Source organism: Hylobates moloch, unplaced genomic scaffold (genome assembly GCF_009828535.3).
Source record: "Hylobates moloch isolate HMO894 unplaced genomic scaffold, HMol_V3 SCAFFOLD_9, whole genome shotgun sequence".
NCBI lineage: Eukaryota > Metazoa > Chordata > Mammalia > Primates > Hylobatidae > Hylobates > Hylobates moloch.
In genome coordinates, this window is record NW_026652284.1 from 11,918,344 (window position 1) to 12,028,074 (window position 109,731).

Below are 109,731 nucleotides of genomic sequence, written 5' to 3' on the forward strand. Positions count from 1 at the left end.
ATCAAGTGGGCTTCATCCCTGGGATGCAAGGCTGGTTCAACATAACGCAAATCAATAAATGTAATCCAGCATATAAACAGAACCAAAGACAAAAACCACATGATTATCTCAATAGATGCAGAAAAGGCCTTTGACAAAATTCAACAACCCTTCATGCTAAAAACTCTCAATTAATTAGGTATTGATGGGACGTATCTCAAAATAATAAGAGCTATCTATGACAAACCCACAGCCAATATCATACTGAATGGGCAAAAACTGGAAGCATTCCCTTTGAAAACTGGCACAAGACAGGGATGCCCTCTCTCACCACTGCTATTCAACATAGTGCTGGAAGTTCTGGCCAGAGCAATCAGGCAGGAGAAGGAAATAAAGGGTATTCAATTAGGAAATTGTACTTTTTAAATGTAGTTTTAGAAAGTAACATTTATGAGATTTTTTTTAAATACAGAAAAGTATAAAAAATAAAAGTAGCCTATGCATCCACCAGCCAGATAAGTCGTTCCTCTTTTCAATTTTTTGTAGAGATGAGGTCTCGCCATGTTGCCCAGGCTGGTCCGAACTCCTGGCCTCAAGTCATCCTCCCACCTCAGCCTCCCAAAGAGCTATGAGGCCGAAGTGGGAGGATCGCTTGAGGCCGGGAGTTCAAGACCAGCCTGAGCAACATGGCAAAACCCCATCCATACAAAAGTTAGCCAGGCATGGTGGCATACACCTTTAGCCCCAGCTACTTGGGAAGCTGAGGTGGGAGAATGGCTTGAGCCTGGGAGGTCAAGGCTGCAGTGAGCTGAGATCACGCCACTGCACTCCAGCCTGGGTGACAGAGTGAGACCCTGTCTCAAAAAGATATTCATACACATGGTTAGCAAATCCAAGAGTATAGAAGAAAATAAAATCAAGAGTAAATGTCTCTTTTCTTATCTACTTTGTAAACATGTTGTTTACGATTTTTGTATCTTGTCTCCTTGAGAAATTTCAGAGAGAGAGAGAAATCAGGAAAATTTTTGAGCACACCATATAATATTGATTCTAATAGCATATCATTATAAATACAAACCTTATAGTAACATATACAGTCTCAAAATAAAAACAGTTCCTCCTTCTGAGGAATGGAATAGAATTTATTAGCTTCCATTTCCTAAACCAGGAAATAATGTACTAGTAACTGTTGACACTTACAGAATTGGCCATTTGTTGATATGCCCCTGGATTAAAACTTGCATTTGGCAGATGCCTCAGCTACTCTGATAAAGTTAAAGGTTTGCTAAATCTTTAAAAGCTAAATCAGGAGTTCTAAGAGAAGTTTTCAACTTTCCTACTGGTAACATGTGTCCAGCATCCAAAGTTGCCTGTGCACTGGCAAATTTCTTGCCTTACCGTAATGCCAGTGTCATTTTCTGAGACAGACTAACGCATACATTTATTGAATCCTACTATGTGCCAGGGTGAGTAAGAAATTTCCTCTGTCCTCAGTGCATTCACAGTGTAGCAGGGGAAGCAGACACTGCATTACCAACAACCTGTAACATATATTGCTGTTAAAATAGAAGTATGAGCAACGTATTATGGAACCACAGATGGGAAGTGATTAATTTATACTGGAAAGCCAGGGAAGGCTTCACAGAGAAGGCGCTGGACAAGTCACCTGACCTTGCGGGAGGCGGAGGAATGTGCCAAGGAGAGAAGGCACATTGGGCAGAGCACAGTGCTGGTCAGAGACATGGGCAGAAGAGCTCACGGCAGGTCTAGAGAATTTGGGGTCAGCCTTTTGTAGCAGCAGCACATGCGGAGAGAAGGAGCAGAGGCTGGAAGGGTGGGTTCCCAGGCCAGTTGCTGAAGGCTGACCTTAGTGGTCATGCCGAGGAGCTTGCCTCTCCTGTAGGTGGGAGTGAGATTGTGAGGAAGAGGATCCCACTCAAAATTCCTCATGAAAAATAAACCTTGACAGCAGCAGGTAGAGAGACTGAAGGCAGGAAACCAGTTAGGCCATGGGGTAGTCCAAGTAGAAGGTGGAGAGGCCTGAACACAGTGGCCGTAACGATGACTGGAAGAGGACAGATTGGAGAGGCATTTAGGAGGCAGCGTCAGTGGATCCCTCAACTGCTAAATTGGAATCTGAGTGAGGAGGAGGGTTGTGAGTGGCTCCGGGCTCCTTGCCTGTCTGGTTGATGGGGATGCCATCAGCTGAGGCTGGGAGTGCTGAAGAGCAAAGGTTGGAGAAGGAGCATCTCCCCAGTGGACGTGTTGAGGTGCCCTGAAGAGGGCCTGGCACTCAGAGCGACACTGGGCCCAGACCAGGGAGTCAGGGCCATAGGTGGACCTGGGGTGGGTAACGCCTAGGGGTAGAGGAGCCTGTTCCAGGAGCACTGAGTCAGGCGTATCAGAATGCTTCTGATTTTGAAATGACTCCAGAGGGAGTAGAATCAGGTATATAAATGAGTTAATATTGAAAGAAAAAAAAAAAAAAGAGCAGGAGGAAAATTAAGTAGAGTGGCTGAAACAGTTACTTGGCAGATTTCTCCCTGAGAGAAGTTGGTCATGAGTCTGTTTTCCATGTGGCCTTCTAGAGAGATATCTCTCTCCAATCTGCTGATGAGAGGATGTGTGGGGGAAGGAGGGGTCATCCCCACAGGTTTGGGATAACTGGGCACCTGTTCTCAACAGAAGAGCCACCATTAACTGTGGATCTCTTCTGTGTGGGGCACATAGATTAGCTCACACCATCACGGTGGCCCCACAGAGTAGACCCATGGGGTTCTACACATCAAGATGGGGAAGCTCTAGGCAAAGAGAGAGGCGGAAACGACTGGCATCAGAGCAGCTGGCTCCCCTGCGAGGCTGCAGCATGGCTTGGGAGGACGTTGTGACCTGCCCCAGAGGAGGCCTGAGGCTGCTGTTGATGGTACTACGGCTGCTATTGAGAATGCCCCGTGGTTCGTGGTTTATGGATGTCATTAGTGACGGTGGGTTCTACTAAGGCGGCACTGGCTCCTGGCAGATTCACCCACTCTTAGCACCTGTCATCTTGGAAAGGGGTGTAAGCTGGTGCTGCAGCCTTCCCTTCTCTCAGAAGAAACTTTCTGACACTGAGCCCCAAGGCCAGAGTATCCTCTTCTCTCCTTAAAGGGGACTTAGAACTTTTTTCTTTCTTCTTTTCTTTTTTTTTTTTCTTTTTAATAGAGATGGGGGCCTCACTATGTGGCCCAGGATGGTCTCAAACTCCTGGGCTCCAGCCATCCTCCCGCCTCAGCTTCCCAAAGTGCTGGGATTATAGGTGGGAGCCACCATGCTCTGCCCCAAGAGTTGAAACTTTTAACCGAGGTTTAAGAATAGTATAAAAATCATATTTTTTAAATAGAATCAATTATAGTATCTACAGCAACCTAAAATGTGTCAACTGAATACTGAGGTGACTTCTCAAGGTCTCAGATTGGAAGGATAAAGCTTATCCGATGCTGTGTGTTTCTGGCTGCATTTTTTTGCTCCCCTTTCCTCTCAGTTAATAACAGATCAGAGAACAGAAGGAGTGTGCTCAGGGCCACCTGAGACCATGGTGGCCTTCTTCCCTCGAGGTTTTTCCAACAGTCACTCGTTTGTGGACCAAAAGCAGGCCTTGCGGGATGCTTGATTCTAAGGGCAGTGAAGAGAGCCAGGGTTTCAGACTACGAAGCAGTGTGAGCACCTCAAGGAACCTTAAGTGAGGCAAAGGAAAGCCTGGGAGAACTAGGCCAGGGAGGGGGAATTGCCTGTGGCTTTAGGGAAAGGGAACGGAAGAAGGTGCAGCTGGGCAGAGGGGAGGGTGTGGAGCGTGCCGCGTTTGCCAGGCTTCTTTTACCACCCTGAGTTTTGCTGCTTCTCTCACAGAGTGACAAGTTTGGTATCAGGCTCCATTAGATAAGGGGTCTGGTCTGGAGCTATTTAATTATTCTTTGATGTGTTTGGCAGATTTTGTAAAAAAAGAAAAAGAAAAAATTAAATTAAAATTAATAATAATAACGATGATGATGGAACCCAAAGCCCTGGCCATTGTGGGATGCAGGAAAGCCGCAGGAGGATGATGGGGCCAGAGCTGTGGCCGCCTGGTCCCTGGGGTCACTGCCCAGTTCCAGCTGTGGCCTCACTCTCTCCCTTCTCCTTCCTTCAGCCAGACCCTTGGCTCTGATCTGCTTTTGATTTGAAAGGACTTTAGAACATTTCACGCACAATTTCCAAAAATATGTTATTATCAGTAGCAGCTTCGGGGCATGCACAGGGTCCTGGACTTACAGGACAGAGATCCGTGTGGAGTGACAGCACTGCCTTCCTCCACTTACCTTTCTGTATGGACATGAATTCCTTGACCTCCATGCTCACTTTGTGAAGAAAACTGGCAGGGATTACCCTCTCCATCAGAGAGATGAAGGAGTCTGGGCTACCAAGAAAGCAGCGGACTTGGCCAGAGTCAGCCAGCGGGCTGGGCTTTCCTGCCGGCTCGGCCTGTGTTTCCTTCGCTGTGCTCTCTACTTTTCCGGAGGGCGTCCCAGCTCAGAGTCACCCCTCCTCCAGAAGTGGTTCTGTCCTGATGGAGGACTTGAACCATCCGGGGCATCTTGGAAAAGAGTCTGTTTTAAAGCCTATAGAAGTGTTCTGGGATGGAAAGCACACTAGTCATGTCGGCCACTCTGGCCTGGGTGTGAGAGCATCTGCCTGGATGGGAAGCCCTTGGCTGACATGTAAATGTCAGCTATGTCGAGTGCCTAATGTGGTGGCGCTGGGGGCTGGGGGCTGGGCATTGAGGTGGAAGTGCCTGTGCTGTGCTCACCTAGAGGAAAGAACCTCAAATCTCAGTTGGATTTTTCATGCACATTCCTGCTGTCATCCCAATCATGGTGACCAACTTTGGAGTCTCCTTGGAGAGCCTGTGACGGCCTCAGTGGCTGCGCACCAGGCCCACCGATGCTCAGGGGTGTAGGCTGCTCCAGGGTCTCAGCTCGGGTCCCCACCGGTTCTGGCTGGCACTGTGTCACCTCTTCTCTGTGTCAGGATCATTTTTATCCCTCTCTGTCTGTCTTTCTGTCTTTCCCCGTGCCCTCCTTTCTTCCCTGGACCAGCTATTTCAGATTCCATTCAACTCTTTTCAGTGATGCTGCTGCTCTCAATGCTGTTAGAGCGCAAGATGTGAGAATGTCTGTGCTGAGTGGCCTGTACACTGAAGGCTGTGGGTCTGTCTAATTTTGGCATTGAGACTTTACAAGTCTACATTCTTGGCATTGCCAACCAGTTAGAATAGAACAATAAACCCCAGTTTTTGTCATGGGCGTCTGTAATTAAAATGGCAACTGGAATAAGGCAGTCACTGAGTGCTGACGGGGTGGCCAACTCTGTGGGGTGCTCAGGGAGACACGGGGCTGTGAGATACGGACCTCACTTACAGAGCTCACTTCGTAGTCAGAGAGCAAAGAGACTTATCCAGGACACGTGGAAAGAACGAGTTTGTGCTTGGCCGTGCTTTGGGGGCCATCACAATTAAATGCTCAAAAGTGGAGGAGAGGCTGGAGTATATGGGGGATGCTTCACAGAGAAGTTAGAACCTGTGATCCTTGCGGGGAGGGGGATGGGATTTAGAGAAGTTGAGAGAGCAGGTGTGCATCCTGCACGGACCCCAAGTGAGCGAGGGCCCGGCAGCCTGTTCCCCTCGACAGGCAGGTCACCTCCTACCCCCAGGCTTCTGCCTCCTTCAGAGGACCTGGGAACAACGCCGTTCTGGACCCAGGTTTCAGAACACTTCCAGGTGGAGCCTGGCTCTGAGCAATTCAGTTTGCCAGAGGGAGCTTGACCGCCACTCTGTCGTCAGCCTTTAGTATTCCTGCCACCGTCCATCCTTGTCTGCTGTCCCTGGACTCTGCAGCCCCATTGTGAAGGGCTGTCACAAGATGCAGGGGAGGCAGCCAGGCCGGGGGGAACTGTCACGCTGTTCCCAAGGTTCACTGCTCTTCATTCAGTGGCCAGAGAGGTTTGATGTGCATAAATTTCCACTTTAAATGTGTGAGCTCCATGATAGAGGAATTCAATTTTTTCGGAGTGGCCCTAAAGCTCCTGAAGTAACAACTAGAAGTTTCCAAAAGGAAGATGACAGCTTTACCTAAGAAAGCGTTTTCTGACTCTTCGAGTTTTCTGAACATGAAGTGGATAGGGGAGTGCCCTGTCCCTGGAGGTGCTGAGCTTAGAGAGGGAGGAAGCGGATGTGGGAGTACAGGTGTTTTAACGCCAGGCTGTCTCTTCATGGCGTGCCGTTTGATGAACCTGTTTAATTCTGCTTTTTCCTCCTCAGCTTTCAGCGCCCCCAGCCATGTCTTCTCGCCCCTTCATGTTTCCCTCCCCTCTGCCAGGCAGTTCACTTTCTCAGCTGCTCCTTCAGTTTCACATTGAAAGGCACTGTGTTTTCTGTTTTGTCCAATAGAATATTGTTACAGTTTTCTGTAAGCTTTAAGCTATCCAAAAATGCCCACAGAAAAATAACAACAAACACCCCACAAGATACAATTTCAGGATATAAAAGTATTTCTATTGTTGAAATTGTTGGTGGTCATCATTAGCTGACGTTTATCCAGCACCCCATCGAGGGGTGTGGGGTGCCGTGGCCGTGGGCGTCACAACAGCCCCCTGAGGCCAGGCCCACTTTTGTTCCTAATTTACAAAAGTGGAAGCTGAAGCTCAGCGTGATTAAGCCACCTGCCCAAGGTGTAGTGAGCAAGGGGGTCGGGATTCGCACTCAGGCCCTGGGGCCACAGAGCCCGCAGTGGGCCTCCCCCTGATGCTGGGCGAAGCCCCAGGTGTCACTCCTGTGTTCCCGTCTCGCTTTGCAGCTTCATCGCTGTGGAGAACATTGACAGCTACTGCGTGCTCATCTCCTCCAAAGCTGTTTACTTCCTGAAAAGTGGAGACTACGTGGATCGAGAAGCCATTTTCCTAGAAGTCAAATACGATGACCTCTACCACTGCCTTGTCTCCAAAGACCATGGGAAGGTGTATGTGCAGGTGACCAAGAAAGCCGTGAGCACGAGCAGTGGAGTGTCCATCCCCGGCCCCTCCCACCAGAAGCCCATGGTGAGTGCCCGGCTGTTCTCAGGCTCCTGAGGGGCGGGGCCAGGGCCTCGATGCCTCCGCCCTGCTTCCCCCTCCTCAGCAGGAGCTCATTTAGGAGGTTCAGGCTGGGCCCTTCCCAGGAGTGCTGCCTCTCAGTCCTGAACATGAGAGGGGCCCAGGGTATGTTCCTGGGGTGATGCTGCCCTCCCAGCTGGCCCATGGGTGACCCTGGGAACGTTAACTGCCTCACAACGTTTGTGCCTCAGTTACCCATAGATGTAGTGAGGGTAACAATACTTAACTCTCGTTGGTGATAAGGAACAGCTAACACAACACACAGGGTTTTTCTGCTCCCAAAATGGGATTCTTCAGTGCACCGAATCGAAGAAAGCGCTGGAGCTCACTCACGCTGGCTTCTCCATTGTTTCTCCTTAATGGTGGAAACCATAACTTTTGTTCTAGTAGCATCTAGCATGCTCAATAAGTACTTGTAAATAAAAGTTATATTTTGCCTGCAAAGGGGACAAGGTCTTGTTATGACAAGGCTTTTAAATAATAAAGCTCCTGCGAATAGCTAACGTTCCTGGAGGGCTGGCTGTCTTGTGGGTTGTCTGATCACTGTGTTGCTGTCATCCCCTCCTCACTATTGGTCATGGCAGGTGATTCGTTCAAGGCTACAAGCTGACCTTGAGGAGCCGGGGTTCAAATCCAAGTGGCTTGGCACCAGAGCTGGCTGCAGAGCCCCTCTCGGATCTGTCTCTGGCCAGTCGACCCTGGTGGTTTGCCATGACACCCAGGTGTTAGTCCTGCTCATTCTCACCCAGTATACCCGGATTTTGAAGCTTGCATTCAAGAATGATACGTTAATCAAAAGGGCCTGCCCACCTCTGCTCTCTCTACGGATCGGAAATAGCACCAGCCTTATTGGGCCTCTCTCCTCCAGAGTCCTTTGGCCTCCCCCTGCTAAGGAATGCACTTGGGCCTGTTTGGGCTTGTGTAAGGCTTCCCTGGGGTCATTGGCTTAAGTTAGAGCTGGCTAATGAAGAGGGCGAGCACCTCAAAGTGTGAGTATTTCTCCAGATCCCTTCACTGTAGCAGGTGGGCAGCCTCGCCCACTATACTTCTGCCCCTTTCAAAGCAGGTGGGCAGAGAGGTGTTTGTGGTAAGAAAGACCTAGAGGCTTTTGTTCGCTGATTCTTCTTCCTTCATCAGCCGTTACCAGACCTTAGATGTGAATCCCACATTCTTGCTCTTGGTCTTACCTCTGCAGATCAGTTATGGCCGGTGGGGGGAGGTCCCAAATGTCAGGTGAGTATGGGTTGGCTGTACAGTCCTGGGGAATGTTTAAAAAGACAGACTGGCCAGGCACGGTGGCTCATGCCTGTAATCCCAGCACTTTGGGAGGCCGAGGCGGGTGGATCACGAGGTCAGGAGTTCGAGACCATCCTGGCTAACACGGTGAAACCCCATCTCTACCAAAAAAAAAAAAAAAAAAAAATTGTTAGCCAGGCACATGCCTGTAGTCCCAGCTACTTGGGAGGCTGAGGCAGGAGAATCGCTTGAACCCGGGAGGCGGAGGTTGCAGTGAGCCAAGATTGCGCCTGGGCAACAGAGACTCTGTCTCAAAAAAAAAAAAAAAATTGCAGGGACCCACCCCAGACTTGTGAGTGCAAGTGAAGTAGGAGCAGCCCCGGCCATCACTGTTTCTTTGACGTGTACATCCCATCCTGAGACGCAGCTGGGCTGGAAGCCGCCGCCTGGGTGGATCTGATTCCTGGGTTTCCCCATCCTGGGGACAGGTGACCCATCCTGTTCTCCTCCTTAGGTCCACGTGAAATCTGAGGTCCTCGCTGTCAAGTTGTCACAAGAAATAAACTACGCAAAGAGCCTCTACTATGAACAGCAGCTTATGTTAAGACTCAGCGAAAACCGAGAGCAGCTGGAGTTGGACTCCTGAAGCCCCGCTGCCGAGACGGGCGCTCCCGACACAGCGCAGACCCACCAGGAGGAAAGAGGCCCAGCTCTCGGCTGACGTTAGAGGCAGAACCGGAGTCGGGTTTGGGGAAGTTGTCAAGGAATGAGGGAAAGTAAATCCTCATGAGGAAAAGTATAAATGGAAATTGTATTAATTTGTGAGGCAGGGAGTTATTTTAGATTATGTGAAATAATTTTTAAAGGTATTGGTTAAATAACGTTTAAAAACATGTACTGAGATGAATCTAATTTTTAGATTGCCCTGTATTTTGTTAACATGTATATATGTACAACAGTGTGTTTGTAAATATATAGGAACGTTTCTGAACAGGGCCTGTGCTATGTGTAAAGGTTTGTTAACTGTAAAGTAATATAAAACTATATTGGATCTTCTATTGCACTAATTCTAGATGTCTAATTCAGGATACTATCTATAGAAGGGCATTCTTAAAAGTTAAAGAATGTTATGTCTTAGTTTTGGAGACTAAAGTATTCCCAGTAAAGTGGGTTGAGGTGAGGGCTGTGGTCCTGAAAGGGACGCCTTTGACATCGTGGCTGTCCAGTTGGGCCGTGAGCTGTGGCACCCAGGACTGGCGCTGGCCCTTCGGAAGGATCTAGGAGAGGGACTTGGGAGCCCACTTTTAATTTCTCACCCCCATTTTACAAAGAGTGCTTAGATTCTCGCAAATTATGTTGTAAGTTATCCATTTGGCTTTTTCCTAACTAGTCTTACCAAACTTAGGGGGAAACCTGTGCTCCATTACCACACGTGTGCAAGTCAGCATTGTAAGTTTTCTCAGGTTATTATTAGAGAGGCTGGAAACATTGGTAAACTCTGTTGATTGAGAAGGAGAAAAAAAATCCCATTGAACTATTGCAACAAATCAGAAATCCACATAAGAGTGCTCTCCTGCCTGGGCAGCAACAACCAAGAACAAAGCCCCGGGACTGTTTTCTTTTTAATAAAGCCACAGGCAGGCATCGCAGCTCCACAGCCCGAGGAGACACAGGATGGAAACCCCAGGATGAGAAGGGAGCAGGGAGAGTTCCAGAAAGGGGGATGAAATAGGAGTATTAAAAAGCTGCGTTGGTAAGCTTTTCGTGGAACCAAGATTTGACGAAGACATCTCTTATCCTTGGTTTTAAATTCCTACTGGGAGCAAGGCCTGGTATGAGCGCCCTGGGTCTTGTTTTTGGTGTTTTCGCTTTTCTGTAAGGATTAAGCAGATAGGGAGAAGGGAAAAAGGGCCTCACTTTAGAATGAATGAGTCACCTTGTGATTTTTAAATTTTTATTTTAATAAAGCTAATCAATTTCCACAACCTTGTCACATGTAGCTGAGTCTGGGATGACTCAGTGGATCAGTGGATGCGTGGAAGGTTTTGGTGTTTATAACTCATGACCCAAATCCTTCCAAGACACAAATGAAGCTAATCTTCTTCCCCTCCCTTTCCTCTCCTACTTCCCCTCTGTGTCTCTGTGTCTGTGTGTGTGTGTGTGTGTGTGTGTGTGTGTGTGTGTGTGTGTGTGTACGCATGCAGAGAGGAAGGAAGGGAGCTTTAGCACAAGTAGCTACATAGTGTTCAAGGATCAGCTTTCTTGAACTCCGAGGCTTGGTTGCCTTTGCTGAACTCCAAGTTAGTGGATTGCAGAATTGAAACTTGGCTTTTGCGGCACTGGGTGAGTTTTAGTTTGTGTGCGTCTTGCTGGGGGGTGGTCATGATTGTATCAGTACTCATGCACTGCACAAGATGGCAGCAGGATACAGCCAAGTGGCAGCTCCTCCGCAGCTTCCTCCTCAGCCTCCCTCTTTGCACCCCCACAAGTTTGGCTTGTGGTTTTTGTCATCAGTAACCCACTGCCTGAGATCATGATCTCTTAAAAGATGAGACTCTTGGAAGGGTTGATTGTATGCGTCAGTGAGCCTTCTATCACCTTCTGGAACAAAGTCACTTGAAATCTCTTGATGAGATTAAGGAGTTTAGTGTTACTAAGAAAATCTGCTTTGGGCCGCAGCAGTGCTGGGTGTTCTCAGACCTGACTGAGGAAGTTAGCTATGGGCTGCCCTGTGGCCTGGTGCTTCAGGAGGAATCCAGAGAAGTGTTCAGATGCCCCCCTTGGGCTCCTTTCTAATTTTAATCAGCTCTTTAAATAGCTGCCCATCTCCTGTGATTGCACAACCAAGCACTTTGACATTTGCACCTTAGGAGAGGCAGATGTTAAAATGGAATCCAAAGACCATCTAGGGCGGGGCTGGGTGGGAGATGGGAGGGCCAACTGCGAGCTGCTCCACTTCTCAGCTCTCCCCTGCCCTGCAGCCCTGGGCCAGACAAGGCCAGAAGGTTTCAGGGGCATTTGACATCCCGTCCTGGTTCTCACCAGGAAAACATCTAAAGCTTTGGAGGAAACAGGCCCTGCCCCTGGCTCCTTAAATGCCCCGTCTCTTTGTAAACTGATATGCAGCCAGCAATGCCTAAGACTTTGTTAAGATCATTTATGCTGCTTTTCTTTCTGCCTCAAACACACAGTTCATCTCTGAGGAAAGTAAAATAAGTGGAATAAGAGTAAATTGGGTAAGGAGATATCCAAAGCTACCCAGTCCCTTGACCCAGCACAGTTGGCCGACCCGTGTCACTCCCTGGCTGTCGCTGCTTCTCTGTGCTCACTGAAGGGTGAGCCAGGCCAGTGCTTCCCCAGCCCCTGGGCCTGGTCACTACACAGTGGAAAACAGGCAAGCGGCCCCTTCCCCAAATCCCCGAGTGTCTTGCTGCTTGGTGGGTACTCATCGCAACGTTCTGAAGGCTCCAGGGCCACTTTGTTTGTAAGTATGATCTGTGCCTCAAAATACCATAGTAGCTGCTTGATAAAATTCTAAAAATAAAATATCTGGTTCTCTGTTATGTAAACACTATTACAGTCACCAGTGTGTGAAGACTCTTGAGTCTGGTTCTCATATCAGAATCATCATTTTTCTTCCTGTGGAATAAAATGCTCTGTGGACTTCCCAGACTTGTTCTTTTGTTTTCTTCTGGTCTCTTGGTGATCCACAGCTTCTAGAGCTATCACCAGTGACAAATACCAAACATAGTATGATGTTCACAATAAAATGTGGCCTCTCCCCCCAAGCCTGGGGAAGCACCCCCACACCTTAACCAGTCTCAGCCTCCCAAGAGGAAGTGGCAGTCTCCGTGCTACACTGGCTGCTGCTCAGTCCACTCTGAGGTTCCTAGTCCAAGCCCCAGCAGGACAGACGTCACATTTAGGGTTTAGGCAGCTGAAGAAGAAACAGCAAAGGAGGCCGGGCATGGTGGCTCACGCCTGTAATCCCAGCACTTTGGGAGGCTGAGGCAGGCGGATCACAAGGTCAGGAGATTGACACCATCCTGGCTAACATGATGAAACCTCATCTCTAACACCCACTATATCGCCCCTCTCTATTCCATCCACTCCACCTCAAAATAACCTCGTGTGTCGCCCAAATTTTCACCACGTTATATAATTATGTATATAACTAAAAATACAAAAAATTAGCTGGGCATGGTGGTGGGCACCTGTAGTCCCAGTTACTTGGGAGGCTGAGGCAGGAGAATTGCTTGAACCCGGGAGGCAGAGGTTGCAGTGAGCCGGGATCACGCTACTGCACCCCAGCCTGGCACAATAGCCTGGCAACTCTGTCTCAACAACAACAACAACAAAAAAAAAACAGCAAAGGAGACTCAGAAGGATCATCCAGAGATGGAGTGACACCAGGAGGGGATGGATCCTAGAAGCTGAGGCCAGAAAGGTTTCAAAGACTATTGAGTGCTGCTGCTAAGTCAGGTGGGATGCGGACCAACAATTATCAATGGACCTAGCAATGCTGAAGTCACTGGAGATCTTTCTGAGAGCGGTTTCAATAGAGCATTGGAGGTGAAAGCTGGGTTGGAGTCGATTCAAGAGGAAAATGGAAGGAGAGAAATATCAACAGCTCTCTAGAGGAATCTGGCCATAAATGGAGAGAACTGACTGGAAATTCAAGAGGGCAGGGAAAGAATAAGGGAGAAGAGGGCCTGGCGGGCCTGGAAGATGGGTGGAGGTGGGAGAGCTTGAGATTCGGTTGATTGCTCCTGTTTTCTCACATCAGGCAAGAATGAATACAGGGCAGGAAGTGATGCAGATTTGGAGAGAGAGAAGGTACACATAGTCATGTAGGATAACGGGAAAGGGAATAGGCCACAGAAGCATGGTATGTTTGCCGGGCGACATTAAGGACCCATTTGACATCGATGACCATGAATTTACAGCGGAATCGGGCAGCCTGGTTGTATTTTTGTCCGGCCACATTTAGCTGCACAGCTTCAGTGTTGTAGGATAGGCAAAGAATTGGCTTTAATCAAGAAATGTTCCCCTCACCTATTCAAGTACTTCATCCACCGTTGCCCAGTTGAACTGGCCAAGAGCCAGTCAGAACAAAATGTCAACAGAAATCCAAAAGCCTAGAGAAGGGAAGGGCTGTGCTTTCCAAACCAAAGCACAGCTTCTGAAGACTATGCCCCTTCCAAGTGGGAGGTGTGGTTAACAACCCCCACATGCACACACAATTAGACTCTTCAGGGGTTCACAGATGCAGTGGGACAGTCAGTGTTTGACGGTGAACCAGCCAGCCGCTCCAGGGCATGGGGATGTCATTGACATAGAAAGGGTATGTGTATGACGATCTTCCATTTCCTCAGCCGAGTTCAGCAAGCCGTCTTGCAGGTATTGGTCGGCTGCAAACACAGCTTTCACCTCAGCTCTTTAGACCAAGAATGTGATTTCCAGCACCGTAAGAGATACTTGATGTTTGCTGTTCACTGCACACTGCATCCCAAGACCCTAAGAACAGAAAGTGCTTCCTGAACACACACCCAAGCATGTTCATTATTATTTAGAAGTTTGGATTAACCTGGAAGAGCACTTCTTCAGGAAATTGGAAGTGAGATTGCACTCGCATCTGCAGGGGTCTTGAAGATCATCCAAGTTGTGGCTCTCTGGCTAGGGGCATGATAAAAGCAATCATAAAGACCAGAGAAAGGGATTGTAATTCTAGCGCTTTAGAAAGCCAAGCCAGGAGGATCAAGACCAGCCTAGGCAACAGAGGGAGACCCTGTCTCTACTAAAAAAAAAAAAAAAAAAAAAAAATGCCGGGCATGGTGATGGATGCCCACAGTCCCAGCTTCTTGAGAGGCTGAGGCAAGAGTATCACTTAAGCCCAGGAGGTTAAGGCTGCAGTGAGTTTGATTGCACCACTGTACTCTAGCCTGGGCGACTGAGCAAGACCGTGTCAAAAAAAAAAAAAAAAAAAAAAAACAACACTGCTGAATAATCCTACTGACACTTTTTAAAAGTAGTCTTCCCTCTTTGCTCCCCCCACTATATCGTCCCTCTCTATTCCATCCACTCCACCTCAAAATTAATAACCTTGTGTGTTGCCCAAATTTTCACCACATTATATAATTATGTATAGTTTCATATGCAGATAGACCTATTCATAGATTCCTAACATTTGTGTTTACAAAAATGGAATCTATTAAACACTGTTTTGTGACTTGCTTTTCTCACTGTTCCCTCAGGCTGGTATCACTCTAGTTTATTCTCTGAAGTGCTGCATGTTCATTAATGGTGTAAATGTTCTATAATTTGCTCACCTATTCCTGCTTCAATGGGCATTCACTTTGCTTTCCAGATGCTTCCACCCTGCCCCGAAGATCAACACTGCAATAGATGCCCTCATATGTGTGCATTTACACGCCAGTTCTATTTCTGTGCAGTCGCTTCACGGGAGCTGATTAGTTAGGAGGTATGTTCCAGACCACTTTCCCCCAGTGCTGGTGGGAATGTGAAGGGCAGCGCCCATCTCTGCACCTCTTACCTGTCTGATGGGTACGAAGTGATAGTTCATGGTTACTTTATCTTGCGTGTCCCCAGCAGTGAATTTGACCATTGTTTTGTTTGTTGGCATTTGGATTTACTGTTAGGAACGGCATTTGCTGAATTACAGCAAATGCCTTTCAGCATCTATTATTATGAACAGTTTATTATTATACTGTTTCTTCTCCTTTAATTTTTGTTTAAGTAACATGTTGATAGATTTCCTGATACGGAACCACTCTTAATCCCTGGAATAATGGATTCCACTTGGATAAAATGTGTTAGTTTGTTATTCTTTTGATACATTCCTGGCTCTTTTGCTAACATTTTGAGTCCTGGCACTTTTTAAGTGAAAGTGGCCTATAATTTTCTTTTTTTCAGAGTAACCTTTTTTTTTCTTTTGAGACAGGGTCTCACTCTGTTGCCCAGGCTGGAGGGCAGTGGCTCAGTCTTGGCTCACCACAACCTTGAACTCCTGGGCTCAAGCGATCCTCCCACCTCAGCCTCCCATGGAGCTGGGGCTATAGGCATGTGCCACCTTGCCCGGCTAATTTTTTTTTATTTTGAGTAGAGATAGGGTCTTACTGTGTTGCCCAGGCTGGTCTCAAACTCGTGGACTCAACTGATCCACGTGCCTCAGCTTCCCAAAGTGCTGGGATTATAGGCATGAGCCACGGTGCCCGGTCTCTTCATCAGACTTTAGAATGAAAATTATGCTGTCTTCGTAGAATGGACTGGGGCACTTAACACCATTTGGCTTACAATACTTAAATTACATTAGAATTTTCTGTTCTGATTTTCAAAGCTTGGATAAAAGCGGGCTGTAAACCCTTAGGTTATAAAACTTTTTTTTGAGATGGAGCCTCGCTCTGTTGCCCAGGCTGGAGTGCAGTGGCGCAATCTCAGCACACTGCAACCTCTGCCTTGTGAGTGCAAGCAATTCTCCTGCCTCAGCCTCCCGAGTAGCTGGGACTAGAGGCGCCCGACACCAGGCCCAGCTAATTTTGTGTGTGTGTATTTTAGTAGAGACAGGGTTTCACTGTGTTGCCCAGGCTGGTCTCGAACTTCTGAACTCAGGCAATCCGCTCGTCTCAGCCTCCCAAAGTGCTAGGATTACAGGCATGAGCCACTGCGCCTGGGCTAGAACTCTTTTCAATGATGCCGTTTAATCATCATCCCGCACTCTACTCTGTTTATTGGAGTATTCAAGTTTTCCATTTCTTCATAGGTCAATTTTGGTAACATTTGTTTTTTTAATCATTCAGTTCTCTTAACTTTTTGAATTTGTTGCTGGTACAGTTGCATGTATTCTCTTAAAATTATTTTAAGGCCTCATATCTGGTTATTACTCCTTTCTCATTCCTTATCTTGCTTGTTTTTACTTTTTTTTCATAACTAACTTTTTGAGGAGTTAGTGTTCTTTTCAAAGAACCGGTTCGAAATGTACTTTTCTTTGCTACTTTTTGTTATTTTATTGATCACATCTTTAATCTTTTGGTCCCTATACCTGGCCTGTTTTGATTTATTTTGCTATTCTTTTCTTGCTTTCTAAGGTAAGTATTTTGTTTTGTAGTGTTGTATTTTTTTCATCTTTCTTATTTTTAGGTTATAAATTTTCCTCTGGTACTCAGTTTGCCTCATTAATTTTGGCATTAAGCGTTCTCCTTTTATTGCTTTCTATGTAGTCTTTAATTTTGCTTTTAATTTCTTCTTTGATCTAAGGATTACCTACTTGTTAATTTCCAAATATTATCTTATTTATCTATCTGTCTATCTATCTATCTATCTATCTATCTATCTATCTATCTATCTGAGACGAAGTCTGGCTCTGTCGCCCAGGCTGGAGTGCAGTGGTGCAATCTTGGTTCACTGCAACCTCTGCCTCCCAGGTTCAAGTGATTCTCCTGCCTCAGCCTCCCGAGTAGCTGGGACTTGGTATGCCACACACCCGGCTAATTTTTTGTATTTTTAATAGAGATGGGGTTTCACCATGTTGGCCAGGCTGGTCTCGAACTCCTGACCTCAAGCAATCCTCCCGCCTCAGCCTCCCAAAGTGCTGGGATTACAGGCATGAGCCACTGTGCCCAGCCAAATTATCTCCTTTAAATTAATGTTTTGAAGTTTATTGGATTATGATCAGTAAATAAATGTAACCTGAAGATTTCTACACTCTAAAAACATCTGGGCTGCGCGCAGGGGCTCATGCCTGTAATCCCAGCACTTTGGGAGGCCAAGGTGGGCGGATCACTTCGGCTCAGGAGTTTGAGATCAATCTGGGCAACACAGCGAAACCCCATCTCTGCAAAATATACAAAAATGAGCCTGGCGTGGTGGTGCACGCCTTAGTCCCAGCTACTTGGGTGAGAGGATCCCTTGAGCCAGGGAGGTTGAGGCTGCAGTGAGCCATAACCACTGCACTCCAGCCTGCATAACAAAAGTGAGACTCTGACCAAAAAAAAAAAAAAAAAAAAAAATTCGTTGTAATTTTCTTATTGTCCAAGTACTTGATCGGTTTATGTAAATGTTCCAGGGCCAGGCTCAGTGGCTCATGTCTATAATCCCAGCACTTTGGGAGGCCGAGGCGGACAGATCATGAAGTCAGGAGTTCAAGACTAGCATGGCCAATATGGTGAAACCTCATCTCTACTAAAAATACAAAAAAATTAGCCGGGCGTGGTGGTGTGCGCCTGTAGTCCCAGCTACTTGGGAGGCTGAGGCAGAAGAATTGCTTGAACCCAGGAGGCGGAGGTTGCAGTGAGCCGAGATTGTGCCACTGCACTCCAGCCTGGGCAACAGAGCGAGACTCTATCTAAAATAAATAAATAAATGTTCCATGAGCATATGAAACAAAAGTATATTCTCTCTTTGAGGCATGCAAATAGAGATAGACAGACAGACAGACACACAGAACTTTGTAGACTGTCTGAATTAAGTCCTGCAGGATCTTATTTTGTGTGTGGGAGAGACTGCCTTGCATCTTCAAGTGGCCTGAGGGGCAGAGTCTCTAACTCCAGCTATATCCTTTGGAAGTGCAGTAAGTGCTTAAAGTAAACAAAGTTAGAAGAAAGGAAAAAGAACACAGCAGCCTTAATTAAGCTTCCTCCAAATACTCCAGTTGGAACTTCAGAAGGATTTGATGCTGAACAATTGCACTACAGAGCTGCCTGCCCTACGCCCAGGAGCGGGGCCAACCCATTTGTCGCTGAGAGGAGCCAGACCGTGTTCTCCCACAGTCTTACCCAAGGAGCACAGCCAGCGTCAGCAGCTCCCAGGGGCTCATAAAACTTCACACCTCATGCTTATTCTGGTCTGACTCAAAAGCACAGAAAGGTCATGGGTACGTTTTGACTTGGAGGAAATGTGTGAATCTAGACCAACTCGGCTCTTGGAAACCCTGGGCAAGTGAGCCCCCAAGGGAGGGGGTGTGTGGGAGACGGGAGGAGGCGGTGCTGGGAGGGGGCGGGTGCTGAAACAGCTCCCAGGGCCACTTTAGAGGGAAAATTCCTGCCTTTTGGGCGTATTTTCCTAAGACACTTAAGGGGTACACAGAGACTTCTGGGAAGCTTGGCCAAGCCTGCAGAAAGGGAACTCTCAATCTGTTCCACGGTTTGTCCACAGAGATTACGCATCCCTAGGTGTTCCCAGACAACACAAGTGACTCTGATGCTACAGAACCTAATCCTCTGCCCCTCCAACAACAGGGAGGCACTTCCAGCCCCTGCTCTTGAGCACGTACTGGGTGCCAGGCTCGGTACTGGGTGCATGGATGTACAGTGAATAGGGTGGCATTCTTGCTGCCCTCACTGAGCTAGCTATACTAGTGGTGGACGTCAGGGTGTGGCAGGGAAGACTCAACCGAGAAAGAGGCGGATGGTCTGAGTCCAGCAAGAGTGAGGAGAGTTCACGAGGCACCGGGAAGAGGGCAGTGTCCGTTTGAAGCCCTGAGGCAGGGACCTGCTTAGCACAGCTGAGTCCCAGGATCCCTGGACTGGCTGGAGCACAGTGAGAGGAGGTGGGGGGCGCAGCCGGGCCAGGTCATGTTGGACTCTGTAAGCCACGCTAGGAGAGGCTATAAGCAGAGGGTTCCACAGTGAAGTTGGCATCGCAAAAGAAACAGCTGTCTGGCTGCAGATGGAGACAGGGTAGCATGAGTTAGTAGTGGGGAGCAGCTGCAATAGCCCAGGCAAGAAATAAGGAGGCTTGGATGAGGATGGGGGCAGAGAGATGGAAGGGAGCCAATAGAGTCCGGCTATGTTTTTGAGGGAGAACAGAAAAACCAGTGAGATTGATTTCATGCAGAGATTAGGGGCCAAGCAGGGTGGCTTACGCCTACAATCCCAACACTTTGGAAGATGGAGGCGGAAGGATCACCAGAGCCCAGGAGTTTGAAACTTCAAAACCAGCCTGGGCAACATAGCAAGACCCCATCTCTAAAAAAAAAAAAAATTAGCTGGCCGTGGTGGCACACGCCTGTAGTCCCAGCTACAAAAGAGACCAAGACAGGAGAATCACTTGAGTCCTAAGGTCAAGTGTGCAGTGAGCCGAGATTGCACCACTGCACTCCACCTCGGGAGACAGCAAGACTCGTCTCAAAAAAAAAAGAGAGAGAGATTAGGGAAAAAGAAATATCAAGTGTAGCTTCTGGGTTTCTAGCTTAAGCAACCAGTGACATGTTTAAAACCACGGGGGCAGATTTGATGATAATGAGAGTAGAATTTGAGATGAGAAGGGGGCCTGGACAAGCCCTAAGGAGTTCCAGCATGTAATGGATGCGTGTAGGAGCACGAGCAAAGGAGATGGCGAAGGAGCAACTAGAGAGGTGGCTGGCAAAATAGAAGACAGTGCTTCGGCCGGGCGCGGTGGCTCACGCCTGTAATCCCAGCACTTTGGGAGGCCGAGGTGGGCAGATTACAAGGTCAGGAGATCGAGACCATCCTGGCTAACATGGTGAAACCCCCTCTCTAGTAAAAATACAAAAAAAATTAGCCAGGCATGGTGGCGGGCGCCTGTAGTCCCAGCTACTCGGGAGGCTGAGGCAAGAGAATGACGTGAAGCTGGAAGGTGGAGCTTGCAGTGAGCCGAGATCACGCCACTGTACTCCAGCCTGGGTGACAGAGTGAGACTCCATCTCAAAAACAAAAACAAAAACAGTGCTTCGAGAAGGAAGATACAGTCAACTGGATTGCATGGCACTAAAACGCCAAGTAAGACATATGTCGTATTCAACAATGTAGAGGACATTGCCTGTAAGTTTTGTTGGAATTTCAGACAGAGCGACGTTAGGCAGGATGAAGCACCAATGGCAGGTTAAGGAGACATGAATATGACACAGTGGCCATGGAACTTTGGCCCACGACAGTGACTTACAAGGGCGGTCGGTGGGAGTAGGAGCCTGCATGCTGGAGAAGAGTGCAGATCCAGCCTGCAAACAATTAAAAGACAATAATAAAACTAGGACTAAAAGCCGGCTGCTTTTTATTATCACTGTGTTCTTGGCAATTCTAAACAAAATCTGGAGATTTGGGGTGGAGATAAAATTCTCCTCCCCTCAAAAATCTTTAGTGAGTTTAAATTCCAGTGAGTTTTAGTAGATATGTAGGCAAGCTTTAAATTAGCACATTGTGGTACTTTTCCTTTAGTAAACCTTGTACACCACGTGGACATTAATTCTGAGATCCTCCGGTTAAGCAGTGGGCGCCCACCAAGTGTGGACTCAGCTAACGCACCTTCATTTCAAGAGAATGTTCTAATGGTTTGGAATTGTTCAGGCTTGCTTGGGGCACATTGGAGTCTCTAACCCCCCCGTTCCAACATATTCCTGCATTTAAACAGATTTTAAGACAAAGCAATGGGACTTGAGTTGCTTCAATGCTGTCATTCTGTGTGACCACTTGTGGTTTTATTTTATTTTATTTTTTTGAGACGGCGTTTCACTCTTGTCACCCAGGCTGGAGTGCCATGGCGCGATCTCGGCTCACTGCAACCTCCACCTCCCAGGTTCAAGCAATTCTCCTGCCTCAGCCTCCCATGTAATTGAAATTGCAGGCATGTACCACCACACCCAGCTAATTTTTGTATTTTTAGTAGAGACGGAGTTTCACCATGTTGGCCGGGCTGGTCTCGAACTCCTGACCTCAAGTGATTTGCCCATCTCAGCCTCTCAGAGTGCTGGGATTACAGGTGTGAGCCACCGCGCCCGGCCTCACTTGCAGTTTATTTGTGTTTTAAAACTTAAAGAGTGAGGCCGGGCGCAGTGGCTCATGCCTGTAATCCCAACACTCTGGGAGGTCGGTCAAGGCAGGTGGATCGCCTGAGGTCAGGAGTTTGAGACCAGCCTGGCCAACATGGTGAAACCCCGTGTCTACTAAAAAAACAAAAAAATTAGCTGGGCATGGTGGTGCGCGCCTGTAATCCCAGCTACTCAGTAGGCTGAGGCAGGAGAATCGCTTGAACTTGGGAGGTGGAGGTTGCAGTGAGCTGAGATCGTGCCACTGCACTCCAGCCTGGGCGACAGAGAGAGACTTTGTCTCAGAAACAAAACCTTAAAGAGTGAAATAGAATCCAGACTAGGAAGGGGAATCTTCTTGTCTGGTAAGTGCAAATTTTAGTTCATCCATGAAATGTAAAGAAAATTGTTATGTTAGCAGTATGATTTTATAATTGCCACAATTTCAGTTGTACCTTTTGCTGATGATTTTCTTAAAATCCACTTACTAGTTACTGGAGAATTACCTCAAAGTGATAGATATAACAAATGTCTATTTGATATATAACAAATAGACATTTGTTATATATGGCTATCACCAAAAGACCAAAATACAAATCATTAAGTAAATATAATAAATATATAGCAATGGCCGGATGCAGTGGCTCACGCCTGTAATCCCAGCACTTTGGGAGGCTGAGGCGGGCGGATCACCTGAGGTCAGGAGTTGAAGATCAGCCTGGCCAACATGGAGAAACCCCCTCTCTACTAAAGATACAAAAATTAGCCTGGTGTGGTGGCAGGCGCCTGCAATCCCAGCTACTCGGGAGGCTGAGGCAGGAGAATTGCTTGAATCCAGGAGGCGGAGGTTGCAGTGAGCTGAGATCGCGCCACTGCACTCCAGCCTGGGCAACAGAACGAGACTCTGTCTCAAAAAAGTGAACAAACCAACAAAAAACATGTAATAAGAGTAAGTAGTTGTGCCCTTTTGTACTGTCATACTTTTGTACTGTGATTGTGTATTTTTAAAGTTCAGTAAAAAATTTTCACCATCTGCATTTATTTTCTTCTTATTGTTTCATTCATTAGTATTAGTGAAGATATTAGGTTGCTGCAAAGGTAATTGCTGGGTTTTTTGTTTTTTTTTTTTTTGAGACAGAATTTCACTCTTGTTGCCCAAGCTGGAGTGCAATGGCACGATCTCGGCTCACTGCAACCTCTGCCTCCTGGGTTCAAGCGATTCTCTTGCCTCAGTCTCCCGAGTAGCTGGGATTACAGGCATGCGCCACCATACCCGGCTAATTTTGCATTTTTAGTAGAGACGGGGTTTCTCCATGTTGGTCAGGCTGGTCTTGAACTCCCGACCTCAGGTGATCTGCCCGCCTTGGCCTCCCAAAGTGCTGGGATTACAGGCGTGAGCCACTGTGCCTGGCAGGTAATTGCTGTTTTTGTCATTGAAAGTAGTTTTGTCATATTGAGAAAGGAAGAGTTAAAAACAAAAAACAAAACAAAACAAAAAACTCAGAATAGTTCTATGGGCTTCCAGCCTACTAAGCACACCACTGGTCCAAGGTAAGGATCCTGGGGGATGTCCAGTGTCTGTCATCCCTGGAGATGGGAGAGGAGTTGGGTCTGACAATTGGCACCACCAGGCTAAGCCAAGGCCCCTCATGGAGTTGACGAGAGAAGTTCCCAAAAGGACTGAAACATCTTCAGTGCAGTCTGAATTGGGGAAGGGCAGGGCAGGTGGGTGCGGGGAGATCTAGAATGAAAGAGTCCTGAACTGGAGTTTTATGGGAGCTTGGAATGAACTATTTTCCAATCCTGTGCCCCACCGTGTTCCACGCCACACTAATCCTGTCCCCAGAGGCAGCTACTTTGAACTCTTTTCCAATGTCTTCTTGTATTTAACTCTATTTTTCCAAATATCATGTTTTCACCTATTTTTGCATTTTTTTTCCAGTTGCAGGTGTGGTCTACTGATTTTCTACTGTGGAGGATTAGGCTTTAGTTCTCTCCGTCTCCCCCACAACCTCCCCAAAATATTCCACACTGGGGAGAAAAGGAGAAACATCATTACAGACCCTAGCTGTTTACAGGATAGCAGGGGGATATTATGAATAACTTTTTGCCTTTAAATCTAACAATGCAGATAAAATGGACACATTTCTTGAAAGGCACAAGTAACAAAACTTCATAGGAGAAACGGGAAATTTGAATAGCCCTATATCTATCAATGAAATTAAATTTTTAATTAAAAACCTTCCCCCTACACAAAAAATCCAGGCCCAGATGGCTTCACTTGTGAATTCCACTCAAGGAAAACACTCAAGGAAAAATTAGTATCAACCCTACACAAATCCACACTAGAGAAGAAAGCACTTTCCAATTCATTTTATGATAAACAAACTATAGTATAACATAAGGTTAGAATACTATGCAGCAATGAAAACCCACAAACTCCTGACACACAAAGCCGCCTAGAGGAGCTCAGAATCATGCAGAGTGAAAGGAGAGTAATGGCCAAACTAAGCTTTAACAAAAGAGTCAGTGGTGTGAAGAGGCGTGAATGGGAGTGAGCAGAGAGAGATTTTCTCTTCGAGAACAGGAAGCCGATAACCTAAATGAGTAAATGTGCCTCTGGCCTTGGCTACTCCCTGAGATGGAGAACTGGGAGGCTCACGCCTGTAATCCCAGCACTTTGGGAGGCCGAGGTGGGCAGATCACGAGGTCAGGAGACCAAGACCATCCTGGCTAACACAGTGAAACCCTGTCTCTACTAAAAATACAAAAAATTAGCCGGACGTGGTGGTGTGCGCCTGTAGTCCCAGCTACTCAGGAGGCTAAGGAAGAGAATCGCTTGAACCTGGGAGGCGGAGGTTGCAGTGAGCCGAGACTGCACCATTGTACTCCAGCCTGGGCAACAGAGCGAGACTCCATCTCAAAAAAAAAAAAAAAAAAAGAGAGAGAACTGGGAGGCCATCTTAGGTGATGGGTTTCACTTTAGACACATTGAACATGGGGCCCTGCAGAATATCCAGTTAGCAGCATTAGAAAGGTAGAGATGGGGGAGTCATTCTTTTGGAGACAGTATTTTGTTTGTTTGTTCGTTTATTTTTTGGAGACAGAGCCTCACTCTGTTGCCCAGGCTGGAGTGCCGTGCTGCGATCTCAGCTCACTGCAACCTCTGCCTCCCAGGTTCAAGCGATTCTCCTGCCTCAGCCTCCTGAGTAGCTGCAACTACAGAAATGTGCCACCACGCCTGGCTAATTTTTGTGTTTTTAGTAGAGATGGGGTTTCACCATGTTGGCCAGGCTGGCCTTGAACTGACCTCAAGTGATCCACCCGCCTCAGCCTCCCAAAGTGCTGGGATTCCAGGCATGAGCCACTGCACCTGGCCTGGAGACAGTAGTTTAAATAAGTCCTGGCATGAATGCCTTGCCCAGAGGGAGCATAAAGTGAGGGGTCTAAGGCCAGCACCCTGGGAAATGTCAACGTAAGAACTGCCAGGGGAGGAGGAACCAGGAAGGGTCAGTGACGGGGATGACAAAGGGGGTGTCATGGGGAAAAGGGCAGAGGAAGAGGGACTAGTGACCACCTCTGCTCTCAGGTGGAGCAAGACTGAAAAGAGGCCGGGGATTGGGAAATGAGGCCATTGGTGGCCTTGTCCCTGGCGGCTCTGGGATGTGGGCCAGAAGCCAGTCCCCGGTGTTGAAATAGGATCCAAAGGTGAAGAAGGGAGTGTAGATTATCTTTAAAATTTGACTGTGGGAGGGAGGGTGGTTTTGGTTTTTGCCATGTTGGTGTTTTAAAAGCAGCAGGGAGCTGAGCTGCTTGTGGACTGGAAGGAAGGAGCCCGCAGACAGGGAGGAGAGGAGGGGAAGTGGGTAGTGAAGGGGAGAGAGAATAGCCAGGGGTGGTGGGCAGAAGGAGAGGAGATGGAACCCTAGAGGCCTGGGCAGGAGGCCTCTTGCTGTTGAGCTGCAGCCGGCTGTATTTTGAGACCTTAACCTTAACCTTCTCAGCTGTGTTGGATGCGGCCTCCAGAGACCCAGGAGAGGTGGGGATCAGACAGGGTTCAACAAGCAGCCAGAACCATGAGATCTGTCGTGGAAAAAAGGATGTATTCTAGGAGTCAGGCCTCACCCAGCTGGGTGGAGGGCAAGGAGGACTGCCGAGGGGGCCGGGGTGGGCGTCTTTGGGAGGTGTCTTCTGTGAGTTTGCAGCAAAGGGTCTGGGGTGGGCCTGGGGTCAGTGTTGGCCAGCAAGGCCAGCCTTACCTTTGCCTCTCAAATCGCGGGTGCCTTCCCTCTTGACAACTCTGCCCTGAGACCTACAGGAAGTGGATTCTGAGAAATATGGCTTCCACCGTTACCAAGTGGACCGGCGCTGTCCCATAGAAATAATGCAAGTCACCCGGGCTCCTGGAATCCCAGCACTTTGGGAGGCCGAGGCAGGCGGATCCCTTGAGGCCAGGAGTTTGAGACCAGCCTGGCCAACATGGCGAAACCCCATCTCTATCTTTACTAAAAATACAAAAATCAGCTGGGCATGACGATGCACGCCTGTAATCCCAGGACGTTGCAGTGAGTGAGATGGCGCCACTGCACTCCAGCCGGGGCAACAGAGCAAGACTCTGTATCCAAAAAGAAAAACAAAGAAACAATGCAAGTCACACGTGTAATTTAAAATTGTCTAGGCTGGGAGCAGTGGCTGACACCTATAATCCCAGTACTTTGGGAGGCTGAGGCGGGAGGATTGCTTGAGCTCAGGAGTTCAGGACCAGCTGGGGAAACATAGTGAGACCTTGTCTCTACTTTAAAAATAAAAAAAAAATGAGCTGGGCATCGTGGCACATGTCTGTAGCCCCAGCTAGTAGGGAGGCTGAGGCTTCTTGAACTCAGGAGGTAGAGGCTGCAGTGAGCTGAGATCGAACCACTGCACTCCAGCCTCTGCAACAGAGCAAGACCCTGTCACTAAAAAATAAAAATAAATAGGCTGGGCGCGGTGGCTCACGCCTGTAACCCCAGCACTTTGGGAGGCTGAGGCTGGCAGATCACGAGGTCAGGAGTTCGAGACCAGCCTGACCAACATGGTGAAACCCCGTCTCTACTAAAAATAGAAAAATTAGTCAGGTGTGGTGGCACGCACCTGTAATCCCAGCTACTCAGGAGGCTGAGGCAGGAGAATTGCTTGAACCTGGGAGGCGGAGGTTGCAGTGAGCCGAGATTGCACCATTGCACTCTAGCCTGGGCGACAGAGTGAAACTCTGTTTCAAAAAATAATAAATAAATAAATAAATATAAAAAGAAATAAAAATAAAATTTTCTAGGTGACATTTTTTAAGAAAAAGAAATGGAAAGTTAATTTTAATAATTAAAGACAATATGTCCAAGACATTATCATGTAATGTATAATCAATAGAAAACATTGTTAATGAGATGGTTTATGTTGTGATTTTGCACTAAATCTTTGAAATGTGGTGCCTGTTTCACGCTTACAGAACAGCTCAACTCCGAATAGGCGCATTTCCATTGCCGCTGTAGCTGGTGGCCGTCAGATTGGACAGCACGGTAGAGGTGGGTCAGGAAATGCAAGGAGAGCACTTTTGGAAGCGTCTGGATCCTGGGCCCTTGAGGAGGGCGGGGCCTGGGTCCTGCTGTGAGGAACCTGTTCCCGGAGCCTGTCCGTGGCCGAGAGTGCCTCCTTCCTCCTTCCTCCTTCCTGGCCGACGCATCACCTCCTCCATCCAGTCTATGAGAAGCAGCTGTGGCCCAAGACCATGACCTGCCTTTCTTCCCTAGGTGCACGTCACCCTCTGTGGCAGCCTGGGCTACGCACGAGCTCCTCAGGAGGGCGGGTGAGTGGACTTTGCAGCGTGGGCTGGAGGTGATCTCAAAGGGCACAAGGGTTGGAACTGAGCCAGCCACGACAAGAGACGGGGGTTTGGTGGGAGCCCCGTGGGAAGGGAAGGCCCCTCTGCTCCAGGCCCTCCAGGATCTCCGGCCATGGCCCAAACGGCCACCATGATGATGCCCACCTACGGCTTTGGCACTTCGGGAGTGTCTTGCTGGGTGAAGGGCAGGTCGCTGTCAGATGCATCTGTTTAATTGTAGAGCTGCATGGAACACACATCTGGATGACAGGAGGGAGCCAGGAGCTGTGAGAAGAGGGGGACCTGCCACCGCAAGAATACAAGGTCCACGGCCTCTACGGAGCGGGAGAACAGCGGGCATCTGAGGAATGGGCGTCAGGGGCACATGGCCAGCCCTCTTCACCCCACAGTCTGCCCCAGGCCAGCCCCACTAGGAGTGACCCATTTTCTCCTAGCAGGATTCCTTGCGTGGGGTGGCTTGGACCTAAAACTCCCGCTCTGAGGATTCCCTGTCAACCACAGAGAAGGTTAACTCAAGTTTCTTTATTTGGCCATGAAATTTTGGGGCATCTCACGGTGCTTCTTGGGTCCACTGGAGAGCCCTGGGAGCTCAGAAGAGGCAAGAGGGGCCTACTTCTCCCTTGTTTGGGCTTTGTTTGCTAAATACCACTATTAGATTAGGCAACTCTGCAAACAAAACCAAGGCCTGGCCAGCTGCCCAGGGTGTTTAAAGTCCAAGGCATGAAGGCAGGCCGTGTGCCCGTGGACTTGCACACGCAAGCAGGCCGAGGGGAGAGCAGCCCGGCGGAGACCTTGGTGGTCCAGGGCTGAGCAAAGGCTTCCCCCACCGGTCCGTCCCAGCACGCTCAGCACAGGAGTTAGTGGCCGCACAGTGGCTCACACCTGTAATCCCAGCATTTTGAGAGGCCAAGGTCAGGAGTGATCCACTTTGGGTGGACCACAAGGTCAGGAGTTCAAGACCAGCCTGGCCAACATGGTGACACTCCGTCTCTACTCAAAATACAAAAATTAGCCAGGCGTGGTGGCTCACACTTATAATCCCAGCTACTCAGGAGGCTGAGGCAGGAGAATGGCTTGAACCTGGGAGGCGGAGGTTGTAGTGAGCAGAGATTGCTTCACTGGACTGCAGCCTGGGCGACAGAGCGAGACTCCGTCTCAAAAAAATTAAAAAAAAGAAGATGACGTCCATGATGTTAATAAAAGCGGAGGTATTAGGGGAAGGGAGACATCCTGTCAACTTTTCATCAGCTCACATTTGACCCTCAGCTTTTTTCTGTTAATCTAGTTATCATATCAACAGCATTCTCACAAATGACCAAAGACGGTGTCGGTGGCTCTTAGTGTTTGAATGTAAAAATTTATAATATTTTTAAAATGTCAACAGACTGAAAACAGGAATGGTGCATCGTTGGTTGTAAACCGTCTCCTGAGTGTGGTAATTCCATCTCCATCTTAAGCAGAAAAAACATACCCATGTGCCCAGGGGCTCTCACCCCAGCATACCTCTTGCCCACTTAGCCTAGTTGATGGTCAAATTACTGAGTGGGGTTTAAATGCCCTTCAGACTTTATAGGTGGAATTCCTGAAACGCGTCTATCTAGAAGAGGAGAGGTAGTATTGGGAAGGGAACAGGAAGCAGACGGTGTGGAGTGCTGTTTGTTAAATGCTATCTCTTACCTTCTGTGTTTGTTTTTACTTACGCTTGCCTTATCTCTCTCCTCCCGCCCACTCTGTCATTCAACTACCCAGTTCCCCACCCTGGTGTCTTGTGTATTTTTTTCCAGGAAGACACACACACAAACACACACACACACACACATTTGTGTATATATAAAATAGGCCAGATCCCATCCTTCCTGGGTCCACCCTTCCTGGACAGCCCCCCCAACCCAGCACACAAACACACTGTTATTTTTCTCATCTCAATCCACCCTTGATCTCGTACCTCAATCCAGCCACTGCTCAATTCTTTGTTCTCTTTTAAAATACAATTTGTCAAATTATATGTGTGCGTGTGTTGGCAATTACATATATATATCTGTATATTTACTCTCCACTCCTCTTTTTTTTTTTCTTTTTTTGATGGAGTCTTGCTCTGTCACCCAGGCTGTAGTGCAGTGGCCCAATCTTGGCTCACTGCAACCTCTGCCTCTTGGGTTGAAGCAATTCTCCTGCCTCAGTCTCCTGAGTAGCTAGGACCACAGGCGCGTGCCACCACGCCCGGCTAATTTTTTGTACTTTAGTAGAGACGGGTTTTCACCATGTTAGCCAGGAAGGTCTCGATCTCCTGGCCTCGTGATCTGCCCGCCTTGGGATTACAGGTGTGAGCCACCATGCCAGCCACTCTCTCCTTCTTGAAACTTTTTTTTTTTTAATTTGCTTCCAGAAAACCCAATTCCTTCATTTTCCTCCTACTTCACTCGTTATTCTTTGTTCTTATCTTCCTGGCGTCCAAATGTTGGAGAGCCACAGCATTCACTATAAGACCTCTTCCTTTCTTCAGCCAAACTCTCCTTGGTTATCTCACTGAATCCTATGGCTTTAAATATCATCTGTATACGGGCAGTTCTCAAAGTCTTATCTCCAGCCTGACTTTCTGCCCTGAAATTCAAACTCAGAGCTCCATCTGCCTCTCAATGTCTCCATTTAGAAGTCTGAAAAGCATCCCTTACTTAACATGTCCAAAACTGACCAAGCCTGCCTCTCCTTTGGTCTTACCCATCTTAATAAATAACTCCATTTTCCCAGTTGCTCAAGCCAACCATTCTGGAATCATCCTGGAAACTTCTCTTTTATTCGAACCCCGTATCCAATCCATCAGAAAATCCTGTTGGCCCGACCTTGGAAAGCTACTATCAAGTAGCTTTCCACTATCATCTCCCTCCTGGATTATTACTGTAGCATTCTCAATGCTTCCTTGCTTCCTCCCTTGCCTCCTGTGCCAGCTGAGACCACTGCAGAATGTAGATGAGCTATATCCTCTGACAGATACAGAGATTGCAGAGAGGTTAGCAGGCGGGCTGATTACAAGGTGTGGGTGGGATCAGGGATACCAACAAGAGACGGTGACGTATCCTCTTACCATCCCTAAGATGGGTGAGAGTTAAAGCTGCTGGCCCCCTGATGGAAGCCATAGCCTTTGGTAGAAAAAGTCAGCTACTTCCAAACTACAGCCTAGTGGAGACAGAGAGCCAGGAAAATCAATACCCTCCCCTCTCCTCTTGCCCTCTGATCTCCTGCTCTGTCTCCCACTGGCTGAGCCGAACTGGAAGCTGGAGGGTTGGGGAGCCCACTGATATAGTCCACAGAGGGCAGCCTCCCAGGGCAGACAGCAGGGTGAACAAAGGGAGAGTAAACTTAGAAGGCAAATGGTGAATATCCCAAACCCCTCTGCTTACCCACAGCTGCACACACCATCCATGGCCCAGTCTTCATGTAGCTGCCAGAGTGATCTATGCACTACTGGGGACCAGAGGTGAGGGGCGGGTCACAGGATGGATGGAGCCTGGATCTATGGGACACCAAAGGGAGGAGGGCTGCCTGCCCACCAGGAATGCTGATCCTTCCTTAAGAGAAGGAGATAAAAACCTCTATTGTGTTTGAGTTACTAAATGTTTGGGAGTCTATTACAGTTTAGCCACTTATCTTAGACACATGTAAAGCAAGGGTAACAGTTACATCATCCCTATAGGGCTATCAGGGGAATTAAATAAGCTATAATTGCTTAGAACAATGCTTGGCATAAGTTCTTAAGCAATGGTAACAATTATTATTATTATTGCTATTATTATTGAGACAGTCTCACTCTGTCTCCCAATCTGGAGTGCAGGGGTGCAATCTCAGCTCATTGCAACCTCTGCTTCCTGTATTCAGGTGATCTTCCCACCTCAGCCTCCTGAGTAGCTGGGACTACAGGCACATGTCACTGTGCCTGGCTAATTTTTTGTAGGGACAGGGTTTTGCCATGTTGCCCAGGCTGGTCTTGAACTGCTGGCAGATCCTCAAGTGATCTGCCTGCCTTGGCCTCGCAAAGTGCTGGAATTACAGGCGTGAGTCACTGCACCCGGTCCAATTATTATTTTTATTTAATATGTAAAATTAATATGAAAGCATACTATTAATTATGTTTTTACGAATGCCTTGTTATAGACTTTGAGGGGTTCTTCCAGAGAATTGAAGAATTGTGGAGTGTGTGTGTGTGTGTGTGTGTATATACATATATATATATAGAGAGAGAGAGAGAGAGAATTCCAGCCACCTCACCCCACACCCCAAGAGGCTGCTGACCCACTCACCCTTCAGGCAGAGTGCCCAGGAGAAAAGAGAGCTGGTCCCTGACTTGCTTTAGGATGGGGCAGACGTTCCTCTGTGCCATGTTCCAGGCCAAAACCTTATGAAGGCCTAGCACCTTCACTCATGTGCTTTTGGGAGCCCCAAGTCACTGAATAGTCTGGCTACCCTGCAGGACAGACCACATGGAGAGGCCATGTAAGACAGGGAGAGAGGCCCCAAAACTCCACAGGGACGGAGAGACAGGCACGGCCATCCTTGTGAACTGGGTATCCCAGCCTTCTGGGTGTCCCCACAAAGATGCCACGTGCCTGAGCCATGTTGAACCCTTCAGCCCAGAAGAGCCCCAGCCAACGGCCCCTCCAGCCACTGCCCCAGCAGATGATGGAGCAGATGATTTACCTAGCTGAGCCCTGTCCACCCTCAGGTTCAAACAAGATCATCAAATGGCTGGGTGTTGTTTTGTTTGTTTGTTTGGTTTGGTTTGGTTTTTTGAGAGAGAGTCTTGCTCTGTGGTCCAGGCTAGAGTGCAAGTGGCTCAGTGCAGCCTTGAACTCCTGGAATCAAGTGATCTTCCTGCCTCAGCTTCCTGAGTGGCTGGGATTACAGGCGTGCCCCCATTACATCCAGCTAGTTTTTATATTTTTTGATAGAGGTGGGATCTCACTATGTTGGCCAGGCTGGTCTTGAACTCCTGACCTCAAGCAATCCTCCCACTTTGGTCTCTCAAAGTGCTAGTTTTACAGGCGTGAGTCATCATGCCTGGAGATAATTGTTTTAAGCCATAAAGTTTTGGGGTGGTTTGTGACGTTGCCACAACAGCAAGCCAAGCCTGCCGGTGTGAGCAGGAGGTGGGTGGGTACTTGCGGCTTTGAATTTCCCTTCCAGTTGGGGGAGCTGGAAATTCAAAGTCGCAAGTACCCACTCCACCCGCTGCTCACATACGCAGGCTTGGGAAGGAAGGGAACACCAAGGGCCGGCCGCAGGCCCTGGATGGAATTCTCCAGGCATCCGTGGTGGGGGGACCGGCTCCTGCCCCCTTGGCCGAGAGGGCTGAGCTCACTCAGCGTCTCCATTCCTCTTCTTGATTGGCACTTTAATGAGGGCAGAAGGGGCTGACCCCTTGCCAGGGGGCCGGTTCATGCCCCGTTTATCTCACAGCCCGAGTCAGACTAAAACAACACCGCAGGCCGAGCGGCCAGGAGCCAGCAGGGCCGGGAGCCCCCGCCCTCGGTGATGGATTGAGTGACCGCGGCGAGTTGGCAGCTGAAGTGTGTGGTGGCCGCACCGTCCTGTCAGCCTGCAACAAAGGAGGCCGGCCTGGCCCGGCCCTCACGCCAAACGGCTCCCCTCCCAGGGACAGCTCCGAGGGCCGCCTTTCCCTCCTTCACCCTCCCCCAACTCCAACGCCAAGTTCTCAGAGGCAGGCTGAGGCCAGAGCCCAGTGTGCGGGTGGGCACTGTCTTGGGGTCCCGGGTGCAGTGCATGGGGGGTGGGAAATCCTGGGCTTGTAGGCGGAGTTGGTGCTGAGAACGTCCTCCTGGGCTCCTGGCTTCAGGGCCCAGCACTGGACCCCTCCTGACAGTGCAGAGGACGGGCTCCCTGGTCCAGCAACCCCTGGAGGATCCCAGGGCCTTTTACTTGCTGTGCAACCTTGAGTGAGTTTGTCAACCTCTCTGAACCTCTCCTCATCTGTCAAAGGCGAATCCTGCTTATATCTCCATCCCTGGGTTCTTTCGAGGATGAAATGAGACTTGCTGGCAGAGCCTCCCTTCCAGAAAGCAGGCTCCTACACGTGAGGCCTCGGTTCACCTGGGTGGCACTGACCATCTCCCCAGTACCCATGCCTGGGTTGAATGACTCTGAGAGGAGCCACTGGTGGTAAAGAACCCCCCAACTCCCACTGTCAGGAATTGTCACCAGCTGCTACCATAAGTACCACAGCTCTGCAGCTTAGGGGTCGACCTCTTTTTACACATGGAGAAACTGAGGCTCAGAGAGGTAAATGTGCCCAGTGTCCTGCAGAGAGTGAGACAGGTCAGGGACTCCAATGCAGAGCTGCCTGGCTCCGAAGTCTATGTGGCTGCTCCCAAGGCCCTGAGCTGTGGGCTGGAATTTCCCTGTAAGGACAGGGTCGTAAGTGACAGCCCCCAGTGCTCGCAGAGGCAAAGCGCCAGAGCCTGGTTTGCAGCGTGCGCCTCGCCAGCCATGAAGTGCTCAAGGGGGCAGCCTTTCCCATGCCTTCCTGGGGCCACGGAGTGCAGCTGAACTCAGCAGCTTGGAGGAGGTGCAGGGGGCCAGCCTCAGCCCCTGGGTCTCCAGGTGTGGGGACCTACATCAGGAACAGGACAGTCTTTGCAGTCCCAGCTGCTCTGTCCCCAGAGCTGAGGAGGGGAGAGGACAGAGCTGGACAAATGGCTCATCGGATCCCAGAGAGCCCTGGAAGGGGAGGAAGGGGCCTTCCCGGGCCTTGTCTGGACAGCTCAGTCCTCCCAGGAGGGGAAGAAACCAGCCCCCGCTTGCAGATTTCACCTCCCTGTGAACTCCCGAAGGGCGGGAGGCCAAGCCGCAGCTGAGGTCAGAGAAAGTAGCAGGGTGACCATGGGGCTCCACGTGGCCCTCCCTTAGTCTCTGCCACGGGCCTTCCAAAAACAGGCTTCTGCCCCTCAGCTCCCCCAACAGCCTTTCCCCACCACCAGACAGAAGATGAGCTGAGCTGAGCTGCCCCGGTGGTGGATCAGGGCTCTGAGGTTGGGCTGAACCAGGAGAGGCTTCCCCCAAACTCTGATTCACCAGACGAGGAGAAACCCAGCCTTTTGGCCCCAAGAATCCTGGTGCCCCACCCTGGATCCAGCGCTGAGTGGGCCCTTAAAACTGTTTCCTCCCACCCCAAGTGCTTTGCATCTATTACTCCCTTTGTGTCAAAAAGTCTTGTCCCCATTTGCCCGGTTAATTCTAAGTCAGCCATCAGAGCTCATGACACAGGTCGCTTCCTCAGGGAAGCCTTCCATGACTGACACCCCTCCTGGCAGATCCCCCGGTCAGAATAAGTCCCTCCCTGTATCGTAGTCCACATGGCTCTGCCAGCCCTTCCTTTGCAGCTTTGCGCATGTTAAATGTCATGTTTCGTGGATTTGTGTTGATGATAAGCTCCTGATGGTAGGGACCATCTCTGCTCACCTGTCTGTCCCCAGGCCCAGAAGACAGCCTGGCACACAGCAGGTGCCTGATGAGCACTTGTGGACCGGATGGCATTGGCCAGTGTGCATCTCCCAGGAACTCTGCTGTGAACTCCGCTTGGGCAGGGACATGTCTGTTTTGTTCACCATTGTGTCCCCAAAATTCAAAGTCTTGCACCTAGAACGCTCTTGTTGGAAATTTGATAAATGAATGAGTTTGCTGCAAAAGGAGAAAAAGCAAGAACAATAACAACTACCACCATAAAATAAGAAAACCGACCCAGAATAGAATTTGAGGCAAGAGACCCTCTGAATGAGGAGATTCTAAGTCCTTTCATTCCAGAAAAATTATTCTGTGTGCTTCAATGAGCCAAATCCCCAGGGAACAAATGACATCAGGGAAAGCTGCCTGAGCCTAGGACAAAATCAACTAAATTGCTCCAACTGCTAAACCTCCTGGCTCTCATTTCAGCCCACTGAGTCTTAGAGAGTTGGCGGGGTGGGGGTAGAACAGCAGGAGTGTGACTCTCATGTAACCCAGGACATGAAATATTTCCAATATTCTAAATTTTGTGGACAAAGTAAAATGTCAGGAAACAGGAAGCAAAAGAGTGGCTACAATATATAAAGAATTCATTAAAATAAACAAGAAAAACATTGAGTTTAATGTAGATGAACAGAGGATGTGAAAGAATCACTTACATATGAAGAAACTAGAGTTGGGCAATCAGCATTCATTGAATGCTTATCTGTCTTAGACACTGAAGTAAGTTTTACATCTCACTTAATTATCACAGGGAGTATAGCAAGAAAATCCAATCAAATGGCCAGGCACAGTGGCTCCCACCTATAATACCAGCAGTTTGGGAGGCCCAGGTGGGAGAATTACTCAAGCCCAAGAGTTCAAGAGCAGCCTGGGCAGCACATCGAGATCTCATCTCTACAAATAAAATAATTAGCTATGGATGGTGGCACTCACCAGTGGTTCTGGCTACTGGGAGGCTGAGGTGGGAGGATCACTTGAGCCCAGGAGGTCGAGGCTGCAGTGGGCCATCCAGGATAATGCCACCACACTTCAGCCTGGACAACAGAGTGAGACCCTGTCTCAAAAAAAAAAAAAAAGAAAGAAAAAAGAAAATCCAACCAACAAATGTACATGTTTCTAATTTTTTTCTATATTATTTAAGAAGTTCTATAATCCTTTTGTTTGTCCCAAGAAAATTCCTGCATTCCTGTCTTAATTAAATCTCTCCAACCAACCAGTTTTCTGCAGAATATAATTCATTCATTCAGGTATGAAGTGATGAAAACTGTTTACATAGTCACAACCCTGATAACTATGTCTGAGATGCAATTAATTTATCTCTGAGGCATCTGGGTTCCACAGATGATGTAATTACTATTGGACATTCAAACTACTCCTAAGACTCATTTAGGGTAGTTCTGAGAGACACTGGCGATACGGAAATAGGTCGTAAGTTCTTGGGGCAAAGACCATGTTTTGATTTTGCTATTCTGAAAGTACCACATGTATCTAAAGCTCCTATAAATAAACAAATAAAGATCAAATGATTGGCTGAATTGGACAAAAAGAAAAACTTACCAGCTGAAAATGGCATTATTCCCAGTTTATATCTGACCCGGTTGGGGCTCAGAGGTTAGTTAACACGGCAAGCTCATGTGCTGTGAGTTCATGTGATTGTCCTCACTCATCATCAAAGAGGGGGATACTAAGGCAGTATTAAGAGACTATTTTATATTTACAAAATGAATTTAAAAAAGGGTTTTTTTTTGAGACAAGGTCTCGCTCTGGCACCCAGATTGGAGTCCAGTGGTGTGATCATGGCTTAGTTCAATCTGCTCATCTCAGTGGGACCACGGGTGGAACTGCCCGCATGTGCCACCACGCCTGGCTAATTTTAAATTTTTTTTGGTAGAAAAAGGGCCTCCCTATCTCCCTATGTTGACCAGACTGGTCTTAAACTCCTGGGCTCAAGTGATCCTCCTGCCTCAGCCTCCCAAAGTGCAGGTATTACAGGCATGAGCCACTGCACCAGGAAAAGAAAAGTGTTCTTAAGGCCACACCCAGAATTGTGAAGCACGCAGAGAAATTCAGGTACTCACTCTGCTGTTGAAGGGATTGCAAATTGCTATCGTACTTAGAAATTAACTAACACCCAGAGAAAGAAAGTCATACGACGATGTTTCCATCCCAGTAACTCTCTATTGGAATTCATCCCAAGGAAAAGCTTTATGAGATGCAAAAAGCCAGAGCCATTCAAACATGCACGGCTGCATTATTGTCAGCAGCAAAAAACTGGAAACAACCTAAACATCCACTATCCAAAAAAACTTTCCAAAAATACGGTAAAACCCCATGAAGGAATAGTAGAAAACTATTAAAATGATATTTAAAAGGAGAAATTTAAAGATTATGTGGAAATACAAAAAAAACTATGAAAGTGTTAAGCAAAAATCATAAATTATAAAAATGACTGAAAAAATTGGGTACTTGGTGACTGCCCACTTTTTTTTTAAATTTTTTCCTTTCTTGTCACGATATCATCTTTGTAATAATACTGATTAAATATTTTAAAACAATGAGCCCATGGACGGACCATCTGCTCTGGGAAGCCCCTGGCTGGGGAACTGTGGGAAAGACAGGAAGCGGAAAGGTCATGGTCTCTGGGGGAAATCCCACCGCGGGTGGGCACAGCTTCAGGAAGAACCTGTTTCTCTGGGGAGCAGGATGGTGATGACCACAGTGACCCATTTTTAAAGTAGTCAGCTCTCTTTGAAGGATCACATAAGTTTATCTTGTGATCCCTTCCTTCCTCCCTTCCTTCCTTCATTCATTCAACACATCTGAATGGAGCACTTCCTCTGTGACAGACACACGTTTAATGAGGTAGTTGAGGAAAACAAACCTCCTCGATGCAACGAAATCTCAGCCTAGATCTGAATGCATGTTGGCATTATTTTAATTTAAAAAAATAATAATATATCGGCCGGGCACGGTGGCTCACGTCTGTAATCCCAGCACTTTGGGAGTTCGAGGCGGGTGGATCACCCGAGGTCGGGAGTTTGAGACCAGCCTGGCCAGCATGGAGACACCCCGTCTCTACTAAAGACGCAAAAATTAGGCTGGTGTGGTGGCGGGCGCCCGTAATCCCAGCTACTCGGGAGGCTGAGGCAGGAGAATTGCTTGAACCCGGAAGGTGGAGGTTGTAATCAGCTGAGATTGCGCCACTGCACTCCAGCTTGGGGGACAAGAGCAAGACTTCGTCTCAAAAAAACAAAATAAAAATAATTATGTATCATTTTTATTTATTTATTTTGAGATGGGATCTCACTCAGTCACTCAGGCAGTGGCGCAATCTTAGCTCACTGCAACCTCCGCCTCTGGTGCTCAAGCGATCCTCCTGCCTCAGCCTCAGCCTCCCAAGTAGCTGGGACTACAGGCACCTGCCACCACGCTGGGCTAATTTTTATACTTATTTATTTATTTGTTTGAGATGGAGTCTTGCTCTGTCACCAGGCTGGAGTGCAGTGGCACAATCTTGGTTCACTGCAACCTCCAACTCCCTAATTCAAGAGATTCTCCTGCCTCAGCCTCCTGAATAGCTGAGATTACAGGCATGTGCCACCACGCCCAGCTAATTTTTGTATTTTTAGTAAAGATGGGGTTTCACCATGTTGGCCAGGATGGTCTCAATCTCCTGACCTCATGATCCGCCTGCCTCGGCCTCCCAAAGTGCTGGGATTACAGGAATGAGCCACCGTGCCAGGCCAGTTTTTGTACTTTTTGTAGGGACGGGATTTCACCATGTTGCCCACGCTGGTCTTGAACCCTTGGACTCAAGCCTCCCAAAGTGTTGAGATTACAGGCATGAGCCACCGCACTTTGCTGTATCATTTTTACAATTAGAAGACATAGAGCTATGGCCCAGCACTTTGGGACACAGAGGCGGGTGGATTGCCTGAGGCCAGGAGTTTGAGACCAGCCTGGCCAACATGGCTAAACCCTGACTCTACTAAAAAAATATAAAAATTAGCCAGGCACGGTGGCATACTCCTGAGGCTGAGGCAGGAGAATCGCTTGAACCCGGGAGGCAGAGGTTGCAGCGAGCCGAGATCACGCCATTGCACTCCAGCCTGGGCCACAGAGACAGACTACGTCTCAAAAAAAAAAAAAAAAAAAGAAAGAGGAAAGGAAAGGAAAGAAAGAAAGAAAGAAAGAAAGAAAGAAGAAAGAAAGAAAGAAAGAAAGAAGAAAGAAAGAAAGAAGAAAGAAAGAAAAAGAAAGAAAGAAAAGAAAAGAAAAGGAAAGAAGGAAAAGATAGAGCTAATTGCATGTTAGTAAACAATGGTGATGGTTTATGGAGTCCCAGGAAGATTCCCTGAGTCAGACACCTCTTCATAGGAGAGCCACAGCCTCATCCTTTCCACCCTGGGCCCAAGTTCCCCGTCTCCCTGGCCATAGCCTATGATGATGGGTAATGACCACAGGGTTCATCCTGTTAGGTCCCCATACAGGAGCTGGCAGGCTCCTGACGCCAGGAGGACGGGGTAGGAGGGTGTGACTTGTCTGGGCAGCGGAGCCCCACTCTTAGGAACACAACTCAAGGGATTGTGTTCTTGACATGATTGGCCCCAAACTGGGTACATTTGTTTCATGGGAAAGATGGCTCTGGGTCCAGCGAGGAGCAGGCAGCCTGTGAGTCCCCAGTCCCAGAATATAGACCTCGGGGGTCTATATCGCACCAGGGATGGTCCGATCCTCTCTTCCTACAGAGGCCTCAGGCCTGTCAGCACCAAATGCCTCCCCAGGGAGAGAAGAAAGTTACAGATGGTAGGGACAAAGCATTCGGGTTTTCATTTCCTCCACGGGGTGTTGGCCACATTGGAACGTCTGTGACTGCGAGAACGGGGGCCAAATGCTCCCGCCTGCTTGCCAAGCTGCGAGCACAGTTCCTCCTCCTCCACCCTCTCTCCAGGGGATGCTCGCTTCCCAAGCAGCTGCATTTTTTTTTTCTCCTCCTCAGTCCTGGAGAAGGTTGATACTGAGCTCCCATTTTACAGAAACCCAAACTGAGACTGCAGGGCCTAAAGCCAGGATGGGAAATGACAGAGCCAGAAGGACTGGCTCCCAATGACGAGCCTCCCAGAGGGCTCGTCTGTCCTGGGTCCTCCCTGTGGTGGACAGGATCAGAGGGTGCCCTCGTTAGGGAGATGGGGTCGCCTCAATTCAACAACAGGAGGACAATCTACCAAGAAGCCCAAGGGCGAATCTCAGCTCATGACCTTGGCGTGACCCCTGCTACTTCCTGGCCCATAACACTGCCCCACGGCCCTGTGCATCTGCTCTGCCCAGCTCTTGACCTCAGCTCACAGCACTCTCCTTACACAGGTGCCCCTCCTGTCATTCGGACCTCAGCTCAAAGGCCACCTCCTTTGAGAGGCCTGTGCTGACAGCCCCACCAAAGCTGCCCTCCAAGGATTCCATCCACCTGGCATTTGCCCTGTGGGTGGTCTGTGCCCACATCTGTCTGCCCACCTCCTGCCCCCTCTCTGTCACTCTCCCCTCTGTGGATGCAGGCACCAGCCCAGTGCTCAGCATGCCACAGCCACCCAGTGCCGTGGAGTGAAGGGACATCAGGCCACTCGCAGGGCCCCAGGGCATCCTCCTGTGCCCGCCTGGGTCACCCTTCGCCCCGGCCCAGCTCCACGTGGATTTGGGCCCTGCATCTTCTTGGGGAACCATCTGAGGATCTGAGCTGGGCAGGCAGCAGCGGAGGAGATTGGCGGAAGAGGGCGGCTGGAGGCCGGGGCCTGTGACCAGACCGCCAGGTCTCGTCCTGCTCTCCTGCAGACCCTCCTTCCTGGGGGGATCAGACACTTCCACTGTCTCCCCCAAACCCATAAGCCACCCACTCTGTGGCTACCTAGAGGCTTCTGTTCATGATGTCTGGTCCAGGTGGGTTCCAGTGAGTGAGGGACAAACCTTTGGGGCAGGAGCCTGGGGCCATGGCCATCGCCCGGGAGTCCCTGAACCCACTTTTCCAGAGGGAGGGTTCTTCCCTTCTTCCCTGAAGGTAGAGCTGACCCCTAAGGGGTGGCTCAGGTTGGAAACAAGCAAAGAGAAGAAGGGTTGGGCGAGAGGGTCATGCCTGGGAGAAGCCCCGGAGCGCCAGGGTCAACTTCAGGTGGAATGACCCTGGTCCCCCCACAAGGGTCCCCTGTCCCCATCAAGGGCAGATGCTGGGGTTCGCCAGGGTTGTGTGACCAGCCCAGGTGAGGGCATTGGAGAGGGAGGGAGGGAGGGAGGGAGGAAGCTTGGCCACCCTGCCCAAGTGTGGACCTCAGGCTGGGCCAAGCCCTGAGCTTCCAGATGAAGTCACGACAGCTTCTCGCTGGGCCCTTGGCTGGGGAGTCTGTCCCGAGCCCTCCATCCTCAGCCTCACCTGGGCTGGCAGTGGGGGAAGAGGCAGGTGACAACCCCCCCGAGAGGTGACAGCCCCGGGGCGGGAGCCGCCGCCGCCACCTGAGAGTGGGTGAGGAGCAGGTTAGCTGGGTGAAAAGTTCACAGTGAGGGGAGCTGTCTGTTCCCTCGCTTAATTTATCCACTATTTGGCTAACCTTGCTCTGAACCCAGGCCCTGAGACCCCTCTCCCTTCTCCCCCGCCTCCCCACTGGGCTTCCGAGCCCCGCCACCAGACCTCCCGCCCAAGCCCTGAGGCAGGGACATGCTGACCTTGAAGAGGCCTGGGGCCCGGGCGCCAGGAGAGGATGGCTACATGGCTGTGGACAGTTATTTATGACCGGAGCCTTCCCATCTTCAGTAACCAAAATAAAGTCCGGTTGCCGGCGAGGTGCAGGCCCCCGAAGGCCAGACATCCGCCAGCCTCGGAAGGCGCCCCGCCCGCCCGCCTTTGCCAAACACACAACTGCTCAGGAGACAGTGACCTTTCCTGCGGGGGCCATCTGTCATCCTGGCTTTGGGCGGGAGCCAGACACATGGACCAGCCAGCCTCCGAAGGGAGGCTGGCCTCCTTCCCTGGCCCTGGGGTGGCCTCCGGGCCTTCGGTCTGCCTCTGATGGCTCAGGGTCTGATCTCCGAAGACCCTTTGGTCTCCCTTTCCCTTTGACAGATGTGACAAGGCTGTGGAGAGAGGGAGTTCAGAGGGATTCGGGTTGGGGATGGAGGGCAGAGGACAGTCGTGGCCATAGTGACAGTGCCACTGACCACGCGGGGTCCCAGGTTGTGCAAAGGGCCTGGCACATGTGACTTCCATCATCCACGAAGCAGCTCGGTCTTCCAGCCTGGGAGGCTCAGCTGGGGGTCGGGGGTAGTCACCTCCTTACTTCTCCAAGCTGGTGGTGACCGAACAACCCAGGTCACTCTGACCCCAAAGCCAGCGCTCTCAGCCCCTGGACTCTCTTTCCCATTCTCACTTTTCATTCTTTCATTGAAATCCCTTTTTGGCAACTATAAAAGTCATTTGTGTTGGCAGCAGCCAGTGGAAACACGAAGATAGACCAAGAGTGAATCATCCCAGCCGCAGCCCCGCCCCCCATATCTCAGGTGACCTTTTCTCCATGGTCTCCGCACTCACAAATGCACACAAGCGTGTGGACACCTGGGCGTGTGTGTCAGCAGGGAATCGCTTGTTTTCACAATAATAGGATCCCCACCACACACTCCTCCGCAGCTGTTTACTGACCACGCCGTGCAGGGCAGCCCCAGCTCCAGCATATCTGAGTCATTCTTGTTCATAGCTGCACGAGATTCCTAATCTGGGATGAATCGCGGTTAATATCACTTGCTTTTTTTTTTGTTTTTTTGAGACAGGGTCTTGCCTTGTCATCCAGGCTGGAGTGCAGTGGTGCGACATCATAGCTCACTGCAGCCTTGACCTCCCCGGCTCAAACGATCTTCCCACCTCAGCCTCCTGAGTAGCAGGGACTATAGATGCTCATCCCTACGCCCTGCTAATTTTTAATTTTTTTTTTTTTTTTTTGTAGAGACAAGGTCCCACTATGTTGCCCAGGCTGGTCTCGAACTCCTTTTAGAATGAGCCGCAGCCCCTCAGCCGCCATTTTTCTCCCCGTGGCTGCAGAGTGGTGGAGCAGGGCTGATTCCACTCCTGCAGGGAAGGGCAGAGCCAGAGCCAGATGGGGTTGACCCCAGGGGTTCCCCGTCCCTGACCCAGGGCGGCCCATGATGGGCTGCCGGACAGAACTGGTCAGCTGTCGACACCACACTGCCAGGTGCCCACCAGGACGCCCACCGACTGCCAGTCAGGAGGGGTCTTAAGCAATCCTCCCACCTTGGCCTCCCAAAGTTTTGGGATTACAGGCGTGAGCCACTGCTCCTGGCCACTTGCTTGCTTTTGTAATGGGGTAGGCCCCACATACGGTGCAGAGTTCTGAAGTGTACAGCTCAGTCAGTGTCACATGTGCGTGGCCACCCCTCAGATCATGACGCCCAACATTTCCTGCCCTCAGAGGTTTTCCCCTCAACCATAGCAGCCCTAAAGGTGACCACTCGGGTTACCTCGATCTCACAGATGAGTTGCACTTGTCTTTGAACTTCGTCATACAGAATACAGTCTTTTGTATCTGACTGCCTTTGCTCAATGTTTTGTTTGTGTCACCCATGTTATTGCATGTGGCTGGGAGGTGTTCATTTTCATTGCTGTGTAGTGTTCCATTGCATGAGTAGCTACCATAAGTCATCATGTGCATCGTTTTCTTGTTTCTTTTTCAACATAAATAATGCTGCCATGAGCATTGGTCCGCATTCCCCTTTGTGTGCTAGCACTTTTATACATAAAGGAGAGATTCCTGGCTGGATTTCCTGGCTCACTTTTCATTCTTTCATTGAAATCCCTTTTTGGCAACTATAAAAGTCATTTGTGTTGGCAGCACTTTAAGAGGCCGAGGCAGGTGGATCACCTGAGGTCAGGAGTTTGAGACCAGCCTGACCAATATGGTGAAACCCTGTCTCTACTAAAAATACAAAAAATTAGCTGGGCGTGGTGGTAGGTGCTTGTAACCCCAGCTATTTGGGAGGCTGAGACAGGAGAATTGCTTGAACCCGTGAGGCAGAGGTTGCAGTGAGCTGAGATCAAGCCATTGCACTCCAGCCTGGGTGACAGGCTGTGTCTCAAAAAAAAAAAAAAAAAAAAAAAGGAGAGACTCCATCTTTCCATGTGTTGATGAGAATGAAAGTTTTTCTTTAATACTTGTCCAGAAAGATAATGTTTCTTTCACTCTGGAAAATCACCCAGCAAAATTTATGGAGCCTCATTGGCTGGCCCAGGTCAGAAAGAGCCTTTTAGGCCTTGCTGAGGAGTCATGTAAGATTTATCTATCCTGTAGGCAATGGGGAGTCATTGAAGGTTCTACACAGAAGATGGCATGGTCAGATCTGTGTTCTGGAAAGGACTCCCTGGCTGTGTGGTGGGGGACTCAGAGTCCATGGAGTGGGACACTGTGGACACTTAGGAGACTGTCCAAAAGTGCAGGTGAGACAGAGGGGAGGGGAGAGCCAGGGAAGAGGGAGGGGAAGAACTGTCAGGACTTCCTGAGAGATCAGCCAAGGGCACAGCTCAGGGGAGGAAGAGCTGGGAAAAGGATGGTGGTGTCCAGGGATCTTGTTCCTGCCTCCCCTGGGGCCCCAGGTCCCAGCAGGGCAGCCTCATCTCAGGATCCCAGCCCTGGAAACACAGGTGGCAGGGGCCAGGTCCCACTCCACTCTTCCATGCCAGGTCTGGGTGCTGGCTGCTCCCCGAATCCTGATTTCTTCATCAGGCAGGGGCCACAGCCCCACCTCCCAGGAGTGACGTAGGAGGAACCACATAATGCAAACTCAGGAGTGCCCTGGAAGCGTCACAGCGTGATGGAAGCACGTGGCATTATCACGGTGACGTTCGGCTCTTTGAGGACTGGGGCCTGGAGCCCCTCTGCCTGGCCAGCACTCTATGACACACACTGGCCCTCAGCCCTCTGCCGTGTCCGTGTAGCAGGAAGATGACCCGCTGCTCTCCCCATCCTTCCCTGGCCCTGGGCCAGCACCCCACCCTCAGCCTCCCTGTAGCAGGGGGATGACCTGCTGCTCCCCGCGTCCTACCCTAGCCCTGGGCCAGCACGCCACCCTCCGATTGCCCACCAGGCTGCCCTGTCAGCCCCTCCCAGCCCAGGCACAGGGACCCATTCTTTTTCCTAAGGGGCTTTCTTGGCCTGAGGGGCTGGCACAAGGCACAAAGCACTAATGAGGTGGGCACCCGCCCCGTGGCGCCTGCACAGCGGGGCCAGGCTTCTTCTTCAGCGACCAGGCCCCCACCCCGGACCTGTTCACTCCGCTCAGATCTTCCCACTCCTTACAGTGACCCCTCCCGCCCTGGCCACCTCGTTTCTTGTCTGGATGATGGACGGGCTCCCTACTTCCACCTGCATCCTCCACAGTCCGGCTGTCTGCAACCGGAATGACCTTTCTCAAATGCAGGCCTCATCATGGCTCCTCCCTGCTCTGGCACCTTCTCCCTTGGGAAAAGATCCGCGATCCCTACAAGGCCCATTATGTGCTCTTCAATGTGGCCTCTCCCGAGCCCGGAGCCCTGGCGCTCATGCCCTCACTGCAGCTGCTCACTGCCTTCCATTCCCTGGAACACCCTCCCCTTCTCCCCAGTCTTGCCTGCGTGCTGGCTCACATACCACTTCACACAAGGCTTCCCCACCCCATCTAATACGCATCATGGCCCCCTCCACAATCTGCTGAAAGCTCAGTGCCGAGGAGCCCCTGCCCAAGTTCACGGCCGCACCCCCAATGCCTGACCTACAGTTGGCCTTTGAGAACTATTTGTTGGAAGCAGAGTGACACTGAATGAGCAGGGACAAACCAGGCACCCATTCCAACATTTCCCGAATTCCTCCACCCCAGGGCCACTGGCTCCAGCTCCCAGAGGGCACTGCTGGCCCCAAATGGCCTCTTGCTGTGGCAGGACAGGGGCTCCCGCTACCCCGTGAGGACAAAAGGCTTTTAGAACCAGCCCCAGCCCCCCCAGCGGCCATTTTTCTCCCCCTGGCTGGGGAGCGGTGGAGCAGGGCTAATTCCACTCCTGCAAGGAAGGGCAGAGACGGAGGCAGAACCAGACGGGGTTGATCCCAGGGGTTCCCTGTCCCTGCCCCAGGGCAGCCCATGATGGACTGCCAGACAGGACTGGTCAGCTGCCAACAGCACACTGCCAGCTGCCCACCAGGACGCCCACCGACTGCCAGTCAGGAGGGGCCAGCAGTCAGGAGGGGGCTGCCAACTACCTGTCACCATGCTGGCCAACCGTCAATCAGGACAGGACAGAGACCCAGGAGCTCAGGGCTGCCTGTCAGGGCACAGGCCAACTGTCACTCACAAAGGCCCAGGGGCAAGTCAAGGAGTCTACCAATGGCCATTCTGGTGACAGCTATTGCTTTTGGTGCCCAGCATCCTTTCACTCTTCCCCTGGCAAGGGCACCCCATTGGGCTTCCAGGGAACCTCCCCTCTCCAACTTGCAGTCTATGTGCCTGCACGGGCGGATTCCCTCCTTGGCTGCAGGGAGAGAAGACCACAAGACTCAGGGCTGGCCAATCAGAGCATTGCATTCTTCTGGCCGCTGTGACTGGCTTATACATGGACATGTGACTCAACTCAAGCCAACCAGAACCAATCAGAACTAACTCTGGGTCACTAGAGACAGACTCTCTTCCTGCTGCCCTCGTACCTGGGAGGGTGGCTGTCAGGTGGAGCTGAGGCAGCCAGTTTGTCATCATGAGAGTAAGATGTATGAGGATGAAGCCAGCCCAGAGGATGTGGAAATGAAAGACAGAGAAAGAGAAACTGGGTCCTGGCTGCATCCTGGAAACACTTCTTGCACCCTGGATCCAGCAATAACATGAACCCGTGATCACTGGGCTTTCCAGTTACACGAATCAATAAATTCCTCCTTTCTGCCCAAGCAAGAATTGCTGTGAATGGGACCAGAAAGCACTCGGGGAGTTTTCTAGTGTCTCATGGGGGCCCATCGGCTGGTCAGGGAAGCAGCCCTTGTCTGAGGCTTGGGATGTTTCCAGAGGAACTTCTGACTGAAAGCATGAGACAAACGGGCCCCGTACCTGCCTCCCCGCCCCTGGCTGCTGAGGTGTGGGCATCCTCATGACTCGATGGATCAGATGCTCCCCCAGCCTTTGACTCAGCAACGAGGGAAGCAGACAAGCAGAGAGGGTGGGGGTGGCGGCAGCAGGGCACTCCCAGGGCCAGCAGGGTCTCCTAGGGTTCAGCGGCGACGGCTGCAGCCAGGGCACCTGCGCCCACCAGACCAGCCTAGGGCAGGACTTGCAGGCTGGGGTCTGGCTGCATCTCTTGATGTCTGCCTAGGTTTTGAGCTCCCTACATCCATTTGAGACACTCTGCAGGTAATGTCGGTGTCTGTTGCCAGGGACTAGGGCACCCCAGGGAGGGAGTTCCTGGCTTGAGGCTGGTGAACCCCTGGCTGGCTTACCACTGCCAGGGTAAGCCTGGGCAGTGCACTGGGCAGGCACTGCATGAATGCCACTTCTTCACTCTACTTATCTATTTTTTTTTAAGACACAGTTGTGTTCTGTTGCTCAGACTGTAGTGCAATGGCATGATCTCGGCCCATTGCAGCCTTGACCTGACGGGCTCAGGCGATCCTCCCACCTCAGCCTCCTGAGTAGCTGGGACCACAGGCACATGCCAGCACGCCTGGCTAATATCTTTAACTATTTTTGTAGAGACAAGGTCTCCCTGTGTTGCCCAGGTCTCAAACTCCTGGGCTCAAGTGATCCTCCCGCCTTGGCCTCCCCAAATGCTGGGATTACAGGAGTGAGCCACTGCACCTGGCCTCATTCTTGTTAAGTGTCCCTCAAAGCACCTTGGCAGAGTGCTGGGCACATTTTAGGGGCTCCAGGAATTCGCCAGAGGAGCAGTCTGCCCATGGGTGCTGCTTTGTGCCAAGCCTTGGGGCCTGGAGAGGGGGAGAAGGTGGGCAAGTGTGTATTCTGACGAAGGGTTGGAGCATGGAAGACGTGGATGCTCTGCTTCCTCCTGGGCCCACAGTGAAGAGGGCAGGGCTGCCCCCAGTGAGCTCTGGAAGGAGATCCATGCCTCATCACAGAAGGACAGGGACCCAGAAGCTGACCTGAGGCTGGCCTTGGCCCACCTGCAACAGGCAGCAGGCAGTTAGGCAAAGGTGTGCTGGAACCTGGCGTCGACACTGACATGGATTGGATGGGAGGAGGCCAGGTCCTGGACTGCATAAAGATATTGACGAATAATGGCAAGTACCATCTCTGCACTCTTTACACAGCAGGCTTCTTATTCAAGAAATCACAAAACTCACGGATTAAGAGCCAGGATTTCGCAACTAGTTTTTGGGGTTCAAATCTCAGCTCTACCAGTTACTAGCTGTGAATAAGCCCTGGGAAGATGACCTCATCTCTCTCTACCTCAGTTCCCTGTAAAATATTGGGAAATTTTCATTATTAAATGTATATAACTTAGGGTCTATCCCATATGAAGCACACAATGAGTTATTACTTTTATTATAATAGAATATAAAATAAGATGTAATACAAATTTATTAATTTGTTACTTGGTATTAATACCGAGCACACATGCATTAATTTATGGTGTGTATTACTCCCTTGATTTTTACAAGCAACTTTATGGAGGACAGGGTTCTTAGTCCCATCCTGTAGATGAGGAAACTGAGGCTCACAGAGGTTAAGTTAAGGTGAAGGTGAAGCTCCAGTTCCCACAGAGCCATGATTCGGAATCTCAGCCAGTCATGGCTGGCTGCGAACTCCAGTCTCTTCCCTTCTCCTCAAACTCCATGGCTCCCAGATAGGCTGGACAAGTCGGTTTGCAGCCAGTGTGGACAGCAAAGGAGATTGGCCTGGCATGGCTGAGAAGGGTGGTCTAGGGCCAGAACCCCACTCAGCCACCCCCTCCAGGAAGCTCATTGCCTGAGGAATCCACCGTGGCATCTGGGGGATGTTTAGCCTTCTCTCGTGCCCACAGCCAGGCCCCAGGCTGGGGCTCTGCCCACAGTCTCCTTGTGACCTTCCCAAGCAGGATCCAGTTACATCACAGCAGCAGCTCGAAGGAACAAACACAGCTTGTGTCTGCCTCCAACGGCTTATTTCTCTTGTCTTGTGAATACTGAGAAACGAAAGGAATGATAAGGATTTGTGGGCTGGAGGGGGGAAGGCAGCCTGGAAAATTCTGCAGTGCTGGCGGAACTCACCAAGAGGGTGGAGTGAAGTTTTCAAACCAGCTCCAAAGAGGGAGAGATTCAAGTGGTTACATGGAAGGCCCAGGAGGTTTCCTGGCTCCCCCTTGGCGGGTTAAAGGCCCAGCCCTGGGCAGATGGTTCACCTCCCTGTTCTGCTGCGGGCCTCCCTGTAGTCAGGCCACGGAAGCTCTCTGGGCTTCAGTCTCTTCAGCTACTTAGTGCCAATAATGCCAGCTCTCACTGCTCCGAGTTAAGAAGAAATGAGAAAATGAATGTAGACCAGGGGTTCCTGACAGGGGATGATTTAACTCCTTCGGGCAGGGGTCCCTAAGGTTGGTCCACGGCCTGTTAGGAAATAGGCCGCACAGCAGGAGGTGAGTGGAAGGCAAATGAGCGAAGCTTCCCCTGTATTTACAGCTGCTCCCCATCATTTGCATTACCGCCTGAGCTCCGCCTCCTGTCAGATCAGCGGCAGCATTAGATTCTCATAGGAGCTTGAACCCTCTTGTGAACTGTGCATGAGAGGGATCTAGGTTGCATGCTCCTTATGAGAATCTAATGCCTGATGATCTGTGTCTCCCATTAGCCCCAGATGGGACCATCTAGTTATAGGAAAACAAGCTCAGGGCTCCCTCTGATTCTACATTATGGTGAGTTGTATAATTATTACATTGTACAATTACAATGTAATAATAATAGAAGTAGAGTGCACATAAATGTAATGTGGTTGAATCATCGCAAAACCATCCCTGCCACCACAGGCCCATGGAAAAATTCTTCCACAAAGCTAGTCCCTGGTGCAAATAAGGTTGGGGACCGCTGCCTTAGGGGACATTTGGTAATGTCCAGAGACTCTTTGGGTTGTCACAACTGGGGGCAGGGGAAGGTGCTTGTGGCAACCAGTGAGTGGAGACAGGGGAAGCTGCCAGACCCCTACAGAGCATGGGACAGCCCCCACCACAATGAAGAATCCCATCTGGGAAGCCAGCAGTGCTGCTGTTGAGGAAATGCTGATATTGGCATCAAACACCGAATAATCTGTGTTGGTTTTCTTGTTCAAGGGCCCATGTGGAAGTGAAAGGGAAGGTGTGTGGGAAAACGGGGTGTTTGGGGTAAACAGCAAAGTACCCATGTTGGCTGCCTCCAAAGAGGGATTTGGGCTGGGTGCGGTGGCTCACGCCTCTAATCCCAGCACTTTGGGAGGCCTAGGCAGGTGGATCACCTGAGGTCTGGAGTTTGAGACCAGCCTGACCAACATGGTGAAACCCCGTCTCTGCTAAAAATACAAAATTAGCCGGGCATGGTGGCACATGCCTGTAATTCCAGCTACTCGGGAGGCTGAGGCAGGAGAATCACTTGAACCTGGGAGGCGGAGGTTACAGTGACCCGAGATCACGCCATTGCACTCCAGCCTGGGCAACAAGAGCAAAACTCTGTCTCAAAAAAAAAAAAGCAAGAAGAAGAAGAATTTGTCCCTCTTCGTTCAGACAGCAAACATTCACTGAGTGTTTAGTCCATGCCTGGCACTCTTCCCGGTGCTGAGAAAAGTGGCCACCCCTGCTCTCCTGGGGTGTCTGATCCAGAGGGGGAGACAGACTCAGACAGAGCAAGAAAGTAATAAGTAAAAATAGCCCCAAATATCCACTGATAGTGACGAATAAGTGGATGAACAACTTGTGGGAGAGCCGTAGAGCCGTACTGTGAAGATGATTCGGCAATAACAAGGAACGAAGTCCTGATCCACGCTCCACCGTGGATGAACCTCAAAAACGTGATGCTCGTGAAGGAAGCCGGTCATGAACGGCCACATGCTGTAGGATTCCACGTATATGAAGTGTCCGGAACAGGCACATCCACAGAGACAGAAGTAGATTGGGGGTTTCCAAGGGCTGAGTTGGGGGAAGATGGAGAGAGGCTGCTAGTGAGCACACGGTTTCTTTTTGGGGGGATAAAACTGTCCTAAAATGATTATGGTGATGTTCACACAACTCTGTGAATGTGCTGAGTGCCACTGAATTGCACACTTGAATAGGCGAATTGTGTGGTGTGAGTTATATCTCAATAAAGCTGGGAAATATAAAAAATAGACAGGAGGCAGTGGCTCATGCCTGTAATCCTGGGGCACTTTGTAATCCTGAGGCCAAGGAGGGAGGATTGCTTGGGTCCAGCAGTTCAAGACCAGCCTGGGCAATATTGTGAGATCCCCATCTCGAAAATAAAAATAAAAATATATAAAAAATAATAGTGGCAAGTGGTGAGATGACTGATGACTAAAATAAGCAAAAGGCTGAGATTGGCTGGGACACCTCTGGGAGGTGACGTCTGAGGCGGGGCTTGCGAGTTGGGATGGGAGAAGATGGAGACAGAGCTCCAGGTGGAGGGACTACATGGTGTGTGCAGGGAGCCCCAGGTGCTCTCAGCAAGAACTCAGCATCTTCTCAGAAGGGAGAGAGAGAGAGCCTGAGCCGTGGAATGTGAGCCACCAAGATACTAGAGTGGCGTCTGGGTGATCATGTAGACGGAACCCATTGACATCTGTGATGTGGCCACTACGGTAGAAACCCTCAGAAATATTTTCTCACTGTTGCTCAACACCTGGACGGATAGCCCAGCTTCCCTGCATAGGGCAGATTTATTTATTTATTGAGACGGAGTCTCACTCTGTCGCCCAGGCTGGATGGAGTGCAGTGGCGCAATCTCGGCTCACTGCAAACTTCTCCTCCTGGGTTCAAGTGATTCTTGTGTCTCAGCCTCCTGAGTAGCTGGGATTACAGGCGCACACCACCGCACCTGCACCCAGCTAATTTTTGTGTTTTTAGTAGAGATGGGGTTTCACCATGTTGGCCAGGCTGGTGTTTTTTTTTTTTTTTTGAGTCAGAGTCTCTCTTTGTGGCCCAGGCTGGAGTGCAGTGGTGCGATCTCGGCTCACTGCAACCTCCGCCTCCCGGGTTCAAGGGATTCTCCTGCCTTAGTCTCCCGAGTAGCTGGGATTACAGGCACGCGCCACCACACCCAGCTAATTTTTTGTATTTTTAGTAGAGATGGGGTTTCACCTTTTTAGCCAGGATAGTCTTGATCTCCTGACCTTGTGATCTGCCCACCTCAGCCTCCCAAAGTGCTTGGATTACAGGCGTGAGCCACTGCGCCCAGCCCATGTTGGTGTGTTCCGAGCCACAGCTTCATCCCACCCCAATCACATGGGAACCAGCCAGGCTTTGCAGGATGCTGCTGTCACAGGCCAAACCAAGGCAGTGAGCCCATGTGTCCTGGGGGACAGCTGGGTCCTGGCTGGGAGCCGTGGGAGCCACCAGCATCACACCACGCCCTCAGAAGTTCACAGGGCCTTCTTAGATCCCACGAGCACTGGATGTTTACCACAGTCCCAGGAGGCAAGTAGGGACCTGCATCACCTCTGCTCTGCAGGTGAAAAAAGTTGACGTCACACTAAAAGTTGGCAGAGCCAGGATTTGAACCCAGGCCAGTGGAACTCCAGAGTGTGAATTTCCTCCCTCCAAATATCAGGGCCTCCCACCTCTTGGGGAGTCCCCTGGCCTCCTGGTGGGTCTGGGAGAACTGGGGCACCCTGGAAGGGGCATCTGAGCACCAAGGCTGCTGTGAGCTGAGTGCCTCAGGGGGTTGTGAGAGGTGGGGGTGGGGACTGGACCCTGTGCAGCTCAGAGGTAGTGGCCCCCTGGCCCAGGCTGAGCCAATTCTGGTTCATAGTGGGCAGCCCTCGTTTATGGAGAGCAGTGTGGTAACAAATATCTGTAAATCACATCACAGTGTGACAGCCCCACTCTCAGGGAGCTCAGCATGCCAGGGATGTCCCCAAGTCTTCCTTTTGGGTTGAGGGATGATATGGCTTGGCTCTGTGTCCCCACCCAAATCTCATGTTGAATTGTAATCCCCAGGTTTGGGGGTGGGACCTGGTGAAAGGTGTTTGAATCATAGGGATAGATTTTCCCTTTGCTGTTCTCATGATAATGAGTAAGTTTTCACGAGATCTGGTTGTTTAAAAATATGTAGGCCTGGCCACGCTAGGTGGCTCACACCTGTAATCCCAGCACTTTGGGAGGCCAAGATGGGTGGATCACAAGATCAGGAGTTCGAGACCAGCCTGGCCAACATAGTGAAACCCCCTCTCTATGAAAAATACAAAAATTAGCCAGGAGTAGTGACACGCCTGTAGTCCCAGCTACTTGGGAGGCTTAGGCAGGAGGATCGCTTGAACCTGGGAGGTGGAGGTTGCAGTGAGCTGAGATTGCACCATTGCACTCCAGCCTGGGTGACAGAGTGAGACTCTGTCTCAAAAAAAAAAAAAAGGTGTACCCCTTCCCTCTTTGCTCTCTCTCCTGCTGCCATATGAATATGTGCTTACTTCCCCTTCACCCTTCCACCATTATTGTGTATTTCCTGAGGCCTCCGCCACCATGACTCTTGTACAGCCTGTGGAATGGTGAGTCAATTAAATCTCTTTTCTTTATAAATTATCTAGTCTCAGGTAGTTCTTTATAGCAGTGTGAGAATGGCACTAAAATTGATATCAGAGAAGTGGGCCATTGTTATAAAGATACGTGAAAATGTGGAAGTGACTTTGGAACTGAGTAACAAGCAGAGGTTGGAATAGTTTGGAGGGCTCAGAAGAAGATAGGAAGATGAGGGAAAGTTTGGAACTTCCTAGAGATTTGTTGAATGGTTGTGACCAAAATGCTGATGGTGATATGGACAGTAAAGTCTAAGCTGAGATGGTCTCAGATGGAGAAGAGGAACTTACTGGGAATTGGAAAGGTCACTCTTGCTGTGCTTTAGCAAAGAGACTGGCAGCATTGTGTCCCTGCTCTAGGGATCTGTGGAACTTTGAGCTTGAGAGAGATGATTTAGGGTATCTGGCAGAATAAGTTTCCAAGCAGCAAAGCATTCAAGAGGTGACCTAGCTGCTTCTAACTGCATATGCTCATATGTGTTCACAAAGAGATGGTCTGAAATTGAAACTTGTATTTAAAAGGGAAGCAGAACATAAAAGTTAGGAATATTTGCAGCCTGACCATGTGGTAGAAAAGAAAAACCCATTTTTTGTTGTGTTTTGGGGGAGAGATTCAAGGCTGTAGAAATTTGCTTAAGTAAAGAGGAGCTGAATGTTAATAGCCAAGATAATGAGGAAAATGCCTACAGGGCATGTCAGAGAACTTTGCACAGCCCCTCCCATCAAAGGCCTGGAGGCCTAGGAGGGAAAAATTGTTTTGTGGGCCAGGCCCAGAGCCCTGGTGCCTTGGGACGTGATGCTCCAGCTGTGGCTAAAAGGGGCCAATGTACAGCTTGGGCCATTGCTTCAGTGGGTGCAAACCCCAAGCCTTGGCAGCTTTCACGTGGTGCTGGGCTCGTGGGTGCACAGAGGGCAAGAGTTGAGGCTTGGGAGCCTCCACTTAGATTTCAGAGGATGTATGGAACACCTGGATGTCCAGAGAGAAGTCTGCTGGAGGGGTGGAGCCCTCACAGAGAACTTCTACTATAGTAGTGCGGAGGGGAAATGTGGGGTTGTAGCCCCCACACAGAGTCCCCACTAGGGCACTGCCTAGTGGAGCTGTGAGAAGAGGGCCACTGTCCTCCTCACCCCAAAATTGTAGATCCACCAACAGCTTTCACTGTGTGCCTGGAAAGCCATAGGCACTCAACACCAACCTGTGAAAGCAGCTGTTAGGCCTGTACTCTGCAGAGCCACAGGGGTGGAGCTGCCCAAGGTCTTGGGAGCCTACTTATTCTGTCATCATGGCCTGGATGTGATACATGGAGCCAAAGGAGATTATTTTGGAACTTTAAGATTTAATGACTGCCCAGCTGGGTTTTGGACTTGCATGGGGTCTGTAGCCCTTTATTTTGGCCAATTTCTCCCCTTTGGAATGGGAGCATTTACCCAATGCCTGTACCTCCATTGTATCATGGAAGTAACTAACTTGTTTTTGATTTACAGGCTCATAGGCAGAAGGGACTTGCCTTGTCTCAAATGAGACTTTGGATTTGCACTTTTGAGTTAATGCTGGAATGAGTTAAGACTTTGGGAGATTGTTGGAAAGGCATAATTGGTTTTGAAATGTGAGAAAGACAAAAGATTTGGGAGGGGCCAGGGATGGAATTTTATGTTTTGGCTCTGTGTCCTCACCCAAATCTCATGTTGAATTGTAATTCCCAATGTTGGGGGAGGGACCTGGTGGGAGGTGATTGAATCATGAGGGCAGATTTCTCCCTTTCTAGTCTTGCGATAGTGGGTAAGTTCTCATGAGCTCTGGTTGTTTAAACGTGTGTGGCACTCTCCTCTTCTGTCTCTCTCCTGCTGGCCATGTGAAGATGTGATTGCTTCCCCTTTGCCTTCTGCCATGATTCCCCAGGGTGAGGTTCCTGAGGCCTCCCCAGCCATGCTTCCTGTACAGCCTGTGGAACCATGAGCCAATTAAACCTCTTTTCTTTATAAATTACCCAGTCTTGGGTAGTTCTTTATAGCAGTGTGAGAATGAACTAATACAAGAGAATTTGTCACCTCCTGGCTTTTCCTCAAGTGCGGGGTGCCCATATATAGAAGCCCTCTTCACAGGTGTAGACCTCTGGGTTCTTACCACAGACCTGCTTCCCCTGGAAGGCCTCTCCTGAATATCAGAGAAGACCCCTCAGGGTCAGAAGTCCCAGATGTGCTGTGGTGGGTGGGGGTTGCTTCTCACCATAGATGACCCCCTTGTCCACAAACCACAACCATCTTCTTCCCTCTGTGCTGATTAGGACTGAGGCAGTGGGGTTCCTGTATTTGTGACTTGGCTCCTTTTTTGATCCCCACTGAACTGGGACATCCCCAGGGGCAAGGGCTGTCTGCCTCATCAGGCAGGGCTCTCTGTGTGATCAGCCCAGGAGCTTTCTGTCAGCCTGGTCCCTCCTGGACATCAGTTTGGCTCAAGAAGAAGAAAGTCCATTTGTCAAAGCATTCTGTCCCCCGGGAGCAGGGCAGTGGCCACAGACTCAATTCCGGACCATTCAGCAGGCCAGATAGTCCAGGCCCCTGGAATGGTGCCAGCATGGGGCTTGGGTCTGGTGCCTCCCTGGCTGGATCCCTACCTCCAATCTGGTTTTCCTTGGGGATGGGGAGGAACCCTAAGCATGGCAACGAGGTTATTTCCCAGGACCCAAGTCCTCTTCCCAGGGTTGGCCTGCCCCATCCTGCCCCTTGGGGGTTTGGCACTTGTCACTCTTCTTTGCATGGCCAAGCTAAGGACAGAATTAGCTCTCCACGCTCACTCTCAAGGCTCTCTGAGTGCCAAACCTTCTGGGAGAGGGACCAGAATGGGGCCTCCTGGGATTCTGCCCAGTGCTTTTTCTTTTGGTTCCTCTGGGAAAAGATCCAGAAAAAGACTGAAAGCTCCTGGCTGAGAGGGAGGGGGTGGGGGTGGGACCAGGCCCTGCCCTGCTGTCAGAAGCCCCTGGGGCTCTGGGAAGCCAGGGTCCCACTCTGCTAACACAGCGATTGGTTCTTAATGTAACTGGGGTGGGCTGGCGGGGCTTGCAACTCCCAGAGTCCAATCAGACTTCAGGGATCCTTGCTGCACTGCTGGCCTGCAGGCCAAATGCAATTTCATGGAAACCTCAGGAGTCAAATCCTCTCCAAAAGGCTGGGCTGGGGCCACACCATGAGGACACAAGTCTGTCTGCAGCTCAAGGATGGTCAGAAAAATCGGGACTAAGACAAGACCCCCACTTCATCCTCCTCGTTTATCCCTGCCCACTGAGACGTGCTCATCCCCAACCTGTTTCCCGGGAGAGCCAGTGAGAGGCATCTGCCCTGTGGGCTCACTTGTGTCTAGACACACTAAGGGTGGGGCGATAGATGGGTGTGGACATTCCAGGAGGACGTCTTTAGCAACCCCCCATACTTTGGTAACATGTCCTCAAGGACCAAAAAGGAGATGGGTCCTGGCTTGGGGCCTCGTCGTTTGCTGTCACCTGGTACTGTAGTCAGCAAGGGGACTTGGGGGTCAGGCAGAACTGGTTCTAGATCCCTTGAGCCCAGGAGTTCCAGGCTGCAGTGAGCTATGATTGTGCCACTGCACTCCAGCCTGGACAACAGAGAAACACCCTGTCCCTCTAAAAAAAAAAACCTGGCTCCAGTGCTCACAAGCCCACCAACCTGGGCAAGGGTTTCCCCTGCCGAGTGTCTTCTCACTTATGAAATGGGCTTCATAATACCACTTTTCAAAAGGTTAGTGTGGGCCAGGTGCAGTGGCTCACACCTGTACTCCCAGCTTTCCTTTGGGAAGTCAAGGCAGAAGGGTTGCTTGAGCCAGGAATTCCAGACTAGCCTGGGCAACATAGCGAGACCCTATCTTTACAAAAAATGAATAAGTGAGCCAGGCGTGGTGGCACATGCCTGTAGTCTCAGCTACTCGGGAGGCTGAGGTGGGAGGATTGCTTGAGCCTGGGAGGTGGAGGCTGCAGTGGCCATGATCAGGCCACTGCACTGCAGCCTGGGCAACAGAGTGAGGACCTAAATAAGTTTAGCGTGAGGCGAACACTGACAGTTGCCTCTTTAGAGCTCTGCTTAGCACCTTCTGTGCCCTCCCAAAAGTCACTGTGTCCTTGGGCTTGCAGTTGGAAGCCATACATCTGCTTCCCTCTGTCCTCAACCTATATTTTAATTTTTGCTCGTGATATCTTCTTCCCTGGCGTGGCAGCCTGGTTCAGAACTAGCGACTGCTCCTCCACGCGTGATTGTATTTCCTGCTATGTTAATAACAGGCTCCACCACGTGACCTGTTCCGGCCAGTGAAATGTGAGCAGAAGTGACAGTGTTGTTTCCAGGCAGAAACTTCAAGAGCCAGCGCACAGTTCACCAGGTATGTCTACCCTGTGCCACAAGACATCCTCCCAGAGGCCCCCTGGTCAGCCTGAGTTTCAGAGCGAAGATGACACGGAGCACACCTGTAGCCATTCTTGAAGGACAAGTAGCAATAATAAGGCAGAAACCCTCATTGTTGGAAGCCACTGAGATTTGGGCGTCACATTCTGGCTGCTCCACATCAAGGCTGTTGGAAGTCTCCAGAGTGGTCTCAGAGTTGTGTTTTTTTGGTCTTCAGCTGCTGCCAAGTGGCATGGATAATGAAGAGTTAAAATGTTATGCCTGGGGACTGGCCTCCATTCTAGGTACTCAATCAAGAGTGGCTACAGGCCGGGCGTGGTAGCTCACACCAGTAATCCCAGCACTTTGGGAGGCTGAGGGAGGATTCCTTGAGCCTAGGGGTTCAAGACCAGCCTGGACAACATAACAAGACCCCTGTCTCTACGAAAAATAACAAGAAAACAGCTGGGCGTGGTGGCACGCACCTGTAATCCCAGCTACTCTGGAGGCTGCCGTGGAGGATTGTTTGAGCCCGGGAGGTCGAGGCTGCAGTGAGCCGTGATTGTGCCATTCCACCCCACACTCCAGCCTAGGTGACAGAGCAAGTTCCCATGTTGAAAAAAGAAAAAAGAAAAAAAAAGCACGGCTATAATCATGACTTGTCATTTCTGCACATAGACCAGACTGATGATCACCTGAGCCATGTCTAATATTCTCTAAACTGGGAGGTTTCAGCCTGAGGTTTGCGTGTAGGTTAAGACTTTATGTGACTCTTGGGGAAGCTCCTGGGTTGGGTCAGAGGGCTGTGACCTCCTTCACCTCCCGGGGACCTTGCCTGCTCCCCTCCTGCCACCCTGGCACCCATCTGCAAGAGCTGTATGAATGGAGCCTACTTGGTATGAAATGACATGGCCCACTCTCTTCCCCGCTACCCAAGGTGAGGTTTATTAAGCTTGTGGCAGCAGGGAGCGTGCGCCCCGGAGGAAGCAGGGGGCATCTCTACTAGGTCATTTTGGCCGTGACTTTGTCCCATTGATGGAACCTGGGCCAATCTCTTCTGCCACTCCAGACCTCCCCCTGCCCCTGTGATCAAATGGGACTCGGTCTGTAGCACCCCTCGGCACTGGCCTTATGGTGAGGAGTTGTCACTGTATTTCCGGTGACTTGTGATCCTTTCCTAACCAGATTATTGGCTTCTTGTACTGGTGGTCTTCTCAGCAACATTCCCCTCTCTGCACCACACACACCCTAGGTAGACAGTGGGTGCTCCATAAACACTGGTTTTGCTCTCCTGAGTTGGTGGCCTGGAGGCTGGTGGTGCCATGGCAGGACAGAGGGCATCTCTAGCTGTGGCCAGCTGTCTGCAGACTGGTTCATAAAGGTCACACCAAGGAGACAAAGCGGCCTCAACCCATGGCTGCTGGGAGGGGCCTGGTGGAGCCGGCAAGGAACCCGGCACCTCTCTCTGCCCCTAGGCCTGGCTCCACTTTCTCTCCTGATTTCGGCCCCCTTCTCTCCACCCTTGGCAGTTGGGGACCTTGAACAGACCAGTTCTCTCTCAAAGGATGGAGTTTTGTGGTTGGGACTGGCTCCCTCCCAACTGCCCACCGAAGATTTGAACAAAGGAACTCACAAAAGCCATCTCTCTTTATTTCTCATTCCTGCCGTTCAACCAGTTTGCGCAAGCTGAGGATGAGTGGGTTTTGGAACGGGAGGCAGAGCATCTGGGGACAGACCCTTCTGGAAATGGTCTATGCACACTGCTGAGGCTGGCTAGACTTGAGAAGCAATTGACAATAAACTCTACAGAACTGGAAATGTACAAAAGTGTCAAGGTGGCTTCCGGCTGGTTTCCTGCCTCCCTGTGGGGGTCAGTTACACTCATCAGTCCTGTGCAAAGGTCCTGGGACTGGCCCAGGGGCAGCCAGATTCTTCACTGGGTACAGGAGCTGTCCTGCTCACCCAGCAGAAGCATGCCAATGGACAGGCGCTCGGGTGTGTGCCCAGGTGCTGTGGCCCCCAAACTCCGTGACTCCTCAAGCATGTCTTCATCCTGTCTCTATGTCCGCCCTTTGAAAGTGTTCATGCAGGTGTAGGTTCCTGAGAATTTGTGGATCTCCTCGAGTGCAGCCTGTGGAAGTATGCTGGAGCGGGAGGAAGAAAAGAAGATAGTGATGGTCAGCGATGGTCAGCGGGGCAGGATCCAGGGGCTGGGTCGCTGGTGGCCATGTGAGACGGGGCAGCGGAGGGCTGGTTCCTGAAAGTGCTCCCCACCCCTCCAAGCCACACACCAGTTTCTCCCCAAACCCCCACCCTCCCCAGGGGAAGAGCTTTCAAGTAAGTGGATAAGCAGCTGTTAAAAAGGCAGGGGGAGGCTGGGTGCAGTGGCTCATGCCTATAATCCAAGTACTTTGGGAGGCCGAGGTGAGCGGATCGCTTGAGCCCAGGAATTCAAGACCAGCCTGGGCAACAAGGTGAAACCCTGTCTCTACAAAAATATACAAAAATTAGCTGGGCATGGTGGCATGTGCCTATAGTCGTAGCTACTGGGGAGGCTGAGGTGGGAGGATGGCTTGAACCCAAGAGGCGGAGGTTGAAGTGAGCTGAGATTGTACCGCTGCATTCCAGCCTGGATGGCAGAGCCAGACCCTGTCTCAAAAATTCTTTTCAGGCTGGGTGTGGTGGCTCGTGACTGTAATCACAGCATTTTGGGAGGCCAAGGTGGGTGGATCACCTCAGGAGTTCGAGAACAGCCTAGCCAACATGGCAAAACCCTGTCTCTACTAAAAATACAAAAATTAGCTGGGCGTGGTGGCGAGCACCTGTAATCCCAGCTACTCGGGAGACTGAGGCAGAAGAATTGCATGACCTGGGAGGCGGAGGTTGCAGTGGGCCGAGATCGCGCCATTGCACTCCAGCCTGGGTGACAAGAGTAAAACTCTGTCTCTCCGTCTCTCTCTCTCTCACACACACACACACACACACACTCTTTTTAAAATATATATTTTAAAAAGGCAGAGAGCGAGTGGTCAGAGCAAACTTTTTTTTTAATTTAAAATTTTTATCTTTTTCCTAGATCCTGAAACAGAGCTCTTTTTTTATTTTTAATTTTTGTGGGTACATAGTAGGTATATATATTTATGGGGTACATGAAATTCTTTGATACAGGCATGCAAATGTATAATAATCACATCAGCGTAAATGGGGTATCCATCACCTCAAGCATTTATCTGTTGTGTTACAAACAATCCAAGTATACACTTTTAGTTTTTTTTATTTATTTTTACGTTTATTATTATTTTTTGAGACAGAGTCTCACTCTGTTGCCCAGGCTGGAGTGCAGTGGCACGATCTGGGGTCACTGCAACCTCTGCTTCCTGGGTTCAAGCAATTTTCCTGCCTCAGCCTCCCGAGTAGCTGGGATTACAGGCATGTGCCAGCACGCCCATCTAATTTCTGTATTTTTAGTAGAGATGGGTTTTCGCCATGTTGGCCAGGCTGGTCTTGAACTCCTGACCTCAGGTGATCTGCCCGCCTCGGCTTTCCAAAGTGCTGGGATTATAGGTGTGAGCCACTGTGCCTGGCTCTTTTAGTTATTTTTAAACGTACAATTAAATTATTATTAACTATAGTCACCCTACTGTGCTATCAAAGACTTGTTTATTCGGTCTATTTTTTGTACCCATTAAAAACAAATGATGGTTAGATGCCACTAAGTAGGTGACAATGGCTTAACCTGTGTGTGCTCCTTGTCGAGGGGAGTGCTGACCTTCTCTCCCTTCATACAACCCACTTTCAAAACCAAGCTCTTAGCATCTTGGCGCCCACAGGCAGCTCATAGATCCATTGATCCCAACTGCCCCTGATTCCACAAAGATGACCGTGTGGATCTGAGGAATCAGGTTCGATTTGGGCGTCACATCCTCCGGGGAAGTGTCCTGGGCTCACCCTCAGGCTTCTCCTTGTACAGCTGGAACTCCGGCGCTTCCCCAGCAAGCCCTGGTATAGTTCCCACCCGTTTACTTGTCAAGCCTGTGGGGGCCTTCGTGGTGGGTATTTCATCTCTGATCCCCAGGCCTTCACATGGGCCCAGCACAGAGAGGGCCCTCAGGCTGTTTGGTGACTCAAACTGAAGGGTCCTGGCCCACTCTAAGTACAAGATGAAAAAGGTTCACTTCCAGCTGGAGCAATCTGGAAGGCTTTCTGGGGGTGGTGGTATTAGAGTTGAGCCTTGCTTTCTCCTGGGGAAGGTGAGGAGGGATGCAGTTCAGAGAATGCGGAGGGGGGTGGCTCCTGCTTCCTCTTCAAAAGTAGTTGTGGGGAAAGTTGGAAAATGAAGGCTGAGGGCTTACTGTGGAGAGCGCTGAGGGGTTCTAGACCAACTTTTCTCTAGAAAGCTCTGGAAGGCTTCTAAGAAGCTCCCCTGAGGTGGAGGGTGGCAGCCTGACCTCAGTGAAGACCTGAGCCCCTGATCAACTAGGGGCTCCTAGAGACGGCCGAGGAGCATCTCAGACCCGAGATCAGGATGGACTGAGGGAGGCCGAGGTGTGGCCTAGATGCCCCTGGGTGCCCCCTTCCCTGTGCCTCTGAAAGGGCTTTGAGTTTGGGGAAGAGAGGGCTGATCAGGCTTGCCCCTCGGTTTCGAGTTTTCTGCGCCCTGCATGTTTTGGGGCAGCCCCTCAGCTGGGGCTCACCACGTCCCAGCAGCCAGGGCAGAAGTTGGCTTTCCTGGGAGTGCATGTCGCATGAGAGCAGGGGCCAGCCTGGCACTTGGGGACTTACCTTCCTGAAAAAGACTTCCAGGTCAGAGGGGCTCAGTCAGGCAGGGGCCAGAGCCTCAGGGGAGCCAAGAGCCCATGGTCACTTGTGGCTCCAGGGACAAAGATCTCCTGCTGTACTAAGAGGCCCAAGAAAACTGAGTGTGGGACTGGGATGGGAAGGGTTTGCTGCACAAAGCCTGGAAAGTTCTAGGGGAATAGGATGCCAGGCAAATTCTGGAGGAGGAGTCTCTCCTTTATAAAGCCTGCCTCCCCAAAGTGGTCTGCCCCGCTACATCCCACCTGACTGGTACTAAGACGCTTCTGTGAATTCTGAGCCCTTGGCATCAAGAACCCTGTGTTCCCTCTAACAGTAAACTTCCTGAGGGCAGGGGCTATGTCCAATAGGCTCTAGAACAGCGGTTCTCAAAGTGAGGTCCAGGAACCTTTGGGGTACCCAAGATCGCTTCAGGGGTCTGTGAGGTCAAATTGTTGTTTTGTTTTTTTGTTTTTGAGATGGAGTTTCGTTCTTGTTGCCCAGGCTGGAGTGCGGTGGCACGATCTCGGCTTACCTCAACCTCTGCCTCCTGGGTTCAGGTGATTTTCCTGCCTCAGCCTGCCAGGTAGCTGGGATTACAGGCACACGCCACCACACCCGGCTAATTTTTTTTTGTATTTTTAGTACAGACAGGGTTTCTCCATGTTGGTCAGGCTGGTCTTGAACTCCCAACCTCAGGTGATCCACCCACCGTGGCCTCCAAAAGTGCTGGGATTACAGGCATGAGCCACCGTGCCTGGCCAAATTGTTTCGGTAATAATAGTAAGATGTTATTTGTTTTTTCACTTTCATTCTCTCAGTGAATGGTAGAATTTTCCAGAGGCTATGTGACACGAGATATCACAACAAATTGAAATCAGATGCACATATAAGAATCCCATTGTCTTCAATTACGCCAAACAAAGAGATTTGCAAAAATGTAAAACAATGCCACTCCTGACTACGTTTATTTTGTTTTAGAATACATAACTAGTTGTCATAAAAATATATTTATATTAATGTAATGGGTTTGTTATAGCTATTTATAAATGAATAAAGATTATAAACAAATGTATATATCTTATAACATTTTTCTGGCTTTTAATTTCTTTCTTCTTTTTTTTTTGAGACAGAGTCTTGCTCAGTTGCCCAGGCTGGAGTGCAGTGGTGCTATCTCAGCTCACTGCAGGCTCCACCTCCTGGGTTCACACCATTCTCCTGCCTCAGCCTCCCGAGTAGCTGGGACTACAGGTGCCCACCACCACACCCAGCTAATTTCTTTTTGTATTTTCAGTAGAGACAGGGTTTCGCCATTTTAGCCAGGATAGTCTCAATCTCCTGACCTTGTGATCCACCTGCCTCGGCCTCCCAAAGTGCTAAGATTACAGGCGTGAGCCACCGCGCCTGGCCCTGGCTTTTAATTTCTAATATAGTAAATAGCGATAGCTACAACTCACGTTAACAAAAGCTCTTTGGGTTCCTCCATACTTTTTAAAACTCTAAGGGGCCCTGTGACTAACAAGTTTGAGAACTGCTGCCCCACAGTAAGTACAGTACATCAACGGCAAATGTGCCAGCACTCCTCATGTTCATGCCCGCAGCAGACATGACTAATCGATCACATGCATACTTTCCCCTGACCCAGAGTGTTCTCTCCCAGGCCCATACCTTTTCAAGATAACGAGGGCATGCATCGTCCATGGGAGGAGGAGGAGGGCCTGGTTGAGCTGCACAGCTTCCACTGTCCTCCGGGCCACTGTCTCTGGCTTCAGTGGGGGAAAGAGGTTGGGAAACCTGAACACAGGAAGAGACACAGTGGGTTTCTCCTGGAGAGGCATGTGCTTATCTGGAAGCCTCTATGAGGCTCATATGTCTGGGTCACCCTTTGGCCTTTCCTGCCTGAGAGATTCGAGGCCTGCTTGGAATACTCCCTCTACCCCACACTCATCCAGGTGCCACATTCCCTCACTCCTCCAGGCACACAGGGGTCTCTTCTTGAGTCAAGGACTTCTAGCCCACCCACCGGGGACCCATTCTCCCAAGCCCTCCAAGGGCTCCCAGTGCCCTAGGGCTTGGCCTTTCCATGGCCCTGCGCGATCTGGGCCCTGGCTGTCCTTCTGAGTCCTTTTCCCTACACTCTGCTCCTTCAGGACAGGCCCATTTCTGTTCTTGTCACATCACATGCTCGGGTCAGGGCTTTGTGCCAGCTCTCTCAATGGCCTGGCTCTCTCCTCCCAGCTCCTCCTTTGGGAGACATCTCAGGCCAGTCCACCCAAAGCGACCTCTGATCCCGTCCCCTGCTAATTTCCTTGACCACGTTCACCCCACCTAGGAAGGCCTTGCTTTTTGGGTTGTTTCCTTGTCAGTGGCCTATCTCCCCCATCGGGCTATGAGTTCCATGAGGGTGGAGGCCTGGTCGGTCCTGCTCCCCTGCATCTAGCACAGCATCTGATACATAGTATGTGCTCAATAAATACTTGAAGGACTGAACACACTGACGACTTGCTGCTTCCCAAATGTGTCCTGCTCATTCTGTTTGGAGGCAGGGGCTTGGCTAGTGATGGCTTCGGCTCAGCTTGCTGGTTCACTAACTCATTCATTGATTCATTGATTCAAAGATTTGCACAGTGCTTTCCATCTCAAAATGAATGAATGAATGATTGCATAAGCAAACATCAGGGGCTTCTCATGACTATTTAAAAGCATCTGACCCTAGACCCAAACAATGATGATGTTCCCTAAGTGCCAGACTCATGTACAAATTATTCTCCCGATTTACAGATAAGGAAACTGAGGTTGTATTGAGTCAGTAGGGCGCTAAGGATTCAAACCAGGCCAATGCTCTATCACCTTTGCTCGCTGCTCTTCCTGCCTTTCCTGGATCTATAGGTGCAGGGCTCATGTTGCTGGCTCTGACCCCAATCCCACAAAGAGCTTGTGATCCGCTCTGGCACCAGGAAGATTAAGGGTGATGAATCACCCAAGTTTGATGTCATTCCTGAGTAATAGGCGGCCCTTGGACTCCTAGCGGGGGCTTGGCCTCAGAGGGCACATGGATCTTACCCCCTGCCCTGTAATTCCTTTGTCATCACGATGGTGATTCTTTTTTTATTTTTTATTTTTGAGTCCAGGGTCTCACTTTGTTGCCCAGGCTGGAGCGCAGTGACGTGATCACAGCTCACTGCAGCCTCGACCTCCCTGGGCTCAAGTAATCCTTCTGCCTCAGCCACCCAAGTAGCTGGGACTCCAGGTGCACACACCATGCCCAGATAGTTTTTATATTTTTTGTAGAGATGGGGTTTTGCCATGTTGCCCAGGTTGGCAACTCTTGGGCTGAAGTGATTCCCCTGCCTCAGCCTCCCAAAGCACTGGGATTACTGGTGTGAACCCAGCTACCATGCCTGGCCATGATGGTGATTCTGAGGCCCACAGCCCTGTGGTCAAGAGGGGCCAGCCTCGGCCGTTCTACAGAGATGAACGTGTTGAGGCAGCTCACTGATACTGGAGTCCTACAGGTGTCGTGGACAGTCTGGAGTCTCTGGCTTCCACCTGTGGCCTGGCCTGTCTCTTGGGAAAGGGAAGGCAGGATGGACAGACCAAAGTCCATGGGCTTGAGGGAAATCCTTCTTGGTAAGACCCCTGCCAGGGAAGCTGACAGAGGAGGCCTCAAGCACGTCTGTGCACAGGATTTTCTCCTTCCTCTCCACGGTGGGTGGGATGGGGACATGGGGAACTGGCACAGCTATTAACTCCCACGGAAGCAGTGCAAATTCGTGGAAGAAGCATGCTCAGCTAGCCAATTGCAAGCTGTGTGGACTTGGGCAGGTAACTTTGCTTCTCTGAGCCTCAGTTCCCTCATCTGTAAAATGGGAATAAAAGCTCTCTTGCAGGGTTGCTGTGAAGGCCAAATGCAGCAGCAGTTGTAAAGTGTCTAGTGGCTCCAGGTGGTTCTATGGCTGGAACATCGAAGACGCTCAATTGGCTGGGCATGGTGGCTCATGCCTGTAACCCCAGCACTTTGGGAGGCCGAGGCAGGTGGATCACTTGAGGCCAGGAGTTCAAGACCAGCCTGGGCAATATGGCAAAACACTGTCTCTACTAAAAATACAAAAATTAGCCGGGCATGAAGGCAGGTGCCTGTAATCCCAGCTACTCGGGAGGCTGAGACAGGAGAATTGCTTGAACCTGGGAGGCGGAGGTTGCAGTGAGCCAAGATCACACGACTGCACTCCAGCCTGGGTGACAGAGCAAGACTTTGTCTCAAAAGAAAAAAATTAAAAAGAGGCTTAATAAATATCAATTTATAAACAATAACATCCACTGACATGGCCAGTCTTGCTGGGAAACTCATCCATTTTGTCCTAAACATGTCTTCACATTTAACCCATTTAACCCTGGGAGGCTGTTAAGCATGGTTGTAGGAGGAAACCAATGCTTTTATCCATTTTTTATTCTTTCAGGAAATGGGAGTTGGCTAGGTACCCATCTTCCTTGTACTACTCTTCTGGCCGAGCTTGGGGCTCCCCTGCACAACCATAGGTAGCTAATATTCACCTAGTGCTCGCTACTTGCCAGGCGTGGCCAGATGACTCACACACAGGAGCTCATCTAACCCATGAAAAGGGGATACTATTATTATTATTATTATTCATTTTTGAGATGGAGTCTTGCTCTGTTGCCCAGGCTGGAGTGCAATGGTGCAATCTCGGCTCACTGCAACCTCCACCTCCCAGGTTCAAGCAATCCTCCTGCCTCAGCCTCCTGAGTAGCTGGAATTACAGGCACCCACCACCATGCCTGGCTAATTTTTGTATTTTTAGTAGAGACAGGGTTTCACCATGTTGGCCAGGCTGGTCTTGAACTCCTGACCTCAGGTGACCTGCCCGCCTTGGCCTCCCAAAGTACTGGGATTACAGGCGTGAGCCACTGTGCCCAGCTGGGGATACTATTATTATGAATCTCTTTTTAGAGGTGAGGAAACTGAAGCAGAGAAAAGTCAAGTAACTTGGCCAAGGTCACACAGAGCTGGGATTTGACCCCAAACAGTTCGGGTTCACACTCTGAAAAAATGTGGCAGGAAAACCTTGAATTTCCTTCTTAAAGTGGTAGAAAAGAAACTATGCTAGAAGGTGAAATAGACACACAAACTGGATGTCTGCAATGTCCTGCTTGCTCCTGTGCTCAGGACACCCAGTTAGAACTGCAGACTGAGGGCTGGGCGCGGTGGCTCACGCCTGTAATCCCAGCACTTTGGGAGGCCGAGGTGGACGGATCACGAGGTCAGGAGATTGAGACCAACCTGGCTAACACAGTGAAACCCTGTCTCTACTAAAAATACAAAAAAATTAGCTGGGCATGGTGGTGAGCACCTGTAGTCCCAGCTACTTGGGAGGCTGAGGCAGGAGAATGGTGTGAACCCGGGAGACGGAGCTTACAGTGAGCTGAGATGGCGCCACTGCACTCCAGCCTGGGCGACAGAGCAAGATTCCGTCTTAAAGAAAACAAAACAAAACTGCAGACTGCCACTGATGCACTTCTGTCCAGTACGCATTTATTGAGCCCCTTCTGTATACTCAGATGAAAAGAAACCAAACCAAAACCCATGGGGGGAAAAAGCCAACAGGAAGCATTAGTAGCCATTAGTCTAGACTCCTCGAAATTCAGAATTGGTGACAATTTGCATGCAAACCAGGTGGTCTGCTAGGAAAATTAATAACATGCATTTATGAAGATGTTTATTGTTAGTAAAAATAATAAAAGCAGCAGATCCTCGGGCTTTGCACTAGATGTGTTACATGTATTATTTCTAATTTCCTGGGCTCAAGCCATCCTCCTGCCTCAGCCTCCCAAAGTGCTGGGATTACAGTCATGAGCCACCAAGCCCAGTATTTTTGATTCTCGACAATCAACACCGCACTGTCCCTATTAATAGTAACTAAGGCATAATGAGTGACTCCCACGTGGCATGCACTACACTAAATTGTCTCACTGAATTCTCCTCATGACCCTTCCATGTCATCCTCATTTTTGGAAGCAGCTGAAATATATAATTCAGAAGGTGAAGCACTGTATGCTGGATTGCAAAAAACCAGGGAGAATTGTATTTGAGTAATTCCCAGTTTTCATTCATCGATGACGTCATGCCCCTACATGACAGCACATCATTAAAGCGCCATTTATTGGGCACTTAATATGTACCACATATGGTGTTCCCTGCCGGATTCCACTTTGTCCTCACTGCAGAACCTATGATGGAGACATTCACGTACCCCATCTTACAGATCAGCCAGAGCAGTAATTAACAGGACCCAATGTCACAGAGTACATCACAGCTATGAGGGAGTCACCACCCCAGGTGGCATGAGCTCTAGACCAGTAGTCCCCGTTCCCCTTGACTTAATTGGCTTGGAGGAAGAGTGGTGGGACCTCCCTATTGCTTATTTTAAATTGAGCTATGGCCAGGCACGGTGGCTCCCACCTGTCATCCCTGCACTTTGGGAGGCTGAGGTGGGTGGATCACCTGAGGTTGGGAGTTTGAGATCAGCCTGGCTGACATAGTGAAACCCCGTCTCTATTAAAAATACAAAAATTAGCTGGGTGCGAGCGCACGCCTGTAATCCCAGCTACTCGGGAGGCTGAGGCAGGAGAATCACTTGAACCCAGGAGGTGGAGGTTGCAGTGAGCCGAGATCGCGCCACTGCACTCCAGCCTGGGCAACAGAGCGAAACTCCATCTCAATAAATAAATAAATAAATAAATAAACAAACAAATAAATTGAGCTATAATTTGCATATAACAAAAGGTATAAATCTTAAGCAGACAGTTTGATTAACTTTCACGTATTTAATGACTGCTAAGATCAAGAAGAGAGAACATTTCCGAAAGTCTTGCTAGTTCCCTCGGCCTCCCTCCCAGGTTACACCCCAGCCCTCCAGGGGAAGCCACGTGTCTGTTTTCCATCACCCTAACCCAGCTTTGCCTGTTTTGGAACTTCACACAGGTGGAACCAGGCAGAACGCACCCTATGTCTCAAGCTCCCTTCGCCCCGCACGATGCTGTGGAGGTGCATCTCCCTCATTTGACCTTTGGGCACATCCCACTGCATGCCTGTAGCTCTGGTCGTTTCATACAAGCTCCCTGAACCAAGCAGCAGGACCCTCCCCGTTGTGGCATCACTGCCTTGCAGACCGAGAACCAGGTAAGACAGCGTCAAACAGCGGGTAGAGGCTCCTTGGTGACTTTTTGTTTTGAGACAGCGTCTCACTCTGTCTCCCAGGCTGGAGTGCAGTCGCACAATCACAGCTCACTTGCAGCCTCAACTTCCTGGGCTCAAGCAATTGATCCTCCCACCTCAGCCTCCCAAATAGCTGGGAATACAGGTGTGCATCACCATGCCTAGCTAATCTTTATTTTTTTTTTTTTTTTGTAGACACACGGTTTCTCCATGCTGCCCAGGCTGGTCTCAGACTGGATTGCTGGACACAAGTGATCCACCTGCCTTGGCTTCCCAAAATGATAGGATTATAGGTATGAGGCACCGTGCCTAGCCCGATTTTTATCAGAGCTCTTTCTGCAGTTGGCTGACTGAATGGCTTGGGGAGGTGGGTGAGAAGGCTGGTCCCGAGGTGGGTCCCGTGCTCACTGACCTGACTCTCATGCCCTGGAACATCTCGGTGCTGGTGTGGAAGGGCAGCACTGTGGTGGCGCTGACTCCTGGACAGTCCAGCAGCCCCAGGGTCAGGCTCTCCATGAAGGCGAAGGCTGACGCTTTGGATGTGCAGTAGTCAATGGCACCGGGGATGGCAGACAGTGCCAGCACGGAGTTGAGGCACACGATGTGGCCGTTCTGCAGCTCCAGCATACGCGGCAGGAAGGCCTTGGTGGTCTGAGGGCGGATGGGGTGTCAGGGTGGAGCAGCCGCTGTTCTGACAACCCCTCCACCTTTCTTTGGGGGAGAACAGCCCACGCTGGACACACATGATCCTCCAGTGCCTGAGCCTTCCTGTGAGGGAGAGGGCCCAGGGCTCCCTGCCCCAGGACACTGAGCGTATTTCACAAAGTCTGATGTGTCCGGGAGCTGGTCATTCGTCTTGTCTGGCCCCCTCGTTCGTGGACATCCCTGCTGGCCTAAGCCCAAGCCCTGGCAAAGCATCCCCTCCCCTCCATCCTGCCTGGGCTCCCTGCACGCCCAAGGCTGGCCCTGGCCCGGGATAGCCCTTACCCAGAACTGGCCCAGGGTGTTGATGTGTTGGGACTTGAGGAGGGCATCATCGTCACTGTCCATTAGGCTCTTCCCATGGACCACGGCGGCATTGTTCACCAGGATGGTGATGTCACCCACCTGCAGGCGAGAGGGAGCCACGGGGCCATGAGGGCAGCCAGTCCAGGGCCAACAATATATGTTTTTTGTTTGTTTCTGAGATGGAGTCTCACTCCATCTTGTCCAGGCTGGAGTGCAGTGGCACCATCTCGGCTCACTGCCACCTCCGCCTCCCGGGTTCAAGCGATTCTCATGCCTCTGCCTCCCAAGTAGCCAGGATTACAGGCTCCTGCCACCATGCCCGGCTAATTTTTATATTTTTAGTAGAGACAGGGTTTCACTGTGTTGGCCAGGCTAGTCTTGTTCTGACCTCAAGTGACCCGCCCGCCTCGGTCTCCCAAAATGCTGGGATTACAGGTGTGAGCCCCCGCACCTGGCCCAATATACTTTTTAAAAGGGATATGGCTTACTCCTAAGTGAAAGAGTAATTTCTGAGTCCATTTATGATCAATCAATTGATGTGTTATCCACAAGTTTTTCTTAGATATTCCTTCCCACAGGCCACTTTCTGCCAGCCTAGTTCCAGTTATCCTGCATACATAGAGGCCCAGCAGCCACCTGGCCCCACCACCAGCAGCCACGGGGCCTGGGGAAGAGAACTGCCTCTCTGAGCACCAGTCTTGATTTGTGAGATGGGGCTAATGCCACATCAGGACTGTTCTGAGGAGGAGAAATAGTTTATGGCACACACTCTACCTGGCACACAGTATATTTATAATAAATGAGGTTACTGTGACATAAAAACAGTTAACATTACCATGTGCCAGACACTCAGGGTGGGTTTCCCTCTCTTGGAGGTCACTGATATATTTAGTCCAAACAGATGACTGGAGTCAGAAGGATTTTCCCAGAGGCCAATGGTCCTGGAGAGAAACCCACACTGTCTACATTTCCAAGGGAACAACAGACGATTACGCCTGTTACGTAATCAACCCTAATCCCTGCCTATGTAACTAGGGCCAGCTTCAAGGGAGAGTCCCCAAAGGTGCCCCGGACAAAGCCATTCTGCCATAAGCAGAGCTCTCTTCCAGGCCACATGGAAGAGAATGTTCTCTTTGCCCGGAATTAGCCTGTGGTCAGCTGTGCTAGGAACAGACCCTCCCAGGCTACGGACCTTCTCCCGGACAGCCTTGGCCGTCTGGTACACCTCCTCCCGGTTGCCCACATCGCAGATGAAGTAATGGCACTCAGTGCCCATCTGCCGGATCTCCTCTGTCGTCTCTTTCAGGCATTTCTCAGTCCGGCCCCAGAGAACAATCTGGAAGAAGAGAATAACAACGCAGAACAAATGGTCATTAAGCCACGGTGATGCAACAATTGCCACCAGAAATTCAGGATTTAAAGTGATTTGTCTTGAAATGACTGGCCTCCCTGGTTCCACCAAAAGATAAAGAATCCAACATAGATTAATAATATGACTTTGGTTTTTTTTGAGGCAGGGTCTTGTTCTGTTGGCCAGGCTAGAACGCAGTAGTGCGATCATAGCTCACTGCAGCCTCAAACTCCTGGGCTCAACAGATCCTCCCACCTCAGCCTCTGGAGTGGCTGGGACCACAGGTGCATGCTACCATACCTAGCTAATTTTTTTAAAAAAATTTTGTAGAGTAGGGTTATTCTTACGTTGCCCAGGCTGGTCTTGAACTCCTGGGTTCAGGCAATCCTCCCACCTCGGCCTCTCAAGTGCCGGGATTACAGGTGTGAGCACCTGCCCCCAGCCAACAATAGAACTTTTTAAAGGGATATGATCTTCTCTTAGGTGAACCAGTAGTTTCTGAGCCCACTTATGATCAATCAATTGACGTGTATTTACAAGTTTTTCTTGTATATTACTTTTAGCACAATGCTCCAGAATGCTCTCCTTTAGGAATCAGCTGGCTTCACCAATTGGGTCTAGAGCCAGGATTTTTTTATTTTTTTTATTTTTTATTTTTTGAGATGGAGTCTTACTCTGTCGCCCAGGCTGGAGTGCAGTGGCGCAATCTCAGCTCACTGCAAGCTCCGCCTCCCAGGTTCACGCCATTCTCCTGCCTCAGCCTCTCCGAGTAGCTGGGACTACAGGCGCCCGCCACCACGCCCGGCTAATTTTTTGTATTTTTAGTAGAGATGGGGTTTCACTGTGGTCTCGATCTCCTGACCTCGTGATCCGCCCACCTCGACCTCCCAAAGTGCTGGGATTACAAGCGTGGGCCACCACGCCTGGCCAGAGTCAGGATTATTAACACCAGCTGGTAGCATAGATGGGTCCATTCCAGCCTCAAGGTTCACAGGAGCTAAGCTGAGCCTCCCATCTAGCTGCAGTCACTCCCCTAGGGAAATTCTGGAAGGGCAGTGACGAGGCTGCCACTGAGAAGGAAGCATGGCCTCACCTGGCAGGTAATAAACATGGACTCATTACGCCAGAGGTGACCTTGGCAGGACCACTGAGGGTTTGGGCAAATTTATGAATGGCCAGCCCATAAAAGGCTCAGAAGAGAAGCCTGGCTAATTCTTAACCTTGACCTAACGGAGGAGGACGCACCTCCCCACGATGTGTCACTGGGGTCAGTGAGGCCTCTGTTGGTAAAAGGGCCTGGAGTCAGATGACAGGGGGACCAAGAGCCCTAACTAAGAACCAGCTTCACCAGCACAGAGGGAGAAAGGCAGGGGGCTGAACACCGCCCGGAGGTCAGAAGCAGAGACAGGAAGAGCCGAAAGGGTTCTTGGGAATTCGTCCGGTGGCCTTCTATTTTTGTTTCTTTTCTCTTTTCCTTAAGACTATCAGTGAAATTCCCCCTTAAAAAATATCCAGCGTGGAAACCCCAATGCGTGAAACTTAGAAAAGGAATAAATGATACACCTGACTCCATAATATTTTCTTACTCTGAAGGTTGCTAATGAGAACAAAATGGCAGCTTTGGGAAGGTAAACATTTTAAACTGGGGGTTACAGATGGCGGCTCCAATGACATCAGACCCAGAGACAACTGATTTCTCTATTTTGCTTTGTTACACGGTATAGAGAAAAGTCACATTGATAAGGAGTTGCTAATGGTAACCGTTTATCCGCTGCTCACCTTGAAATCTCAGAACTGTCACTTAAGCAGAGAGGGCACAAAACAGGCCTAGTTGGCGGCTCTCAGAAATTCCGGTATTCTCCAATGGAATCGATTTTTTAAATTAGAGTTTTAAAAGCTTTCAAAATATTTTACACAAAAAAAAGTGTTCTCTAAAGCCCAGTTTGAAAACTCCACTTAGTCTAGCCACTTTATTTTAATTAAGGCCTTGAAATACAGGAAGGGGCTTAACAAGTGGGTCCCGTCAGTTCCTCTCCATGACCATACAAGTCCTTCAAAGGCAGATGGACTGCAATTAAACAGTCTCCAAGGGACCCTTTCTTGTCTGTTGAACTAAAAACAGAATGTGTTCCTCCAGGAGAAGCTGGGAGTTTCAGTTCATGGAAAAGAAAAAAGACAAACATTTACTCCAGGCAGGCAATTTGGTGTAGGCCTCCTCCACTCCACTGGACCACCCCCCTTGCCTTGCAGCCATTGTCATCCAGGTTTCCTTTATTCCTCCCTTATCATCCTGTCTATACAGCCACCCATCCATCTATCTGTCCATCCGTCCACTCTCCCCTTCACTGGTCCATCCATCTAGCCACCCCATTCCATCCATCCATTCCTCCCTCATCTACCCCACTCCATCCAACCATCCACCCATCCATCCATCCATCCATCTACCCTACTCCATCCATCCAAGCATCCATCCATCCACTCACCCACCCCACTCCATCCATCCATCCATTCAGGCATCCATCCATCCATCCACCCACCCACCCACTCACCTACTTATCCATCCATCCATCCATCCATCCATCCATCCATCTACCCACCCACTCACCTACTTATGCATCCATCCATCCATCCATCCATCCCTCACCTACCCCATTCCATTAATCTATCCACTCACCTACCCCACTCCATCCATCCATCCATTCAGGCATCCATCCATCCATCTACCCACCCACTCACCTACTTATGCATCCATCCATCCATCCATCCATCCCTCACCTACCCCACTCCATCCATCCATCCATCCATCCATCCATCCATCCATCTACCCTACTCCATCCATCCATCCCCAATTACCTACCCAACTCCATCTACCCATCCACTCACTTACCCCATTCCATTAATCTATCCACTCACCTACCCCACTCCATCCATCCATCCATTCAGGCATCCATCCATCCCTCACCCACCCCACCCCATCCATCCATCCATCCACCCACCCACCCACTCACCTACTTATCCATCCATCCATCCATCCATCCATCCATCCATCTACCCACCCACTCACCTACTTATGATCCATCCATCCATCCATCCATCCCTCACCTACCCCACTCCATCCATCCATCCATCCATCCATCCATCCATCCATCCATTCATCCATCCACCCACCCATCCATCAACTCACCTACCCTACTCCATCCATTCATGCATCCCTCCATGCACTCACCCACTCCATCCATCCATCCATCCATCCATCCATCCATCCACCCACCCATCCATCCCTCATCTACCCTACTCCATCTATCCAACCATCCGCTCACCTACCCCACTTCATCCATCCATGCATTCATGCATCCATCCATCCATTTACTCACCTGCCCAACTCCATTCATCTATCCATTCATCCACCCACCTACCCACCCACCAGCCCCACCCACCAGCCCCACTGTACCTATCCATCCATCTGGTTTCTGAGTATGTCAGCCCAAGGGGGAGGTAATCCTTGGTTTCCATTCTTCTGGTCTGGTCCCTGCCTAACCCCATCCTCCCTCTGGCTCCTATGTGTAACAGGACCATGGGGCTTGCACAGTCCCCTGGGGTCTGGCTGAGGCAAGGAGAGGTGCCTCTGGGGGCCCTAAGAATTGCTGGGCAAGTTGACAGAGAGGAAAGCTTAAAGCGGGGGGGCTTGCAGGAAGGTATAGGGTTCAGATGTCTGTGGGGGCAAGTGGTCACCCCAGCACTGTCGACCTAGCTGGAAGACCACCCTGGAGAGGAAGTGGAGCAGGGCTGAGGGAGAAGGAATGAAAGCTGTCTCCCACTATCTTCTGTGGGCCAGGAAGCCCCCCAGGCAGGGCCCTAAGACTTGGCTGTTTCCTTTCAAGGGTCTGTTGAGGGCGCCCCAGGCGGGCTGGGGAACTGGCCTCACCTCTCCCTGGCATCATGATAGGTTTGCCTTTCTGCCTCCTCACCCCCAACCCCCTGGGCCCCAATTCTATCCCGTTCTATCTCTGTGTGCGAGAGCATGTGTGTGTCTGTGTACATCTCTCTGTGTGTGTGTCTCTGTGTGTGTGTCTGTGGGCATCTCTCTGTGTAAGTGTATGTGTTTGTGTGTGTGTCTGTGTGCGAGTGTGTGTGTGTGTGTCTCTGTGTCTCTGAGTGTGTGTCTCTCTATGTGAGTGTATGTCTCTGTGTGTCTGTGTGTCTCTATGGGTCTCTGTGTGAGTGTGTGTTTGTGTGTGACTGTGTGTGTGTGAGTGAGTGTGTAGCCATGTGTGCTGTTGTGTTTCCTCAGGTCCTTGGTGGATGCTGGGAGTCGCAGGGAAGCGGGGCTGGGCACCTTCCATCTTAGGAACCAGTAGCGTCTCTGAAGTGCCGGGCTGGCGCCGGAGCGAGCTGAGTGGAGGGAATGGGCCCCTTTCCCTGGTAGGTGCTGTCCCGTGGAGCTGCCCCAGCCACTGTCCCTTCCTGGCTCCTCTTCCCCCTCCAGCCTCCTACCCTGACCCTTCTGGGGAATCTCCATCACTGACCAGGTAACTGGCAGATACCGCTCTGCAGGCCTGCCCAGGTGGCTGCTGCCAGAGTTCCCTGGAGGTGACCTGCACAGCTGACAGGACAAGGGTCCCACCCAGGGCCAGCATGAGCATGAGGACTGGGCGGGTGGAGGCGGGCGTCTGAGGGTATGTGGGGTGGGGGCCTGCAGAGGGAACTGATTTCTGAGCCCTTGGAACCAGTGTGGCTGCCTCTTAGTGAACTCGGGACAGGCAGCAGCTGGCAAGGCCAGAGGCCTGGAATTTACTCTTAAGCAGGGTTTATAGAATAAGGGCTGGGGTGGCTCAGCACCTCCAGGCCTCCCCTCCTCTTCCCTCCCCTCCGGGGCAAATGGTGAGCTTTTGTCCCCTTCTCTCTCCTAGTGACTGGTGGGGGGAGGCGGGAAGGGGAGAAAGACCTCTGGTCTCCGGGGTCCCGGGCTGTCCTGCCCTCGCCCAGAGCTGCTCTCACAGCGGCTATAGCCAGACAGACTGCTCAGCGGCCCTCTGCGCTGAAGGCTGTCATTATCCATGGTCGCAGTGGAGAAAACCGTGGCTTTTTCCTTACGGTAGGGTAAGTAACTCACCCTACGCCACCCACTGTGAAACAGTATTCGAACCCAGAGCCTCGGACCTTTGCAGAGGCACCCCTAAGCCCCCGGGCACGGTGGGGTCATCTGAGCTTTGATGGTTCCACTCTCCTCAGAGGCATCCCCATGCCCTGCATTCATCCCCGCCCAGCCAGCCTTCTCCTGCTTTGTCTCCTCCAATGTCCACAACAGCCCCGTCCATCCAGCACCACACAGACAGCCGGCTATGGGCTGGGGTGGTGATCCAACAGAGAATGAAGCAGATGTGATCCTGCTTCAAGGAACCCACATTCCAGTGGGGGAAGACAGAGAAGGAACCAGAAAACAGTCAGTCACAAACGACAGTTAAGTGGGATAAAGAAGAAACAAGAAAACCTCATTTGCATCGGGGAATTGACAAGGTAGCCATATCATAATTTTAAAGATAAGGAAACTGCAGTTCACTGCAGTTTGTCTGAGGTCACACAGCTACTGAATAATGGAGCTGGGATTTGAACCAAGGTCATGTCTAGCTCCCCAGGCTGTGGGGATTGCACCACCACTCACTGTCCTATAAGAGAAAGCACATCTCCTCTCTTCAAGGGGTCCTGTGGGGATTAAGCTGGCAGAAGCTGGCAGCCACTAACTAACTGCTGAGTTCCCACTCCCTGTTGGTATTTCCCATGGGGAGGAAAAGCTGAGAAAATCATAGCACTGCCTCTGATACACCCTCTTCTGCAGGCTTTAAAATGATAAGTGTCACGACATGGAAAAATACTCATGAGTCTAATGTTCAGACAAAATGGGTGCAGCACTATTTGAATAAGATAATCTCAACTCTAAACTTTTTTTTTTTTTTTTTTTGAGACAGAGTCTCGCTCTGTTGCCCAGGCTGGAGTGCAGTGGCGCAATCATGACTCACTGCAGCCTCCATTTCCTGGGCTCAGGTGATCCTCCCACCTCAGCCTCCCAAGTAGCTGGGACCAGAGGTGTAAGCCCCTACTCCTGGCTAATTTTTATATTTTTTGTAGAGATGGGGTTTTGCCATGTTTCCCCAGGCTGGTCTCAAGCTCCTGGGGCTCAAGTGATTCTCCCACCTCAGCCTCCCAAAGTGCTGGGATTACAGGCATAAGCTACCAGGTCAATGGAAGTCAACAGGCTACGCAGAGATGGGTGTCTCAGGCAGGATCACAGCTGACTGTCTTTTGCTTCTTTATATTTGTATAAGCAAAAAATATCTCTAAAGAACAAGTGTTGTTATTTATGATCTTAAAAATAGAAGGTGGGGCTGGGTGTAGTGGCTCAGGAGGCTGAGGTGGGAGGATCGCTTGAGCCCAGGGGACAGAGGCTGCAGTGAGCCAAGATCTCACCACTGCACTCCAGCCTGGATGACAGAGAGAGACCCGGTCTCAAAAAAACAAAAAACAAAACAAAACAAAAAACAACAGAAGGTGGAGTAAAAGCTTCCCCATGGATCACTCTCCAAATAGATTCTTTACCCACAGGTAACGTCACTCAGCCCTGTGGGTCCAACCCCTTGTCCCCCAGGCCCGGAGTGGTGCCCTTCGGGGGCCCTCATCCATTGGCAAGTGACTGTCTATTCACATCTCTCTTTCCGTTGTTGAGTGAGTAAGGGAGGGAGCCTGCCAGGGGATCCACAGCTCCCAGTTTCCACTTGCTCGTTACACAGTGCTCTTGGCCCTGCATGTGCTGTCACTGCTATTTGGGGTCTATATCCTGTCTCTTAGAGGACAGGGACTAAATCTCTCAAATTCAGGTTTCTCCTGTGTCCTTACCTGGTGCCCGGCCCGGGCTGTTTTTCTCTGTTTCAAATTCAGGGCTACTTACGGACTCCTATTCAACCTGCAAAACCCTACTTGACTGTTCCCTCAGTTCTGAAGCCTCCCTGGCTGCTCCTTCCAGCCTCCCCACAACGATAACAGCGCCACCACTATACAATGGCTAAATCTGTTGAGCAGTTGCCATGGGCCAGACACTGCTGAGTACATGGATATGTTTTCTTTTTTAATCCTCACAACCCCTCGAGGTGGGTATGTTTACCTTCTCCATTTAATAGGTAAGCCTCAGACAGACAGTGACTCCTCCAAGGTCACGCAGCTCATAAGAGCAGATCAGCCTGACTCAGGATACCCATTCCTCACTGTTAACACTAGCCTTTGTTCAACCTCCACTAGTGCACAGACGTGAGCATGCTGACTGATTGGTGAACACCCCTGCCTCTCCCATGAGCATGCAAGGTCCTCCAGGGAATCTTATTCATCTCGTAACCCCAGCATCCAGCATGGGCCAGGCATAAGAGTAAAAGCTCAGCTAACATCATCACAAGACACCAGCCCCAGGAGGATACCGAGTGCCCCTTCTCTACCCAGCCTTGCCTTCCTAGCCCAGAGGGGCTTGCTGGACTTGGCTTTCATTCCTGGAGTTCAGCTGCAGCTCACCCTCCCACCGGCGACATGAGCTGGGTGGTCTCTGGGTGGGTCCCAGGAGGAGCATCTGTTTATAATTGGCAGCCCCGGAAAGATCTGAGACCCTGGGCAGATCTTTGGCAGGCCAGCTCATGTCCCATGGGCCCCATGTTTTGGAGCTGGATCGGTGCTGACTTGGCTTCTCAGAGGGAAAGAGAATACCCGCCAGAGACCCCAAACCACAGCAGGCTGGGCGGTGGGGTGGGAAGGTCACAGCGTGGAGGGTGCACAGCTCTCTGCTCCTGGCCCCTCCAGTAGGAGGCTGTTAATAAAAACCCATCCCTACGGTCAGATGAGAAGGAGCAGGCAAGCAACATCTAGCTTGTAAGACATTAGGGTTAGAATGGAGTGCTAGATAGCAGAGGGTGAGTGTGAGCGTGGCATAGGTTACAACTGGAATTTCCCCCTTTCACAACCCTGTCTATTTCCAAAAGGAGAGACCCTATCTCGAGTAGAGCAGCTTAGAACATGGGCTGCGGAGCCAGACTGCCTGGGTTCAATTCTTTAACAGTTATGAATTACATGAACTTAACCTCTATGAATTAAGGTTTAAAACATCCACTCTTTTTCTTTTCTCTTCTCTTCTCTTCTCTCTTTTCTTTTCTTTTTCTTTTCTTTTTTGAGATAGAGCCTCGCTCTGTGGCCTAGGCTGGCGTGCAGTGGCGTGATCTCAGCTCACTGCCTCCGCTGCTTCCCGGGTTTGAGCGATTCTCCTGCCTCAGCCTCCCAAGTAGCTGGGATTACAGGTGTGCACCACCACACCCAGCTAATTTTTGTATTTTTAGTTGAGATGGGGTTTCACCGTAATTCACCAACCTGGTGAATTACAGGTGTGAGCCACCGCGCCCAGCCTAAAACACCCACTTTGAAGAGTAGTTGGGAGGATTAAGAAAGGGCACAATAAATGCCAGCTGTGGGCTGGATATGGTGGCTCATGCCTATATTCCCAGCACTTTGGGTGGCCGAGGTGGGGGAATGGCTTGAGGCCAGGAGTTCAAGATCAGCCTGGGCAACATAGCAAGACTCTGTCTCTGTTTTTTAAAAAGCTAGCTGTCATTATTATCATTGTTGTTATTATTATTATTATTAGCACAGCAACAGAAATAGATCCCCCTTTGCAGTAGAAGATCCACATACCCTGTTGGGGAAATGGTTGCCCAGAAGACCCCATCTGGTCTCCACCTCCATCTGACTGCCCAGGGCATGCCTGCCCTAGGCACAGCCTTGACTAGGGCAAAACCACAGAATCTTGCTATCTCTTGATTCCATCCTTCCACCTTACTTAGAAGACCCTCCTTTGTCTATGCCCCCAAACCTGAGAAGGTAGAGACCAGCTGTCAAAACTGTCCACCTGCAGAGCAAGTTGCGGGGGGATTTCTTAGGGAGGAGAGGTTTTCAAGCAGAGCCCCAAGGAACTCTGGGGGTTCTGGCGAGGAGCCTCTGGAGGTGCTGAGAGTGGGGTGGGGAGCAGGTAGACATCATTCCAGGTTTCTCCTCGCTCCTGCCCCAGTCACCCAGAGTGGTGACACTTCAGGTTTCTAGAATAGTCATTTCTTTTTCTTTGAGATGATGTTTCACTCTTGTTGCCCAGACTGGAGTGCAGTGGCGCGATCTTGGCTCACTGAAACCTTCACCTCCCGGGTTTGAGCGATTCTCCTGCCTCAGCCTCCCGAGTAGCTGGGATTAAGGCGTGCACCACCATGCCCGGCTAATTTTATAATTTTAGTAGAGACGGGGTTTCTCCATGTTGGCCAAGCTGGTCTCGAACTCCTGACCTCAGGTGATCCACCTGCCTCGGCCTCCCAAAGTGCTGGGATTACAGGCGTGAGCCACCGTGCCCGACCTAGGATAGTCATTTCTACAAAGACTCTGTCGCTAAAAAAAAAAAAATAGTTGGAATGTGACTCTGAATCCGCAGCCTGTTCCTCTCCAGCACAGCCCTGGAAGGAAGCCTGCTTTCTCCGAATGGACCCCAGTGGGATCCCTCTAGCTGTCACCCATTGAGAGTGCTGGCCTGTCACCCGGGCACACCCAACAAGCCTACCAGCCCTTCTGCTTCCTGTGCAGATCCACACTGATCAAAACTGATCCACAATGATCAGGTACCGACTTCCAGCAAATCCTTCCCAGACTTTCTAATCCCTTCCACCTTTTTTTCTGGGAGGCCTGTTTTCCAGACTCTACACAATCCAGTCTGCATGCTGTCAGGTGAAAGGATGGGGACAGAGAGATCGCGCGATTCTGTGGTTTTGCCCCACTCAAGGCTGTTTCTAGGGGAGGAGACAGACATAGAGCTTCAGAAGGGGTCTTCCAGGCAACCATTACCCCAACAGGGTTCTGGATTTTCCATCAGCAAGGGGGATCTATATCTGTTGCTGTGCTAATAAGAATAGTAACAGCTGGCATTTATTGGTGTAGCCCTAGGTTCGTTACAGGTGCCCCATGGCTGACCCCAGGAGGTCAGAGGTGACAGAAGCCACTGGGCCTGTCAGGGACTTCGGCTAGGTCCTTATGTGTCCTTCCTGTTCCTGCACTGCTCAGCTGCTGCAGCCTAGGCAGGTCTCTCCCACGTAGCCCTGCGAAACAGGCTTTCCCTGGCTCCAGGCCCCTGTTTTGGCCTGCCGAGAATGTTTTGGCTACTGCTGGCTGAGCTGTTGGGGAGGATTGTGATGAAGCTCCTCAAATTAGATCAGCCAGCGGTGTCGCCCTCCCACAAGTCCCTGACCGCAACCTGGAGCAGGGCAGAGACTTCCTCCAGGCGGACATCCAGCCTGGAACTGGCCGGCTTGGGAGGCACAGGAATGACAGTAGCTCTGACATGCACGTGGGGCTCACTAGCTGGCCACGCTGCCTCGGCATGGGTGCCATGGGGTGTCTAGTCCTCTGTCAGCTCGGAAGGGCTCATACCCGAGAAAACTGATACACGAAGGGGCTATGTAATTCCAAGCGGTAAGCGGTAGAGCTGGAACCTCAACTCACGCAATCTGTGCCCTTGCCACTGACTTTACCTGCGGGAGCGAAATGACCCTACAAAACAACATATTCATTCAGTGCACAGGTACAGTGAGCAGATGCCATGTGCCAAGGACTGGACAGAAAGGTGTCCACCTCCCAGGGAACGAGGGAAAGGTGCGGTCATCATTCGGTCTTGATGACCAAGTGGTTATGAAAGGCATGACAGAGATGTTCCTTGCCCCTCTGTGAGGACACTGGGGCTCTGATGGGGCTCAGGTGGGAGGACAGGTGAGGACAGAAGCTGTTCTGAGCATGGGTCAGCACAGTGCCCAGGGCTGGTGTTTGCTGTGAGGGGGTATGGGGTGTGCCTGGAGCACCCTTGGTCTCCAAGTGGGCGGGGCGGGACTGTGGCAAGCACTCATCGCCACCACAGTGAGCAGTCTGTGGACCTTTACTGCAGGCTGGGTCCCGCTCTGAACTCTGAGACTGAATCCTCTCGGCTGCCCGGGGGTGGTACAGTCGGCTGATTAGTGTCCCCTGAGAAGCTGAGTCCAAGTCCTGACCCTTGGTACCTGTGAATGTGACCTTATGCTGAAAAAGGGTCTTTGTCATTGAGTAGCTGTGATTGAGTTGAGGACCTCAAAGAGAGATCATCCTGGGTTAGGGTGGGCTCTCAATCTAAGGACTAGTGTCCTCATGAGAGACAGAAGAGGGACACACAGAGGAGAGGAAGGCTGTGTGAAGATGGAAGCAGAGACGGCAGTGAGGCGGCCACAAGGAAGGCGATGCCAGGAGCTGCCAAGAGCCACCAAGAGCTGAAAGAGACAAGGAAGGATCCTTCCCTAGAGCCCGGGAGGGAGTGGGGCCCAGCTGACACCTGGAGTTTGGACTTGTGGTACCCAGAAACGTGAGAGCAGCTCTGGTGTTTTGGGCCACGCAGCTGGTGGTCATTTGTTGTGCCATTGACGGGAAACTAACACAAATGGGCTCCATTATCCTCATTCAACAGAGGAGGCCAAGCGAGGCCCAGCCCCAGGCTCCCGAGGCTGGGAGGTGACGGAGGCTGCGTCCCCTCCACACCACTCCCTGTTTGCAGATGCCCAGCTCTTTTTAACCTCCAAAGCCTCTTCACTGTCCCGCATTAAGTGTTTTCTCTGACCGTATGTCCACTCCACCACACACCCTGTCAGCCTGACCTCTGAAATCCAGAGGCTTCTCACTACTTCTCGCCACCTCCACGGCCCCTCGGGGCCCTGCCTCAGCGCCCTTCACCTGGAGCACAGGTGGACCCCTCACCTGGTCCCAAAAGGTCACCTGGCTCCTACCTTTGCCCCAGGGCCCCTGCCTCAGTCAGTTCTCAACACAACAGCCAGAGATCCTTCCAGAATGTGTCAGGCCACGTCACCCTGCTCATGACTACTGATGGCTGCCTATCTCACAGACTGGAATCTAGTGTTTACTGGGATCGCAGGCCCTTCCTGGTCTGCCCCATCCCCTCGTCTCAGCTCCTCCCTCCTAGGTCTCGGCCCTGCAGAAGCACTGGCCCGGCCCCTCTACCTCAGGGCCTTTGCACTGGCTGCTCTCTGCTCTCTTTTCCCAAGTATCCCTCTCCTTGTAGGGCACCCTCTCTTCTTTTTAAAAAATTGTTATGATTATTATTATCTGTAGAGACGGGGGTCTCACATTGTTGCCCAGGCTGGTCTTGAATTCCTGGCTTCAAGTGATCCTCCTGCCTCAGTCTCCCAAAGTGCTGGGATTACAGGAGTGAGGTACCACACCTGGCCACCTTCTCATAGGTTCTGCTCAAGTGTCTCTTTACCCAAGAGGTCTTCATGTAAAATGCCCCAACCCCACAAACACCATCTCTGATTTGATTTCTACCCTTCTTTGATTTCCTCCTTCCCAGTTGCTGAGACAGGCATGTCTCCCCCTGTGATGAGCACCTCGTGTTCCTGAGGACACTCCTTCAAATGCTAAAACCACGCCCTGTCAAGAGCCAGTACGTGACAACTGGGCAGTCTCCACCTCATCCCTGGGTGTGATTCTTGCGAAACTTTTTGGTTCTGGGACCACTCAGAAAACTCTCCAGGGAAATGGTCACAAAAGCTGACTCGGGGCAGGCAGAACACTGCTCACTCCCAGCCAGAAACCCATGGGCTGATATTTCTTTTCACAAACATCCACAGCCTACAAGACTGGCCGGGGCTCCACCTCCATCTGACTGCCCAGGGCCACACTTGGCAAAACACGGAGGCAGAGAAACTCAGGCTAGAGTTCATGGCTGACGCCTCATAACCTTTGCCCCTTTCCCCCACTGGACCTCTTGCTGGAAAGTGCTGGGTGATCTTGGGGTGGGAGTGCCAAGGAGGGGAGGGAGGAGCCAGCATCTACAGACCACCCTTCCCTCACAGCGCACATCTCCAGGTTACTGTCCACCCGGGTGGGATTCAAATTTAGACAGTCTAAGTAACTCATGCAGGCTGCACTACTAGAAGTTTCAAAGCAAGGGTCGGACTCCAAAGGGAAGCTCTTTTAACAGCCCTGTCCTGCCTCATTCATTCAAGGAGTATTTGTGGAATTGTGTACACCAGGCACTTTGGAGGCCCTGGGATCCTGCGGGGAATACATTTATCTCACTTGTGGAGTTTGCTTGTGTGTTAAGTCCGGGGACAACGAGCATGAACACTTGTTCACGTGAATGAATGACTGTATAGTAAGTAGTTTTCTAGCCACTAGGAAGTGCTAGAAGTGCATGGGAGGAACACATAGCTTTGTAGGGGGTTGGAGGGAGTGATTACGGGGTGGGAGTGGTATTCAGATGGTGGGGGAAGGTGCAGGGAAGTCCTCTTGGTTAAAGTAACATTTTGGAAGAGATCCGAGGGAAATGAAGGAGGGAGCAATATAGATGTGTGGAGGAAGAGCATCCCTGGTGGAGGGAACAGCTGGTGCAAAGGCCCTGGGGTGGGAATGAGCTTCCCCAGCACGGAGACCAGTGTGGAAGAGCAAGCGGGAGACACCAGCCACAGCAGGACTTTGAATTCTATTGTGAGATGGGGTAGATTGGGAGGTTGTAAGCAGAAAAAAGACAGCCTCTGACATGAAGCTGGAAGGGGCTGGGCTGGGGTGCTTAGGTGATGGGAGAAGAGGGATTCTGGACGGTTGCAGAGCTGGGTGCTGGAGAAAGTGAGCTTCCCAGAGGACCCCAGAGCATTTGGCCTGAGAAAATGGAAGAATGAGGTTGCCGTTCCCTGAGCCCCAGCGCCTCCCTCTCCAGGAGGGTTGGCTCTGGCAAGCCCCAGGTGTGCAGGAAGAGAATCCCGGGTCCCTTCAGCTTCCAGAACAATTGGTTTACGCAGAGGGAGGGGAGGGGAGGGGAGGCGGTGATCGAGAAAGCAGTTCCAGGTGGCAAGGGCAGCTCCCAGGGAAGAGGCTGCCCCAGCGCCTGGGACCCACCTAGCGCAGTGGGGTTGAGCCCAGTTTCCAATAACAAAGTGCCCAGGCCGTCCCAACCCTGGCCCTGACAGCTAACGAGCTGCAGCCGGCTCGGTGCGCGGCCGGGAGGCCAGCCTGGCTCACATGATGGCGTGAGGGGGTGGCAGGAGGAGCCGCCAAGCCTCAGCGGGTCAGGCAGGAGGCTCCAGGAAGTCTTTCTGAAAGTGGGCCCAGGGGTGGGCGCGGGGCGGGGTCGCGGGGGTCCCGGGAGGGGCTGGGCGGGGCTGCAGTGCTGGGTGGGGATCGGGCTGGGATCCCAAGCGGCGGATAGGAAAGGGATGGAAAGGGGATGGGAAGGGGCGGGAGATAGATGGGGAGGGGGCGGGGCGAGGCTGGGGTCCTGGGTGCAGACGGGAAGGCGACTGGGTGGAGCGGGTGAGGAGGGGGCCAGGTGGTGTCCCGGGAGCAGATAGGGAGGGCTTTGCGGGGAAAGCGGGGAAGCAGGTTGGGGTCCTGGGCCGGGCTGCGAAGGAAGGCCGCGGTGGGGTAAGGGTACATACAGATGGGGGGCGATGGGAGAGGCTGGGGGCTGTGGAGAGGAGCTGGGTTGAGATCCCTGGTGCAGATGGGGAGGGGGCAGGGTAGGTGGCTGCAGAAGGGGGCTGGGTTGAGGTCTCAGGTGCAGACGAGGAGGGGCTGGGCGGAGGGGGGAGGAGGGGAGACGGGCTGGGGGCCGGGGCGCTGCTGGGGTCCCCCTCCCGCCCCGGGACCGCCCGCTCTTGCCCAGACCCGTCGGTAAACAGACGCCGTGATGTCACGGGCGCCGCTGACCTGTGGCTGAACCCGGAGCTGTAAATGAGATGCAAGGTGCCAGCAGCCTCCGGCCGCAAGGCCTACGAGCCACACGCGCTCCTCCGCCGGCCCGAGGTTACCCCAGCTGCACACACGGACAGGATGCTGCAAACGCCACCAGACATTGCAACACGCAGCCAGTCTGCTGGCCGCCGCGTGAACCGTCCCGGCAGCCCTCGCCGCCCCTCTGGCGGGCACCCGCCTCCCTGGAGCGGCCTCGCTCCCCTCGAGCACTCCTGGCGGCTGGCAGCTCCCACCCCTCCGGGGGCAGCCTCTCCTCTAGGGTCTCTGTCTCCGCTTCCCCAAGAAGCCTCTAAACCCGAGGGCTGGGCCTCCGAGGTCAGCTTCGGGTTTTCGTGGGAAGAGATTGGGGAGGTGCCTGCCTTTGCTCTGGGCTTTCTGGGAAGCTCATTACTTCTCCCTTGCAAAGCCTGGATGGGGGGTTGCAGGGATGGCTTCCAGGTATAAAGAGGTATAAATGTGTCCCGTTGGCCGCGCACCGCCCCTCCCTTCCGAAGCAGGGGGCCTGTTTATCCCGCGGAGCTCCCAGAGCAGCCCTGGACCGCACTAACTTGGCAGCCAGCGCTCAGAGCTGAGAGCCTGCACTGCCCTTTGGAATGAAAAGCAGCCTGGTTGGGGCCTCAAGGAATCTGCTCTGGAGTTGATTTGCTGTGTGACTTTTGGATGAGTCACTTGGCATCTCTGAGCTTCACCATCTCCATCTGGGGAAGTGGGGAAAACTGAAACTGGCCTCCCTGTGCTGGTGTGGGGAAGGTCAAAAGTGCAAGAAAATGCTCTCCAAACCGCAGGGCCGGTCAGAAGCCTCAGGTGCAGGGGGCCTGGCACGGCGAGAACTTGGAGACCCTCAGAGAAACCGAAGCTGCCCTTCTCCTCACCCACTGCCCCCCCAAACTGAGTCTCTGGGTTTATTGTGAGAAGCTGGGGTGATGAGGTCTTTGGGGATGAATAGTCCACCCTGGCTCAAGGAGACCCCCATTGACTCCCCTACTTGGACCCCATTAGCTAATGATCACCTTGCCTTGTGGGGGGTGGGGAACCTAGAAATGACCCCAGATCTCCCCCCGCCCTAGACGGAGTCTTGCTCTGTCACCCGGGCTGGAGTGCAGTGGCGCAATCTCGGCTCACTGCAACTTCCGCCTCCTGAGTTCAAGTGATTCTCCTGCCTCAGCTTCCCGAGTACCTGGGATTACAGGCGCCCACCACCGCGCCCGGCTAATTTTTCTACTTTTAGTAGAGACAGAGTTTCACCATCTTGGCCAGGCTGGTCTCGAACTCCTGACCTCAACTGGTCCACCCACTTCAGCCTCCCAAAGTGTTAGGATTACAGGCGTGAGCCACCGCGCCCGGCCTGAAATGACCCCAGATTTTTAGCGAGTACCCCTGGAGTGCAACAAGGCACAGCTGAACTCCAGCCCTGATTCCAGCTTCTCCTTCACTGAATTTAATTTTTACATCCTTCTCCCTAACATCCCTCTGCTTTCTTGTCTTTGCAGCACTTAGTCACTATCTGAAGTGATTGTGGTTATTTGTTTGCTTGGTTTTTGTCTATTTCTTCCATTCTCAAACACACACCCTCTCTAGAACGTAGGCTCTCCAAGGAATTTCCAGGCCTGGCTTGTTAATTGGGTGCCCGGTGACTATGTGAATGAATGAATGAAATAGTTTTGCCTCTTCTGTGAAACATTAGTAACTTCTCTTTGAGGGGAACTTGGGAGGGATGAAGTTGACAACCTGTGTGGTATGGCTATCGTTAGGACCAGCCACATAATTCGCAGGGTCCCTGGTTCAAAAATTGTAAAGAATTTCAAGATGGTGACAGCAGAGCCTCAAACCAAGTGTAGGGCGCTTCTGAGTGCAGGGCCCAGTGAGAATCCCTGGGTCACACCCAGGAAGCCAGCTCCAGCCATCACACAGAGGGTGCCCAACAGGAACACCCAGTGGGACCTCGTGCCAAGTCACGAGCCTTCCACGCTCCCCCAGGCAGCAGGAAACACAAACACAGCTCCGGCAGAGCCACTCCAGGGAGAATGTATCACACATCCCCGGCAGACAGGTGACACCTGGCAAACTAAAAGTTGCCCGCACATCCAATCTCTACATGTGCAGGGGCAGTAGACATGGCAGCGTATTAGCTGTAGGGGAAAGAGGAATAACAACAGGTAACCTGGGCAACATGGCAAAAGCCTGTCTCCACTAAAAATACTAAAGTTAGCTGGGCGTGGTGGTGCGCGCCTGTAGTCCCAGCCACTCGGGAGGATCACGTGAGCCTGGGAGGTTGAGGCTGCCGTGAGCTGAGATCGCACCAATGCACTCCAGCCTGAGTGATGGAGTGAGACTCTGTCTCAGCAAGTGAAATAAAACAAAAAAAATATAACGACAGTCCTCATCATAATTAGCGTTTATTTAGGAGTTTCTCTGAGTTCAACAGTGAGGTTTACGGCCCCTTATCCTCCGTTCTAGAATCCAAAAAGCTCTAAAATCCTACATTTAATTTTGACACACGCGTTTAGAGCAAGTACTAATTGGAACCATCATGAGGCTAGTTCTGGTCTCTTTATCCCACTGTGGTGACTATCACTGGGATTACGGGTGGCCGCCCTAGACCTTGCTGTGGGCGTCACTAGGTATATGGCCTATGTGCTGGATTGCATTTCTAAAATCCAAAACATCAGACCTGTGAGACACAGCTAGCCTTAAGGGTTTCAGATAAGGGTCTGTAGACTTGAACTCGGCTTCTTTTTAGAGATAAGGCACTGAGACCCTGGAAGTATAAGTAATCGGTCAAGAGCAAAGCCAGGAACTAGCTGAGCAGAGACCCCCAGACCGGTTGGTGGTACCTCTCGGAGCTGCTAGCAGAAGAAAGAATTCCGCTCTTGTATTGGAAAAGGAAATAAACATTTTACTGGAATATCTCAGCATCTCCCTCATACTCCAACATGAAATTCAGAGGTCACTGAGCTGGTAGGCTCAATCACACACCAGGCTGATGTGTCCCAGGGAGACCTTCAGCTAATTAAACGTAATTTATGGACCAGCCTCTAAGGACAAGCCTTAAATTACTTGCAAGCTGTGCCAAGGTAGCTATCCTACAGGCTATTAATTAGAAATCAGTTTAATCTCTGCTAGGACGAAGGTCAACTGCCTTGGGAGTTGACCCTTCCGGCTGACTGGTCTCATGCTATCAGGCTGTGGCTCTGGGCCCAGAGGGCCAGGGGATTCAGGGGAAGCGGGACATTCAATGGGAAATGGCCAGGCCAGCACACCCTGCAAAGACCAGGATGCTGGGAGAAAAGCCAGGCCCTTGGCCTATAGGCCCAGGTGAGGCAGAAATTTTCCCAAGCACCAGCCCCACAGAAAGTGATTTTCCGCGGTCCTCAGAGAGCATCACATCCCTCCAACATCAGAGAATTCTATGGAAAATCAGGCTTCTGTCACCTTCCATTAATGTGGGCTGGTTGTGCATCCTGTAGAAAGGGCTGGTCACGCATCCTGTAGAAAGCCTTCAGTGGCTCCCTAGTACTCTCCCAATCATGTCCAGACTTCACCCCACAACCACCAGGCTCTATGAGGTATGGCCGTGTCCATCTCTCTCCACTCCCTGCTCACACTTTTGTTCTGGCCAGGCCAGGGTCTTTTTCCCAAAGGAAACAAACTCTCTCATCTCCCATTTTCTAGCTCTGCTCTTTCCCTCTGCCTGGGATATTTTCCTTCTGCTGCTTCCATCTCATCCTTAATGCCTCAGCTTAGACCCCAGTCCTAGGCACAGCCAGGTTTCCTTTCCTAGAAGCCAGACTGCCTGGATTCGAATCCCATGGCTACCTGGGCTGTGTGACCTTGGGCAAGTGTTTAAACTTTCTGAGCCCTAGTATTTCCATCTTTAAACTGGGAACAGTGACTGTGTCATAGGGTTGCTCTGAGGAGTAAATCAGATTGTCACGTAAATTGTTTAGCACATGGGTAGCACTTTATTAACAACAAAGACTGGTTGGAAGCCCCTGTCTGTGCTTGTAGCTGCCTCCAGCCATGGTCTGCCCTACCAAGGCATGCAGGCTCAGAGAGGTCTAGTAACTTGCTCAAGGTCACATGGCAAGCGAATAGAAGAGCCAGCATATGAACTTTGGTGTGGTTGACTCCTGAACTCAAAATCTGAATCTCTATGCTTTACTGGCTCCTTGAGAAAGAAAGAACCGCACACACACACACAAAACACACACACATTTCCACTGACTTGAAGGCTCAGGAAACATCCCCAAAGCCAAGGCATGGATCTGCTGGCTGAGGAGGTGTGAGCCCTCAGAGGGCACCATGTGCCCAGTCCACACTGACCTTCTGTCTTGCCATCCCTTAAGGACCCTGTCTCCTCTGCTGTGTGCTCATAGGGAAGTGGCCCCGAGAGGTCAGGTCAGACTCTTAATTCTTTGGCAACTGAGATGCAAGAACATGGGCCGTGCAGCCAGGGGTGGACAGACGCTATGTGGGTGTGTCTGGCAGGACTGCCTGCCTGCATGAAGGTCATGCCGCCCTTTATAGTCACACTGGCCCCAGCTCCCCATGGTGACCTGCCACCAGGCCTGTGAGAGGGGCCACTGCTTGCTGGGCTGGGGAAGCTCTAAAAGGACTCCAGAGACCCCCCACCAACCACCTTGGAAGGACCCAATATCATCTCTGTTCTGCTTCCCTGCCCACATCTGGAGGGGAGGGAGAGCTGGCCTCTCGCACCTGTGAAGTATCACTAGCAACCGTGACCTAGCAAAGGGCTTCCTTTCCTCTCATATCACAGTCTATCTCTCTATCTGTCATCTAGAAAAGGTTCCAAAGTCAGTCTGTTGACAACCTGCTGGACTTTGGTGGCTGAGCATTTTGCCTCTTTGAACTACAATCTCCTTGAAGGCAGAGATTTTAGCTCAACCCTGAAAAGTCCATTCTATCTTTTTTTTCTTGGGGAGATAAAGGGGGTGGTAAGGCATCAGCAAATGACCTGATAAGGTCTGCAGGATTAGATCTGGAGGGCTGCCTGATACAGGCAGGCCTGGCTCTGCTGGCTGTTTCCACATGGCATGACTGAAAGATGAGTGCTGTCCTTCCACAAGAAGGTGTACTGGACCCCTTGCTCCTGCTCATGGTATCCCCATCTGCCCTGCAGAAGCCCACCTCCCGACTCCCAAACCCTATGGCTTGGCTGGGGCTGGTATACCCCTGGCTCAGAGTCTGGCCATGACCCACAGCTGGCCAAATAGAGCACCATTTCCTTGGTTCAGGCTCACCCAGTCACTGCCAGAGAGACCCAATTCCTGGACCCTTCCAGGACTTCTGGGCAAAGAACACCTGTGTCTACTCGAATGGGAGCTGGAAAGGTTACGTTACGAGCAGCAGGGGGCAGGTGTGAGCAGCCCCGTGGCAGAGAGGTCTGCCTCAAAGTGAGGGGAGAGAGAAGCTCTCCTGAATCCTGACAGCACTGACCCCTGGAGACATGCCCGAAGTCAGCCCTACCCAGGGACTTCTGGTCCCATGAGTCAATAAACCAATCTGAGGAACACCTCCAGAGCCCCCATCGGGAAAGCTGGAGGTGATGTTTGACCCATATAGACTGTCTGGCTATGGACTCCACCAGGGGCCATCAACACCATCTCTTCCGTGAAACTATCAACCAAAGGCAAGACTCATTGGTTACAAGCAGACACCCTGGGTTCCAATCCTGCTGGGTCATTTACTAGCTGTGTGATTCTAAGTTACTGACCCTCAGAGTCCTGTTGGTAAGAAGAAGATGATAACAGTACCCACGCTGGAAGGTTACTTCGAGGAGTAAATGACCTTGTGACATGTCAGGGCTTAGAACAGTCCCTGGCACATAGTAGGTGTTCAATAATCACTGGCTCTACCTAGCTACGATGGGTCGGTCATGCATTCATTTAGGCAACAACCATTTATTAAGTATCTACTGTGGGCCAGGTGCTGTGCCAGTTGCCAGATACTTGGTGAGTGAGAGGGCATGCCCCCTGCCCCTGTGGATATCAACAAGTAGCCACAAAGTGTGGTGAGTTGCTATGGTAACCCTTGACTTTGGCCTCACCGCAGCCCAGTCCTGACCAATTGAGCTACTTGGACGCAGACATCAAAAATGACTAATGCCTTGTGCAGGGGAAGTTGGATGGTTGTGGGGGTTGGACAGCCAGGACCAGAGAGGAGGCTGTACCCCTGACCAGCCTCAGCCCCTGGGTTGCAGAAAGGCCTATGTTGGACCAGCCCCTGCCTGGGAAGATAGGGGCTGTGCCACGGGTCATCTCAACAGGGGTGAGGCCACGGGTGGAAGGGAGATGGCCAGCCTCCCTGTAGGGAGTGGTTCCCTCCCACAGACTTCTAGAAAGGGTCAAGGGCTCCAATTTCCCCAAGGGCTTCTGTGGCAGGGGCAGAACTCTCTCCTTCCCGGGGGAGTCCCAGAACCAAGGTTGAGTCAGGCCAGCGGGTTTGTTGCCTTTTTTCCCTGGTGCCCTGCTGAGCATCTGGTCTAATATGCAGGAGAAGGGCTGGAGCAGGTCGTATCCACCGCCCCCCACCCTCACGGCCATTGCCCCAACTGGAAGGAGTGGTTGTCTCTTGGAAACACTCTCGCAATTACCCAGGAGGTGATAGGAGCTATTTCACTACATTTCCACATCTTCATTTTTCAGATGAGGGAATCAAAGCCCAGAGAGGGTTGCTTGCCCAAGGTCACACAGCAGGTCACTGGGAGGCCTCTCATAATCTACAGCATTAGGAACTGCTTTCCAGCAGCCCTGGCCGGCACTACAAATTGCGTGAGTGCTCTGGCCAGAGCCGGCCTCTACCGCCCAAAAGATTTTGGCCGCTGTGACACTGCCTATGGGCCAGGTCTGGGCTTTGGGGCTGGGGTTGTCAAGGCACACTCTCCCAGGGATGGGTGCTTTGGAGGCAGGGAGGGCCTGGGAGAAGCCTCCTGTGTCCTTTCTGGCAGATGGATTTGTGCTGAGTCCCCCTTGGAGAGGCTGTCTCAGCCCCGGTTGGGCATTCAGAGCTTCTAGCTTGTGGGCACCCCAGAGGTAGAGGAGGTGTCGAGGCTGAGGGCAGAGGGGTTCCACACGTCTGGGGTGGGAGTGTGGGTCCCTCTCCTGAGGGGCAAAAGCCGAAGCGAACTAGAGGGCATTTGGTCCAGAAGCCACAGCACCTTGGAGTAAAGAGCCAAAGGTAGAGGTGTCATTAAAGAGGGGACATCCAGTAAATCCAAGAAGGGTCCATCGAGGAGAGGGAGTGGGCTGAGTCATTTCCTTGAAGCATCATTTTCAAGCCTTATTCTTTTCCTTTCTTTAAAACAATGACTTTCTTTCAAAACGCACGCCAAAATCTTAACATGGAATTGTAAGCCAGAAAACAGAAGTGACAACACCGATCTACTCCACAGGAAGGAGGGGTTCCTCAGAACCCTTCCTGCTCCAACTCCCACTTGGCCCTACCTTCTTGGGGCTTCTAGGGTGCTCTGGAACCCAGTTTGAAAACCTGGACCTTGAACCGCAGCTGGTGCTGAGGTCTGCATGGGGACCGCGGGGCTTGGAGGCTGGTAGAAGTGGTTGGGGGAGGTGGGACGCAGACAGGAGACCGTGTTCCCTAGGAGGCTGTTTCAGTGTGGACAAGATCATCATACGCTTCACTCATCAAAATCCCCAAAAGGCTGCTGAAAAGGGGATTTAAAGTCACATTCCTTGAAGTAGGGTTGGCCAATGGGGTAAGAAAGGCTGGGGCCCAGTGGCCTTCATCAGGCTGACCATTGGTGGCCTTAAGCACCAAGCCACACATCTGTACTCTCCACCCTGAGCTTGCCCTGGCTTCTGTGTCACAGGATACTGGGGCGTTCCCTGCCTCTCACACGAGCTCTCCCCCTGGGCCTGCATCTGAGCCTGTAGGGCTTGGATGGGTTTTGATTATATCTAGTCCAAGCCTTCTTAACCCAGAGTCTAGGATAGGTGACAGGGGTACATGACCCCTTAAAAGTACAAAACTTTCAGTTGCACCTTCTTCCTGGGTTAGAGTTCATATTTTCTTCAGACCCTTGAAGGGCTCTACAACCAGCAAAAAAATGGAGAGTTACTGCAACCCCCTCAGTTGCCACCTACTTCAAGAAGTCTTCTAAGATTTTCCTTAATTTACAGTGATCAAAGCTCTCAGGCCACGCAGAGCTCAGTGACCTCGGGCTTAACTGGAGGGAGCTGTCACTCACTCTCTCCTCTGCAGCTGGGTCTCTGCATGTTAAGATGTCACACTGGTTGTCAAATGAAAGAAATTCAACTGTGCTATTCCCCTGCTTGTCAGTTTACTCTTTAAAAAAGAAACCCTGATAACTGAGGACTATTTTATTCCTTTGGCAAGTCTCCCATTCATTGTATGCAAATACTGCTACTCAGTGCTCTAAACGATGTTTGTGTAAAAGCGGATTTCACTACATCCCTGCCCGCATCCTGTTGACTCACTCACTGCTTATCACAGCTCTCTCCAGAACCCTCTGTGTCCTAAGCCCCATTACTTAACAGCTTGTCTCTTGACCTCTCCATGACCCTGAATGAGGCAGGCCAGGCCAGGCTGAGATTATCTGTTGCAGTGGGAAAAGATGGAGTGTTGAAGCTGGGAAGCCTGGGTTCAGAATCTGCCCTCAGTGACGTGTCCCAGGACGGCCACTTCACCTGGATCTCAGAAATGCGTGCTGCTGGCCGGGTGCGGTGGCTCACGCCTGTAATCCCAGCACTTTGGGAGGCTGAGGCAGGCGGATCACAAGGTCAAGAGATCGAGACCATCCTGGCCAACATGGTGAAACCCCATCTCTACTAAAAATATAAAAATTAGCTGGGGTGGTGCATGCCTGTAATCCCAGCTACTTGGGAGGCTGAGGCAGGAGAATCGCTTGAACCCGGGAGGCTGAGGCAGGAGAATCGCTTGAACCTGGGAGGAGGTGGAGGTTGCAGTGAGCTGAGATCGTGCCACTGCACTCCAGTCTGGGCGACTGGCGAAACTCCATCTCAAAAAAAAAAGAAGGTCAAGGAAGACAATGAATGTGCAAAAGCACTGTGTAGTCATGTAGAGTACCAAGTCACGTGTGTTACTATCGTCACACACATTGCCACAGCCACCTACAGCGCCACAGCCATGTATATTACCATGGTCATGTACAGTATCAGTCTTGTATATTACCACGGTTATGTACAGTATATCAATCTTGTATATTACCAAGGTCATATACAGTATCAGTCTTGTATATTACTACAGTTATGTACAGTATCAATCTTGTATATTACTATGGTCATGTACAGTATCAGTCTTGTATATTACCACAGTTATGTACAGTATCAATGTTGTATATTACCATGGTCATGTACAGTATCATTCTTGCATATTACTATGGTCTTGTAGAGTATCCATCTTGTATATTACCAAGGTCATGTACAGTATCTATCTTGTATATTACCATGGTTATGTACAGTACCAAAGTCATGTATAGTATCAGCCATGTATATTAGCAGCCATGTATGTTACCACAATCATGTACAGTACTGCAGTTACATACAGTATCAATGTATATTACCACAGTTATGTATATTAGCACAATCATGTATAGTACTAGAGTCATGTATATTATCAGTTATATATAGTACCACAGCCATGTACAGCACCACATCATGTATATAGTACTACAGTCATATATAGTAACAGTCATGTAGAATACCATAGTCATATACAATACCATGTCCTGTACAGTACCATAGTCATTAATAGTACCATGTATATTAATAGTACCATGTATAGTAACAGTGCCATGTATATTCCTACATTCATGCTTTTACCACAATCATGTACAAAGGGTCTTCAAAAAGTTCAAGGAAAATGCGTATTACAAAAAAACTAGGCATATATTTGAGATTTTTTTTGCCCCAAAATAAGTAACTTGTTATAACATGACTAAATGGGATCTATTTTGAGGCACTAAGAAGGATAAGACATCAGTTTGAAAAGAAGTCCTATCAGAGCAACATAAATTCTACTAAAACTGAAACAAAAACAAATATCAAATTTACAGTGAAGCTTGCTTAGATGGAAGAATGGTGAAATTGCTGATACTTTATGAAAAGTTTATGGGGACAATGCCCCAAAGAAATCAGCAGTTGGTTGGGCGTGGTGCCTCACACCTGTAATCCCAGCACTTTGGGAGGCCAAGGCAGGCGGATCACAAGGTCAAGAGACCGAGATCATCCTGGTCAACGTGGTGAAATCCCGTCTCTACTAAAAATACAAAAATTAGCCAGGCGTGGTGATGTGCACCTGTAGTCCCAGCTACTTGGGAGGCTGAGGCAGGAGAATTGCTTGAACCCAGGAGGCGGAGGTTGCAGTGAGCTGAAATCATGTCACTGCACTCCAGCCTGGCGACAGAGTGAGACTCTGTCTCAAAAAACAAAAAAAAGAAATCAGTAGTAGTTAATAAATGGATAACTTTTTAAGAAGGGATGAGACGATGTTGAAGATAAAGCCTGAAGTGCCAGACCCTCCACATCAAATTAGAAAGAAAAAATTCATCTTGTTTGTGCTCTAACTGAAGAGGACTGACAATTAACAGCAAAAAAAAAAAAAAAAAAAAATAGCCAATACCATAGACATCTCCATTGGTTCAGCGTACACAATTCTGACTGAAAAATTAAAGTTGAACAAACTTTCCACTTGATGGGCACCAAAACTACTGCATCCAGATCAGGTGCAGATGAGAGCAAAGCTTTCAATGAAAATTTTACTTTATTTTATTTATTTATTTACTATTTGTTTATTTATTTACTTTTTTTGAGACCAAGTTTCACTCTTGTTGTCCAGGCTGGAGTGCAATGACATGATCTTGGCTCATGGCAACCTCCGCCTCCCAGGTTCAAGCGATTCTCCTGCCTCAGCCTCCTGAGTAGCTGAGATTACAGGCATGCGCCACTATGCCCAGCTAATTTTTTTTTTTTTTTTTCATTTTTAGTAGAGACAGGGTTTCTCCATGTTGGTTAGGCTGGTCTCAAACTCCCGACCTCAGGTGATCCACCTGCCTTGGCCTCCCAAAGTGCTGGGATTACAGGCGTGAGCCACCACATCTGGCTGCTTTCAATGAAAATTTTAAACAAGTGGGATCAAGATCTTGAAGCACTTTTTCAAAGAACTGTAAGAGAGGATGAAGCATTAACCACTACAATCCTGAAGACAAAGCACAATCAAAGCAATGGCTACCAAGAGGTGGACGTGGCCCAGTCAAAGCAAAAGCAGACCGGCCAAGAGCAAAGGTCATGGCAATAGTTTTTTTGGGATGTTCAAGGCATTTTGCTTGTTAACTTTCTGGAGAGACAAGAACAATAATATCTGCTTATAATGAGAGCGTTTTGAGAAAGTTAGCCAAACCTTCAGCAGAAAAACACCCAGGAAAGCCTCGCCAGATGGTCCTGCTCCACTAAGACAAGGTTCCCATTCATTCCTCTCATCAAACAAGGACAATTTTGTGAGGGTTTTGATGGGAAATCATTAGGCATCCACTTTACAGTCCTGATTTGGCTCTTTCTGACTTCCTTTTGTTTCCTAATCTTAAAAAATCTTTAAAGGGTGATCCAGTTAGACTTTGTGTCCCCACCCAAATCTCATCTTGAATTATAATCCCCATAATCCCATCTGCCAAGGGAGAGACGAGGTAGCCGTAATTGGATCATGGGAGTGTTTCCTCTATGCTGTTCTCATGACAGTGAGTGAGTTCTCACGTGATCTGATGGTTTTATAAGTGTTCGGTAGTTCCTCCTAAGTTCATTCCCCTTCCTGCCGCCTTGTGAAGAAGGTGCCTTGCTTCCCCTTCTCCTTCCGCCATGATGGTAAGTTTCCTGCGGCCTCCTCAGCCATACGAGTCAACTAACTGTGAGTCAATTAACTTCTTTCCTTTATAAATTACTCAGTCTCTAATATTTCTCTATAGCAATGTGAGAAAGGACTAAGACAAAGGGCATGCATTTTTCTTCAGCTAATGATGTAAAAAAAAGGCTGTATTGACATGGCTGAACTCTCAGGACCTTCAGTTATTTAGGGGTGGACTAGATGGCTGGTATCATTGCTTACAAAAGTGTCTTGTAACTTGATGAAGCTTATGTTGAGAAATAAAATGTACATATTTGTATATATGTGTGTGTGTATGTGTGTGTGTGTGTGTGTGTGCATATGGAGAGAGGGAGAGAGACGCAGTCTTGCTCTGTTGCCCAGGCTGAAGTGCAGTGGTGAGATCTCCACTCACTGCAACCTCCACCTCCCAGGTTCAAGTGATTCTCCTGCCTCAGTCTCCTGAGTAGCTGGGATCACAGGCATACACCACCGTGCCAGATAATTTTTGTATTTTTAGTAGAGATGGGGTCTTATCCTGTTGGACAGGCTGGTCTCGAATGCCTGATGTCAAGTGATCTGCCCGCCTCGGCCTCCCACAGTACTGGGATTACAGGAGTGAGCCACTGTGCCTGGCCTATATTTTTTATTTTCATCCTTTAATTCCATTTTCCACCACCTTTTTGAAGCCCCCTTGTATATTACCACAGTCATGTATATTACCAATCACGTATGGTACCACAGACATGTAGAGCACCACGGTCATGAATATTACTAGGAACGCAAAGAAGCCATCAGCATCCAGTTCGGAAGCCACAGGAGTGTAAGCCTGAGTGAAGGATGTGAGTCTGTGCCCACCCTGCACCCTCTCGCCTCCTCCCTGCTCCCCAGCACCCTGGAAAGCCTGGACAAAGGAATGACATCACTGCTCGAGGATCCTGCTGAAGTCATGCTGAGAAGGGCTGCCTCCTTTTAATTTTCAAGTGTTGGTTGATTGATGGTGGTGTCCTCTTTTCCTCCTGCCCCCTGCCCCTGCCTGTGTCATTGCCCTCACTGACATCATGACAATGACTCACAGAATCAAAGGGTAGAAGGGACCCGGGAGGTTGTCCAGAACCTAACCTCCCCCAATGCAGAAATCTCGACACCATGTTTGCTTAAAGAGCAACCTGTTCCAAAGGGCAGGAAGGTGTTTCTCTTGCAGGACCCAGGTCTGCATTTTCGAGCTCTCCCCACGGGCCTAGCGTGGGCCTCCAGAACCATCTAGAACAGGTCCCATGCCTCTGTGGTACTGGAATGCAGCTGATACCCTCTCCTGCCTCTTAAGCAGTCAACTATGTTCCCATGGATTTGCCATGCAACCCATCATGGCTTCTAGCCCTTGTCACCCAGCCTGCTCCCTGTATACCTTCCAGTTGGTCAAGGGCCCTGTCAAAGTGCTGGCCCACATGGACACAATGCCCCAGAAGTCGTTTGACAAAGCAGGACTGACAAGCATCTCCTTCACTCTGAGCACCAGCACAGTTACCTGCTTTTATTTAGAGGGGTTAAGCACTACTGCCGTTAGAAGCCTGCTTGTTGGTGTCAACTCATCCTTCCACAGTGTCAGATTTTTCAATCTGGGGATGGTGGTCACTCCAGGAACACTAAGTGCCACAAGGAGAGAACCTTGTTTATGAGGTTCCCTGCTGCATCTCCAAGGCCTAGTTTGCTGAATCAATGAACTGGGGCAACATAGTCACGATTCCTCGGAGCCGTGTCACCCTGAAGCTGGTTGTCACTCCTCATCTAAGTTACCAGCAAGAAAGATCAGGATCTGGCTAGGAGCAGGGCTGCCCAGCAGAGCCCCGAGGGCTGGATGCCAGCTGCCTCCCACCCCCTCCAACAGTGCCACCCTGGCCTGCCTAGATTCTCCACTTCCCTCAGCCCAGACACTTCCATCTTGACGGTAAAGATATCAGAGGAGGCCCTCAGCATCCTCTAAAACTCTAGTGCAATGCTGACAGCATTCCCTGAGCTCCGGGAAGCTCTCAAAGAAGGTGGCGAAGCAAGTCTGGGTGATATTCTTGGAGGAGGCATGGAGATCCGGCAGCCTCCTAGCAGGTCCCCCACTCCTGGCCTGACACCTCCACCGCCTGCCTGTCACAGCAGCCAGGGGATCCTGCTAAGGCTTGGATGAGGGCATGACGCTTGAGTCCTGGGGCCAGCTAGGTCTACCTGTCCTACATGGGAACCTGTCCCCCTTAGTTCTTCCTCCCCACTCACTCACTGCTCCAGCCACACTGGCCACCTCTCGGTCCTCAGACACTCCACTCTCTCCTCAGAGCCCTTGCTCTGTCCTCTCCCTGGAACGCTACTGCTCCCTTCCCACCATGCCCTCGCCTCCTTCAGGTCTTTCCTCGTGTCTCCTTCTCAGTGTGACCTTCCTTATACCCTACCTAGAATCTCAGGCCCTTGCATTCCCATCCTTCCTGCCTCATTGGTTTTCTCCTCATTGTTTATGATGACAATTCAATGTGCTGTTTTATTTATTTATTTATTTATTTATTTATTTATTTATTTATTTATTTATTTATTGAGACAGAGTCTCCCACTGTTGCTCAGGCTGGAGTGCAGTGGAATGATCTCTGCTCACTGCAACCTCCACCTCCCAGGTTCAAGCAATTCTCGTGCCTCAGCCTCCCAAGTAGCTGGGATTACAGGTGCGCTCCACCGTGCCCAGCATTTTGGGTTTTTTTGTATTATTAGTAGAGACGGAGGTTTCACCATGTTGGGTCAGGCTGGTCTTGAATTCCTGACCTCAAGTGTTCTGCCCGCCTTAGCCTCCTAAAGTGCTGGGATTACAGGCTTGAGAATATACTGTTCTACTGGTCTTGCTTTCTATCTGTCTCTCTTACTAAAATGCCAGCTCTCACTACATAGGTGGGGATTTTCATCTGCGTTGCTCCCAGCATGCCTTCAGTGCCCAGAACAGCGCCTGGCATATAGTAGGTGCTCAATAAATGTGCCGAATGTATGAATAAGTGAATAAATGAATGAGTTCCCACCAACCATTCATTTGCTAACCCGGCACTTTCTTGTTGAGAATGTAGGCATGTGCTCATTTTCAGATTCTGAGATCTCACTCATTTCAGGGGTGCCACAGCAGATGAGCACACATTTGGGCATGCTAGTGTCTAAATAGACTCATTTTTCTCATTTCCAATGGGCTTCAGTTGTTTCCTAATCCTCATGATTCATCTGAATAATATGTTTGAAATGTTTCAAGTATCTTATGGACTTATATTTTTGGATTGTGTCTCCTGAAGACAACGGTGGGCACGACCTCATAAAATTCTAGGTGTGTTCATGGTTTTGTCCAAGGATAAGGGAGAACGTATAGTGTGTGGGACCCATCCCGCACTGATACTCAAAACTGTGGCAGGATATCGCTGGTAGTGGCAGGTTAAGACAAGGGCTTTTGTTACGGCGATTGTGACAACCAGATACACTTCCTGGGTAGAAAGGACACCTCATAAATACAGCTGAGATCACTTTCTCAAAGCAGATGGCCTCGGCAAGTACCAAGATGGAAATGAACCAGAGAAAGTAACTGCAATGATGCAGAGATCAGAAGGGCTTGGAAGGGATCTGCGCAGCCATAAACAAGTGCACTTCTTCTGAAAAGATGGAAGCTCAGAAGAGCTTGAAGTCGAAACGAGAATTAGCAGAAGGGCTGGGTACACTGAAAATGAACTTGACTCAGATTCAGTATTACTAGATGGAGGAGGCATTCCTGAAAGCCCAAATAGACAAGTTGGTGAATTTAGGAGAAAAAAACAAGAAATTTTGTTTGACATGCTAGTTAGGGAACTTGGGTCCCTTATTCCCTTAGAAGCGACAGTTTGGAAATATTAACGTCTTCTGCAAGAGCTGAAATAAATCCATGGCAGACGGCTACCTGTTGAGGAGTTTTAAATGGGTGTGGGGCTCGGCGGAGCTGGGGCACAGCACATCTTCCAACTCTGAGTTGCTTCTTTTTCATTTGGTGGCATCTGATGACTAGCAAAGCCTGAGATCATCAGTGATGGGGACAGATGCTTTCTTCACCCGGAAGTCTCCCGCTTGCAACTCAGGGAAGCCTGGTAATCCATTGCTTTCTTGGGTTGACTGATCTGTAAGATGAGAATTTTCGAGCATGCCAGGATCTTAGGGATCATTGTAACCCCTCTCATTTTATAGGTGTGCTTCTCAGCTGCAACCTGGAGAAGGTAGTAACTTTTCCAGGGTCAAGAACCCAGTCTTGGCCGGGTGTGGAAGCTCACACCTGTAATCCCAGCACTTTGGAAGGCCAAGAAGGGAGGACTGCTTGAGCCCAAGAGTTTGAGACTAACCTAAGCAACATAGCGAGACTCCCGTCTCTATTTTTAAATAAATAAATAAGTAAGTAAATAAATAAATAAATAAATAAATAAAAGCTTAGTCTCTGGCCTCCTGCACAGGTGAACAAGACTGCAGGGGGGCGTGGTCCCAGAGGTAGACACCCACCCTTGTTCCCCCAAGGGAAGGGCCTAGGGGAGTAAGAAGATGTTTGTCTATTCATGAGACAGCCTCATTTGTAAGGTCAGTTGTGACCGATGCTCCAAGTGGAAACACTTCTAGATGTCACAGGTAGAACATGTAGCCTACCTGCCTGCTTTCAGGCTGCACAGAGTGAGGATGGAGAGACGGGCCACTGCTCTCTCCCCTGTAAATTGGTTAGTGCAGCTGTTTTGGCCTGATGACTCTAGGGACCCACAGATGACCTGTCTGGACCCTTCTCTTCTCTTTCTCTCTTTTCCTATTCTCACCAGTACTGACCTGACTCAGAGTCTGAGGTATAAACTCCCTGCTTACCTCCTTATCCCACAATACAGTATTTTCTTGCTTCCCTTTCCACTTCCCTCCCACAATTCCAGCCAGGTAGAGCTTTTGATCAGGTGGTTTCTTGCACCTAGATTGCCCTTGTCACACCCCTTCTGGTTGAAACTCTTGACCTTCTTCAAGGCTCAGTCAAATGCTCCTTCCTTCATGAAACCTTTCATGAGTGCTTGCTATAAATTAACTGCTCCTCTGCACTTCCACCGTGTGGCATCCCCCAAACTTCATGCCCATCCAGAACTTCAGAATGTCACCTCATTTGGAAAGAGAGTTTTTGGAGCTATAACTAGTTAAGGATCTTGAGATGCAATCACACGGGATTTAGTATGTGCCCTGAATCCAATAACTAGTGTCCTTATAAGAAGATGATGGGGGTGGGCATGGTGGCTCACACCTGTAATCCGAGCACTTTGGGAGGCTGAGGCGGGTGGATCACCTGAGGTTGGGAGTTCCAGACCAGCCTGACCAACATGGAGAAACCCCATCTCTACTAAAAATACAAAATGAGTTGGGCATGGTGGCATGCACGCCTGTAATCTCAGCTACTCGGGAGGCTGAGACAGGAGAATCGCTTGAATCTGGGAGGCAGAGGTTGCAGTGAGCCAAGATCACGCCATTGCACTCCAGCCTGGGCAATAAGAGTGAAACTCTGTTTCAAAAAAAAAAAAGAAAAAAAGGAGATGATGGGACCTAGACACACACAGCAAGGAAGGCCATGGGATGATGAAATGAGAGATTGGAGCCATGCTTCCACAAGCCAAGGAGCATCAGGAGCCACCAGGAGCTGGAAGAGATGACGAAGGATCTTCCCCTAGAGTCTTCGAGTGGAGAGGAACCCAGAACCCTGCTGATGCCTTGATTTCAGACTTCTGGCCTCCAGAACCACGAGAAACTACATTTTGTTGTGGTAAGCCATCAAGTTTGTGCTAATTTGTCATGGTAACCACAGGAAGCACATACACATGGTGATTTGTGCCTTCACTGTAAGCCCCTGGCCACACTCTAGGTCTTTATTCATCTTTGCTACATTTTCCTACAGGCCCAGAGCTGTGCCAAACACCGAACTGATACCCCAGGTAGGTTTGCTAAGCTAGGTCTCTCAGAGACGGTGTCAAGGGACTTATGAGCTTGGGCTGGCCCCAGGGCTAGGGATGGGAAGGACACAGGACTTGCTGAGTGGAAGTGCTGGAGAATGGGGTTCATAAATCTACTTACAGTGCTAGTTCCTGGCTGGGTGCTTTAGGAACAGGGCTATGTATCCACATGCTGTAAATTCACTGACAGCAAGACAGAACTCCAAGCCAGTTCCCATACTACCTTCCGGAAATACCTCCCCTCAGACTACCTCTCTGAAATGGGAATTGAGTTTTTTTGTTTGTTTGTTTGTTTTTGAGACAGAGTTTTGCTCTGTCGCCAAGGCTGGAGTGCAATGGCGTGATCTAGGCTCACTGCAACCTCCACCTCCTGGGTTCAAGCACTTCTCCTGCCTCAGCATCCCGAGTAGCTGGGATTACAGGTGCTTACCACCATGCCTGGATAATTTTTTGTATTTTTAGTCGAGATGGGGATTCACCATGTTGGCCAGGCTGGTCTCGAACTCCTGACCTCAAGTGATCTGCCTGCCTCAGCCTCCCAAAGTGCTGGGATTACAGGCATGAGCCACTGCTCCCAGCCAAGGTCCTGGAGTTCTTGACGTGGTGTTAGGCCCATGTATGTTGCCCACCTCCCAAGGTTTGCAATCATGGCCCAAGACTTTCGTCCAGCCACTTGCTTGGTACCAAACCAAAGGCTGGAATGGCCCCTACAAATACTTCTAAATGAACGGTCCACTTGTCCTCCCAGGGGCTCCTGCTAACACCATGTCAAACTCAAAGACTGGAGCCTGGGCTGACCACTAGCCAGAAGTTAGTTCCCTTGGAGGGAAGGGGAATAAGCTTAAGGTTTGTGAATGCTTTTGTGGAAGGAATTCTAGGAGGGCATAGAAAATTAATTTACGCCTGGAGACCCTAACCATGACTGGCCCTGCCTCTGTCTGCCGCAGTGCACTGTGGGTAAGGAGAGATGTGTCCTGAGCTTTCAAATTCTTACAGCCTTAGTGTGCCTTTAAAAAAAAAAACCCTCGCTTATTTGGGCCACCTTTGCACCCTAAGGCTCACCACCACCCACAAATATTGCCAAATCCTATTTAACTCAAGGTCATTATGGGAAACTGGGTTGTCAACTCTCCCTCCTTCCCAAATAAACAAATAACTCCTGGACATATCAGCTCTCTGCAGAGACTCTGGTACTCCTTTTTTTTTTTTTTTTCTTTTTGGGGTCTTCCCCCCCCAGATCCAATCCCACCAGAATCTAGGCTGGGAAGCTCTCAGATGCAGCCACCAGAATCTAGGCTGGGAAGCTCTCAGATGCAGCCTCCACTTCCATCAAGAGGAGAAGGAACGTCATCTGTGGTTCCACACAGCCGCCCCCTGTCTAGTATCACTGCAGGCTGCGGGTGGCACTGGCCCTCTCTGGTCCAGTACTCTTGGGCCACCCCCAAGCCCACTGTTTACACCTGTCCCCAACCCATAAATTCCCCACTCCCTCAACACTTGACCCTTTGTTCCCAACCCCACTAGGCCCCAAAACACTCCTGGCTCTGGGGGTTTGTCCCAAAGTCCTCTCATTGGTGTTAGGCAAGAAGCCACAATTCCAAACTCCCCACCATGACAGCAAACAGAAGCCTCATTATAAAGTGTAGCTCCAGTAATTGGTCAGATAATGTTGAGTTACAGGGAGCGCTGCTGGTCATCCTGACGAGTCAGATGACTGAACCAAGCATGAATGGCACTCGAAGTTTCACAGGCCCCCATGGATCCTGTTTTTGTTTTTGATGACCCTGACACCAATTTAAGACATATTTCTAATTGGCCCTGGCTGGATTCCCTGGAAGAGGACGTCCAGTCCAAGTTAGGTGGGGTTTGGTTCTCGGTGCGTGAACTTGCAGGCTCCACTCTGTACTATCACACCCACCCCCCAATGCCATACACTTCTTTCAGTTTAGGATTGTTTATAGTCAGTCGAGTTTTTCCAGATTGACTAAGAGTTCCTCATCTGCCTACTGTAGTCAGCTACAAGAACAGTAAAAGAGACCCAGGACTTGGGCCAGCTGGAAGACTCAGAAAAAAGTCTCTGTGGGATGCAGACAGCTAAAGAATGACAATCACATGCAATTGTCCCAAACCCCACATCCCCCCCGCAAAGGACACCCTCATCTGCCCTTTTGAGACCCCTTCACAAAGAGCTTCGGGAGCCCTTTTATGGGGCATCGCCTCAAGGAAATGAAACTGCTGAGAACAACTCTGATTTCCCCTTATTCGTTGTGTCCAAGGGTTAAAAACACTTCCCAACTCCTCCTCCAAATGCAAGGTCAAGCGGCTGTTCAAACCACCCAAGGAGAAGAGGGAGTCCTGGACAGCCAGACCCCTGCTAGCTTGGCCACCACAGGCTCCGGCCAGCCCGGCTAGGGAAGAGTTAATCGGATCGGCTTTGGCTGATAGTTCAGGCTCCAAAGTTCAGTCCCAGTCAGAGCCACCCCGGAGGAATTGTAAATCTCAGGGCAGTATTTAACAAAACAAAAGCAACCTGGAATTACATGCAGGTTTGGTTTTCTACAGTACATATTTACTTAATCCCCAAGATATGCAGCTCCATGTCAGATCAGCTGGCTTTGCGGCCCTTTCACCCCCCTAGTTCACAACAGTTTAAGTTTCAAACTAATTCCCTGTTTTCTCTCTTCCTCTTCACAGGGCTGGCTGGAGACAGCCTGGCCTGCCTCCCTCTCCCGATGGCTCTGGTCACCGGGTGAGTCAGCCTGGCCTGGGCTGGGAGTTGGGTGACAGCCTGCTCACTCTCCCCATTCTCTGGCACCAGGTCTCCAAAACCTGGAGCAAGGGGTGCCAGGACCACCAAAAAGTTAAAGGCCGTGTCTGGTGGGCAGGACCCTCCTTGCAGCACCACCTTCCAGCTAAATGGGGAGGGATCCCTGGGGGGTGTACTGGGGGGAGGGGACAGGGTTGAAGGTGAGAACAAGGGCTCTTTATCAGTAGCTGCTTACCCTGCCCTCCTCTTTCCTGCTTTCCAAACACCTGGGCCTCTCAGTGTCGGTCCGGCCAGACTACTACATCCAAGACCGCTCTTCCCTTTTCAAACCCAAACCAAGTACCCCCTCTCGTGTTTTCAGAGCTGCAGCCGCCCAGGTTGGGGCTGGGTAGCGGGTTGCCAAGGAAAATACGAGGCGCCAGCTAGCAGGCGGCTCCCAGCTCTACCCAGGAGTGCGCACACCCTGCACTCACCAGGGTGGCGGCAAGAAAAAGGGGGGAAGGCGGGGGAGGGGGGCACAACACCTTCCTTTGGGAGGCAGGAATGTGGGAAATGGGTGGGTCTCCTAAGTTTCAGGGTGGGGGTGAATAGCCCAGTCAGCCAGCCACCGATCCCAAAGGAGCGGATCAACTCTGAACCTGCCAAAAAAGACAGTCCGGTGCCCGGGAAATTTACAAGGTGAAACCGACTAGCTCAGCACTCGTGGGTGGCGCAGAGAAGTGGGGTGGCCGGCGACTCTCAGCTCCCGGGCGCGGGATCCCGCAGCGGCAGCAGGTGGGCTCACCCCCGCCCCTGCGGCCCCCCACTCCCTGGAGTCGCAGTGCCTGGTACCTTTCTGGCGCCGCGCTCCGCGAACTCGCGGGCGAGCTGACGCCCGATGCCTCTCCCGCCGCCGGTGATGAGGACGTTCTCCCGCGACAGGTCCCGCAGCTTGGCGGGCAGCACCAGTCCGACGGCTGCTTTCACCACCAGATAGATCATCTGTAGAGGGAACACCACCAGCGCGCCCAGCCGTTTCCACACCATCCTCCGCGCCGCGGAGCCAGGCAGGGGGCGAAACTCCCCGGGCCGAGCAATACAGGAATTAAAAAACACCCCGAACAATAAATAGTAAACCGAATAAGGAGGAGAGAGGCGTTCCACCTGGCCACTCTTGAAATCACCTCTTCCCAAATGCAAAGCACCGGGTGAGAAAAAGAAAAAAAAAAAAAAAAAAAAGATAAATTCTCCTCTGGGGGAGAAAAAGCGTCTCCTAAGGTTGGGACGGTAAAAGACGTGGAGGGGGAAGCCGGAGGTGGAAAGTTCTAACAAGAAGTTTCTTGCCCCAGCAGCCGTTTCGGCTGGGGAATTCTCAGGTAATGTTTACAGACTGACAGAGGAGTTTAGGGAGGGGAAGAAAAAAAAAAAAAAAGGCACCAACCACACGCGCGCACCCTGCCTCGGTCCCGCGGTTTCAAAGTGCAAGATTAAAAAAAAAAAAAAAAAAAAAAAAAGCTGTTTCCAAATTGTAGCGCCCCCCCCCCCACCCCGCCCCCAGAAAAAAAAAAAAAAAAAGTGGGGGGAAAAAGTGCTTGGAGCTCCCAATTTCAGCCCGCGAAAGTCTCCCGACTCATTGCTATTCTTGGGCTCAGGAAATTGCTTAAACGCGATCTGATTGCCAGCAACGTGCAGGAGAAGTGGGGGGTCCGGGTGTCAGTTTCTTTACGTGCAGCGCTCGCTCGCTCCGGCTCCCTCCCTCCCTCTCTGTTCCAGCAGAGGCTGGGAGTTGCCGCTCGATCCAGCTCCCCTTCTCTCCCTTTTTAGCATTTATTGCCTTCTTTTTGTCCTTTCCAACTTGGAGAGGGTCCGGGTGTGGAGCGCGCGTGGATCGGACGCCTTGGTCTGCGCGGCCCTATTCATTCGCTCCCCGGGCAGCCGCGTCGCGGAGAGGGCGGCCCCTTTTCCCCCCATTTTTTTAATACCCCATTAAGCCTGATTGACAGTTAAAGTTGTTGGGAGGCTTCACTACCGTTCCTCTGAGTGGCTGCTGCGGCCTCCCCTCCCCCTGCGCCGTCGCGGGGAGCGCGCATAAGGCGCGCACTCGGGCTCGCCGGGACTCGCGCTCTCCCGGGACTGGCTCCCCTCTCTGCAAGCCGGGACTTGCCGCCGGTGTCCCTGAGGGCTCGCAGCTGTAACTCGAACACGCTGGAACCGACTCCGGCGAG

The 109,731-nt window shown here is 50.6% G+C and overlaps 2 protein-coding genes, 1 non-coding gene and 1 pseudogene across 11 annotated transcripts in view; 2 read left to right on the plus strand and 2 right to left on the minus strand.

Moving 5' to 3' along the window:
* VPS13D (vacuolar protein sorting 13 homolog D) overlaps nt 1-12,048 on the plus strand; it is a 284,007-nt gene extending 271,959 nt beyond the window's left edge. For all 7 annotated transcript variants that reach the window (XM_032758968.2, XM_032758969.2, XM_032758970.2 and 4 more), the window contains 2 exons: nt 6,846-7,086; nt 8,891-12,048. In XM_032758968.2, the coding sequence (XP_032614859.1) occupies nt 6,846-7,086; nt 8,891-9,022 (373 nt within the window). In that variant the 3' untranslated portion in view covers nt 9,023-12,048. The remainder of the gene's footprint in view (nt 1-6,845; nt 7,087-8,890) is intronic.
* Nucleotides 7,239-7,391, plus strand: LOC116814048 (small nucleolar RNA ACA59). Its single transcript, XR_004371146.1, has one exon. It is a non-coding gene; the product is annotated as a small nucleolar RNA ACA59 (small nucleolar RNA).
* A 47,251-nt stretch (nt 12,049-59,299) lies between the features above and the next one.
* DHRS3 (dehydrogenase/reductase 3) lies at nt 59,300-109,397 on the minus strand. 3 transcript variants are annotated; one of them, XM_032758975.2, is made up of 6 exons: nt 108,359-109,397; nt 71,894-72,037; nt 70,681-70,800; nt 70,106-70,344; nt 64,128-64,253; nt 59,300-59,809 (listed from the first exon to the last, which is right to left on the minus strand). In XM_032758975.2, the coding sequence occupies exons 1-6, from the start codon at nt 108,551-108,553 to the stop codon at nt 59,725-59,727; spliced, it is 909 nt and encodes a 302-aa protein (XP_032614866.1). In that variant the 5' UTR covers nt 108,554-109,397; the 3' UTR covers nt 59,300-59,724. The 3 variants fall into 3 exon arrangements, with proteins under 3 accessions (XP_032614866.1, XP_032614867.1, XP_058300511.1); XM_032758976.2 differs by lacking the exon at nt 108,359-109,397 and adding an exon at nt 86,852-86,980; XM_058444528.1 differs by lacking the exon at nt 64,128-64,253 and having other exon boundaries at nt 108,359-108,970.
* LOC116814020 (U6atac minor spliceosomal RNA) lies at nt 61,356-61,456 on the minus strand (annotated as a pseudogene).
* Nucleotides 109,398-109,731: the final 334 nt, after the last annotated feature.

Excerpts from the sequence above, each read along its gene's own strand:
- DHRS3 (XM_032758975.2), bottom strand. The coding sequence starts at position 108,553 with ATGGTGTGGAAACGGCTGGGCGCGCTGGTGGTGTTCCCTCTACAGATG. Across the intron at positions 72,038-108,358 it reads CGGAGCGCGGCGCCAGAAAG|ATTGTTCTCTGGGGCCGGAC; the intron begins GTACCAGGCACT and ends CTCTTCTTCCAG. Across the intron at positions 59,810-64,127 it reads GCCCTCGTTATCTTGAAAAG|CATACTTCCACAGGCTGCAC; the intron begins GTATGGGCCTGG and ends CTCCCGCTCCAG.